Raw genomic sequence first — 124,887 nt, forward strand, 5'->3', positions numbered from 1 at the left:
AATGTTTGGGAAGAATATGATGTATGTCACAAAAAAGCATCTAAGTAGTCTTCAGGAAAGCCAGAACTTCATTGGGTTTCCTGTAGTTTGGTACATCCGGGTGGAGGGGGCGCTGGGAAAGGAACACAGTTCCCAGCCTTTAGGGCGAGCCCCGAACAGCGGTCTATGGGGAGGCAGGTGCGGAAGGGGGTTTCCGCGAATGGGTGGTGACCCAAAATCCAGGCCGCATCCACCGCCGGGCGCCTGGTGCAGGGGCAGCAGCCAGGAGACGGGAGCTGAGCCTCGAGGCGGGGCCCCGGGTGACTCGCAGGCTTGGGAGGAGCAGCAGCCGGGAGACGGGAGCCGGGCCTCGAGGCGGGGCTACGGGTGACTCGCAGGCTTGGGGAACTTCCCGCAGCTCAGACGCCGCCCTGCAGTCCCTGCATTTGACTAAACAAAGCGAGCGCAGCTGGCGCGTCCGGCCTGCCCAAGGGTGCCCCGGCCGCTGCGGGGAGAACCGGGGCAGGTGACGCCGCGAGCGGGGGCAAAGTTACAGCGCAGTCTCCCGCGCTCCTGCGCCCCAGCAAGGTCTCTGTCCTTCATCGCGGGTCCGCTACCTCTTCCGACCCCGCTCCCGTTCCGGCCTCACTTCCCCCCCACCTCAGCCTCCTCCCCTTTCTTCTCCCTTCCCTCTGCCGCGCCGCTACTTTCGTCTCCGCCGCTCCCGCCTCCCTCCCCTCCCCGGCGCGGGGCCGAGCCCTCGGGGGCGCGCGGCGGGCGCGGGCGGCTCCGTGCCGAGGTTCCCAGCGGCAGCAGCCAATCTTTGCGCAGCCCGCGGCAGCGTCGCGCCCGAGCCCGGACCCCGCGGTTTCTCCCGCCCCCGCCCCCCGCGCACCCGCCGGGGCCGCGGAGAGGAGCGCGCGGCCGTGCCGAGCCCAGCGGAGCTGAGCCGGGGGCGCAGAGCGCGGGAGGCGGCGGCGGCGGCGTGGAGCCCAGGTGAGCTGGCGGGAGCTGGGCCGCGGGCGGGGGACGCAGCCGCTGCAGCCCCGGAGCCCTCGCCCTCTCAGGGTGCGGAACCACGGCCAGGATTACAGACAAAGCCCTGAGGCCGGCTCCAGGTTCCCAACACCTAGGGGACCCCACGTGCGCCGCCCCACGCCCTGCCACGTGGGGACGCGGCCCCCGGCGCCCCTTCCCCCGCGTCCTCGGGGCACCGGGGTCCTGGGGGTGGCCCCCTCGACTGGGCCGGGCAGGGTCGGTCCCGGAGTTTGGAACCATTGTTACCGGGGGCCGGGGCAGTCAAGGATCTTGGAGGCGGCCTAGGCCCACCCCCTCGCGTTTGACAGGTGGGGAAAGCTAGGGCGCGCAGGCGAGGAGAGGGCCAACGGACTTTGCGCACCCCCGTCCCCGCTCCCCTCTTGTCTTGGAGGCACACCTGGGCCGTGGTGGGTTGGACACCTGGCGGCAGGACCCTAGACCAGCAGCTGTGGGACCGGGGTCCCTTAGCCTCGCCTCAGTCGGCCCTCTGCCCCCGCCCCCTTCTCTCAGCCGGAACCTCACAGGCTTGGTCCTTTTGACCTAAATTCACCTCGGGGCCGCTGCCTACTGTGAACGCGGAGAGCTGCCTTCACCGGCACCCTCCGCCTGACTCTTGGGCTCGCGGGGATGCTGGGCCCGGCCCCGCTCAGCGTTGGGTCTTGGTGCCTGGGGTGCCACCCGTTCCAGCCTTGAGCTTTTCCTGGCTTCCCCACCCCCTGCACTGACCAGTTTGGGAAGCGGGGTGTTTTCACAGCTCTGCCAGCGGCCCTGCTTCTCTCACTTGGCGCTGAAGAGATTGCACCGAAGCCCCTCCTATCTCCCCGCGAAGGTTGGGGCAGAGGGATGGTGCTTGGGGGGCGGGGATCTCAGTGCCATCAGTAAGAGGGGCACGCTGGCCTGGGGTGAGGCAACTTTTACCTTCCTCAGTCTGGAAGTCCCACAGTCCTGGAGACAGAAACTTCTTGTGCCTTAGAGCTTTGCTGTCATTTACCACTCCCCCTCCCCTGGCTCTGCCCCCAGGAGACAGAGTAAGATAGCTCTGTCCGGAAAGACTCCCTTGTTCCTAGGGGGAGGCAGGGGCAGCAACAAGGGTAGGCCTTTGGGGGAGATAGCCCTCCCCCCCACACAAACCACCTCACAAAAGCATACACTTTAAGAATAAACAGTGTGGTGCATGCTATGCAAAATGCAGCTTCGTGGTGGGTCCTGTAACTTCTTTCCAGATTGCTGGTCTGAAACTCTTCCTGTATAGAAAGCAGCCATTTGTAGGGAAAGCACACAATGTGTTTTTGTAATAAAAAGTGATAGCCATCATTTGATGGGCCCCTAACTTGGATGATAATAATAATAATGTTCATAACTAACATTTATTGAGTTCTAACTGTGTGTTAGATATTGTGCTATGTGTTGCAGGCATTATCCCATTTACTGCCTACCAAAGTCCTGTGACGCAGAGATTTTTATCTCCATCGGAGAAGTGAGGAAATTGAGGCTAAAAACAATCCTGCCGTATTGCTAGGAGTTAGCCCATTTTATAGAAGGACTCAGAGAGGTTAAGTTACTTGTCCAGGATCACACAGCCAACCCAGGCATGTCAGGTCTTAAAGCCTTTGCACTTTACCACCTGTTTTAGAGCAGAGGCCTTTGCAAGGCTGCCCTCAGGTTCCTGGAGAGCCCACATATGTTTGCTAAAACAACCTAAGGAGTCATGGTGGTGTGGCTGATCGACGTGGGCTTGTGTTTGTTTCCAGGTTGTTAGTGGGCTGGTAGACAAATATATTCACTAATAACTATGCAGTAGTTCTCATCGGGGGTGGTTCCACCTTCCTGGTGAGCGTTTGGAGAAGTGTGGGGCGAATTTCGGTTGTCAGAATGATGCTGAGCACTCCTGACTTTTGCTAGGCAGGAGCTGGGGATGTCGCATATCCTGCAAGCAGGCCAGATTCACAGCAGGCGTGAAGAATTGCCCTGCCCTGAATGCCAGCAGTGCTCCTGTTGAGAAATACCAGGAGGAATAAGCGCTGTGGGAGTGAGGAAGCAAAGGGCAGTGGGGGTTCTGGAGAAATCCTTTGTGGCAGGTGTGAATCCAGGAGGCTTCCTGAAGGAGGTATCGTTTGTACTGAATTTTGAAGGATGGGCTGAAAAGTGGAGATTGGATGGGAGTAGGAGGGGAAGGGACTAGGACGGGATGACCTAGCAGAGGGAACTTTCTGGAGTGACCCGGAATGCCCTCCTTGAGAACTGCATCCAAGATGGGCTGTTGGGTGGGGAAGCACCTCTCTCAGGAGGAAGGGATGGGCGGGAGGGCCAGGCCAAGCCTGTTTTCAAGGCTTTTGGGCTCAGATTTTAAAGTGGGCCGCAGAATCACCCTTACCCCATCATGAACCCATTTTATGGAAGGGCTTGGAGAAGCTAAATAGCTCGTTCAGGATCACTTGTGACCTCCGCAACATGCCGCCTTCTGGTGGTTGTGGGAAGCATATGGTTCCAATTTCCTTTCTTGATCCCGGGGATTTCGGGCAAATGCTATTTCAGATTTTCCTTCTGGTCAGAGGGCCTTGTTTTGCTATTTTTCGCAGATGTTTTGCTTTCCCAGTAGCTCCTCCTCTTTGGACTGGGTTAGAGAGCCCAGATGTGGGGTTCACTGGCTCCATGGTGCTGCAGTGGCCTTCAGCCTCACTTCTGTGCCTTCTTTCCTGGAAGACTGAGGAAATTGCATTTCCCTTTGGAAGTGACTTTTCTTCTTTCAGGCTGTGCTTGTTACAACTTTACTGACCTGTTAGCAATATGTGACCTTTTGTGTCTGGCTTTCATTGAGCATAATATTTTCAAGGTTCACCCATGTTGTAGAATATATCAGTGCTTCCTTTCTATGACCGAATAATATTCCCATGTATGGATATACCACATTTTGCTTATCCATTCATCTTTTGATGGACATTTGGGTTGTTTCTGCCATAAGAGCTTCTTAAGGCCACTTTGACCATTCCTTTGTCTCCACAGCCCCCAACTAATAAACCTCTGGGCACAAAACACTGTGTTGTCACTGAATTTGCAGGGAGAGGGTGATGGAAGGAAGGCTTTCCAAAATCAATTGGAGACAGCTTCCTGGAACAAGGTTTTCGAGACTCCCTTAACGCCACTCCCACCTGCTCCTCCACGAGAATCCTAGCTTCCGTCTTAGCCTATCGCCTCCCAGATCACCTCACAGGTATTACAAGTGTGATTTTCAGGGAGAGCCTGGATTTCATTCAGTTTCATCCTTTTCTGTCACGATTTGTTAAATGTAGGTCCCATGTGATTTTATTGGTATATATTTTGTGAGACCTTTTTCCAGGTAAGTAAATCCATAAAGTAGAGAAGGCCTCACCAGACAGTTGGTGCTTGAACCCTGTGGCCAGGCACGGAGTCAACTCAGTCTCCTGATAGCTTTGCCAGGAATGCCCTCCAAGGACGTGGAAATGGAGCAGCGTGAAAACTGAACTAGGAGGAAGTCTAGAAAATTCCAGCCCCTCAACCCCTCCCATTTGATGGCTGGGAAAAGTGGAGGGCAGAGAAGAAGGGAGAACATGGTCTTTTTAAAGAGAGCATCGTCTATGAGCCATGTTGTGTGCTGGGCACTTTTTTATTTTTTTTTTGTGGTACGCGGGCCTCTCACTGCTGCGGCCTCTCCCGCTGCGGAGCACAGGCTCCGGACGCGCAGGCTCAGGGGCCCAGCCGCCCCGCAGCATGTGGGATCCTCCTGGACCGGGGCATGAACCCGCGTCCCCTGCATCGGCAGGCGGACTCCCATCCACTGTGCCGCCAGGGAAGCCCACGTGCTGGGCACTTTTATAGAAGATTGACTCTACAGCTGCCCTTTAGGTAGGTTGCTGCAGCTTCATTTTACAGCTGAGAAAATCAAGGCCCAAGTCCCCTGAGATCTGTATAGTTTCCTGACATACCTTCTAATCCTGAGCTCTCACGTCTCCCTTGGCCTCCTTATGATGCCAAACGATGCCCGTTTTCTCATGGAGTGGAATCCACATTCTCCAGGAGGTTATGGTGTGGAAATAATTTCCAAATGCTTGTGCTCTCAGGAAAATAAGATTTTGAATGATTATTTTTTCTTTCTTCCCTGATTGGATCCCTTCCCCGATAAAACCAAAAAGAGGGGCATATTTAAAAGGAGGTGAGCGCTGTTAGACTTCATAGGGAAGACCTCTGGCTCTGGCATTCCCTGCTGGGGCATGCTAGTGACCAAAATGGTGAAGGAACTATTTTAGCTGCCAGTGTTTTCAGTTTCAGTCATGTGCGTAGTGTTGCTGCTGAATTTCCCCCCTCAATTATGAACCATTTTAAGGATAGAGAAAAAACCCAAAGTTTTGTTTTGCTTTTGACTGGCTCATGGTTTTGGACGGCTGGAAGGAGAACCAGGAGGTGATGGAAACGGGACAGAGCAGGCCGCTGGCTCTGGAACCCTGATGATCTTTCATTGAACCCACACTTTTGGGAGGGGCTGGTGACAAGCCCTGCCCTGGGAACCGAGGAACACTGGGACTTGGTCCTTGTCCCTTAGGAGCTCTTGGGTGAGGGTCTGGAACTGTTGGGGATCGCTTTGGAAAAGATGAACAATTGTAGCATTTTTCCCTTTTGAAAAGGAAAGAAAATTGGAAGAGTCTGTTGTGCCCTTACCCTCACCCCATCCTGAAAGCTGCTGAGCAACTATTTTTATGTTGTCCCTTTTTATCCCGTTGGCTTCTGTAAATAGTTGAGAGATGGCGGTTGCAGAGATAAAAATGCTAATTCCAACCTGGAGAGGAGCGACTGATGGTCCCCCAAGGAAATGGGGGGAGAGGCCAAGGTCTTGCCCCTCTGCTTGGGCATGAGGTAGGAAGTGAGTGGGAGTGGGTGGGGAAGGGACGTTGTGGGAGGTGGCTGAGATAAGCCTCTGCTGGAGAAGTTTAAATGGGGAACCAGTGGTTTGGGTGGTGGGCAGGGTGTGGAGGAAAGGACACCTCCCTTATGGGTTTCTAAAGCTACTTTGGGATTTTGCCGTTAAGGCCTCTGGCAGAAAGAGATTTTATTTAGATTCTTCCCAGACAGTTCTCCTGCCCTCTGGGTACAGGTGTCAGGGACAGAGTTGGACCCCGGGAGCCAGCTCCCAGCCCCTCTTTGGCCCTGCCTGGGGTTGCTTTGTGCTGGAGGCTGGGGAGGGAGCAGCTAGATTTAGCATCACCTCCAAACAGCAGGGAAGAAGGAGGAGAAGGGCTGTGAGTGGGCGAGGCCCGGATGCCTGTGGATTCCCAGCCAGCCCCCTCCCTCTCTGATTTGTCAAGCTACAGAATGTTGGAGGCAAAGTCTTTTTCTTTTCATTAAAAATTGAAATTTCAGTTGTTTCCCAGCCTCTTCCTTAGGTTCAGTGAAAGACTGGGATGGATTCAGTAGGAGAAGAGGAAGGAAGTATGATGGTCCCCACCTCCCTCTTCTAAATACCCCCAACATCCACACCCACACTCACCCATTCACACTTACTGGCTCTTCAAGGCAGGGGCCTCCTGTGCACACCTGGCTTTAGGTACCGGGTGTGTGATGCGGGCCGCTTCTCCGTGATACTTCATGGTTGACCCACCAGTAGCTCCCTAGGAACTCTTAAGGCAGTGGAGCTTCTCGCTCTGCCAGCATCCAGGGCCGAAGGGGACACTGCAGGGGTCAGGGGTCATGCCCTGGCCTAGCCTAGAACCTGCTGGGCTGCCTGGGAGAGGTCATCTCACCTCCCTGGGTCTCAGCCACTCCTTCTGGAGCCCTAGCGCGTTGATTATGAAAGCTGTGAGAGTGCGTGCAAAATTCTTGTGACACAAATAAGGATGCGAAATTATGTGCACACTTTGCTTTTAATTTTGTAGAAAGTGATGCATATGGATAAGAATTAGAAGGGAAGATGAAAAGAGTTAAGTTGGCAGGTTGTGATTAGAAACAAAAATTTTATTTTAATGTAAATTAAAGCCAATTGAGGGGCTTGAATTTGATAGCCGTTGAAGTGCTTTCTTGGCAACAGCTTCTGTTTAGGGAGCATTTGCTGTGTGCAGGGGCCTGTGTGGTAGGTGGGGTAGGTGTTGTTATCCTCAAGGTCAGCAGCTAAGGAGAAGGGCTGTACCCCTGATCACGATGTGCCCCCCTTTCTAGGAGCCTTTGATTTCACACCTGTGCCCTCCCAAACTGCTGTGTGATTTGGGGCAAGTCACTCAGACTCTCTGTGCCTCAGTTTCCTCATTGGTGAGATCATGATAATAGTAACTAACTCATAAGTTTATTGTGATGGTTAAATGAGGTGATACAAGCAAGGTGCTTAGAATAACGCCTGGCACTTGGCCAGCAATAAAGAAGACTAGTCATCACTGTTACTGTATCTACAACTACTATGGCTGCCACGGTAGTGATGTGATTCTTGTGTTAAAAGTACTAGTCAGTTTCTTCCCTTCATTTCATCCTATTCTTAAGCCCTTTCCTTCCCTGTTTTTGATTTTTTTTCCTTTAAAATTAAAAAAAAGAAATTAAGAATGAGTTTGGAAGTTCTTGTTTCTGCCAAACCATCAAGGTGAAGGCTGTCAGGGGAGTTGCAGCTGCCTGACAGTTTGGCCTGGTTGGGAGCCTTAAGGTGTAGGCAGCTTATCATCTGGCAGGGAACTTAGTGGAAAAGCTTTTCTGTCAGTCAGCTCTGTGTCATCTGTCCGTTAGGACCTTTGATTGTAAATGACAGAAAACCAACTGCAAACTAACTTAAGCAAAAATGGGAATTTATTGGCTCATGTAGTTTAAAAACTCCTGGGGTAGGTGGGCTTCAGGCATGGCTGGATCCAGGTGCCCATGCAGTGTCTCCAGTTTTAGTTCTTTTCTATCTGTTGGCTCTCTTCTCTCTCTGTCAACTTCATTCTAAGGCAGGGTTCTCCCAAGCCCCTGGTAACTCTAGAAGTACATCTTCATTGCTCTGTGTGCCACAGAAAAAGACATTCTTAATACTTCCACAAAATCCTGGAATAAAACTTAGTAGACTGACTTGGGTCACACATCTACTCTTTTTCTTTTTTTTAATAAATTTATTTATTTTATTTTTGGCTGCGTTGGGTCTTTGTTGCTGCATGTGGGCTTTTCTCTGGTTGTGGCGAGGGAGGGTTACTCTTCGTTGCCACGCGCAAGCTTCTCATTGCGGTGGCTTCTTTTATTGCAGAGCACTGGCTCTAGGTGTGTGGGCTTCAGTAGTTGTGGTACACGGGCTCAGTAGTTGTGGCTCGCAGGCTCTAGAGTGTAGACTCAGTAGTTGTGGCGCACAGGCTTAGTTGCTCCGCGGCATGTAGGATCTTGCCAGGCCAGGGCTCGAACCCGTGTCCCCTGCACTGGCAGGCAGATTCTTAACCACTGCGCCACCAGGGAAGCCCCACACATCTACTCTTGAAACAATCACTTGACCAGAGCAATCAATGCCCAGTTAACCAGACTTGAATCATAGTGGAACCCCTGAAGTTGATGGCACGGACAGCTCCATGGAGTCACCTTTCACACAGAAGGATGGGTTCCAGACATAAATCAGGCTGCTGTTATCAGACTAAAGGAACATAGAGTCTAGGCCAGCTAAAGAAAGCGTCTGACCTTCTGAGTGGCCTTGGGATGAATGAAATAAACAATGACCTCTAGCCAATATTTATTGAGTGCCGGCAGTGTTCTAGAAAGTTCTAGGCCCTGGAGTCCAGCAGTAAACAAAAAGGCAAAGGCACGGCTCTCACAAGTTAAGTCAAATCGATGTCTCTGTGCCCATGCATGTCTTTCCTGAATGCTGTAGGACACTGAGCCTTCACACTCTCCCCTCTCACACAGGTTGGATCCAGAGGAATGGGCTAGATATTCCCCTTTGTTAGAGATTTTGGCTCAGCCTGGACTTCATTCCGGATACAACATGTGGACATTGCAAGGCTGTACCTGTAATTTTTAGCCCCTTTCTGAAAAACTCAGACCAGTTTTAGCTCTACTTGGAACCACTGCATAACTTTGGACAAATTAGTAAACCTGGGCTTCCCTGGTGGCGCAGTGGTTGAGAGTCCGCCTGCCGATACAGGGGACGCGGGTTCGTGCCCCGGTCCGGGAGGATCCCACGTGCCGCGGAGCGGCTGGGCCCAGGGGCCCGTGAGCCATGGCCACTAAGCCTGCGCGTCCGGAGCCTGTGCTCCGCAGTGGGAGAGGCCACAACAGTGAGAAGTCCGCGTACTGCAAAAAAAAAAAAAAAAAAAAAATTAGTAAACCTTTCTGACCCTTCATTTTCTTATTGGTGAAATGAAATTGTTGGAACAGATGACCACTGATATTATAGCACTAATATCCAGTGCATCTCAAAGTAGGGCCTGTAGGGGTGAGATAGGTCATGAGAGGTAGAAAAGGGAAGGACATGTAATAGGACACTCAGCCTGTCCTTGGTGTTGGGGAGATGAGGGGAAGCAGTGAGGACTGTGGCACGCCGGCGAGCATATCTCCTGTCCAAAGCTTCAGGGAGTTTTTACCAGGAGTGAATAGAGGTCCAGTGCTAACAGTGTCCAGTTCTTCAAGAGACTCTGGAAATTTTGATTTTTTTTTTTTTTTGTTGCGGTACGCGGGCCTCTCACTGCTGTGGCCTCTCCCGTTGCGGAGCACTGGCTCCGGACGCGCAGGCTCAGCAGCCATGGCTCACGGGCGCAGCCGCTCCGCGGCACGTGGGATCTTCCCGAACCGGGGCACGAACCCGTGTCCCCTGCATCAGCAGGCGGACTCCCAACCACTGCGCCACCAGGGAAGCCCGGAAATTTTGATTTTTATCTGAACTCTCCTGGCTCTAAAATGTTGGCATCTCATTCAAATAGTTTTAAATACAGTGTAGGCCAAGCAAAATACATCGGTGGCCAGATGTCACACGATAGGGACTGTTTGCTCCGGGGACTATGATGGGATGGTGTCTGTGCACACTAAAGCCAGCGCTGTCAGAGTTCCCTGGTTGTCCAGTGGTTAGGACTTGGTGCTTTCACGGCCGAGGGCCTGGGTTCAATACCTGGTTGGGGAACTAAGATCCTGCAAGCCTTGCAGTGTGGCATAGACAGACAGATAGATAAAATAAAGCCAGCACTATCCCTCGTGCCCTCTGCCAAGGAAGGGCCCTTGTCTCTGGGGAGACAATCAGTTTCAGTGCCTCTAAACTAAAGAATATGCAAGGGAAGACAGTTGTAAGAGTCTGTGTCACTGAATTTGATACGACTGCTTGTTTGGGTCAAGGCCCCGCATCTGGAATATTCCAGCTGGTGTCAAGCCTCAGCGCTGCATCGGCTATACAACTGAGGCTCCCAGGTCTCCCACTTAAGTATTGGGAAACACCCTCTGAATCCGTGGCACGTGGGGCAGCAGGCTTCTGTGGTTGGGAGGGGAGCTGTGTTAGTGTGCTGGGATTGCCTTGACAAAGTACCGCTAACTGGGCAGCTTAAACCACAGAAATGTATTATCTCACAGTTCTGGAGACCAGAAGTCCGAGACCAAGGTGTTGGTAGGGTCGGTTCCTTCCAGGGGTCATGAAGGAGAATCTGGTCCGTGTCTGTCTCCTGGCGTCTGATGGCTGCTGGCAATCTGGCGTTCCTTGGCTTGTAGGTGCAGGACCCCAACCTCTGCCTTCACGTTCTCATGGTGTTCTCCCTGTGTGCGGGTCTGTCCAGATTTCCCCCTTTTTATAAGGACACCAGTCATATTGCATTAGAACTCCAGCATATCTTTTTGGGGGGCCACAATTCCACATCCCATAACAGGTGCCGAGTGGGGTCCCTATGGCTTTGCCTGGGACACCCCTCCTGCTCTCATCAGCTTCCTACAAAGCTCTTGTGCTCTGGCCCCTCCAGCATGCCCACCCACCCTCACCCTCTTCCCAACCTCGTTCAATCCCAGGAGTCTTCTTTCTGTTCTCTCCGCTCTCCCACCTCTTTCCTGCTGCGAGGCCTTCTCAGAATGTGTTTCGTCCTCCTGGAGCGAGTTCCCGCCCCCTTAGCACCTACTCACCCTGTAGGTCTCAGCCTAAATATAATTTCCCCAAGTGAGGCCTTCCTTGACTCACCCCCTCCCATTCAGATCTCCCCTGGGTCCCTATGTTGTTCTTTTTTTTATCTCTTCCTGGTTTTCTCCTCCAGTTTGTGCTTATAGAGTCACTTGTGCCCCTACTTTTCAGAAATCACATCTGTTTTGTTTATCTGGCACATAGTAGGTCCCCAGTAATTACTTGTGGAAAGAACAAATGGGTGAGTGGGTTTCAGTTTCCCCAGGTGAGAGATGTGGCTGGCCAAGCCTGTTATCCCAGGGAGGACATTGTCCCTGGCCTTGGCAGGATCCTCACAGCTATTTTGGGCCTCTTTGTTGTCCCGTGTTGCCCGGGACCTCAGGGGACCATGCAAAGGGTGTATCATGGGTCAGGGCATGTCACGGGCCCACTCACTGGCTACTTGCTGTGCTGCAGCTCCCGTGGTGGTGGCGGCTCAGCATTTGGTAAGCAGGCGCAGGTTGGAAAATGCCCCCAGGATATGGGAATGTGTTTCCTGGAGGCCGCTGGCACTTGGCTTCCTGGCAGAGGAATGAGCGCTCCTTTGTTCTGGCCTGGAGCCGGGTTTATCTGCTCCAGGAAGGGTCTGGTCCTCCATGGAGCTGCCTGTGAGAGGGGAGGGAGGGGAGCTCAGGGCTGCCAGCCAAGGGCAATGGGGAGGCTTCAGGGCCTGGGGAAGGACCCATGTATTGGGGCAGGAGGCTCGGGGAGGGGGCTTTTGGAATTTCGTCAAACCTCGACCCCCCCAAAACTGAATGCTTAGCTGTCCCTCCCTCTCAGAGGGCCTGTGAGGATTAAATGACCCAGGCAGAGCTGTTTCAATGTTTGGTGAAGAAATGCTCAGTTGGATGTTAGCTGTTATAATGCAAACCATTGTCTTTTTGTATGATTTTTCTTCTCCTGGGAGTGTTGGTGGCTTTCAACAGATCCTTAAAAGGTGTGTGACCTCATACGATCTGTGACCTCAGAAATGGTCAGATTCTGGCCTGGACTCTGTGGGGTCAGTGGTGCTGAATGGCCAAGTCCTTGCCTGCCAGGCCTGCTGCAGACCAGTGAGGGGCCTCCAGGTGGCCTCGAGGCACTGTGGTCTGTGTCCCTTGGGGCTCTTTCCTGAGACCTGAACACACCTATCCCTCCAGCACAGGGGCCCGCACCTCTGCCTCAGAGCCAGCCAGTGCATTTTTTCTCTCCTTTTTCCTCCAGGCCTCAAGGGCCAAGGCACGGAGCCAGACGCCAGCTCGTCAAGGAGACTGATTAAATGCAGCTTTGCCGGGGGTGAATGGCTTGGTGTCCTTGGCCTGGAGTGGCGATCGATAAGCAATTGTTTTTCTGTTGGCAAGAAGAAAAATTCTCCATTAACTGTCTCAGGTGCTGCCAGACTAGTTTTCTTTTCAGGAACTCTGCAGCCATGTCAGAGGTGGCTCTGGGAGGGAGGACGGGCCAGTGGAGGGGAGGCAGGCCCACACTCTCAGGGCTACAGAACACACACAGGAGGAGGAACATTCTGGAGCATAGCCTGGCAGGTAGTAGGCATTCAGGAAGTATTTGTTGAAAGAAGAGCTTTTTGAGCACTTAACCATGCACCAGACATGAATACTGAGTTCTTAGTTCAGTTAGTCCTCATGACTCTTGGGTGAGTGCCCATTTTATAGAAGAGAAAACTGAGTCTGCGGCCCCAGGCAGTCGAACTTCAGGGACCCTGCTTTTCCCCTCCTGGGAAATAAGGATTATAAAAAGCATATGTAAAGGAACAGCAGCTGAGACCGTGGAGAACATTGAACTTGGGTTGTATTCTTTCACGGATGAGGAAGCCAAGACAGGGACACATTTAATGATTTCTTTCTCAGATACAGTCAGAGTGGGATAAGGGATTAGGAGATAGAGCCAACTGCTCGCTCCCTCTGCCTCGTGCCCCGGAGGTAGCACTCGGGCCTGATCATCCTAACTCCCATTGTGGTTATGGTTACTTTCCTTTAAAAATTCATTTCTGAATAGTTACTCTTTGCACACTTACTTTTACAAAAATAAAAATAAATACAGTGACAGTTAAGTCCCTCCCACCCTGCCTCCCCCCCACTTCTGCAAACCAGTTGTCTTCTCTTGAGGCCACTCTTATCATTTTCTTGTGTATCTTTCCAGAAGTATGCTCTGCATATGATTATGTATGCGCGTATGGCCCTTTTCCCCCTATGCCAACAGCAGCATCCGAATGCCTTGGTTTTTTCCATGTAACGGTGTGTCTTGGAGCTAATTCACATTAGGATGTACAGAGTCACCTCTTTTAAAATAAATGCATGATTTTCTCCTGGGCGACATGTACCTCATTTTATTTACTCAGTCCCCTGTGGATAGTCATTTCAAACCACACTAGCAAAATAATTTTGTACGTATATCATTTTTTTGTGTGTGAGATTGTCTTTAAGGTAAATACTCCCAGGTGCAGAATTGGTAAGTCAAAGGTATGTGCATTTGGAATTTTGTTCGATATTGGTGAATTTCCCTTCATAAAGGTGATACTAATTCATACTGCTCATAGCCTCATCAAAATAGTGCTGTTATTATATTTTTTGTCTTTGCCAATCCGATAGTTGGAAAAAAGATATTTCATTGTAGCTGTATTATTATTATTTTAATTTTGGTGAAATATATATAACATAAAAGTTACCATTTTAACCACTTTTAGATGTACAATTCAATGGCACTATTTACATTCAGAATGTTGTGCAGCCATCACCACTATCCATTTCCAGAACTTTTTCATCACCCCAAGTAGAAACTCTGTACCCCTTAAGCAATGACTTGCTGCTCCCCTCTCCCCCGGTCTCTTCTGGTCACCTTTATTCTAAACTTCCTGTCTCTATGAATTTGCCTATTCTATAAGTGAAGTCATACAGTATTTGTCCTTTAATATTTGGCGTGTTTCACTTAGCATGTTTTCAAGGCTTATCCATGTTGTAGCATGTGTCAGAACTTTATTCCTTTTTAGAGCTGAATAGTGTTCTGTTGTATAAATAGACCACATTCTGTTTATCTATTCTTCCATTGATGGAAACCTGGGACGTTTCAACCTTTTGGCTATTGTGAATAATGCTGCTGTGAACATGGGTGTATAAGTATCTGTTTGAATCCCTGCTTTCAATTCTTTTGGGGATATATATATATATATATATATATATATATATATACCTAGAAGAGGAATTGCTGAGTCAAATGATAATTCTACATTTAACTTTTTGAGGAGCCACCAAACCATTTCGTTGTAGTTTGAATTTGCACTTCTCTTACTATAACTGAGGCTGAGCATCTTGTCACATGACTGGGTACTTTGTTATTCCTTTACACTGTACTCTGTGTTCAAAAATTGTGCCATGTCCGGGCTGGCATGCTGTTGTTAGTTCCTTAGTGCCTTTCCCATTGATCTTTCCCTGTTCCACAAGGGACCCCATCTGCCCACGTCATGGTCCAGATTGCATACATAGAAGCTATTCCATAAATACTTATTGCAGGACTGTCCCAAGAGGGCGGGTAGCATTTCTCTGCCCCTCAACCAAGCCCTCCAGGAAGCACTGGCTTTCTGCTCCCATCTTTACTTTCCTCTGTATCCCCCCACTGCCACCCAGTGTCTTAAAGAGATATCATTTTATTCATTCATAAAATCCCTCTACTCAGCTCTCACTGTTTTCCTGGCACCTTTGTGACGTGGGTGATCAGCACAGAGCTGCCACTGTCTGCATCTGTGGATATACTCCCTGAATTCCAGTGGTACCTGTGACATTTGTCCAGCAGAATTTGTCAAACATACAAACCAAAGGTTAATATTCTGTCCCAGAGACAGAAGGAATTGACAGTCTAAGGGAGTGTGTCAATCTTTTTTTTTAATTCACATAAAATTAACTATTTAAAAATGTACAAATCAGTGGCATTTAGTCCGTTCACAGTGTTGTGCAACCACCATCTCTATCTAGTTCCAGAATATTTTCATCACTCCAAAAGGAGACCCCATACCTATTGACAGTCACTCCCCTTTTCCCAAACACCTCCCCAGCCCTAGGCAACCACTAATCTACTTTCTGTCTGTATGCATTTGCCTATTTAAAAAATTTCATACAGGGAAATTCCCTGGCTGTCCAGTGGTTAGGACTCTGCGCTTCCACTGCAGGGGCACGGGTTCGATCCCTTTTTGGGGAACTAAGATCCTGCAAGCCACATGACATGGCCAAAAAAAAAATTTCATATAAATAGGGTTATACACATGTGCCCTTTTGTGTCTGGCGTCTTTCACTTAGCATCTTGTTTTTGAGGTTCATGCAGCTTGTAGCCTGTGTCGGTTCTTCATTCCTTTCTAGTCATATTCCATTGTGTGGACAGACCACATTTTGCTTATCCATTCATCTGTCTGTGGACATGTAGGTTGTTTTTTCCCTTTTGGCTGTTGTGAGTAGTGTTGTTTGGATATATACCTAGGAACGGAATTGCTCAGTCATATGGTAATTCTCTGTTTAATTTGTTGAGGAACCGCCAAGCTATTTGATGTTAACTTTTTTTAATCTCATGTTTGCCTTACATCTTGCAAGTACTAGCTGGGGGCTGAACTAGGGAAACATTAGATAATAGGTATGTTGAGCCTAGCTCCTCAGACGACACAAACTTCCCTGGCTCACACACTCTCTGCTGGTGTGACCCCTGACCCCCACTCCTCAGTTGAGAATCATTGGCCAGGCCAGGCCAGGGGACTGGACTCCTGTGCTCATGGTCTTTGCATTAGGAGACCTGGACAAATCCCTCTCACTCTCTTGAGCCTCAGTTTCCCCATTTACAAAATGAGGGTATAATGGCAAACCAACAAGCTAGGGTGCTTGTGAAATTATCCTGAGGTGTGGAAGATATTTTATAAACTGTAAAGAGCTGTCTGAATCATTGCTATTGTGAAGTGATGCAGCCTAGAGGTCACCATGTGGAAGTGTTTCATTTGGCCTGCCCAGCATTTTAAAATAATTGCTAATTAAAAAAAAAAAAAATCAAGAGATCTCACTTACCATCCTGGCTTTAGGGCTTCTCTTGAAAAAAAAAAAAAAAAAAAAGAGGGGTTGGAGAGATAACCAGACAATTCTAGGCCCCAGTCCCTGTTTAACAACAATTGGCTTGAGCTGGAAGTAGCTGCCACCTTTGTAGGAGGCATGGGTGCTCTATTTTGGGGTTTTCTCATACTTGTTTTCTACAGGAATTGAATTTGGGATTCTTGTTTGTGTGACAAGGGGCTTTTAAGATGAGGAAATGTAAAACAACAGGGTCCTACTGTATAGTACAGGGAACTATATTCAATATCCTGTGATAAATCATAATGGAAAAGAATATGAAACAGAATGTATACATATGTATAACTGAATCACTTTGCTATACAACAGAAACTAACACAGAGTTGTAAATCAAGTATACATCAATTTAAAAAAATGGATACAGTGAGGAAATGTGGAGTAAGCTCTTCTATATAGACGCAAAAGATTTCAGATCACACTGTGTTTTGCAAGATATTTTTTTCAAGGACGGCGACTCAAAGCAGGAATGAGGCACCAGTCTGGCCCAGCAGGAGAGACCCCCTTCCCTGCCCCTGCCGCACAGGATGGGGGCAGGTGACCGTTCCTCTCTCTGCAGGTGGCGCAGCTGCCGGATGGGAGTGCCCGGGCACGTGCGTGTCGCATGAGGTCGGCACACGCACCATGTCATCATGCGTCTCTAGCCAGCCCAGTAGCGACCGGGCCGCCCCCCAGGATGAGCTGGGGGGCGGGAGCGGCAACAGTAATAGCAGCGAAGGCCAGAAACCCTGTGAAGCCCTGCGGGGCCTCTCGTCCCTGAGCATCCATCTGGGCATGGAGTCCTTCATCGTGGTCACTGAGTGCGAGCCGGCCTGCGCTGTGGACAGCGGCCTGGCCCGGGACCGGCCTCTGGAGGCCCCTGGCGGAGAGGTCCCCCTCAACGTCTCCGGGTCCCAGGCCCGGCCCCACCTCTCCAGTCGCAAGCTCTCTCTGCAGGAGCGGTCCCTGCTGGATGCGAATGGGCGCTGCGTCTACCCGGCCCTGCCCCACTCGCCCGTGGGCTCTCCGCAGTCCTCGCCGCGGCTGCCCCGGAGGCCCACGGTGGAGTCGCACCACGTCTCCATCACCGGGTTGCAGGTATGTGAGCGGCGGCCCCTGGTGCCCTGCCCCGCGCCCGGAATGTCTCCGCGTTAAGTTGGGCTCCCCCAGAAGGATTCCAGCGCAACCAGTTGATTGGGGAGGTGACCCCAGGAAACCCAGGGAGATGTCAATAAAGGGTGCATGTTGGAGCCAGTTACCGCTGTGGGCATCTGGGCCTCCACCTCTGGGCAGCCCTGGGAGACAGCGTAGGACACGAGCCCCAGAGTTATTCCACCTGAGGGCCAGTTATTCCACCTGGTGTAACAGGACGGGCCTGTTACACCAACTGCTGGCAGTCCCTGAGTGTGGGCAGAGCATCTCGGGGACAGACAGAGCCTCTCACAAAGAGATGCACGTGCTGGCAGTTGGAAGTAGTGCTGGGGACTCTGAAATGGGGATGGTGGGTCAGTGAGAGGCCTCGCACCCTGACAAACAGCACGGCCCCAGTTGCTGCGTGTTTGCCTCCCCAGGCACTGTCCTCAGCACTGTACCTGAACTTCTCACTTGATCTTTACTATAAACTTCTGGGAGGTGGGTTGGAACTCAGATCCCCAGCAGGGTTCACAGGGCCTGATCCGCCCCCGCCTCACCTCCTGCCCCATCTCCTACCTTTGTGCTGCCAACTCACAGAGCTCCGACCTTACCCACTTCTTTGTCTTCCTCATTCCCTCCGTTAGGCCTTTACCCTTGCTGTTCCCTCTGCTTGGAACCACACCGCCCCCCCACCATCTTTGCAAGGACATCTCCATCTGGCTTCCAAGTCTCAACTCAAATATCACCTCCTCTGAAAGGCCTCTCATTCCACCCCCTCTAAGCAGCCTTCCGTCCCTGTCTGTCCTGTTGCTCTGTTGACTTTCCTTCACAGCACTTGTCACCATCTGATTATCTGTGTGTTTGTTAAGTTGTTTATTGCCTGTTCCCCGCCACTGCCCCCGCCTCAGCTAGGATGTTAGGAACAGTCCTGTCCACCACAGGGTCCCCAGCACTGAGCACGCTGCCTGGCACATAGTCGCTCAAAAATATTTGTTGAAGGAAGGAATACATTTTATTGGGGGATGCCTGGAAATCAGGAATGGCCTTCTAAAGGGGCTGATATTTAACTACACACTGAGAGTTCACTGCAGGGGGTGAGCATGGCATGAGCAAGGGCCCTGAGGTAGAAGGCATGAGCCCATTAAAAAAAAATTGTTATTGTTGTTTCATCTCCTAGTTTATTAACTAGCCACAGGCCACCTAGGTGACAGAGGTAGTCTCATTCCTCTAATATTTTAGTTTTAAAAGTATGATTACCATAACCCAACTAAGTACCAGCTATGTATACCAACGTATTCCTTTCCATAGAATTCAGGATAGGTCAGGGATTCAGTTAACTGGAGTGTGGGGCCCCAAATGGGGGGCACTGTGGAAACAGGGCTGGAGAGCGAGTTCGAGTTTGTATCAGTTAGAAATGAGTCAGCTTAGAGAAACAGACATCTCCCAACAACAGTGGCTTTAACACAATAGGGTTTTTTTTAACCATGTAAAATAAATCTAGAGCTAGGCATTGGGGATTGGTGTGGTAGTTGTGTTGTTGCTTTTGCCCTTAAAACCTCATGATCTCAAGATGGCTGCTGTGGCTCTAGCCTTCACAGCTCCATTCCAGGCAGGAAGAAGGAGCAGGGAAGAAAGGCAAAAGATGTCTGCCTCCTAAGTCAGTCCTCTTTCCTGGAAGCTCTACCCAGCAACTTCTGCTTATCTCCCACTAGCCAGAACACATGGCCACCTTAGCTGTAAGAGAAGCTGGGAAATGAAGTTTTCTAGCCTGGAATGTTGCCACACAGAGTTCCACTTACAAGGAAGAAAGGAGAGACTGGTGTTTGGTGGGCAACTAGACAACTCTGCCAAGGTCAGAGCTTTAGAGGGTTTGAAGGTCAGGCTGTGAAGTCAGCACTTGACTCTGGAAGCAGCAGCGAGCTGGGGCTGATGTGGTCAGAGTGGATTCTTGGAAGATGAACTCAGCAGCATGTGGGGGCTAGATTATGAGGCAATGAGACCCCTTAGGACAGCTCTGCAGGGCCCCACCTCTGCCTGTCACATCCCTTCAAGACTCAGGGGAATGAAAACAATACTGGAGAGAAACACAAAACAAACTAAAAAGTCCACCAGTGAGGTGAGAGCTCTGTGGGCCCGTTACACAGCAAGTCAAAGATGCAGGTCTGACGTGGAACTAACTCCAGTCAAAGGAAGTTGAGAACTGATTTAGTGTGACACCGTCTATGCCTCCCCAACCCCATCCCAAAACAGTACGCTGTATTTTCTACAGATGCATGTATGTGTGCATTTACAGAGAAAAAGGCGTAGAAGTTTATACGCCAAACTCATGTCAAGGTTCGGGGAGAGGGATAGAATTGGGGCATGGGAGGGGTTTCAAGGGAAATGTTGGGCTTCTCTGTAACACTTGAAGTTTTGCTTTCTATCGTGTTTCTTTTCCCAGTTTTACTTCTTGTATCACTTAACATGTTCAGCCTAACTATACTGAGGTGTGATTGAAGTGAAATAAACTGCACATATCTCAGGTGTGCAATATGATCAGTTGTGAAGTATGTATACAGCCATAAAACCATCACCCCCATCAAGATGGCAGACATTTCCAGCACACCCAACAGCGCACCCCTCCCCCACCTCCCCTCTCCCAGGCAGCGGCCGACCTGCCTCTTTTCATTATAGATTAGCTTACAAGTTCTGGAATTTTATATAAGTGGAATCATTTAGTATGTACTTTTTTTAGCTTAGCTTCTTTCATAGCATAATAATTTTGTGATTTATCCATATTTTTGCACATATTAGTAGTTCGTTCCTTTTTATTGCTAAATAGTATTCCACTGTACAGCTATATACCATAGTTTGTTTATCCATTTACCTATTGATGGACATTTGGATCGTTTCCAGTTTTTGACTATTACTAATAAAGCTGTTGTGAACATTTGTATACAAGTCTTTGCATGGACACAAGTTTTCATTTCTTTTGAGTGAACACCTAGGTGTAGAATGGCTGGGTCATATGGGAAGTGCTTGTTAAGACACTGCCAAACTGTTTTCCAAAGAGGCTGCACCATTTTACATTCCCACCATTTGCTCTACATTCTGACAATACTTGGTTTGGTCTGTCTTTTTGATTTTAGCCAATTTAGTGGGTGTGGCTTTAATTTGCATTTCCCTGATGAGTAATGATGTTGAGCATCTTTTCATGTGCTTATTGATCATTTGTGTACCTTCTTTGGAGAAATAGCTTATCAAATCTTTAGCCCATTTTTAATTGGGTTGTCTTTTTATTAATGAGTTGTAGGAGTTCTTTTTTATTTATTTATTTTTTAAAGTTTTTTTTCTTTTTTTTGGTTGCGTTGGGTCTTCGTTGCTACGCTTGGGCTTTTCTCTAGTTGCGGCGAAGGGGGGCTACTCTTTGTTGCGGTGCGCAGGCTTCTCATTGCGGTGGCTTCTCTTGTTGCGAAGCATGGGCTCTAGGTGCGCAGGCTCAGTAGTTGTGTCTTGTGGGCTCTAGAGTGCAGGCTCAGTAGTTGTGGCACATGGGCTTAGTTGCTCCGCGGCATGTGGGATCTTCCCCGACCAGGGTTCGAACCCATGTCCCCCGCACGGCAGGCAGATTCTTAACCACCACGCCACCAGCGAAGCCCAGAGTTCTTTATATGTTCTGGATACCAGTCTTTTGTCCACTGTAAGTGTTACAAATAGTTTCTCTCAGTCCGTGTCTTATCTTTTTTTTCTCAGTAGTGTTTCAAAGAGCAAAAGTTTTAATTTTGATTGAAATCCAATTTATCATTTGTTTCCTTTTATATTTTGCACTTTTTTAATACAAAAAAGAACTTTTGAGAAACTGTTAAGAAACTTTTGTTTGCGCTAAGGACACTCAGATTTTCTCCTCTTGTATCACTTTACATTTTTTTACAGGATAACACAGTCATGGATTATTGTTTAATTTTAAATTAACTTTTAAAAAGTAAATAAATGAACTTTTTAAAACTGGGAAGAACCTTTAAAATGGGTATTAAAAGAGTACATACTATATAATTACGCTCTTACAATGTACAAAAACTGTGCTGGTAGGGACTTCCCTGGTAATCCAGTGGTTAAGACTGCAAGCTTCCACTGCAGGGGGCGTGGGTTCAATCCCTGGTCTGGGAACTAAGCTCCTACATGCTGCGTGACACAGCCAAAAAAAAAAAAAAACCAACAACAACTGTGCTGGTAGAAGGCAGGATAGTGGTCACCCTGGACAGGGGCCAGTATATGGGAGATGCTTCTGGGGAGCTGGGAATGTTCCCTTTCTTGATTTGGGTCCTGGTTAAGGTGTTTGTTAAGTTTGTGAAAAATGTATCTAGCTTCAAACTTACAATTCATATTCTATGTGTTTCTACTTATTTTCCAGGATTGCGTACAGCTGAATCAGTACACACTGAAGGACGAAATTGGAAAGGTAAATATCCCAGGAGCCAGGCTGGTTTTCCATACCTGCCAAGGATGTCTCAGATACTGTGCAGGGAACCCCACTAGATTTGGGAGTGGGAGAGGAGTCCTTGGAGATGAGGCTGGGAGGGGGAGGGTTTTGTCATTTATGGTCCATCTATTTTGTTTTATTTTGTTTTGTTTTTACAACGTACTGTGTTTCTACAAAAGCTCACAGAGCTTCCAGGGAAATTCCATATCACCAACATTGGTGTTGGCTTTTTTTCTCCTTAAGGTACTCTCACATCTGTTTTTGCTTTTATAATCAGCCAATGGGCAGTATCATTGCAAGGGTCAAGAACTCAAATGCCAGTAGAGAGCAAGTGAATAATATAAATGAGGAAAACAAGCCAGGTATAAGACAGTAGGGAGTGGTGAGGACTGTGGCAAACTGTTGACATATGGAAATGATTATGGCTCCATATCCGTATCAGAATCTGGATTTTTTTATCTGACCTGTTTTAGAATGTTGGCCACCAATTCAAACTTTCTAAAAACTGCAGATCCAACAACATACAGGGTGGATTTTGCCAATGGGCTGCCAGCAGTTTGCAAGCTCTGTATTAGGGTCCTCATTTTGCAGATCGTAACTTCTGGATAGTATGTCACAGGCATCTCCCTTTATCCAGGGCTCCTATGGCGTGGTCAAGCTGGCCTACAATGAAAATGACAATACCTACTACGTGAGTATCCACATCCTCCTCCCTGCCCCCATCCTTGTCCAAAGAAAAAGGCTCCTTTCTAGCACTTGCCTTCCTGGAAGGTTTTCTTAGCTGTTGACTCATTTGATGCTTAGGTCATGTTTATTCTGTGCATTAGGAAGGAAGTGGGGAAATGGGGAGGTGAAGTGATTGGCTCAGGAAGATTGAGTGAATTAATTCAGCAAACGTCTCCTATCCTTACTCTGGGCTACCCTTTCTACATCCTCCATTAGCACTAAGAACTGGGTGGTAGTGAGACAAACTGCCATGTGGCTGAGACTTTGAAATCAGTCCAATGTGGGTTCAGATCCTTGCTCTCCCATGTGCCAATTATGTGTCCTTGGACAAGTGACATAAATGCTGAAACTCAGTTTCCCCATGTGTAAAATGTCCCTTGCCCATCACTCCAGCTCACTTGTGTCTTGATTCAGTGGTAGCGAATCCCAAGGTTTGTGGCCTCCCAGCTGGGAGAGCTGACCTGGAACCTTGGAAGTACCCTCCGGCCTGGAGGGACCCCAGGACTCCAGCTTCCACACAACCTGTGGAGTTGACCCATTCCAGTGACAAGGTGCTCACTACATTGTCCTGTGGCTGCTGGGGCACTGACAGCTTGGGCAGGCCTAGGAGTGGAAGGAACTCTCCCTCCACCCTCCTACCCATTTTAACCAGGATGTGGGGTCTTTCCTCCCGCAGGCAATGAAGGTGCTGTCCAAAAAGAAACTGATCCGACAGGCGGGCTTTCCACGTGAGTTTGTTGGGCCAGAGCCTTTGTTCTTAGGTGCAGGGGCTGGGGCAATACAGAGAAGACCCACTGAATGATGTCCCCTGCAGAGGTGTCCTGGGCGGATTCCCCTAAGACAGCATTGGGCCTCCTGCTGACGTTTTAAAATTCATTTTCTTTTAAAAATATTTATTGAAGTAATATTGGTATCAAGTAAAAAGAATCCCTCAGAGGAAAACAGTTGGACTGTTCCTCAAAAAGTTAAACATGCTGTGACCATATGACCCAGCAGTTCTACTCCTAGGCATATATACCCAAGAGAATTGAAAACACATGTTCACACAAGCTCGTACGTGAAGGCTCATAGTAGTACTATTCATAATAGCCAAAATGTAGAAACAACCCTAAATGTCTGTCAATGGATGAATGAATAAACAAAAGGTGGTCTGTCTAGTCAGTGGAATATTATTCAGCCATAAAAAGAAATTAAATTCTGATACATGCTGCAACGCAGATGACCTTGAAAACATGACGATAAATGAAAGAAGCCAGACAAAAAAGGCCACATATTGTATGATTCCACTTACACGAAATGTCCGGAATAGGTAAATCCGCAAAGACAGCAGATTAGTGATTTCCAGGGGCTAGGGTTAAAAGGGAGTGGGGACTGACTGCTAGTAGGTATGGGTTTTTTTGTGGGGGAGTTGAAAATGTTCAAGACTTAGTGGTGAGGGACTTCCCTGGTGCCACAGTGGTTAAGAATCCGCCTGCCAATGCAGGAGACACGGGTTCGATCCCTGCTCCGGGAAGATCCCACATGCCACAGAGCAACAAAGCCCGTGTGCCACAACTACTGAGCCTGTGCTCTAGAGCCCACAAGCCACAAGTATGGAGCCCGCTCGCCACAACTACTGAAGCCCGTGCACCCTAGAGCCCGCGTGCCACAACTACTGAGCCTGCGTGCTGCAACTACTGAAGCCCATGTGCCTAGAGCCCATGCTCCACAAAAGAAGCCACTGCAGTGAGAAGCCCGTGCACTGCAACGAAGGGTAGCCCCTGCTCGCCGCAACTAGAGAGAAAGCCTGGTGCAGCAAGACCCAATGCAGCCAAAAATTAAAAAAAAAAAAAAGACCTAGTGGTGATGGTTTCACAACCTTGTGAATGTACTAAAAACCATTAAATTATATATTTTAAAATGATGAATTAAAAAAATTGAAATACCATAAGGTATTTCAATTATATCTACAAAAATGCAAAAGAACAGAAGGGTGTGTAATGGAGATCAACAGTTTCTTTTTGTACTCCTCCCTCTCCCTAGAGGCAGCCCCCACTTTTAGCTCTTTTAGGAGCTGGTAGTTACTGCATGTGATCAGGTGTAGGTGAGCATATGCTGCTCCAGCATAAGCTCCCTGCCAGCAGTGCTGAGCAAAATGTTGGCTTGAGCTGAAAAGAGAAAGTGGATAAGAAGAAACATAAATCCCAAAACCCTGTCCTATCACCAGGACCCTGGTTTATCCTGCTTATCTGAACTGAGCCAGTTAATATCCTTGTGCCATTATTTCTTGATTTATTAATTTTTGACATTTACTTCTGACTTCCTCTGAGGATGACTTAAACCACTCCTTTCCTCCCTTTCCCTAACCAGGCAATGAGGTGATGCCACGATGTTCAGCTCCTTTGTTGTTACTACCCTTGTCACTTTCTTCCTTGTTACAGCAGGTGCAGCAAGTATCTTTCCTTTGAACTTGCCTTGCCTCTGTTCACATCCCACTCTGACACCTGCACCTCTGCTTTTACTTTTCCAAGGCTGACACATCCACATTCTGTTCTGTTAGTCACACTTAGATCCTTACTTACATATAATATGCAGTGTAAGTGTTTTGACTGTGGACCTTCCCATCACTGTGACCTTTTGACTATCAGTCACTGCAGGGCCAAGCAAGTCCTTTGTTTTTTCTCTCATCAGCTCTTACTTCTTTTCCTATCCCGGACTTTATTTTATATCTCTGCTACTTCCATGAGTTATGGAGGTGAAGGATAATGTTTTTGTCCATCTTATGGAGTGGGAAAACTGAGCTCCAGAGAGGGGAATATTGAGATTGCTGAACTAGACCTCAGACTTCTTTTCCTTGTACCTCAGTGAACTCTTGATTCTCACTGTGGCCTGGGGAATGGGACAGGAAGGAGAGAATTAACAGAAGGCTGGGCAAGGGGACTGGGTCTCCAGTGTTTCCAGCAGCAGAGGAGTCAGATGAAGAGAAGACTGTTTAAAGCCCCTGGTGGGGGACTTCCCTGGTGGTGCAGTGATTAAGAATCTGCCTGCCAGTGCAGGGGACACGGGTTCGATCTCTGGGAGGATCCCACAACTACTGAGCCTGCGCTCTAGAGCCCGTGAGCCACAACTACTGAGCCAGTGCGCCACATCTGCTGAAGCCCACGTGCTCTAGGGCCTGCGTGCCGCAACTACTGAGCCCACGTGCTGCAACTGCTGAAGCCTGTGCGCCTAGAGCCCATGCTTCTGCAACAAGAGAAGCCACTGCAGTGAGAAGCCTGTGCACCGCAAAGAAGAGTAGCTCCCGCTCGCTGCAACTAGAGAAAGCCCGCGTGCAGTATCGAAGACCCAACACAGCCAAAATAAATAAATAAGTAAATAAAGACCCCTGTGTGGCATCAGCCATTCCAGCCCTTCTGAGAGCCCCCCACTTCATTTGTCCTGCCTACAGTCCCCCTCTGCAGAGGAAAGTCTCTTTGCCCTGACTCTGGGATGGTTCATGTCTCCTGCAGGTCGCCCGCCTCCCCGAGGGACCCGGCCAGCCCCCAGGGGCTGCATCCAGCCCAGGGGCCCCATTGAGCAGGTGTACCAGGAGATTGCCATCCTCAAGAAGCTGGACCACCCCAACGTGGTGAAGCTGGTGGAGGTGAGGTGGGGAGACACGGAGGAGAGAGGGAGGCATGGTGATGGTTCAGCCCTGTCTCCGTTATTATCAAAATGCCACACCACTGGTTTCCAGGGAGAGCCACATCACATCAAACAGCCTGTTGCAGGGCTGAGTGGTAGTTATTTCTCCAGGCTCCTTCACCCTGTTATTTTGTGTAATCCTCACCCCTCGCTCGGACTATTACTTCCATTTTATAGACGAAGGAATTGAGGCTCAGAGGGATACTGAGGCTTGCCCTTCACCTGTTTCTCTCTTTTTGGAGCTGGTTCTCCTTCTACTATACGTATGTGTAGTTGTAGCACAAAAGCAGCCATTTGTATGTAAACAAATGGGCCTGGCTGTGTTTCGATAAAACTTCACTTTCAGAAACAGGGGAGGGCCAGATTTGGCCTGTACGCTGTAATTTGCCAACCCCTGCTCTAGATCTCACACTTTGTGGCCTCAAGACCCTTTTATGCTCTTAAAAATAATTGAAGAAGGCAGAAAACTTTTGCTTATGGGGATTATGTTTATTAATATTTAACACATTAGAATTTAAAACTGAGAAGCTAAACAAATTTTTAATTCATTTAAAAACAACAATAATCCTACACATTAACGTAAGTGATTTTTTCAAAGAAAAATAACAGAACTCTAGGTAGGCAAGTGCCTGGGTCTGACTTTTCCTCGAAGGGCAGGGCTTAGGGTTCCAGGTTGGCTGTCCCAGGCCTCTGCCTAGGATGCATCCCTTTCTCAGGGCTCTTGTCCTGTGACTCTTAGATGACTAGGGAAGGTGAGTGTGGTATGGGAAGAGGCGGGAGGACCAGTCTAGCCAAGGAGTCTGTCTTTGTTTCTTCCCAAAAGAAGAGAGATGGTGGCTGCAGGCTATCTCCACCTGTCACACCGAGTTTCACAATTTCAACTCACTGATGCTTGAGTCGGCCATCTTAGAGGAAGCCCAAGGGCACTTGGTTAGCACATGTGTCTGGGTCCTGGCAGGATCTCCCCTCTCCCTGGTGCCCTGTGGTGTGTGGGCTCCCCACCCAACAAGACTCTGCCAGCTTACCTGTTCATTCATTCATCAGACATTTCCTGAGCACTAGGTGCCTAGCCCTGTTAGAGGGCACCAAGGAGGCAACCAAGGTGGCTACAACATGGTGCCTGCCCTTTGGAGAGAGGAAGATAGAAATAGTGATAAAATGAAAGCAGGAAGGCCGTAAAAGAGAGAAAGAAAGTGCTGTGGCAGTTCCAGGCAGGGAGACATCATTTCCTGCCAGGGCAGGGGGAATGGGGACAGGATTTGAATTTTCACCCTGATGACCAGTCCGTCGTCTCCTAGGAGACAGGTGGGATTCTTATTCAAGCTGAGACATTTTCCAGGGGAGGAATCTGCCCCCTCCTTTTCGTAACCTCCTTTCTGGGTATTTAGGACCCTTGAGGATTGGGCTAGAATGCGCTTATTTTCCAGATGGCCATTTGGATCACACACTGGGTTTTTTCCTGTGCCCTTCATCTTAACTAGGAAAAACGGTGGAAAGCGCAGCCCTCCCATTGGCAAATGCAGTCATGTGGATGATGCTTCCTCCCTGCTCATACCTTTTCTCCCTCTTCCTCTCTCCTGCTCTTCATCTCCGGCCTGTTCCATGTGGCTATGCCAACAGGTCCTGGATGACCCCAATGAGGACCATCTGTACATGGGTAAGAGAGCCCTTACTTTCTGCCACCCTTGCTCAGGCAGCTGCTCCTGCCAAAGCCCAGGGGTGCTCTCCAGGCAACCCCTGCCCCTGGCATCTCCCACCCTTTCCTGCTCCAACTGGGCCCCACACAGAAGGCTGCACCCCTGGTTCAAAGCAGGAGGTGGAATGGAGTTCTTGCGGGGACTTTATCTGGGTGTCCTATTCATCCATTTGCAGATATTTATTGAGTACCTGCTGTGTGTTGGACACCATTCTAGGCACGAAGGATGCAGTGATGAGTACGAAAGATGAGGCCCTTGCTCTTATGAAGCTGGTATTCTAGTCAGGGAAGACAGATAGTCAACAGCTACAGTCGGCCCTCCCTGTCCACGGGTTCTGCATCTGCAGATTCAACCAAGTGTGGATCGAAAATACTAAAAAGAAAAAATTTCGGAATGTTCCAGAAAGTAAAACTTGAATTTGCAAAAAGTAAAAATGCGCTGGCAACTATTTACATAGCATTTATATTGTATTAGATATTATAAGTAATCTAGAGATGGTTTAAAGTATAGGGGAGGATGTGCATAGATTATGTGCAAATACTACACCATTTCTTATAAGGAACTTGAGCATCCGTGGATTTTGGTATCCACGGGGGTTGCTGGAACCAATTGCCCATGGATCCTGAGGGAAGACTGTAAATAAAGCAGATAATCAACTTCAGATAGATACTCTGAAGAAGATTAAACAGGGTGATGTGAGAGAGAGATGGGGGGGCCACGGCAGAGAAGAGGTGACCATTTAGCACCTGAATATCAAGGACACAGCCCTGTTGCATCTGAGGAAGAGCATTCCAGGCAGAGGAAACAGCAGGTACAAAGGCCCCAAGGCTGGTGAGAGCTTAGTGTGTTTGAGAAAAATGGGACTGCAGCAGAGAAAACCAGGGAGAGGGGGTGGGGATGAAGATGGAGGGCCTGGGAGGCCGTGATGGGGCATTTGGAGCCTTGAGGGGCCATTGAAGGGTCTGGGCCCTGAACACTGAAATGGAAGCACTCAGATATGTCCTCAGAGACCTCGTTTTTAAAAAATGATGAGGACATGGGGCAATTCTCAGTCAGTTCCCAGCATAAGCACTGATGAGGGAAGGAAGTGCAGGACTAATTCAAAGCTGGACAGCAGACTCTCAGGCCCAGGAAGGCGTGATCAACAGGTCACGTGTCCCGCTGTTGTCTGGCTTGGGTAGGCATTCAGACTAGCGTATTAGCGTATGCATTTCGCGGGTACACATGACAGCCGGGAGGGGTGTTAAGGAGATGAGTGGTATGGGCAGGGCCAAGCCCAGCCTGTCTCCGGGATGAGCACAGGGTGATCCTTTGCTGCACAGGCAGTGGTCAATCATAAATAATGGGTCTGGTCTGGAACTAGAGCTCAGAGCTCAATTTCCCCTACAGTAGTTGCCATGGTTCAATTCCAAGGATGATGTCGTTGCTTAGGACATTTTATTTTCATCACCCCCCCAACCCAGGTTTTTATTATGAAAAATGTTAAAGTTGAAAGAAGAGTACAATGAGTACCTGTATGCCTACCGCCCAGACTCAACAGTTAGTAATTTTTGTCATATTTGCTTTATCAGTCTAGCCACCCACCCATCCATTTCTCTGTATATATTTTTAAATTTTATTTATTTATTTATTTTTGCTGTGTTGGGTCTTCGTTTCTGTGTGAGGGCTTTCTCTAGTTGCGGCGAGTGGGGGCCGCTCTTCATCACGGTGCGCGGGCCTCTCACTGTCGCGACCTCTCTTGTTGCGGAGCACAGGCTCCAGACGCGCAGGCTCAGTAGTTGTGGCTTACGGGCCTAGTTGCTCCGCGGCATGTGGGATCTTCCCAGACCAGGGCTCAAACCCGTGTCCCCTGCATTGGCAGGCAGACTCTCAACCACTGCGCCACCAGGGAAGCCCTCTCTGTGTTTTTTTTGCTGAACCACCCAAGAGTAAAAGTAGCAGACATCTTGACCCTTCAGCCCCTGAACATTTTGCCCTGCATCTCCTACATGATCACAATAATCCTACCGTTATTGCACCTGGAAAAGTTAATGCCAGTTCCTTAAGAGCATCTAGTGTGCAGGCCATATTCCAATTTTAGAACTTTAAAAACATTTTAGAAGGTACACATGAACAACATCAGATATGATAACTTTAAAAAATTGTGAAACATTCATATAATAAAAATATGGACATCACAGAATCATAATTTCTCAAAATGTGGTACCAACACCACTTTAAATATATGAGATGATTTTAGGTGGTGTTTGGACCAACATTTAAAACATGTTTTAGGTTTAATTTATCATTGCATAGGAAAAACTATAACCAGCACACTAAACTCATGATTTCCTGGATATTATTACCCGGGATAAGGCTAAAAGTTTTAATACTAAGTCAATCTAAGGAAAAGTGTGAAATAAACAATAGTTTACATGGTATATAGATATGGCCAGATTATAAAAATGGTAGGCAAACAAGTGAAGTTTGGGGAAATATAAAAGAAATCATAAAATGTAAAAGATAATTTTTGGCCCAGAATGGCATCCCCAGCATAATTTGCTCGCTTGGGGCCCCAGACCTGACACTGAATGGCTTTGGGCTGTTTCTGAGGAGATGGGTCGTTCTTTCAACAAACATTACAGTTTGTCAGGCCCTGTTCTAGGCTCTTCAAGGAATGAAACGCAAGCCCCCACCCCCCCCACCCCCACTCCCTCAGGGCACTTCATTGCTCTGGTGAGGATGGACAGACACACTCAGACCTAAGTATTAGGCATCGGCTTCCAAGGTGACAATATCATGGGAAGAAGCTAACCTGAGCAGGATCACGGGAGTCAGGAGTTCCAGGTTGGGGAATTGGGAAACAGAGGGGCTCCTCGAGATGCCTCACTGAGGTGACATTTGTGCAGGACAGTGGAGACCAGATGGCAGAGGACATTTCACACCATTGTAAAACTTTTCCTTTTACTCTGAGCGAGAAGGGAGCCCCTTGAGGGTTTTGAGCCGAGGAGTTGAATGAGCGTGTAAAGAACGTGACCCAAGCCTCAAAGAAGAGTTTCCTAAGCCATTTCGACCAGGCACCTTCATGGACAGAGTTTTTCACTTCTTGAGGTGGCAGTGTGGGAAGGAGCCATGCTATTTTGGTATGTGATTCCAGTGGTTTTGAAAAAAATCCCGACACTTATTTTTTAGTTTCCAGCCACAGCTGTGTGTGGTGAGGACAGACAGGGCAGTCTGTGAAGCCAGGTCGCAGGTATCAGCAAGGGTTCTGCAACTGCAGGCCTGACCCTCAAAGGGTAGAGAATACGACTGGTATTTCTTGGGGTTAAAAACTTTGCATCACTGCTCGGCTCCAGGAGCGGTTAAACTGTAAGTGACTGAAAATAGACCTGTTTCAACAGGCCAGCTTCCCTCATGCCGACCGAGTTATAGTGCTTGGGAGGAAGCACAGAAATTCATGAAGCAGCTCTTGAAAGTTAAGGTTACATAACCGAGGTGGGAAAGAGAGCTGAGGGGACCAGCGCTCCTGTTGGTGGGAGCCTTACCTTCAGCGCCATTACTTTTGCTTCTAACCACAGCCTGAAGCCACAGCAGATTTCCCCTAACTACGGTTTGGCCAACACTGGTTGATGAACGTGAACACAGGGTGGGGCCCTGGGGGAGTTAAGTTCCTTTTCAGGTTAGAATCTTTAAGCCGTCTTTTTGTCTGAGGAGCTGGCTCTTTCCCCTTGGCCACCTCAGCCCTTGGACAACCTTTGAAACAACCCTTCTTCCATAAGAAGCTCCAATGTGGGTAGGTGCTTCCAGAAAACAGACAATTCCAAAGTCATTCTCCACTGGATTTTGAAATCCACTGTGCTGTTTTTTTCATTTCCTAAGGTACAGCTTCATATTCCCAGTTATATTTGTACAAGCAGAACAAAATTAAAATAACTACACCACATGACCCAGCAATGCCACTCCTAAGTATATACCCCAAAGAATTGAAAACAGATAGCCACACAAATACTTAACATGAAAGTTCATAGCAGCATTATTCATAATAGCCAAAATGTGGAAATAACCTAAATATCCATCAGTTGATGGATAGATAAACAAAATGTGGCATATCCACACCATGGAATATTATACAGCCATAAAAAGGAACAAAGTACTGATACATGATACCACATGGATGAACCTTGAAAACATGCTAAGTGAAAAAGCCAGTTACCAAAGGTTGCATATTGTATGAGTCCACGTATATGAAATGTACAGAATAGGCAAATCTGTGGAAGCAGAAAGTGGATTAGTGGTTGCCAGGGGGCTAGGGGGAGGCACAGAGTTTCTTTTTAGGGGCTGAAAATGTTCTGGAAGTAGATAGAGGCGATGCTTTCACTGGAGGCAGTGGAATACTAAATGCCACTGAATCATGCATTTTAAAATAGTTTAACATGCTGAAAATTTCACCTCAACTTTTAGAAATGCAAAAAATAACCCACCCCCCCAACAACAAAAAAAACTGTGCATTCCCTGAATATGATTTATGTAATACTTGATGGTTTGGGGGCGGTCCCCACATACACAGGGCTGGGAGGAAGCTGGCAGGGAGTGAGGCATTTGTATGTCGCACATGACTGTGAGTCAAGAAGGGCCCATTTAGGAGGAATAGGATGAGTTGGCCTTTGAGGTGGTGGGGAGATCTCCATCCCCCACCTCTAGCTCCAAGTCTTGATTTGGATTGAGAATCACAGGAAAGGGTTTGAGGGCCAGCTGACCACAGAGTGCTGAAGAGTTGGAACAATGTTCTCCTTTTTATTTATTTATTTGTTTATTTTTGGCTGCGTTGGGTCTTTGTTGTGGTGCGCGGGCTTCTCATTGTGGTGGCTTCTCTTGTTGCAGAGCACGGTCTCTAGGCGTGCGGACATCAGTAGTTGCAGCACGCAGGCTCAGTAGTTGTGGCACACAGGCTTAGTTGCTCCGTGGCATATGAGATCTTCCCGGACCAGGGATCGAACCCGTGTCCCCTGCATTGGCAGGTGGATTCTTAACCACTGCGCCACCAGGGAAGTCCTATCCAACAATTCTTGATGTAGCCTGGCAGCTTGGAAAATGTGAGAGGGGTCATCGAAACCTGTTCTTGCTGTTTCTTGAATTGAAACTTTGCTAGGGTTCAGAAGTCCTCTAGGGCTACTTCTTTGTGCCTAAGTAAATTGATGTTTGGGTTGTGTCCCCTTAGACCTGTTCTGTGGCATAAGGTGGCTCAGGACCTGGGTGTGAGTGAGAGGACACAGTTTAGCATCAGTTAGATCCCTGGGAGTCGCCCCCACCCACCAGGTATGAGAGGAAGATGAAAGGAGTCCAGGAGCCGCCCCCACCTGTCTCGGGTCTTCCTGCTTTGTTTTCTCTGGTAGAGGGTCCTCAGCTGTTTGAGGACTAGAAGTACAGCCAGGCTGGGGTCCCAGGGATACCAGAAATCTCTGACCCCTAGCCTCCTCATGGGAACTTAGAAAAGCAGAACCTTCCATGGTTTTGGTTCAGTGGACTGTTCCTCGCCCCAGCCCCAATGTTAGTTTCAGTGCTTCTTGGTGTTTCTAGGGGTGGTTGGGAGTTGGGGAGGAGGGGGAGGAAGATGGATTTCCAAATTCCCAGTGTAACCATTCACCCCCTTCTCTATCCTACAGTGTTTGAACTGGTCAACCAAGGGTGAGTGTCCCCATTCCCAGCAGGTGTGATGCTTGAAGCTTCTTGAGCTGCAAAGCTGAGTGAGGTGGTGAGAGAGGGCAAAGGCCAGCGTGTCTGGTTTGCTTTTCATGCATGTATCGACTTTTCAGGCCTGTGATGGAAGTGCCCACCCTCAAACCGCTCTCTGAAGACCAGGCCCGTTTCTATTTCCAGGATCTGATCAAAGGCATCGAGTACTGTAAGTGGGGCCTGTGGGAGGACTCTCACCCAGGGGGTGCTTAGCATTTCCAGGTAGTGGATGGAAGGTGGAGGGTTTCTTATTTCCCTCCCGGAGCACAGGGAGGTGTGCGGGAAGAAGAACTGTCTGAGCTGCAGAGAGACCTGCTGGGGCCATGCCTCCTGTGAGCAGAAACCCTTCTTTCTGCCACACAGAAAAATTAAGAGCAATAGTGTTAGTGACTGTTTATCCAGCACTTTCTATGTGTCCCAGGCACTGTTAAGTGCCTTGCATCTTCCCTTATTCCCAACAACCCTGGGATCCTTTTAATCTCCTGGAACCTTAGTTCCTCATCTGTAAAATGGGAATAAAATATCTCTCGCCAGGTCGGCAATCCGCCAGGACATCAGTAGTTCTGACTGGCAGGGTGTCCTTTCTGCCTCTGGTTGTTAAACATGTTGACTCATACCCTTTGCCTATTACATAGGATTGTTGTGAGATTGAAATGGGGTGAATGGGAAGCACTTAACACAGGGCAAGGCCTCAGACTGGGCATTCAGCAAAGTCCGCTGCTGCTCCTATTACCAACGTCATCATTTCATCATCACCATCATCACCACCCTAGAAGTGCAGTTGGGTCTTCCAAGCCATAGGACTGTCCTCTCCCATGAGCTGACATCCAGGCAGGAACAGTTAGCCAAGTCCTCAGTCCTGTTGTGCTTCACACTTCAGATTGACCTGCTCCAGTCATTGTTGGTTTGGTGTTCAGGTTGAGTGGTGGCACTAGTAAATGAAAAGATGTTTGTCACAAGTCTTGAGGCTTCCAGCTGGGAGTCAAGCTCAACAAAAACTCTCCACGCACACGTGACTTAGACTGTAGCAGGCAGTTACCAACTGCTGTTGGCAGTCAGTGTTTCACTCCTCAGTTTGGAGGATGGGACAGCTTCCTTAGAGACACTCCTCTTATCTTTCAGAGCTGTGGGTGTTCAGCAGGTTTGAGAGGGGAAGGCTGGGAAGGGCCTGGGACCCTGGGAGAACAGAGAGGTTCCTGCCTGTGTCTCTGAGCTGTGTGGGCCACATGGAGCTCCTCACGTGGTTTTCCTGCCCCCCTTTCTCCCATCCCGCCCCCAGTACACTACCAGAAGATCATCCACCGGGACATCAAACCTTCCAACCTGCTGGTTGGAGAAGATGGGCACGTCAAGATTGCGGACTTTGGCGTGAGCAACGAGTTTAAGGGCAGCGACGCCCTCCTCTCTAACACCGTGGGCACTCCCGCCTTCATGGCGCCTGAGTCGCTCTCGGAGACCCGGAAGATCTTCTCTGGGAAGGTAGGTTTGGCCCTGCCTGCAATGAGGAGTTCTGCCTGTGTTATGGTCCTTTCAGCTGTAAGTGACAAAAACCCAACTCACTGGCTTAAACAGTGAATCCATTGGACCATGTGAATGAGGAGCGCGGTGCGTTTGTTTTCAGGCTTGGCTAGATACAGGAATTCAGAGAGGAATCCATCTCTCCATCTCTTAGCTCTGTTTTCCTTTTTTAAAAAAAAAATTTTGTCTGCACCACGTGGCACACGGGATCTTACTTCCCCGGCCAGGGATGAACCTGTGCCCCCTGCAGTGGAAGCGTGGAGTCTTAACCACTGGACCACCAGGGAAGTCCCCTCAGCTCTGTTTTCCTGAATTGGTTTCCTCCCCGGGTGGATGGTCATCAGCAGCTCCAGACTACTTTCTACCCGTTTACCAGCCTCAATAGAAAGAGCTTTTTTTTTTTATGAAGAGCTCCAGTGAAAATCCTGGGATTGGCTCTGATTGGCCCAGTGTGGGTCATGTGCCCGTCCTTGAACCAATCACTGTGCCTGGGGGAAGTGTTGCTCTCATTGGCCAGGCCTGGGTCCTGTGCCCACCCAGAGGCATGGGGTTTGGGGAGCAGGAATAGTCTCACCCAAACTCCCATGGACTGAGCAGTCAAGAAGACGTGGTTCCCCAAAGAAAAGCTGAAGGATTGGGTGCTGGACAGGTGAAAGCATTAGACGCCCTTTACTGCCCCTTGGCCCCTCACACGGAGCTCTTTGTCTTGCAGGCGCTGGATGTTTGGGCCATGGGTGTGACGCTGTACTGCTTTGTGTTTGGCCAGGTAACAGGGTGGGGTGTCCTGTATCCTGGGTGTTGTGGGTTGCCCCCTTGGATGAATAGTTATCTCTCCTTGCAGGGAGATAGAACTTATTCACTTAAAAAGTTATTTCATTTTATTTTCACCATTAGATCTGAATATGAAAAAAGATGCCTTTCCAGATATACATAGCTGTATATGATAGTCATATGTGTGACAAAACGAACTGTTAAAACAGAAGGATTGGCAGAGGCTGTAGAGGTTGTAAATACAGTAGTTGATGAATTTAGGGCAAGGACAGCAAATGTGCCACCTCTTCCCTCTCCTAAACTGCAGATAGGCATCACTAATCAATAACGGCACTCTTTCTTCCTGAGCCTGGTACTGCCTTGATGTTCTTCTCAACAGTGTTCCTAGAAGCTGTTGTTGGAGGACTAGAATTGGAATGGAAGTTAAAACCCGTTTGGCATCATTGATGTAGGGAGTGCTGTTTTGTCTTCTTTCTGTTGTTGTTCTTTTGTTGTTTTTATATAACTGACATTTAGGGGCTTCTATTTTAAACTCTGAAGTTCAGGTTGATTATGTGAGGATTATTCCGTTTCATGAGCTTGTACTCCTATTGAGGAAAGCTTAAGAAACTAGCCCCATGAGGAAGTAAAGGAGTTTATAATCTCCTCCCCCCACCCAACATTTGATGAGAACGTTTTCGATCATATAGCCAAGTTGTTAAGAATTGTACCTCCTTACATACACTTCAGAGTGCAGTCATTAGCTAGAGCTCACTATTGGTGGTTTTCATTTTTTTCTTTGGGGGTAAAATTTACATATCATGGAACATACAGATCTTAAGTGTAGTATTTAATGAGTTCTGTCAAATTGATTGCACACCTGTGCAATCCAAACTCTTATCTCGTTACTGCTCTTAATGAAATCATTTTCCTCGGACAGGAGTGGACCAGGTCACTTTCTGTGACCTCTTCCAACCTTCTGAGCACCCCACATAAAGGTTTCTTTTTCCAGAACAATCCCTGAGCTCCTCCTGGGTCAGGCCCTCCACCAAGTGAAAGCATCAACTTGTCACCCAGGGGTGGTGCATGAACGGGCTTCAGAGTCAGCCCGGTCTAGGCTTTGCGCTTCCCAGGACACGGCACCTCTCTGAGCTTCTGGTTTTTTCTCTTCTGTAAAATGAGAATCATATTTACTATTTTTTATGGCTTCTGAGAGGATCAACAGAAATAATTCAAGCATTCATTAATTCAGCAGGTATTTATCGAGCCCCTACTTCGTGCCAGGGATGTTCCTGGGCACTGGGTGTCAGCAGTGAGCAAGACAGACAAAACTCTCTGTCCTCTTGGAGCTGATGTTCCAGTGCAGGAGTTAAACAGTGGACAAATTCTTTTTTTTTTTTAACATCTTTATTGGAGTATAATTGCTTTACAATGGTGTGTTAGTTTCTGCTTTATAACAAAGTGAGTCAGCTGTACATATACATATATCCCGATATCTCTTTCTTCTTGCGTATCCCTCCCTCCCACCCTCTCTTTCTTTTTTTTTTGGCCGCACCATGTGATATGCGGATCTTAGTTCCCCGACCAGGGATTGAACCTGTGTCCCCTGCAGTGGAAGCGTGGAATCCTAACCACTGGACCGCCAGGGAAGTCCCCAAATACATATGTAATATAATGTCAGGGGGAGGTGCTATGATGAGAAATCACATGGAGGTGGAGGGGGTGTCTGTTTTAGACAGGAGCTCCGGAAGGCCCCCCTGAGCGGGTGAGCTTTGATCAGACACCTGAAGGATGGGAGAAAACAAGCCACGCAGATGTTGGTGGGAAGAACATTCCGGGCAGAGGTAACAGCCAAATGAAATGTTGGTGCTGAGAAACCTCAGTACAGGGCCTGGTCCAGGCTAAGCCCTCACAAATCACAGCTGCTGCTGCTTTGTCTTTTGTACTGTTCTTTGTATTATTATTATTGTTCAACTGGCAGGTGGGTGAAAAGAGTGTTTGCTTTTGTATAAGTTGGTAAGTTAAAGCACAGCTACAGAGGAAAGCCAGTGTGGTTAGGAAGGCTCCAGCCCTTCTGGAAAGACAGTCCTGGTCCTTTTAGATCTTTGGGGAATGGGATCTGCTTTGTCCCTGGATTGGGCCACTGGGCTGTTTCTTTCTCTGCTGCAACCTGTGTGGAATGCTGCCTGCCCTTGCAGGACAGATGTGCCAGCCATTGATGGCCACCCTGTCCCTGACCTCTCTTTGCAGTGCCCATTCATGGATGAGCGGATCATGTGTTTACACAGTAAGATCAAGAGTCAGGCCCTGGAATTTCCAGATCAGTGAGTATTGTCCGTCTACCCCAAGTTGCCTTTCTCTCCGAGCCCTTGATGACGTCCTCCACCCCTGATGTATCTCCCATCCCCAGGCCTGACATAGCCGAGGACTTGAAGGACCTGATCACCCGCATGCTGGACAAGAACCCCGAGTTGAGGATCGTGGTGCCTGAGATCAAGGTACCTGGGGGCCGCTGCTGCCCCTTGGGGCCTGTGCTGGAGGCTCAGCCTGTGTCCTCTGCTTGGAATTGTCTGGCTCAACCCTGCCTCGGTCAGGCCCCACGCCCCTCTGTTTACAGCACTGCGTCCTTCTTGGCACCACTGCCCTCCCATGTCCTGGGGCCTCTGGGGTGCTGGGGGCTTGTGGGGGAGGATTTGGGACTCGTGTTCACTGTGATTGTGGGAGTGGGATCTGCTGCCAGCCGAGGAGCTAGCGCTTGCTCCAATTGGCTTGGGCTGATGGCATCCACCCTCCCTAGACCGGACCAGACCAGGTTTCTGTGTGCTCCAGTGTGTGGCTGCTGCAATCCTGGGGTCTTTTTTTTTTTTTTTTTTTTTTGCGGTACGCGGGCCTCTCACTGTTGGGGCCTCTCCCGTTGCGGAATACAGGCTCCGGACACGCATGCTCAGCGGCCATGGCTCATGGGCTTAGTTGCTCCGCGGCATGTGGGATCTTCCCAGGCAGGGGCACGAACCCGTGTCCCCTGCATCGGCAGGCGGACTCTCAACCACTGTGCCACCAGGGAAGCCCCTGGGGTCTTTTCTTAGACCCTGCCTGTCCCTTTGAGAAAGTACAGTTGGGGTGGGAGGAAGTTAGTGAGCAATCTGACCCCCCACCTCTGACCCCGGCCTGCTGAATTCCACTCTGTTGCAGAAAGCACTGTTAGAAGAGATCCCTACCCACCCCCTACAGCCCTGCCAATGCCACGTGCACACACATGGATCTTTAAGAAACCTAGAGATTTGCTTCGGGAGCTCCGAGGCACCTCAGCTAACTAGCAGTTGAAGAGGGGGCAGCCCAGAAGGTTACAGATAAGGGCTTGGACCCCAGGGGCAGGTGGTTGGGGGGCAGACCTCTGCCTGGGTCCTCTCCTGATTGTATCCTTCTCCCTGTGCCACCCCATGCCTCTGTTTCCCTCTCTGTGAAATGGGGAGGATGCTGCCTGCTCTGAGCTGAGCCTTCCAGGCATCAGGGAGAGTTGCTGAGGAGCGATGGGTGCTCCTCAGACAACCGTGCAACGCAGATGGCGAATTCCAGGCACTTCTGCCGAGACCTGGGGCCAGGTGGCGAATCCAGCCCGGCTCACAGTTCTGGCCTCGTAGCTTCCTCCCATTGTCTGTCCTTCGTCTGTTTCACATTTCCTCCCACCTGGCTCTCCCCCCAGCCTCTGCCTGGCTTGCCTGCTCTCTTGCATGCCTGACCTCAGGCCACTGCCTCTCCCCTCCCACGTCCCCTCCCTGGCTCCGCTCATAGGCAGGGTTCCTGGGAGCCAATTGTGCCCGCCCCTCACCCCTCCTGTCATTCGTTGAAGCTGCACCCCTGGGTCACGAGGCACGGGGCAGAGCCGCTGCCATCAGAGGATGAGAACTGCACGCTGGTCGAGGTGACAGAAGAGGAGGTGGAGAATTCGGTCAAACACATACCCAGTCTGGCAACCGTGGTAAGGTGGGGCAAACCACTGCCTGAGAGCAGGGACAGAGAGCCCACCGCGGGCCAGCGAGGATGAGCTGGGATGTGGGCGGACCACTAAGAAGTAGATGTTGGGCCTGAGCGTCAGGGGATGGCCGGGTCTGCCCCTCACCTACAGCTACCAGCCTCTGGGCCTTGGTCACACGTCAGGCCAGGTGGCCCCTGCGTCTTCTAGTGCGAGCTCTGTCTACAGCCGGGTCCGAGGTTACTGTAGACAGGGGTAGCCCCTCTCTAAGGATTGTACTGCCCCTTCTGGAATTCCTGCTTTCAGAGCGTGTCGGGGGAGCAGGAGGGGAAGGACCAGGGCAGGTGCCCAGGGTGGCAGCTGGAGCCGAGGTCTCCAACACGGGCTCCCCACTGGCTGGGTCTTCAGTCCCCAGAGCAGACGACTGAGCTTGTCTCATCTCTGCCCTGTGGGCAGCTGCCAGGGCTGGAGGCAGGGCCCCCGCTTAACGTGCCTCAGAAAGCTCTTCCCGACTCCTGGGACCCCTTTTATGGCCTTACATTTGGGTCCTGACCCAGGAAGAAGGAGCTAGAATTGGAGTCCTCAGGCCTAACCTCGAAGACTCAGGGAATCACCCACTTGCCAAGCCTCTGCCCAGAGGGTGTGTGGCTCCAGGAGGGAGACCAGGACCCTCAGGGCCCTGGGGCCCAGGCTGCAGTCCTAGGGGCAGAATCCGGTGGGCTGCCCCACCGCGGCCACCTCGGGAGTCCCGGGTGTGTTTGGCCAGCGTCAGCCCCAGCAGGCAGGCACGGCCCTGGGCTCTGGGAGGGGAGGCTCTGCCGTGTCCAGCCTCAAGTGACCCCCCCCCCCTTTAGGAGCCCCCAGTGCTGGCTCCTTCGCTCCCAGCTTTGCACCTCACCCTCTGCTTCCCCACACACTTTCTCTCTCCCTCCAAAACCTGAGCCCCCGGGTGGGGCATCCATTCACATCTTCCTCCTCCTCCCCAGCCCGTGGCCTCTGCACGGTCTTTGCTGTTGAACACTCACCCACACACACCCCCTCCTTCTCATCCACCCGCTCGCTGCACCCACGTCCCGAGCCTGCCGTTGGGAAGGCAGCTGACGTCGGGCTCCCAGCGTCCACCCCGGGTTATTCTATTCCTGGTTGTGGGTATTCTTGGGAGAAGGCGTCTGACCCTAGAGGTCTGAAATAGGCATTGATTATTCAGGAAACACTTCTTGAACACTGAGTGGTTTCCCCAGGCCTGTGTTGGGAGCAGGGGATACAGAGATGAATACAACAAACATGGTGCCTGCAGACGCTGGGCAAAGAACCAACAAGTAAATTATGCAAGTAACAGAGGGGCTGCAAGGGGTACGCCTAAGAGGGGAATGCAGCCCAGGTGACGGATTGGAGGAGGCCTCTTGGAAGATGCACGCTGAGAGGATGGCGGGTGTTAATCAGGCCGAGAGAGGGTAAAGGGCAAGGGCATTCCTGGAAAAGGGAACAGCAAACGCAGTGATCCTCTGGTGGGATCATGTCCATGAGAAACCTCAAGAAAGCCAGGGTGGCTGAAGCGGGGCAAAGAAGGGAGGGTGGCGTGAAGCTGGACGGGAGGTGGGGCCGGGCCACACAAGGCCTGAGGCCACAGCAGAGGTTTAAGTCTTGGTCCCAAGAGGTTTGATTCAGGGGAGCGGCATGATCATTATTGGCCTTGGGAAGGTCCCATGTGGAGAATGGACTGTGGGGGGCAGGGAGGAAGTGAGGGCTTCAGCAGCTGTCTGAGAAGGAGGGGCTGGAGCGGGGAGGCCCAGGCCCCCTCCTGGCACCCAGGGTGTGCCGGGCACGGGGTTCCAGAGGTGAACAAGGGACAGTGCCAGCTCTCATGGGGCTCCCGGCCTCATAAGGAAGATGGATCTGGAAAGAAAGAATCACTCTCCTGTGCCATCACACGGTGACAGGCCAGCGGGTAGAGGAGCAGGCGTGGCAGGCGCCACAGGGCAGGAGCCCCTTTCGCTGGGTCCTGAGGACTGGGGAGGCCAGTCTCACTGGGGGGATGGTGGCTGCACAGGCTCAGAGGAAACAGGCCCTGTGTTCCAGGAACCACAGAGCTCGGGCCTTGGCAAGGGAGGGACCTTGAGTGCTTGCCAAGGGGCACAGCCTTCATTCTGTAGCTCAGCGTTTCTCTTTTCTTTCTTTCTTTCTTTTTTAAATTGAGGTAGAATTCATGTAACATAAAATTAACCACTTAAAGTGAACAATACGGTGGCATGTAGTACATTTACAATATTGTGCAACCATCACCTCTGTAGTTCTGAAACATTTTCATCATCCCAGAAGAAACCCCGTACCTGTTAGCACTCACTCTCTGTTCTCCCCTCCCCCCAGCCCCTGGCATCCATTAGTCTGTTTTCTGTCTCTATAGATTTGCCTATTCTGGACATTTCATATAAATGGAGTCATACAGTATGTGATTTTTTGTGTTTGGTTTCTTTCACTCAGCATAATGTTTTCGAGGTTCATCCACATTGTAGCCAGTCATTCCTTTCTAGGGCTGAAAAGTATTCCATTGTGTGGCTAGAGCACATTTTGCTTATCCATTCATCAGTTGATGGACATTTGGGTGTTTCCACCTTTTAGTGGTTTTTTAAACACTTTTTTTTTTTCCTTTTTAGCAGCAAGCCCTTTAAAAAAAAAATCCACAAGCTCAGTCAGTACATGAAACAGTTTGAAGAGGCATCATGCTCTGCTTGGAAGGAGGCCAGAGCCTTACAGGGTGTTGAGGCCACCTCCTTGAAAATTCCTTCATGAAATACAGCAGGCAAAAGCATCACCACGAACCTTCCATGACTCCCTGACTGGTAACAGGATAAGTTCCAAACTCCTGTGGGTGCGAGAGACCAAGTCAGGGAGTAAGGGAATCAGATCTGGGTTTCAGAACGGATGGGCTGAAGGGAAGACTGGAAGGCAGAGGAGGGAAGCTGAGCAGTGGCTGAGGGACGTGATGGAGGGATATTACCTTCTCCCCAAAGATCCCCTCCTCTGGCAGGTGTTTCCCAGCCAAGCTGCGGACCCAGTCTGTCTTAGGGTGGATGGGGTGGGGGAAACCAAAGTGTTCCCACTCACGACAGTGGACATGCCAGCTCCCAGTGCCTCTCAGACTTAAAAAAAGGACTCTCGGGACCTCTGACCTCTCTTGCCCTCACACCACACCAGCCCGTGGACTGGTCACCCTCAGTGTCCTGGGATGTTTCCTCAGCTCCTTAGACTGAGACAGATGTTTCTCATCCTCAGCTAAAATGCAGCCCCCTGAGAAACTGGTACCATTTTGTATTGTTAGTGGGACTGTAAAAAACTGTGTAGCCACTGTAGAAAACAGTCTGGCAGCTCCTAAAAATGTTAAACATAGAGTTACCAAATGATCCAAGAATTCCACTCCTAGGTGTACACCCAAGAGAAACGAAAACTTTTTGTGTGGAAAGTGTCCACACAAAAACTTGTACACAAATTGTTCATAGCAGCATTAGTCACAATAGCCCCGAAGTGGAAACAGTCCAAAGGATGAATGAATAAACAAAATGTGGCATATATACACAAAGGATTATTACCAGACCATAAAAAGGAATAAAGCAATGATTCGTGCAGCAGCGTGGATGGACCTTGAAAACATGCTGAGTGAAAGAAGCCAGACCCCAAAGGCCACGTACTGAATGATCCCATTTATATGAAATGAGAATAGACAAACCCATAGAGACAGAAAGTGGATTGGTGGTTGCCAGGGGCTGGAGGGGAGGAGGAATGGGGACTGACTGCTAATGGGTACTGGGTTTCTTTTCGGGGTGATGTAAATGTTCTGAAATTAGACAGTGGTGATGTGAATATGCTAAAAACCGTTGAATAGTACACTTTAAAATGGAGACTTTTTTGCTGTGTGAATTACATTTCAGTTAAAAGTGCAGTGACTCCCATCCCCCTCCCAGGATTATACCTGGGAAGCAATAGTTGGTTACTTGTTGCGTTGGTTGTAGATGGCTTTCACCAAAAATAAAGGCCTGGCCTTGAAGATGAGACAGGTTGATGGGCCAGGAGGGCATGTCCAGTGATGGCTCAGGTGAGACAGATGGTACCAGGGGTACTGGACGGACAGTACAGGCCAGCTCTCCTGGAGCACAGTGTCCCCTGGCAGTTGAGTAGGCAAGACTAGCTTATGTCAGGCCTTCAATTTCAGACTGAGGAGTTTAGACCTTATCTTGTTGGCAGCCAGGAGCCGTGGAGATTTGAGGAGCAGGCCAGTGAGACTTGTGATGGCTGTGGCTGCTGTATCCCTGGTGGGTGTCTCTCAAAGGCCCACCATCAGCCACAAGCCCTGGGAGCTGGCAGGCAGCGGGGGTGGGCTGTGGGGAGAAAGGAAGAGGTAGATGGGACTCGTGGAGTCGCCCGAGGGAGGATGCTGCCTGGAATCTCCCCCATGTGGCCGAGCCTCCTCTTCTTTCCTCCAGATCCTGGTGAAGACCATGATACGAAAACGCTCCTTCGGGAACCCGTTTGAGGGCAGCCGGCGGGAGGAGCGCTCGCTGTCAGCGCCTGGAAACCTGCTCATGTGAGTGTCCACCTGCCTTCCTCGGGGTGGGGAGCTGGAGGCTGAACGCAGGGCGGCCCTGCCCGGCCGACTCTGTGTGGGCCCAGCCCTGCAGCGGCCGTGTCCAGAAAGACTCAGACCAGCCCCACTGGGCACACTGGGGAGACCCGAGCAGCCGCTGGCTTTGGTTTTGCCCCACCCTGGACTCAGCCCGCCTCCTTTGCTGACAGCTAATCCACAGGGAAGTTTGACCTTTCTCAGGGGGACTTGCACTTTAACGAGGGTGGGGGAGTGGCTGACAATCAGAAAGGCTGTTTGACCCCAAAGCATGCATGCTTGACGGTGGGATTTTGTCCCTGCGGTGGGTGAGCAAGGCCAGTCTCGCTTATGGGACCCTGCGTCTCACGGCAGAGAGGTGTCCTGCTCCTAACTACCCTGGCAACAGCTCCGTGAAGCTGGTGTTCGGGGTCTGAGTGTCTCTGGGGTGGGGGACAGGAATTCCATGGGTCCCAAGTGTCCCTTCTCACTTCCCTTTTCCCTCCCCTCTGGCGATTCCAGCAAAAAACCAACCAGGGAGTGTGAGCCCCTGTCTGAGCCCAAGGTAACGCCTGCCTGCCTGTGCCTTAGCCTCTGCCAGGGCCTGGGGGCGGGGGCAGCTGCAGAGCACGGGGCATCCCCACCCAGGTGGACGTTCCTTCCAGCCCAGGCTGCTGTGCCCAGGCTCACCTTGGGCCTCCGGACCCAGGAAGAAAACGAGGGGCATCCAGGGGCTTGGACCCGACGGTGGGTTGTGCATGTGGGCTGAGGCTGCGGGTGCATGGCGCTCCACCCGGAATGCCTGTGAACTCACCCAGGTCTTAGACCTAGTCGGGCACCCACATGTGCTCAGTGCACGTCAATGGCATTGAAGCTGTGTCACGGCCGAGGCAGCCCCTGCTCTGGGTCAGCGATCAGAGCCTAGATCGGGCATGCTGCGCTTGGGGGCTCCCCCCTGGGGCTCTCCAGCATCCACCCTTTCTTCTCTGATGGGTTAAGACCTAGAAAATAAGTCCCCTTCCAGCCTGTTGCAAATGAGTATGAGAGTCCCCTGCCTCTGGGGAGGATCCGGACCTTCTCACCAGTCAGCCAGCCTCTTTCAAACACATACCCAGCTCATTAGTCCCAGCACCTCCCGGGACAGATGAGAATTTTTGTCCCCGCAAGACTGAGGTGACAAATACTTGCACCCCTGCTGCCACTTGGCCCCCACCCCATGCCTGTGGCAGGACAGCAGTCCCAGTACTCTGCGCACTGAGCCCAGCTCACCACCTCATTATCAGCTGGGAGCTCCAGGCAGCCATTTCTAAGTTTTAAAAGCAGCTTTATTGAGCTATAAATCACATACCCATTTAGAGTGTATAATTCAATAGTTTTTAATATATTCACAAAGCTGTGTGACCATCACCACAATCAGTTTTAGAACATTTCCATTAGCCCAAGAAGAAACCCTGTACCCTTAGCTCTCACCACCCACTCCCCCGTTCCCCAGCCAGCACGAATCTACTGTCGGTTTCTATAGATTTGCATATTCTGGACATTTCATATAAATGGAATCATACAGTATGTGGCCTTTGTGTCTGGCTTCTTTCACTCAGCGTAATGTTTTCAAGGTTCATCTATGATGTAGCATGTGTCAGAACTTCATTCCTTTTTTTTTTAAATTACTATTTTTTATACAGCAGGTTCTTATTAGTCATCAATTTTATACACATCAGTGCATGTCAATCCCAATCGCCCAATTCAGCACACCACCATCCCCACCCACCCCGGGGTTTTCCCCCCTTGGTGTCCATATGTTTGTTCTCTACATCTGTGTCTCAACTTCTGCCCTGCAAACCGGTTCATCTGTACGATTTTTCTAGGTTCCACATACATGCATTAATATACGATATTTGTTTTTTTCTTTCTGACTTCACTCTGTATGACAGTCTCTAGATCCATCCACGTCTCAACAAATGACTCAGTTTCGTTCCTTTTTATGGCTGAGTAATATTCCATTGTAAATATGTACCACATTTCTTTATCCATTCGTCTGTCGACGGGCATTTAGGTTGCTTCCATGACCTGGCTATTGTAAATAGTGCTGCAATGAACATTGGGATGCATGTGTCTTTTTGAATTATGGTTTTCTCTGGGTATATGCCCAGTAGTGGGATTGCTGGATCATATGGTAATTCTGCTTTTAGTTTTTTAAAGAACCTCCATACTGTTCTCCATAGTGGCTGTATCAATTTACATTCCCACCAGCAGGGCAAGAGGGTTCCCTTTTCTCCACACCCTCTCCAGCATTTGTCATTTGTAGATTTTCTGATGATGCCCATTCTAACTGGTGTGAGGTGACACCTCATTGTAGTTTTGATTTGCATTTCTCTAATAATGAGTGATGTTGAGCAGCTTTTCATGTGCTTCTTGGCCATCTGTATGTCTTCTTTGGAAAAATGTCTATTTAGGTCTTCTGCCCATTTTTTGATTGGGTTGTTTGTTTTTTTAATATTGAGCTGCGTGAGCTGTTTACATATTTTGGAGATTAATCCTTTGTCCATTGATTCGTTTGCAAATATTTTCTCCCATTCTGAGGGTTGTCTTTTCGTCTTGTTTATGGTTTCCTTTCTGTGCAAAAGCTTTGAAGTTTCATTAGGTCCCATTTGTTTATTTTTGTTTTTATTTCCATTAATCTAGGAGGTGGATCAAAAAAGGTCTTGTTGTGATTTATGTCAAAGAGTGTTCTTCCTATGTTTTCCTCTAAGAGTTTTATAGTGTCCAGTCTTACATTTAGGTCTCGAATCCATTTTGAGTTTATTTTTGTGTATGGTGTTAGGGAGTGTTCTAATTTCATTCTTTTACACGTAGCTGTCCAGTTTTCCCAGCACCACTTATTGAAGAGACTGTCTTTTCTCCGTTGTATGTCCTTGCCTTCTTTGTCATAGTTTAGTTGACCATAGGTGCGTGGGTTTATCTCTGGGCTTTCTATCTTGTTCCATTGATCTGTGTTTCTGTTTTTGTGCCAGTACCATATTGTCTTGATTACTGTAGCTTTGTAGTATAGTCTGAAGTCAGGGAGTTTGATTCCTCCAGCTCCATTTTCTTCCCTCAAGACTGCTATGGCTATTTGGGGTCTTTTGTGTCTCCATACAAATTTTAAGATTATTTGTTCTAGTTACGTAAAAAATGCCATTGGTAATTTGATAGGGATTGCATTGAATCTGTAGATTGCTTTGGGTAGTACAGTCACTTTCACAATATTGATTCTTCCAATCCAAGAACATGCTATATCTCTCCATCTGTTGGTATCATCTTTAATTTCTTTCATCAGTGTCTTATAGTTTTCTGCATACAGGTCTTTTGTTTCCCTAGGTAGGTTTATTCCTAGGTATTTTATTCTTTTTGTTGCAGTGGTAAATGGGATTGTTTCTTTAGTTTCTCTTTCAGATTTTTCATCATTAGTGTATAGGAATGCAAGAGATTTTTGTGCATTAATTTTGTATCCTGCACCTTTACCGAATTCATTGATTAGCTCTAGTAGTTTTCTGGTGGCATTTTTAGGATTCTCTATGTATGGTATCATGTCATCTGCAAACAGTGACAGTTTTACTTCTTCTTTTCCAATTTGTATTCCTTTTTTTTCTTTTTCTTCTCTGATTGCCATGGCTAGGACTTCCAAAACTATGTTGAATAATAGTGGTGAGAGTGGACATCCTTGTCTTGTTCCTGATCTTAGAGGAAAGGCTTTCAGTTTTTCAACACTGAGAATGATGTTTGCCCTGGGTTTGTTGTATATGGCCTTTATTATGTTGAGGTAGGTTCCTTCTATGCCCACTTTCTGGAGAGTTTTTTATCATAAATGGGTGTTGAATTTTGTCAAAAGCTTTTTCTGCATCTATTGAGATGATCATATGGTTTTTATTCTTCAATTTGTTAATATGGTGTATCACATTGATTGATTTGCGTATATTGAAGAATCCTTGCATCCCTGGGATAAATCCCACTTGATCATGGTGTATGATCCTTTTAATGTGTTGTTGGATTCTGTTTGCTAGTATTTTGTTGAGGATTTTTGCATCTATATTCATCAGTGATATTGGTCTGTAATTTTCTTCTTTTGTAGTACCTTTGTCTGGTTTTGTTATCAGGGTGATGGTGGCCTCATAGAATGAGTTTGGGAGTGTTCCTTCCTCTGCAGTTTTTTGGAAGAGTTTGACAAGGATGGATGTTAGCTCTTCTCTAAATGTTTGATAGAATTCACCTGTGAAGCCATCTGGTCCTGGACTTTTGTTTGTTGGAAGATTTTAAATCACAGTTTCAATTTTATTACCTGTGAAGGTCTGTTCATATTTTCTGTTTCTTCCTGGTTCAGTCTTGGAAGCTTATCCCTTTCTGAGAATTTGTCCGTTTCTTCCAGGTTGTCCATTTTATTGGCATAGAGTTTCTTGTAGTAGTCTCTTAGGATGCTTTGTATTTCTGTGGTGTCTGTTGTAACTTCTCCTTTTTCATTTCTAATTTTATTGATTTGAGTCCTCTCCTTCTTCTTCTTGATGAGTCTGGCTAATGGTTTATCAGTTTTGTTTATCTTTTCAAAGAACCAGCTTTTAGTTTTATTGATCTTTGCTATTGTTTTCTTTGTTTCTATTTCATTTATTTCTGCTCTGATCTTTATGATTTCTTTCCTTCTGCTAACTTTGGATTTTGTTTGTTTTTCTTTCTCTAGTTCCTTTAGGTGTAAGGTTACATTTTTTTATTTGAGATATTTCTTGTTTCTTGAGGTAGGCTTGTATAGCTATAAACTTCCCTCTTAGAACTGCTTTTGCTGCATCCCATAGGTTTTGGATTGTCGTGTTTTCATTGTCATTTGTCTCTAGGTATTTTTTGATTTCCTCTTTGATTTCTTCAGTGATCTCTTGGTTATTTAGTAACGTATTGTTTAGCCTCCATGTGTTTGTGTTTTTTACGTTTTTTTCCCTGTAATTGATTTCTAATCTCATAGCGTTGTGGTCAGAAAAGATGCTTGATATGATTTCAGTTTTCTTAAATTTACTGAGGCTTGATTTGTGACCCAAGATGTGATCTATCCTGGAGAATGTTCCGTGTGCACTTGAGAAGAAAGTGTAATCTGCTGTTTTTTGATGGAATGTCCTATAAATATCAATTAAGTCTATCTGGTCTGTTGTGTCATTTAATGCTTGTCCTTCCTTATTTATTTTCTGTTTGGATAATCTGTACATTGGTGTAAGTGAGGTGTTAATGTCCCCCACTATAACTGTGTTACTGTCGATTTCCTCTTTTATAGCTGTTAGCAGTTGCCTTATGTATTGAGGTGCTCCTATGTTGGGTGCATATATAATTGTTATATCTTCTTCTTGGATTGATCCCTTGATCATTATGTAGTGTCCTTCCTTGTCTCTTGTAACACTCTTTATTTTAAAGTCTATTTTATCTGATATGAGGATTGCTACTCCAGCTTTCTTTTGATTTCCATTTGCATGGAATATCTTTTTCCATCCCCTCACTTTCAGTCTGTATGTGTCCCTAGGTCTGAAGTGGACCTCTTGTAGACAGCATATATATGGGTCTTGTTTTTGTATCCATTCAGGAGGCCTGTGTCTTTTGGTTGGAGCATTTAATCCATTCACGTTTAAGGTAGTTATTGATATGTATGTTCCTTTTTTTTTTAATATAAATTTATTTATTTATGGCTGTGTTGGGTCTTCACTGCTGAGCGCAGGCCTTCTCTAGTTGTGGCACGTGGGCTCAGTAGTTGTGGCTTGCGGGCTCCAGAGCTCAGGCTCAGCAGTTGTGGTGCATGGGCTGAGTTGCTCCACGGCATGTGGGATCCTCCCGGGCCAGGGATCGAACCTGTGTCCCCTGCATTGGCAGGCACACTCTTAACCACTGCATCACCAGGGAAACCCCAATATGTATGTTCTTATTACCATTTTCTTAATTGTTTTGGGTTTGTTTTTGTAGGTCCTTTTCTTGTCTTGTGTTTCCCACTTAGAGAAGTTCCTTTAGCATTTGTTGTAGAGCTGGTTTGGTGGTGCTGAATTCTCTTAGCTTTTGCTTGTCTGTAAAGCTTTTGATGTCTCCATCAAATGTGAATGAGATCCTTGCTGGGCAGAGTAATCTTGGTTGTAGGTTCTTCCCTTTCATCACTTTAAGTATATCATCCCACTCCCTTCTGGCTTGTAGAGTTTCTGCTGAGAAATCAGCTCTTAACCTTATGGGAGTTCCCTTGTATGTTATTTGTCTTTTTTCCCTTGCTGCTATCAATAATTTTTCTTTGTCTTTAATTTTTGCCAGTTTGATTACTAAGTGTCCTGGCGTGTTTCTCCTTGGGTTTATCCTGTATGGGACTCTCTGTGCTTCCTGGACTTGGGTGGCTATTTCCTTTCCCATGTTAGGGAAGTTTTCGACTATAATCTCTTCAAATATTTTCTCGAGTCCTTTCTCTCTTTCTTCTCCTTCTGGGATGCCTATAATGCGAATGTTGTTGCATTTAATGCTGTCCCAGAGGTCTCTTAGGCTGTCTTCATTTCTTTTCATTCTTTTTTCTTTATTCTGTTCCTCAGCAGTGAATTCCAGCATTCTGTCTTCCAGGTCACTTATCTGTTCTTTTGCCTCAGTTATTCTGCTATTGATTCCTTCTAGTGTAGTTTTCATTTCGGTTATTGTATTGTTCATCTCTGTTTGTTTGTTCTTTAATTCTTCTAGGTCTTTGTTAAACATTTCTTGCATCTTCTCGATCTTTGCCTCCATTCTTTTTCCGAGGTCCTGGATCATCTTCACTATCATTATTCTGAATTCTTTTTCTGGAAGGTTGCCTATCTCCACTTCATTTAGTTGTTATTCTGGGGTTGTATCTTGTTCCTTCATCTGGTACATAGCTCTCTGCCTTTTCATCTTGTCTATCTTTCTGTGAATGTGGTTTTTGTTCCACAGGCTGCAGGATTGTAGTTCTTCTTGCTTCTGCTGTCTGCCCTCTGGTGGATGAGGCTATCTAAGAGGCTTATGTAAGTTTCCTAGTGGGAGGGACTGGTGGTGGGTAGAGCTGACAGTTGCTCTGGTGGGCAGAGCTCAGTAAAACTTTAATCTAATTGACTGTTGATGGGTGGGGCTGGGTTCCCTCCCTGTTGGTTGTTTTGCCTGAGGCGACCCAACACTGGAGCCTACCTGGGCTCTTTGGTGGGGCTAATGACAGACTCTGGGAGGGCTCACGCCAAGGATTACTTCTCAGAACTTCTGCTGCCAGTGTCCTTGTCCCCACGGTGAGCCACAGCCACCCCCACCCCCCGCCTCTGCAGGAGACCCTCCAACGCTAGCAGGTAGGTCTGGTTGAGTCTCCCCTGGGTCCCGATGCGCACACTACTTTGTCTGTGCCCTCCAAGAGTGGAGTCTCTGTTTCCCCCAGTCCTGTCGAAGTCCTGCAATCAATTCCCACTAGGCTTCAAAGTCTGATTCTCTAGGAATTCCTCCTCCCGTTGCTGGACCCCCAGGTTGGGAAGCCTGACGTGGGGCTCAGAACCTTCACTCCAGTGGGTGGACTTCTGTGGTATAAATGTTCTCCAGTCTGTGAGTCACCCACCCAGCAGTTAAAGGATTTGATTTTATGTGATTGCGCCCCTCCTGCCGTCTCCTTGTGGCTTCTCCTTTGTCTTTGGGTGTGGGGTATCTTTTTTGGTGAGTTCCAGTGTCCTCCTGTCGATGATTGTCCAGCAGCTTGTTGTGATTCTGGTGTTCTCGAAAGAGGGAGTGAGAGCACGTCCTTCTACTCCTCCATCTTGGTTCCTCTCCCAACTTCATTCCTTTTTATGGCTGAATCATATTCCATTGTATGGATATACCCACATTTTATTTCTCCATTCATCCGGTGATGGACATTGTTTCCATTTTGGAGGCTATCACACATGAATAATGCTGCTGTGAACATTCTTGTAGAAGCAGCAGCTGTTTCCGTTTGTGAGGAGTTGGCTTCTGAGATGAAATTTATTGGCCACTGTAGGAGTCAGGTGCTTATATGATAATATAGGAAGACCATTTGGGGATCATTTATGCTTAAAAAAGGAGCAGGGAAAGAGGCAGGTAGCCATCAGAGCCAGTCATCAACAGCCTGCGAAGGCCGCCTCTGTCCCTGCCAAATTGTTCCCAGCCATCTCTGCAGCAGATGATGGGGTGACCCCGCCTATGCTTTGAGCCTCACAGGGTGACAGGGTGAAGCCTAATGGGCTGGCCTTTGCTGGGCCCTTCTCTTCTCAACCTCAGTTTTAGAGTTTGCCTCCCTTTTCCTGCAAGTCTGTTGTTTATTTCACCTTTTATTTTTAATGAGATCAAAGTTGCAAGACACCAAAGACTGATATTGGCCCAGAGGACTTTACTGCCTCTTTATTCCCTCACCTCAGTCCCAGCAGCACCTGGGGATTACCTGCCCTTGCCCTCAGCCCACCGATGGGATGTTTTGGTTGTCCCAATGGTCCAGCACTCTGGAGCTCTTAGGGCTCAGTCAGTCGTTAGAGGCCTTGGGCCCATGGCCCACTAGCTGTCTGCAGGGAGACCAGCTGGTGTGAGCAGGCAGCTGTAGGGCCTCATTGGTTATCCAGTTACAACTCTCCTCCCAGGAGACTTGACACCCTATTCTTTGGCAGAAACGTAAAAGCCAGTGAGTGTGAGTTTTAAACAAAGAGGAGTTTCTTCCTAGGAATGTACAGACATCACGCGTGCCCTTCCCTCGTGCAAGGGCAGTTGCCCTTTGGGCCTAGGGCTCACAATAGACATTAGTCCTGCATAGCAAGCCCAACGGCTCCCCTTAGGAGGGGCATTGTTTGCTTGATGATGGCAAAGGGTTTGGGCCTCTCCTTAGGGACTTTCCCTCACGTTTCCCATCGCACTGCCCATGTCTGTCACCCCAGGCAGCTCTAGCTGGGGACACCAGGACACTTCTTCCCACCAACTTGGTCTCCTGCTCTGATCACACATTGCCGAGTTGAGGGCCCTTCTCTTCGTCGGAGGTGTCCCCTGGGCCTGTGTGCGGAGGGCAGTTCTGTTGACGACCGTTTCCTGAAGGCTGGCTATGTGCCAGGCTAAGTCAGGCGTGCTGCTCGTTGCCCCCAGGAAACGCACCTGGGGGCTGAAGACGAGCGTCACGGTTCCTGCCCTGCAAGAGCTTAGAGCCTAAAGCCCTTGGTGAACAGGCCCCAGTGTGGAGCCCACACGTGACTTGTGACATGTGCCATGATTTTAGGTGTTAGGCCCCTAGATTAACAGCTATTTTTATAGTTCCTTGCTATTTTTTGCACATGATGCTGGTTTTCCATTTACAGAGGGGATACAAAGTCTCCTTTGAAACTTTAATGTGAGCAAGAAAAACGGGGGGGAGAATCTAAAAGAAGTTAAGTAAATAATGTCCGTCCCAGGTGGTGCGGGGCCGCGGGAAACCTTGGTTCAGGGCCGTGCCAGCATTGCGCTGGGTCTTAACACGGGTTTTCTGTTTGGTGAGCAGGAAGCAAGGCAGCGAAGACAGCCTCCGGGGCCCCGACCCGCCTCCCGTGGGGGAGGAGGAAGCGCTCTTGTGAAAGGCGGCCCAGGGGTGGAGAGTCGGGGGGCCCTAGTCCCCGGCTCCGGCAAGCGGACGCATCCTCCGTGGCCGGACGAGGTGATGGAGTAGCTGCCGGACCTCGACCTCGCATGCACGTCTCACCTCCGCGGGCCGCGCCCTGCGTTTCCATAGCAGCATGTCCTACGGAAACCGAGCACGTGTGTAGAGCCTTGACCATCATCCCTGGTTATTGTTGTTGTTGTTTTTCCCATTTGTTTGTTTGATTTCTTTATTGTTTTAAAGGAGACAAAAAAAAAAAAAAAAAAGACGACTCCATGACATCGACCTTGGCCGCTGGCTGGCTGAATGGGAGGGTGTGAGGAGTTGCAGACCCAAAGCCACGTACATTTGGGGACACTTGCTTTTTAAAATGTTTTTATGCCAAAAATCCTTCCTTGTGAACTGAGAATCATGTCAGATATTCCAAGTGAATGTGTGTGGAGTTTGAAAATTGGGGAAAACTGGCAGGAAACTCTGGTGGTGTGGTCTGAGACCACACTCGCTGCATTTGAAAGGGAGGGGAAGAGCGGGTGTGATTTTGCACAAAACCCCAAGACCCGAACCGTGGCACCTTCTAGAACTGTGGACTCAAGGAGTCAGGACAGGGCTGGCCCTCAGTAGCTGCAGGGAGCTTCGATGCAACTTATTCTTAAGAAGGACTTAAAAAATTTTTTTATAAGTAGAGCTGTAGTCAGGAAAACGGAAAGGGCTTGACACCTAACAGCTTCACAGGGGGGATTTTCCAGCCTCAGAGGCGCATTCAGTGGTTGTGGTGGAACATCTCCCCTAAAGGACTGAACGAGTGTGTTTCTTTATGACAGCCGCTCAAAGCTGAAACTTTTCTTCAGTAGTTGAGGGAGCTCTGGTAAATCTCTTGTTAAATTACAAAAACTTCAGGGTGAAATCCTACACTTCCATGTACATTACATGGCTTAAGAGTAAACAACAACAAAAAATACTTTCAATTTTCTAACCAGTCTGAACTCTAGAGCAGTTCAGAAATCATTTCGAGCTTCCAGGATCTCTCCCATGGCTTCAGGGATGTGATCGGAGTTAGAGCCAATGAAATCTATGCCTGTATATTAGCAGCTCACCTTGTTTATAACGTGTGTATTCTAGAGGCTGCTAAGGTTCTGTTTTCTTCTTAAATACTAGCTGATTGTTGTAGTCAATGAAACACTTATCCAGTTTCTGGAGGGCCAGTTAAGAAATGCTTTCGTTCAGCTGAGACACAAATGATCATCCTTACCGGCAAAGCTCTGTTTGGATCTATACAATAACTTTAGGGTACCCTTTAAGAGAAGATGATTGAAACCTAGAGCAGTCCTCAGGTCCACGGGAACCAGGGCTTGGTACAGGGAGTTCCTTTTTGTAGCCAGAAGTCCAGAAAGAAAAAGTTTACCTTTTTGACTTCCAACTAACCTTGGGAAGTTTGGCTGCAGTTCAAGTGGACTTCTTCCAGAGCCACACATAGGTGAGTGTGAAGTTCAAGAGGGAGGAAAATTGGAAGGGCTTCGTCTTCCTTCCTTCTTTGGAATTCCCAGTGCTCTGTGGAATCTGGCTTGGGGGAAACAGTGTCAGTAACTGGGCTCAGAAGGACGTGCTTTCCTTTGGTTTCTGGCTGATCAGTGCTGGTACGAGGACTTTTTGCAGAGAGACAGAGAAGCAGGCCTTGTTCCCCCCATGCAGCGCGTTCACAGAGCCCGGGTGTTCTTGGCGTCCATCAGTCTTCATAAGCTCTTGACTGTAGTTTAGCCAGACTTTTCTTGCTACCTTAAAAGCAGTACCGAGTTAGAGAATGCTGGTTTCCAAGAGCAAAGGACACCCATCTGCTGGAGGGTCCTCTGGCCTGCTTGCTTGCTTTCTGTAATCTGGTACTTCCTCTCACCTCCTGTGCTTGTTTCAATTTACAGGCTCCAGCCTTCCTGGGAGCAAACAGGGTCTGGTTAGTTTGCAGTAAGCACCTTGCAGTGGTTCAGGTCAACCAGTCCTTAGTCTTAGTCCTAGCCCGTCTGTTTGGACTCTGGCCTGGCCGAGTGGCTCGCCTAGGGAGGGCGGGCAGCATGCAGAGCGTCTGCAGAACTTCTCCTGTGTTTACACAACTGCATCAGGTGACGCCATTTCTCCCACCACGAAACTCTCCGTCTAAGGGTTCACATGTGGAATGCCAGCGATCAGGCAGCACTGAGCTATGTAGGTGAGCGGGTTGGGGGAGGCCCACGTTCATTACTTTTTTTTTTTTTTTAAACTAAGAAACACCAAAGAAAGCTGTGGAAAGGAACCGCCCCACTGAGAAAAGTATAAGCAGAGAGGGCTGTAACGTAAAGCATTAGAGCTACTTGGAGCGCAAACTCTTGGGGTTTGTCTCCACTCCTAAAGCACAAACGTTGATTTTTTTCAAAAGCCAGCTCTGTCAGGAAAGGGCAGAAGCTTTTCCAGGTAAGCAAAAAGGATGCCTATCCGTCTCTTCCATTACTGGCTCATCTGTGGGACCAGTTTGGTGTAAGCAAGCGGTGGCCTGCACCTGTGGCTTTGGAGCAGCACATGTTCTCTACCCATCTTCCTTCTGTCCTGTTCCACTTCCCCATCTATTCCGCAGCCTGGCCAGTGGCTCCCATAAAGCCTTATCTAGCCCCTTGTTGGCACTTGGGGCCTGAGAGGCCATCTCCCCTCTGGTCTGGGCTTTTCCGTGAGTTAGGGCTCCCCTCCTCAAAGCCTTTCAGGACAAGGAGGGGACAGCTGTGCATTTAGACACAGGTTCCACCTGTCGCTCTCACCCATCTTCCAAAGGGGAGCTTCACGTTGCCAGGGGAAAAGAACCAAGACCTCCACTCACTTCCAAGGTGCTAGGGAAGGTTTCAAGGTCGTTGATTCCCATCTTCTCTCCAGCTTTACGGGCCGAGTTTTGTGGGACTGCTGACTTTTCTATCCTGATTGATTTCATGCCCGATGCTTCTGTTTTATTCCTGATCCTTTCTACTATGCATTTTCCTTTTATCAGGTGTACAAAGTTAAATACTGTGTATTTATCACTAAAAAGTACATGAACTTAAGAGAAAAATAAGCCTTCGGTGTTTTTCCACAAATGTTTAAGCTTCTCTGTAAACTTGAAATAAACAGACAGCAAAATGGTGCAAAGCCTGGGCCTCTTCGGGATGTTTTTGTTGGTCGTTTAATTAAGTCAGTGCTCTCGAGGTCATCTGTCCTTATGTCTGTTTTCTTTCCTTAAGCTGACAGCAAGATCAGATGCCCATCAGGGCTGATGTACTCAGCAAATCCCTAATTTAAGCATGTCCTAGTACCTCGCTACTCAGAGTGTGGTCCCGGGATCAGCAGTGTCAGCATCATCTGGGACTGGGTTAGAAATTCATATTCCCAGGCCCCGTTTAAACAAGATCCCCAGGTGACTCACCTGTATGCTGAAGCTTGCAAAGCACTGCTCTGCCAGGCAGGTCACTGGCAGATAGGTTCTTCTGACGGAGACCAAACAGGCGAGCAGCTACGGTAGCAGTTTGAATCACACACTGAATACGTCCCGTGGGTAGGCATGCAATGTGACACTTCACCCGTGAGGTAGGTATTAACCCCATTTATGGATCATCATCTGTAAACCGAGGCTCAGAAAGTAGGCTGAATTTGTCAGCAGATTCAGTGTTCTGCAGAGCCTTGACGGTTGCCGGTTTTCATGGCCTCTGGAGACTATTTTAGAACGGTTGCTTTCTCCAGACTGCGGGCTGAGGGCTCCCTGTATTCTAAATGTGAACCTAGCCCACAGGATTGCTTTACTAGCTTTGGACTTCAGTTTTCTGTTATCAAGCGACAGTAGATGAAATCTGAAAGATTCCTGTTCCATGACTGCAGAAATACAACATTGAAATACGGGCCCTCCAGAGACAAGAGCAGGTGTTCCTGTTCAAAGACCCCACTGAGAATCTGATGAAAGGGAGCAGATATGCACACAGGTGCATCACTTTGCACAGCTTTAGGGGTTTCAGAATCTCCTAGAAGGTCATCCATGGATGCAAGGCTGAAGGAACCCTACTTAAGAGGCAGTGCCAAGGAGTGCCGACAAGTGGGGCTGTAGCAGAAAGCAAGATGATTCTGGTGAGTTAAAGGACAGTGCCACCCCCAACCCTCATCCCACCTGGCTGTAGCATTCCATTTTAGAAAAGGGAGGCTGAAAGGAGTCTTCCTCACTCCAGTAACCATCACTCCTTAGCCTGCAAGATCATAAGCCTTTCCTAAAAATTCCAGCTCCATGTGACTGGTGTGTTCAAGCAGGCATTTTTCAGAAAGGTAGCTTGAACCAGAACTTCTTCAAAGGGGTCTGTAAACTTTTTTCTTTTTTCCCCAGAGCAAGAAAAGCCCAGGTTGGCCATTTATCCTGCAGAAGCAGAGCACTTCTAAAATAAACGTTCCCTCAGCAGTTGGAAATGAATTCCTAACGAGGAGGAGGGGCAGGCTGCTTTCTTTAGGGAGATCCTGAACACCTGATGCGGAATGGAGTCGGTGTGCAGGCAAGCTAGAAATAGCTTCGTTAACATTTCACATCGGTGGCAAGGTAGGTGTAGGGGGTGCTGCTTTTGGTTGGAGGTTTCTGGAAGGCAAATGAGGAGGAGGGAGGATAAGCCACCTTCATGTCACCTAAAACTGTTCCCTGTGGTGCAGACCCACACTTTTATGTAAAATGTAAGCACCGGTAAGACAAACGGTACACCACAGAAAAAGAATCTCGTAAACTCTATAGGAACACAAGCTAACAAAGATCATACTTCTTAGGTTTTAAGAGAAGGTTAAAGTTGAAAAAAAAAAAAACCTAAGCTCCAGCAATAGACTGTTTCAGGAGCACAGTGAGCTGGGATAACAAATGGATTTACTGGTCCAAGTAAAGGGGAAGGAAGGAAAGTTCTAGCTCACGCTGTGAAACCACACAGAGATTAAGAAAATCATTTGTTTTAATGTTTGGTCCTCAGTCATCTCAATGTAGCTCTTCTCAAAGGAAAAACACTAGCTCCGCCTCATGACCTCGTGGTTGAAGCCTCGGGTGGGGGGAGGGGAACAGCAGCCTGGAAGTGCCGAAGAGCTACAAGCACAGCCAGGTGTCCCGCCTTCCTTATACAGTGCTTGAGTGGAGCTGCCGGGCCTTGGAGGACTGGGCCTGTCTCGAAGGGGGCTGGAGATGGAAGCTTCTGAGGAGACCCGGCCCTGGAGAAGTCCTCGGCCCTGTAGCCACAGCCACTTCACTGCCCTCGGGCCAGAGCTTGCCCCAGTGACCCCAAAGAGAAGGAACGGCAGAGGTGACCCAGCCACAGACAGGAGGTGACCAACGTGCGTAGTGGTTTACTACGCAAACCCTACACACCAGACATGGGAGCAGCTGGGCAACCCTGCAGTACTTGTGGAGACTGACTCAGAATCTGGAACTTCCTCTGGGGTGACATGGCAGGCAGCCTTTTCTCCCTCCTTGCTGTGCTCTGATGAGGGCCAAGGAGAGCCCAGGTGTGGGGTGGGCATCACTGGTCCGTCTCACTGCCAAGACCCTGCAAAGAACAATATGCTTATCGTCAGTTGATATGCTTATGGATACATGTGCACCGCCCTGTGCTGCCCGCAGGCAAGCCTGGACCATTTCGGGCAGGTGGGAATCGGGGACTTTCCCTGAGGACGTCTGGACAGCCCTTCACAACTGAGCGTATTCAGGTAGGTCCTAGGGGTCCCCAACCCCTCTTTCTCTTCAAGGCGAATTGAAGTAGAGTGTGGACAGAGGTTTTGGCATGATATCCATTATCATAACTAACCTGAGACATCACTGATTAAAATGAAGGCTAGATTTTAAAGAGTGAGTCCATTTGAAGAAAAGTATGAAGTAAAGGCTAGTATAGGTGGTCTAGAAATGGAGCAGATGACAAGAGTCGCATGTGACTGCGCGAGTGGACAACACACCTAGATGACCTAGGGGTTCTCACCGCTGGGACAAGAGGCAGGTGAGGTAGGCCGCTTGGGCCTTCCTGCCGGCTGGGAGCTCAGGAGGCGACCTACCCGCTCATAGTCTTCCACATATTTATATTTCTTCTCCCGATAGTAGTATCTTTTCTTCATGCAGTAGAGGACAATGACATCACACAGCACTGTTGCCTGAATGCAGCACAGGGCAAGAAAGAATGAGGCAGGATGCTGTGGCCCTATTATTCTGTGTGCGCCCCTTCCCACAAAGCCTGGGATCTTCCAAGGAAATGAAGGGCTCCTCCATCTCTCCGGGGGGAAAAGGTTAGGGCCCGAGGAGCGCTGTCTTGGAGAAGGGCAGGAGGAAGCAGGTGGGGATGGGGAAGGGAAATAAGCCTGGAGGGTCGAGCCTAGAAACAAGTCTGGGGTCAAGGGGAAGAACCAGGATGCCAGCAGAGGGTCTCAACTTGCAGTGCTGGGGGGGGTCACAGTCCCAGGCGGGTGGCCAGAGAGGTCTAAGTGAGCCACTCACCACCCCTAAGAGCGCCAAGCCAGAGCCAATGTTGATCATGGTGGGGATGATGTTAAATTTCCCAGCCTGCAGATGATGGGAGAAAAAGAAGTTGTGATAGGGGTGGGGAGAGGGCCCCTTGCCCCTGGCCGGCCCAGAAGAGGACCAGTGGGCTCTGAACGAGGGGAGCCGGCGGCCAGGCTACCTTTCCAAACACGATGATGTCGAATCGGATGCCATAGGCTTTGATGAGCGTGCGGCGCTCGGTGCCGGTCAGGTCGTTGTAGTACTTGGCAAACCTGGTAAAGAAGGCCAGGTTAGAGGGAAAAGGCACAGGGAGGCCTGAGACAGCCTCTGGGTCCTGCTGAGGGACGTCAGAGTGAACTCCCAAGGCCCTGGCGGAGTTGGCAATGGCTTAGGGCTCGCTCTGCCTACCGAACGAACCACACTCGAGCACCTCGGGGCTTCTCCAGGCTCATGTGAGCCACGCAGGAGGAGGGCTGGCCTGTTGAGGAGGAGGGCGCTGGGGCCTGCAGGGCAGAGCGTCTGGAATGCTGGCACAAGGGTGCACGGAGAGATCCCTCCTCTGTCATCACCCTCACTTCCTACGACTTAAAACGGAACTTCCTCCTCTGAAAGTCCTTCCTGATACAGCTGAGCCCCGCCTCTCTCAAGGAGACCCTGGCCACTAACAGAAGGTGGCCAGCCAGCAGTGATGGCCAAGTCTGCTTTGTGGGTGGGGGGACCGAGCATCTCAGCACTGGACATTTTTTGTATTAAAGAACCATTGATCCATCAATTGGATGAGTGGATAAACAAAATGTGTTATACCCACACCATGGAATATTATTTAGCCATAAAGAGAAGTACTGATAAATGCCACAACATGGATGAACCTGGAAAAAAACCATGATGCTAGGTGAAAGAAGCCAGTCGCAGAAGGCCACATATCGTATGAGTCCATTCCTATGAAAGTCAAGAATCGGCAAATTAGGTAGATTAGTGGTTGCCAGGGGTTGACGTAGCTGAAGGGATAGAGGGATACAGCTAAAGGGTCTGGGGTTTCTTTCTGAGGTGATGAAAATGTTCTGAAATTGACTGTGGTAACAGTTGCACAACTCTGTGAATATACTAAAAACAACTGAATTCTACACTTTAAATGGGTGAACTGTGTAGTATGTGAACTATATCTCAATAAAACCATTTATAAAGGACCACCAGGAGGGGGAATTCCCTGGCAGTCCAGTGGTTAGGACTCTGTGCTTCCACTGCAGGGGGCACAGGTTCAACCCCTGGTCGGGGAACTAAGATCCCACATGCAAAAATAGAACACGAAGGGGCATGCTGGGGGGAGAACCACTGAGACTGATACCATTTGCTGCCCGTGTTATACAGGGGATCCACCAGGAGCCTAAGCTGTGGCCTGAGATCTGTCTGGCCCACAACTTCATGCCGTGGTCCAGGCCCGGGGAACTCAGGTGGGGCCTGATGCTGGTGGAGGTCAGGGGGGTGGGTGTCCTTGTGAGGGTCCCATCGGCTTCTCTGTTCTGGGGTTCCAACCCAAGATTGAAGTTTTCCACAGTGGTTTCTACAAGAAACTGTGTAACCGTAGAGATAGAGCAATGCAAATCTGACTCCCTTACTAGGGAAAAATGCAAGGATCTGCCCTTCTATCAGTGAGCCAGATGGTTCACGAGGACAGCAGATGCTCTGTGCATTTGATTCCACACATCACCACTAGAGGGAGACAAGAGCAGCAAAAGAGCACCACTGACCCTACTTGGAAATAGGGTCTTTGCAGATGTAATTAGTTAAGATGCAGTCATACTGGATTAGGGTGGACCTCAAATCCAATATGACTGGTGTCCGTAAAAGAAGAGAGACAAAGGACAAAGGGACACAGGCACAGATGGGAGAAGGCCATGTGACGACAGAGGCAGAGACTGAGTAATGCACCTATGAACCAAGGACCACCAAGGATTGTCAGGAGCCACCAGAAGCTGGAAGAGGCAAGGAAGGAGCCTGGCCTGCTGACACACTGATTCTGGGCTTCCAGCCTCCAGAACTGTGAGAGAACAGATTCCTGCTGTTTCAAGCCACCCAGTTTGTGGTCATTTGTTACGGCAGCCCCAGGAATCCAATACACAGCACTTCTAGCAGGGAAATACCAGCAGAGGCCTTTCCTGAGGCTAAAACTTGTATCCCCTGCACCTTGGGAGATTCTGGGGGCCAGATCAACCGAGAAACCAATTCATGGATCAGGCCCCAGAGGCCTTTGGACTGGAGGACCACAGGCTCATCCACTCCTCAAAATTAGTGAGCAGAGGGACTTCCCTGGCGGTCCAGTGGTAAGGACTCCATGCTTCTGCTGCAGGAGGCCTGGGTTCAATCCCTGGTCGGGGAATTAAGATCCCACAAGTGCACAGCCAAAAAAAAAAAAGAAAAAAGACCCCAGCAGGGTCCTGGCTGAGGCTGGCCGGCCCAGGAAAGCTAAAGCAGACAGTCGTTCTTGAGGCAAGAAAAGGCGAGGAGGGCGCTCACAGGTCAGGATGCCACAGGGGCAAGGCCCTGCTTGGACCACTCTCCGTGGCACACGCCTCCCCACCTGCCCTTGGGGTGCCGCCTGAGTGCTGGTCTTGGGTGGGTGTGGAGGCCCCCACTGGGGAGTGATGCAACTACCATCACCCCCAGCACATGAGGAATGGGGCCCAAGCTCACACCCACCTGAAATTGTAGCCTGGGGACACGTTGTGGTCCACGTCCCGGGTGTCCAGGCGGCGGAAGGAATACCTGGGCAAGCAGAGGGAGGCGGCTCTGTCCAGGTTGCAGTCCCATTTGATCTGGATGCCCATGATGCCTCCCTGTGGGTTGCGAACAGACAGAGCGAGCTTTCCTCAGAGCCCATTCTAGAAGAAGATGTGTCAAAGACTGTTAGAAAAGCGAGGACCTACACCTACCTCAACAGCCATGTCCTGGAAGTTGTGCCCTGCGTTCTCCACTATTTTGCCAAGTCGGAATATGGGGCAGAAGGGATCTGTTTTAGCGTCATAAATGCACGTCTTGAGGTAGGTAGTGGTGATGTTGGGAAGGATATTCCTCCTAAAGTTGGGAGGAAGCAGAAAATAGGAGCAAGGACAACCTCAAAGAAGAGCCACAAGTTTCCCCAAGACACTGGCGAATTCACACAGCTGGCCGCCACTTACTTGCTGAAATTAAATTTGGGATACCAGATGTTGTTCTTAATCAAAAGAGTGAAGTTTTCTGCAGCCTTTAAAAAAGCAGGCCTGAAAAAAATTACAACGTATTGTTAACAAAAGTACAAACATATGTACACTCCTAATATACCTAGGTAATATTTTTTTTTTTGCGGTACACGGGCCTCTCACTGTCGTGGCCTCTCCCGTTGCGGAGCACAGGCTCTGGACGCGCAGGCTCAGCGGCCATGGCTCACGGGTCCAGCCGCTCCGCGGCATGTGGGATCTTCCCGGACCAGGGCACGAACCCGTGTCCCCTGCATCGGCAGGCGGACTCTCAACCACTGCGCCACCAGGGAAGCCCCCTAGGTAATATTTTTAAGTCGCATACCCATGTGTCTTACGATGTCACTTTGCCAAGAAGAAAGTAAAACATATCTCATCTTTTCTACTTTCCTCTGCATAAACACCAGGTCAAGAGAGGAGACTGCAAACCAAGGCTTCTGATTTCTTCCAGTCATGGAAGGGCAGGGCCTCTTCCTCAAGGCAGTGGGAATTTAAGAACCTGAGGAATAGCTAACGAAGGGCGGGAGGGGTGGTGCCTCGTGGCCTCACTAGAAATCACTCATCCGGCAGGTGCTGGGTTTCAGGACTTACCTCCCTCAGGTATTCTTGGGAATGCTCAACAGATCTGGTTTAAGAAGCAAAAGCAAAGGTGAATTCACCTACAGGCTTGACACAAAAAGTGCATGTCTGCTGTTGCACCACACCTTGGAAGTGCCACGTCAGCTCCTGCTGACTGTAGGAGTTGAATTTCCCAAGGGGACCCCACTGCTTTGGAGGGTTTCTTCAGGAGGATCTGGCACTGTAGACTGACTCCTCAGTGGTGGGGGGGGGGCCCTGACCCAGGTGGAAGCTTTTTGTTTGTTTGTTTGGCTGCACCACATGGCAGGCAGGATCTTAGTTCCCCCACCAGGGATCAAACCCGTGCCCCCTGCAGTGGAAGCGTGGAGTCTTGACCACTGGACCTCCAGGGAAGCCCCCCAGGTGGAATCTTTGAAGCTATAAAAAGCCTCAGCAGTCTTCCCCACCCTGAGAAAGGAGCAGGGCCAGTGATGAGGCCACACAACGTGGGGAGCTGAGCCTGCCGCTACCGCTGATAAAGACCTTGACCGAGGCACTTCTTTTGGGGCTTTGAATTCCCTCGTCCCTGTATCAAGGGGATGGACTGTATCAACGTTTCTCAAACTTCTGTCACTCCCTATACCGCTGTGTGCCTCATGTGCAATACTTGTCTTTAAGATTAACCCTCCTTTAAAAAAAAATTGAGGTGAAATTCAGAGAACATAAAATTAACCATTTTAAAGTATACAACTCAGGGCTTCCCTGGTGGCGCAGTGGTTGGGGGTCTGCCTGCTGACGCAGGGGATGCCGGTCCGGGAGGGTCCCGCGTGCCGCGGAGTGGCTGGGCGCGTGAGCCATGGCCGCTGGGCCTGCGCGTCCGGAGCCTGTGCTCTGCGGCGGGAGAGGCCACAACAGTGAGAGGCCCGCGTACTGCAAAAAAAAAAAAAATTCATAAAGTATACAATTCAGTGGCATGAAGCACATTCCAGTGTTATACAACCATCACCTCTATCTAGTTCAAGAACATCTTTATCACCCCGAAAGGAAACTGCTTGTTCGTCAAGCAGCTACTAGCCATTCTCCCCTCCCCTCAGCCTTCGGGAACCACCAACCTACTTTCTTTCTTTCTCTATGGATTTGTCTATTCTGGACATTTCATATGAATGGGATCAGACAGTATGTGACTTTTTTGTGTCTGGCTTCTTGCACTTAGCATGTTTTCGAGGTTCATCCCTGTGGTAGCCTGTGTCAGAGCTTTTTATTCATTCCTTTTTATGGCTCAATAACATTCCATTGTACGTGTTCACCACAATCTGTTGATGGACATTTGGGTTGTTTCCACCTTTAGGATCAACTCTTTTTTTTTTTTTTTTTTTACTGACATTCATTTTGAAGTAAAACTTTCCATCATGACCATAAAAAATATCGTTTGCCACAAGTTAGAGGTCATCGTTCAAATAAATATAACTAAGAACAATGTCATTACGAGCTGACATATTTTTGTCAGCCCAAGGTGTTGAGCCTGGGGCTTGTTCTCTGTGAGAAATGGAAATCAGCGAGGGACAGAGAGGTATTGAACACACTCCAGACCAGAATCTCCTCCTTGATATCAGCCAGGGGCTGAATAAGAGTGGAGATGGGAAGACCTTTCTCTCCATGTGACTCAGTGCTGAAATTTTTTGTATCAGTGTACACTTAAAAATCATCCTACACTGGATTAGATCTATAACAGCGCTGATATAGGCATACATATAGCTGATTCACTTCATTGTACAGGAGAAACTAACACAACATTGTAAAGCAATTACACTCCATTAAAAAAAAATACATAACAGCACTGTCCGGTGAAAATATACTGTGAGGCACAAACCACACTGTAATTTAAAATTTCCTAGTAGCTACATTAAAAAGTAAAAAGAGGGAATTCCCTGGCGGTCCTGTGGTTAGGACTCTGCACTTCCACTGCAGGGGGCGCTGGTTCCATCCCTGGTCAGGGAACTAAGATCCCACATGCTTCGCGGCCAAAAATAAAGTAAAAAGAAACAAGTGAAATGAGCTTTTCTGTAATAAGCCAATACATCTATAATGTTACTCCAACATGTAAACAACATAGAATGTTATTAATGAGATACTACTTTTTTTTTTTTAATAATAAGCCTTCAGAACCTGGAGTGTATTTTGCGCTGAGAGCTCATTTTGGACCCAGCTGCATTTCAAGTGCTCAGTAGCCACACATGGCCACCGGCTCCATAAAGTCCCTTCCAGCTCCAGAATGCTAGGATTCCTCGTCTTCTAGTATTTCCCTCCCTTGCCGGAGCTGTTGCCCTCAGCAATCCGCAGTCCTCACCATTCTCTTGTGTTGCGACACACCCAGGGTGAGGATCACATGGTTACCTGCTCCCGTAGGCTTATCTAGGCCTCAGTCTGAACGCTGAGAAAGGCCCCAGGTTGCCAGCAGTTCCGAGAGCTTACTTCTGACTCCACCCACTCACAGCACAGCTGATCGCAGTTCGAAAGAATGTTATTCTAGGCAACCTTGAACCTGCTCTAGTTTATAAAACACACTTTAACGGACATTAATAATTTTCCTGCCCAGCATCTGTACCTTTTTTCTGGTAACAGAACCCCACACTTCCTTTAAAAGCCACGCCTCCCCCACTCTCAACCTGTGTCATTCGGGTGGGTTTGACTCCCCGCTGAGCTAGGAAGGCACATGACCCAGGCCTGAGCCAGAAGCAAAGTCCATCCCCCAGCCACAGTGATGGGTTGGATGGGTTGACAGATGTGGCTGAAGCTGTGAAGATGGACAGGTCTAGAATCTTTACGGACAGCTGGGCAGGGGGACTAGGGACTATGCCATGGGTCCTGCAAACGAAGCCACCACGGAGGGAAGCAGAGCCAAGAGGTGGTGACTCGGATGCTGTCCTTCGAGCCCCAGGTCTAGCCATGCTGGGATCTCTGTGGTTAGTTGAACAACAAACCGCCCCCACTGTGCATGTGTGTGTGTGTGTGTGTGTGTGTACACACCCGTTTAAGGCCCTGAGAACTGCTTCCTGTCAGTTACTTGCAACTGACAGAGGCCTAACTAGCAATAAGTCACCTGCACTCTTATCCTGAGTGAAAAACACCGTGGCCCACTAGCTACTGAGGGCTGCTGCCTTGTGGTTGAGAACCACCAGCCCAGGGAAGCCTCACGCTACAGGCTGACACCAAGAGCACAAAGCCACAACTCCCCTGCCACCTCTCTCAGGCCCGAGACCCAGCATTTAGGACACTTCTGTCCCTTTGGCAGGACTCACGTTGGCACTTGTGCGTTATCCTCCACCGGGCACCAGGCTGCCACCTCGCATGTGTTCACGGTCTCATTGAACGGCACGCACCTTCCTGTCGCAACTCCTACAGGGGCGAGGGGCACCCAGGTCTATGGGGGTCTCCTACTTTCTACTTTGTGAGGCAGAGTAGAAACTCCACCATGTATCCTATGCAATCAATCTTGAGCTAGTCTAATTCTGGGATTTAGACAGCATCCAGAAATTCAAATTGGAGGAAAAGAGTTGTCTAAGTCCTAGCCACATCACTGCTTTGCCAACTGCAGGGCTGGGGTGGTGCAGAGCCACAGGACAGGGCAAGATCTGGGATGGCTTCTGGGGTGCAGATGACAGAGATAAATGTCGAGGGGGCCCCAGGACCCCAGTCTGGACACCAGGCTCTCCCAGGCTCGTGTGGGGGATTTCTCCATCCTGGAGATGTCCCTCTGAGAGGGGGCCCACGGGGGAGGCAGTTTGGTCGGGGGCTACCCTCCCCAGGCTAAGCATCTACTGTGGAGTCACAGCCACAGGTTTGTACCATTGCTGTGGGTGCTTGCAGAGCCAGCAGTACAGTTGGCATCGGATTCACACACGGTGGTCTCATCTGGAATCTGGAAAAAGAAGAACCAGTGAAAACAGGTTGCACATGGCCTGGTCCCACCCACAGTGGGACAGGCACAGAGAGGTGGGTATGAGACCCGAGGCTCTTCCCCAAGAAGCTGCCTACCTCAGGACAGAGGCCCTGGGTCTGGTTCATGGTGACGATCATGTTGGTCATGATGAAGAGGGAGTTTTCCTCCTGTAAAGCAGGCAGAGGGGAGAGAGTGCTGCATACTACCTGCAGAGGAGCCAGGCAGAGCCACAGGGAAGACCCTTTACTAGGACAGTGCCTTCACTTCCCCCCCGTGCCATGCAGAAAACAGTTAAAAACACTGATCTTAGGGTCTCCCATTCTCACCGATGAGAGTTATAACCTAACTGAAAACAGGGGCTCCAATACTTGCACACATGTTCACAGCAGCACCATTCACAATAGCCTAAAGGTGGAAACAACTCAGTGTCTATCAACGGATGGATGGATAAACAAATTGTGGTCCATACCCGTAAGGGAACATGACTCAGCCATAAAAAGGAATGAAGCACAGACCTGGCTACAATGTGGATGAACCTCAAAAACATGATGCTGAGTCCAAGAAGCCAGACACAAACGGCCACGTAGTGTATGATCCCATTGATGTGAAATGTACAGGATAGGCAAATCCAGGAACAGAGAGTAGATTAGTGGTTGTGAGGGGGTGAGGGAGAAGGTGGACAAGGGGATGATAGCTTAATGAGTGGGGGCTTTCCTTTTAGACTGATGAAAATGTTCTGCAACTAGACTGACGTGATGGTACACAACATCGTGAATGTGCTAGATGCCACTGGAGTTTTCATTCTGAACTGGTTAATACTGTGATACATGAATTTCACCTCAGGTTAAAAAAACATGTCTATACCCTGAAATGGTTCCTTAATAAAGCTTGACTTGAGGGAAAAGAGTCAATAAGTGCTCAGTATATCCTCTGCCAACCGGATTACCTCACAGGCGCAGAAACACAAGACCTCAGAGGTCTCAAGTTAGGCTGGTTCTCTTTCCTAACAGGAACTAAAATAAATACATAAAACATTCTATACAGAAGGCCCAATCAGGGCTCGCCATTGACACTTCTCCTTTTTTTTCTTTATTTTATTTTTGTTTGTGTTGGGTGTTCGTTGCTGCGCGTGGGCTTTCTCTAGTTGCGGCGAGCAGGGGCTACTCTTGGCTGCGGTGCACGGGCTTCTCACTGCAGTGGCTTCTCTTGTTGTGGAGCATGGGCTCTAGGCGCGCGGGCTTCAGTAGTTGTGGCTCGCAGGCTCTAGAGCGCAGGCTCAGTAGTTGTGGCGCACGGGCTTAGTTGCTCTGCGGCATGTGGGATCTTCCCGGACCAGGGCTTGAACCCTGGTGCATTGGCAGACGGATTCTTAACCACTGCACTACCAGGGAAGCCTGACACTTCTCCTTTTGAGAAGGTTCTGTGTTCTCCTCCTAAGTGTGAAGGTGCCAAATGGTTGATTTAAAGTTTCTGGAGAGCAATTCACTTGGGGATGAGACTGAAGAATTGCTAACAGTGACCTCCCAGTACAAGGAAAAAAAGACAAAGACCCTGCAAATTCTAGTTGGACCTCCTCCTTATTGGGCGCTGGTGCTCTAAAATGAAATGCTCTGAACATTTCATACTCCTGAGAAGAGCAGTCAGTGCTGGGAGCCATCAGGGAAACTCAGGGACCAAAGGGTCTGTAGACATCTCCACTCCCAGGTCTGATAAGGTGGTAGACGCTCTGGGAATAGTTGGCATCTTTCAAAGACAGACCTGGAACAAAGCATGTAGGGAAATGAGGAAATGGCCGCAGGAGGGGGCATGAGAATGTGGTAGGAGGCCCGGGTCAGGCGCCCCAGCAGGCTCCCGTGTTCCATATGTAGACACACTGCTTGCTTGGTGTTTACAGAAGGCTGTTCCTGCGTCTCTCCGGAGTTAGACCTGAACAAGTCAGTGTGGTTTACTTTTTGTTTCCTATTTCTTATCTATTTTAAGTTTAGGGAAATTTCAGTCTGGAGATGAGCCGAGTAGATGCGGTGCAAATACATGTTTGTGTTCCATCTTTGGAGGAGCAGGATATCGTGAAAGCTCATGAAGAGAGCCGTGTGGGACTCACACGGCCCCCGGCTCCGATCCGAGTTGGAAGGCAGAGCTGCTGTGTGCTCCTTTCCACTGAGGGGCAGAAGCAGGGGGCCATACCCTTCTGTGGGTCCAGTAAACAGACGGAGTGTGATATTCCGAGCCTGCCAGGACGAGGCCGTGGCTTCGTAGGAAGCAGAGGTCTCTCTGTAGAGACAGGTGCATGCCAACAGCACCAGCTTCCTCCAGCAAACTATGAGTCCCCTGTTCCATTTGACCTTTATGGCTTATTAGCTCTGATTTCTCTCTGGGCACCCCACGAGAGCCTTCTCTTGAGAAGGCAGAGGGAAAATGAACACACTTGAAGAGAGAGTTTCTGAAGTCCTTGCTCTGAGCCAAGAGCTGGCAGCTTATCTGCATGTGGCCACCCCAGTCACCCTAGCACGTGGGCCATCTGGAGGGATATGTGGGGTTTGACTGTGGATCAGAGCCATTATCATGGTTAAAGAGAGTCAATATTTAACTTGGAGCTTTGTGGATTAACAGACGGGAGACTAGGATGCTGCATCAAACAGTTTCTTCCCTCCCCTGTGTTCCTGATGGAATCCTATATGGGTATGGCTGTTTCCTTCTTCTTTGGCTTTGGGTCTCTACGGGCTGTTAAAGTTTGTACGCTGTCTGAAAAGATTTACCTTGTGGGTTTACAACAGTAAAGCAAACCACAAAATGTGGAAAGGTGATAGTTCCACCTGCATTTTTCCCAGGATTTAAAACGTGCTTTTCTACTTTTCAAGTCCGGTGACAGACTCAGATGTCCATATGGAAAGCTTCCTCTGTTTAAGCCAGCCATGTTTTAGGGCTGAAGAAACGTAGCTGATTGAATATTACCTGTTAGACCCTAAGCCAAAAAGAGGTCTGTCTGCACTGCTCTCTTGGACTAAAACCATCAGTCTGGGCATTGGTGATGTTAGAACTCTGGGCATGCCAATCACTAATCAAGAGTGCAAAGGTGAAGGGAAAGCAGCTAACTAGAGGCTTGAGCTTTAGACAGAGACACAGTGGGAGGCTTACCTGAGCTGGAATCACATAATCGGCCACATCCCAGATCCGGAATCCAAGTTTAGAAGTATTGGTCGTGGTTACACCCTTGGCTTTGGCAGTAACAGAGCTGACCACAGAGTCCATTTCCTGGTAGCCCTTTTCCCACACAAACACCCAGCTACAAAATAAAACAGGTCTCTTAAATTGCCATTAGGATTGCATGAATTTGAGTTAATGCTAGGGAGCCTCTGGTAGCCAGAGGCTGAAAGTATGATGTTTACTAGTTGTGACTTTGCAAAAGCTGCTTAACTTTGTAACTTAGTGCAGTGATCAGCACAAAGAATATGCTCAGTGAATGCTGTCTTTATTACTAGGTATTTGAACACTTTCAATGCACTATGACCCGCAGAATTACCATGAGATAATAGAAATTATGATAATGATAGTTACCATTTGAATGTCTTTAGGTGCCAGGTACTGATCTAAGCTCTTTATGTGTATTAACTAATTTAATACTGACCACTTTATAAGGCAGGTGTCATTATTCTTCTCCATTTTACAGAGGAGAAAACTGTAATTCAGAGAGGTTAAGTCACTTGCCCAAGGTCACACAGGTAGTGAATGGCAGAGTCAGCATTTGAACTCAAGCTTTTTGCTTTCGAAGTCTCCTTTCTTGCCCTCTATGCTATATATGCCCTCTAGAAAGGAGAATCATATCTTTTAAGTAAATGTATAATAGTTTCTTACTTTTTCTCTAAGAATTCAGGTCACATGTATGTTTCTCTCCTCTGAAGTGGAGACTTCACTACCAGCCTGAATAATTAAAAATCTGAAGGCATTGGTGCATAGTGGTTAGGACACTGGAACAGACTGAAGCCAGCCTATCTCAGTTCATCACTCACTAGGCATAAATTTGGCCAAGCTGCTTAACCTCTCTGTGCCTGTTTTTCCCATCTATACAACGGGAATGATAACAAGACTTCACAGGATTGTTGTGACGTTACGTGAGTTAATGCATGTCAAATGCTTGGAACAATGTTTGTGAGCCATTATCAGCAGACTGAAATTGGCCACAATGGGAGCATTTACACCGTGGAAATTGGCCAGTACTACAAATCAGAACTCCTCCCCATCAGAGCTGTTGTTAAACATCAATAGTGACTACTATTGTTGTAATTTCTAGAGTCAAGAAATACTACTAGCATCCCTCTCCCCTCCTTATAAGCTCTAGGTGCTGAGACTTCAGAAATTTGCTTATTTGGTTACTTATTGTCTGAGTAGTCTCCAAGTTCACTACCCATCTTAGAGATGGGCTTTTTCCCTAAGAAGTCCTCTTCTTCAGGATTTCTAGGAATTCAGCTGCAGTATAAGCTTCCATTTAATTCTAGTCAGACACAGAGAAGCTTAGAGCAGGGTCACTATTACTTTACCACCAAGTATAGTCATCCCTTGGTATCCATAGGGGATTGGTTCCAGGACCCCTGGGGATACCAAAAACCACGGATGCACAAGACCCTTATATAAAATGGCATAGTATTTGCATGTAACCTATGCACATCCTCCCCTATACTTTAAATCATCTCTAGGTTACCTATAATATCTAATACAAAGTAAATGCCATGTAAATAGTTGTAAATACGATGTAAATGCTATGTAAAAATAGTTGCTGGCAAGTGACAAATTCAAGTTTTGCTTTCTGGAACTTTCTGGAATTTTTTTTTTAATATCTTTTATCTATGGTTGGTTGAATCTGTGGCTGCAGAACCTGAGGATACAGAGGGCTGACTGGATAGTGAGTTGCTAAGTCAGAGACACATGGTTTCATCTCAATCAGTATGTAAATAACTATTACCTCATCCTGTGACTGATAATACAATTAGATAACTGAGAAGTGTTCAGTCTCTCTCTTTTTTTTTTTTTTGGCCATGCAGCACACAGGATCTTAGTTCCCCGACCAGGGATTGAACCCATGCCCCCTGCATTGGAAGTGCAGAGTCTTAACCACTGGACCACCAGGAAAGTCCTGTTCAGTCTCTTTTTGAGGAAGGATTACCTTTGATCAGTACTGGAAAAGAGACCACAATTTCACCAAGATGAATTGAATCAGAAAGTTAAGAGATGAGGTTTTTTAAAATTTTTCTTAAAAGCCCTAAATTCAGATCCTGAGTCAGATCTGATCACAGCAAGATGTATAAAAGCAAAGCATTTACTGCTTAAAAAATCCTCATGATCAAGGCAGACAACACTCCATAGGAATCCTATAAAGCTGCACTGCCCAACAGAAATACAACGCGAATCATGTAATTTCAACATTTCTCGTAGCCATGTTAAAAATTAAAAAGTAACAGGTAAAATTAATTTCAATGATATGTTTTATGTAACTCAACATATCCAATATATGTTAATGCTATCAATATAAGATGTATTAATATGATATTTAATTGTTTTTTGTACTATGTCCTCGAAATCTGGCGTGCATTGTACAGTGATTGCACATCTCAATTTGGAGTAGGGGTGTTTCAAATGCTCAACAGTTTCATGTGACTCCTGGCTACCATACTGCAGATATACTGTATGCAGTCTAGAACTTTACAGATACCCTAGATACCTAGAAGTAGATGTAAACTGATTCTCCTACGAGCAGCAAAAGCCAAAAGGAAAAAGCTGCCTGACAGCTCCTGATTCCAAATGCTTCAGGTCCAACCCAGCAATATGAGTTTAGTTAACCAGCTTGTAGTGGGTCTCGAAGTTTAAGGGTGCATCACAATCACTGGGGGGCAAGGAGTTGGTTGTGATGGTACTTAATGTGACTTAGAGTCCAAACCTGGGGGTAGGCCAGGTGGTTCTGATGCAGAGTTCATACCTGGAAAGCCCTTTTACTGACTACTGTCAGTACCTACTGCTGCTGCACTGATAGATGGTAGAAGCCAAACCTGCCAGATCATGGGGATTCCCTTAGGCAGTGTTAACAGATTCCAAGTCCCACCCCAGGGTGGGGGGGGGGGGGAGGGGGGGATGGTGTCCTGTTACCTTTAAACAATTCCTCAGATGAGTCCTTCATGTTCAGGTAGGTTTGGGAAACACTAGGACACTGGTTCCCAAAATTTGCTGCACATTAGAATCACCTGGGGAGTTGGTCATACTCTACAGCACTTGAATCAGAAAGTCTGGGTCTGAGAGCCAGCAGTCAGTATTTTTTAAAGATTCTCAAATAGCTCTATGTGCAGTTTGGGGAACACTGTATTAGGCCTTTTAAGAAAAACAAAAACAAACAAACAACCCCCCCCCCACGATGCAGCAGGTAACATCTGTCAGCTCAGCAGCTGTAGACACCATAACATCCCAGGTGAACCTTGAAAGCGGGCCCAGTTGGTAAATCAATTTCCACCTCCTCTCGAGTTTTATTACATTGTAAGGGTGCATCAATTAAAATTAAGCACTAGGTGAGGACTGATGGTGGAGGGACATATAAGCAAAGAGGGCAGCATGCGGAACGATAAGTCTAAAGCAGGTGCCTATACCAAAAACTCCAACAATCCCATAAAAGGAAGGAACTGAACTTAAGTGATTTTTGAAAGTGTGACCTCTCTATTATCTTGGGTTACCATATTGATGCTCAAAGGAAAGGACAGGAAGCCACAGACCCAAAAGGAACCAAGTGGAAATCCCAAACCTTGGTTTCTGTCAGCAGATCATCAGAATGGGAAGTGAAGAGCAAAGAGTGAGTCATTTAGGGCAAAGCCCTCCCACCCCCAGCCAAAGGACATCATGGAGCAAGTCAGAAGGGACAGGAAGCATGAATGGCGAGGATGAAGATCTAGCTAGGCTTTGCCTTCAAGACACAACATCAAAGCAGCCTCTGGACCCAGAGCTGGCACAGAGCCCGTCCCTCTGGTGGCTAGGGTCGGGGGTGGAGGGTTGGGGGAGTAGGGATGTATCCCTGGCTTCGGGCCGCTGTCCCCTGGACCCCACCTGGAGGGCGCTCGCGGGGCTCGGCCGAGGACCTAGGCCAGAATGAGCAGGTGCGTGGCCGGGACCCAGAAGGGGCAGTTCCCGGCCGTCGGATCACACCCTGTCCCCGGGACCCCTCAGGGTCTTCGCCCGCGGCCGCGCTCACCCGATGACGTAGGCCAGGATGAGCAGCTGCACCGCCCTGTTCATGAGCCCCACTTTACGGCTGCGGATGAGCACGATGCGCGGCGTGTCGTACTCGAACAGGAAGGCCGCCAGCACCGCGCAGCAGCCCGCCATGGCTAGCGCTCCGCCGCCGCCGCGCCGCCCGGTTCCGCGCTCTGGACCCGGTAGCCTGACCCGCCGCCGCTCCCCCGCACTGGAGCCCCGCCCGGCGTGGCCGTTCGTGGGGGAGGGCCCGGAAGGAGGCGGTGCTGACCCTCGGGGGACTGGGCCGGGCGAAAGGCGTGACCTCCCCCTCGGGTACGAGTGCCGCGCCGCCTCAGGAGGGCTGGGGGAGAGCGACCCCCTCGGAGGGAATGGGGCCTGGGGGAGGGGGTGACCTCGTTGGGAACGAATGACCCCCTCTGGAGAGGGACGGGGGAATAATGACCCTCCCCCCCAGAGGGACTGATGGAACGAGCGACTCCCCCTCAAGGGGGGTGGGCTCTACGGGGATGGGATGACCTCTCCTTCAGGAACGAATGACCCCATGAGGAGGACCAGGGAGGACCGGTGACGCTCAGGGGAGATAGAGCCCTCAAGGAGAGAGTGACCTCCCCCTTGGGAAGGAGATACCCCTCCCAGGGGCGGGAGAGGTAATGAGCGACCCCCGTGGGTGTCTAGGAGTGAGCTGGGGGCGGGGTGGGGCGAGGCGAGGCGCTGGGGGCAGCTTAGGGGAAAGAGCAGCCTCTCTCCTGCAGGCTCCAATGGGGGGCAGCGCTGCCTTCTCGCTGCAGGAGGGAAAGCCTAAATACCCGGTACCCTAGGGACCCTTGGCTGGAGCCACACACGCTGCAAAATAGCCCTCTTAGAATTGAAGCTAGGTCACATACCTACTCCCATTCCGATGCTTCCTTAGTTGTAGGACGGGAGGAAGCAGCCTGAGCCTGGTGAGGGATTTCTGTGACCATCCTTTGAACTGAGGAAGTTTTATCACAACTTTAGGGAGAATTGGAAAATAGAGGGAAAGTGGAGGAAACACCCACAGTTGCACCACCTGAACATAATTTTCCACGTGTGTTCATTCCCTTCAGGTATGTTATCATAGGTATGTTTTATATTTAGTTTCATTCATTCATTCAACAAGTGTTAATAAACACCTTCCGTACCAGGCACTGTCTAGTGAACAGAACAAACCCAAACATTCTGCCTTCATGGAGTATAAATTCTAGCAGATAATTGTGTATACGTTTTTAATTTGTAAGCATAGTCAGTGATGGTACTTTTCAATTCCTGATTCACACTACATGTTTTCCATGTTACTGCAGACTTGTCATAATGATAATTTTAATCGATGGATTGTTTCTTCAGTTAGGGATGGTTTCCTTAACCGCTGTCATCTGATTGCTTCCAGTTTGTGGATCCTATGCATAATCTTTAACACACCATTTTAGGTCTTTTCCCGGAAGTGAGATTCCTAAGCCACACGACCTTGTTTTTACAAATATAAGAAGGTGAATAATAATAAAATTTGAGGAAGACAGTATCTGCCTCTGGAGATGGACTTGTCATGTTAACAGGAGGAATAGAGCTGCCACCTTCCTCAGTTCAAAATGGTCCCAGGAAAAGGTGGTGACAGTTTAAGTGGGATTTTATTCATTCTTTGACAGGTATTTACTGAGTGCCTGTTGTGTGCTTAACAGTGTTCTAGATGCTAGGCATATGAGGGTGAACAGACAGATAAAGTCTCTGCCAAAATGGAGCTTTGTGTAATTGGGGGGACTTAAATTCTATGTAGAAAAGAAAAACCCAGTCACTAAATTCTCATTGGAAAGAAACTTAAAAATACATTTCCTTAAGAGTCAAAACACATTTACAGCTCTCGTGAATACTTACCCCATAGTAATGAGATGGTCCTGGCCTTACAGATCTTGAATTTAAATGGTTTGTTTGTGTTTTTGAACAAAGTCAGTTAAGAGAAATGTACAAATAAAAGTTTTTGTTAGTGCCTAGTTGGTAGTGTAACCTTAGGCCCAACCAGAGAAGCTGATCCTGAAAAATGATTAGGAAAAAAAAAATTGTTTCATTTACACTCTTGCCCTGAGTTTATCTCTTTAAAAACAGCTCTCTTGAGGCATAATTGACATACAGTAAGCTGCACATATTTAAATTATACAATTTTATAAGTTTGACATAGGTACACACCCATGAAACCATCAGCACAATTAAGATAGTGAATATATCCAGTGCACTAGCTAGAGTAATCTTAGTTTATAAAGTAAAAGTGACTGCTGATTACAGTTGGGATTTTTCACATAATCTTTTTTTTTTTGCAACACAAGTCAATCTTTATTGAAAATTGCAGTATTAATACATAACAATTCTTGTTAAAATAAATGTGCTTTTAAGCATTTTAAGTCTGAGCTTATCTACTCATCAGATTGCATAAAAAAATAGCATGAATTTACACATAATGTAATTGGCTCAGGATGGATGTTCCTTTGTATTGATTGACACCTGGAGTTCAGTGCAGAGGTGAGGGGTGCCTTTAACACTGGCTTAAGTTTTAAAAAAGTACTATGAGAATGGTCTAAAAAAAAAAAAAGCGGTATTCAAAAATCATTAAAAAAAAAAAAAAAGGAACCATTTCCTAGTCAGTAACAGTGGCTCCCTGGGGTCTCTCTTGAGTGGCCATCACAGTAACCCCACCAGGAACACATGAGAGCTGGCCTCAGGTCCAGCCCAATTATTCTACTGACTACTGGTCTCCACGAGGAGCTATAGGAGACTCCAATAGGGCTCAGGAGACCAAGATAAGACACTTGTCATATCCAGCACACCAATCCTGGGAGCACAGCATCCCCTGAAGCTCACTGCAGGCTCCCTGCACAGAGATGCCAGCCTCTCCTTGGTCTCCCTGTCCCAAGTGACTTGACATTGGTCCTGGGGATTCAAATAAGATTACTCCAGAGGTTTTCTGTTCTTCAAGTGAATAGGGTGGGAAAAGAGGCAAATCCTCTGAAACATGTAAGATCAACTCTGCAACTTTCTATCTGAAAAGATCAGACCCTCCTCTGCAGCGTGTCCTCTGCAGGCTCCTTTCAGAAAGCTCAGGTTGAGCAATAAACAGCTCAGGAGAAAAAAACACACCATCATTTGAAACGTACTAGAGAGGAGAGTCACACAGTCCACCCTTCCCCTATGCCAACCACTCCTTTCTAGAGACACACCCCGTCCTTAGAAAGCACCAAGAGAAGAACCAGAAGCTGTACCCCACCTCAAGCCCCACACCCTTAAGCCTGCCCTTGCACAGCCAGAGGATGTCAGACAGGCGTCCTGTCCCATCTGGGCAATGCCCAGGCTGGCAAGAACTGGGGCGTCCAGCTGTTAGCTGCCAGATAGGGAGAAGGTGACCCAACTGGTTGGAGTAATCCTCTTTCCAAATGTTTACAAAGGACAGGTGAAGAATTCTGAGTTTCCTTCTTAAAAAGCAGGCCCCAATACTGATGCGTCTGGTGCCTGCCATCCTTTCTCCACCTGCTGGCAGGACAGCACTACCAGAGATTAGTATATCCCAAGCCCCAAGAATCTATTTCCTCTTGTTTGAAGTGCTGATGCCAGCAGATGGAGAGAGGCACTGCATGCCCAGCTTGGGAAGGGCAGGGCGAGTACCAAGTACCAACCAGGTGTCCAGCCCATGGCCCAGGACCACCCTCAGCTCCTGTAAATACTACATTTGCATAGCACTGAAGAAACAGAGTCATATAATACAACTGGTAGGCCTAATAACTAAACCAACAAGAATGTTGAGAAAAGATCAAACACAAGAGACAAAAGATTCTGGAAGCGCTTCTGTGCTTATCACCACGATGGCCCTGGCCCTGATGCTGGCCTCAGTTCTCAGAGGCAGCAAGCTGATGGGACCATCACTCATCGTGAAACGTTCAGTCACCTGGCCCAGATCCAAACAGGGTTTCCCTAAGCAGAGAAACATACCTTCTAAACCTTAGGGGAAGGCTGTAGAACAAAAATTTTTAAAAATGTCCATGATGATATCTATGTTTATAGGAATTAGTTCCTTTATTTGCCTGTCTCAGCTTCTAAAATAACTGTAATTTAGCTGAAAGACTCTCAAATTAGGAATGTCACATATAAAAAATGCAAAATTTCTCTGAATGTTCTACTATTGTGCTTAGGATATCAAATTATGCAACTTTATAACAGAAACTGTATTCCTTAATTTTACTGGAGCTAAATGCTAAAATTACAACATATGATAGTTTTGTTACTATTCATTATATCCAGATTCTTACCTGCTAGACAAGATCTACCTTTCACATTGATAACTGATGCCCCGATAGTTTCAAAATTGAAAAGATCTCCACAGAGATGTATTCCATAATGCAAAAGTATGATGAAGTCTCCCAACTCAACTTCACAAAAGGGAAACAAGATTTTTTTAGAAATTACAGGGGGGAAAGTGTTTATAAAGCTGATATAAATGGGGAGAAAACGCAACCCACTCTTTTCTTTCTCTTGAAAACACCATTTAATTCAGTGCTCGTGAAAACATTCACCCTGTGTGTGCCAAGTCTCAGGCAAGCTGGAAGAAACAGCCTATATAATTTCTCATAACTTCCTCCTGAATTCAAATGACTCCAACCCTTGCAGGTAGTCGCATGTGTGTATCTGTTTATGTGCACTCTGTTTGGGACTTTTAAAAAACATATACTAAAATCATATTTTCTCCTAACTTATTACACTAAACTGGGGAAACCGCTTCTCTGTTACTGGATCAGTTCAGGCCCTGGAGAACATATCGATATTACAAACCGCCCGCTACACAGGTGGAATTACCAACAAAGAGTTGAAGAAGTTGACACTGTGTCTGGGGTAAATGGCTGCCACACACACACACACACACACACACACACACACACACACACACACACACGAGTACACACAAAGGTAGGTTAAGTGCTCTTGAAGCAATTTAAAGTACTTATTAGTAAACACACTATGTTATAGACATTAGAAATAAATCTTCTGTTTACAATGATCCATGCAAAGATATTCCTAAATTTCTTATAAAATAAGATGCGAAAAATAAAATTATGAAGAGTACTCACTATAAAAAATAAGGTTACCAAAGGCTCAGGGGTCAGGTATCCCACTCACCATCCGGGGCTGAATGCCACCCCAGTGCCGGAGCCCTGACCAGCTGCCGGAGCCGTAAGGAGAGTAAGGTGCCCTCCCCACCTGAGGCCCACAGCTCTTGAAATGACGTTGGGGTGACAGACTGCTGACAGACCGCTGAAAGGGAACAACCCTCACCCCCCACCCCCTCTGACTTCATCTGAGGACAGACCCACACACACACCCATCGATACAAGTTGGGCACATTTAGGCAAAAAATCCTCTTGGTTTCTTATGTACAATATTCAGATTTTAAACACAAAATCCTTTCTGTAATAAGTTCTGGCAGGCAAACACGTTCTAATGCTGCCTGGCCCTTTGCTGTCCACACGTGCTTTGTGCTGAGTGTCCCCAGCCGCAAGAAGATATGGCCAAAGGGGCTCACAGACAACAGGCGCCAGCCCTTTCCTCACACCTCCCCACAGCCATCTCCATGAGCGCCCTCCAGATGGTCTCGGAGGACAAGTCCCCATCGACTGCATGGGCTGAAACACAGCCACAGCCCTGCCTCTCTACAAGGAACAATCAATATCCAATAAAGTTTTGTTCCCTTTTAAAAGTTCTTAAATATACAACTTTCTTCATAACACACAGCTGAATGAAGTCTTTGCCCTTCCTTGTGGGAGGGAGAACAACAATGCCTACATATGTTTTCAGGTGACTCAGACATTTCCCCCGAGGGGGCAGGGGAAAGGAATGATTTTTCTAAGCTAAATAAAGGAGAGGCCAATACCTCCTCCAAGTGTGGCTGGTTCTCTTTCACATATCTTCCATCCCAGGAAAATAATTTCGCTCTACATAGGACTTTTCCATTAAACATATAGAAAGCATCATCTCTATCTGTAAGAGATTTGTAATGAAAATTTAGAGAAAATTGCTTTGCTGATACATAAACCACCTTTTGTCCCTAACTGGATTCATGGTAATCCCTAAGGACATCCACATCACACTGACCCCACAAGCCTAAATGGAGAGAAAGCCATTAACCTGGCTGCACCCCAAGCAGCGGTGGCCTCCCCACACTCTCCCTGTCCCTGCAACTCTCTCCCAGTGCAGTCCGTGCAAAAGGAACAGATGGGTGGAAAGTAGAAGTCCATGTTTCCAATTGGCAACCCACGTCAACACCAAAAGGCTGAAGAATCATCAAAGAGATTTCAGATGCTCTATGAAGAAATTCACTTTAACACTTATAACTTTAAGACTTTGCATACATTACAAGAGTGCATTGATGATACAAGTTGTAAAATACTTTTCCATTCCTTTGGATTTTGCATATGATGGTTCTGCATCAGTCACTGCAGGTAGATGGAACAAGCTTTGTTTTTGTGTTGTTTTTCTTTAAACATGCATTCAGCTAGATATGATTCAGAATAGATTAATACTCCCATTTTTTCATTACAGTTAGCTAAAAAATTGCCTGGCAGCCCACCAAACAGGATTTGCTTTAAGACCAACCCACAGAGTCAGTTGGAGACTGAGGGCGCTGGGACCTGCTGGGCCGGCCGTAGAAGTGTTTAGCTAAGTATCGAGAGCATTAAGAATAAAGTCCTGGTTGGAGGCCCAAGGCCTGCAGCACCAGCTGTGGAACCTCCACGATGTGACTGCACAGCTCCATCCGAAAACGTTTGCAGGGTGATCACCACTGAGGGGCCACATAGCTGTAGGTGGGTGTTCCTGGGGCCCGATAAGTGGGCACAGTGATGGGGTGGGGGGCGACAGGAGTTGGGGAGTGGGCGGCCAGTCAGCAAGGTAGCCGCTGACATGGCTATAGTGGTCCCCGCCACCGTGCCCATGGTGACCCCGTTGCCTCTAGGCAGAGGGATGGGAGCAGGAGACACCGTCGCTGGCATGCTGTTGGGCTGCACCACTGTGGTGTGGTGGATGACGTGACGGGGCTGCATACAGGGGCTGGGGGTAGTACGTGCCTTGCTGTGCGTGCGCGCTCTGCTGGGGGTAGGCACTTCGCAAGGGGTGTCCAGCGGTCTGGTAGGGGTTAGGGAGGAGGAGTACGGTGGCACCGCCCCGCTGGTGGGGGAACAGGACACTTTGTAAGGTGTGCCAGGAGTGTAACCTGTTTGGAAGGTAGGATTCGCTCCAGAGTACGTGTTGGGGGAATAGGCAGGAGACGCTGCGTAACCCATGGGGAAACCAGCTGGATATCCAATTTCTTTGGCATTTGCATAGGGAAGCGCAGAAGAACCCGGGCTATAAACAGGATTCATGATTTCAAGAACGCGCCGCGGCGGCGGCGGCCTGGGCCTCACTGACCAGCGCTCGCTGGCCCGGGGCGGGCTCGGCGAGGGGCGCGCGCCGCGGAGGCCTGCTCCGATGCGCGGCTGAGCCGCGAGGCCCAGGTTGCCGCCGCCACCTCCCCGGTCCGCGTTCCCCCTCGCCCAGCTCGGCCCGGCCCGCCTCTTCGCAGCCCGCGCTCCCTGCCGACGCTGCGCAGTCGCCCTTCACATAATCTTAATCACATTCAGTTGCGTACTGTATGCTTGGCTGAGTGTAGTCAGCTATTGAGCAACTCTGGGAATTTAGCTTAAAAAAAAAAACGCCAAGGCTTTTAGTAAAGACGTTAAGACAACTCAACAAGGAAAGAATAGTCTTTTCAACAAATGGTGCTGGAACAACTGGATATCCACATGCAAATGATGAAGTTGGATCCCTACCTCTTACCATATATGAGAATTAACTCAAAATGGATCAAAGACCTAAATGCAAGAGTTAAAACTATGAGTCATATGAAGACATAAGTGTAAATCTTTGTGACCTTGAATTAGGCAGTGGTTTTATAGATATGACACCTGAAGTTCAGGTGACGAAAGAAAAAAAGTAGATAAATTGGACTTCATCAAAATTTAAAACTTTTGTGCATCAAAGGCCACTATTGAGAAAAAGAAGACAACCCACAGAATGGGAAAAATCATATATCTGAGAAGGGTCTAGAATCTTAAAGAGTTCTTTAACTCTTATAACTTATCCGTAAAATGACAACCCAACGATAAATGGGCAAAAGGTTTGAACAGACATTTCTACAAAGCAGATACACTAAATGTCAATAAGGATATGAAAAGATGTTGAATATCATTGGTCACTAGGGAAATGCAAATCAAAATCACAGTGAGTTACCACTGCATCCCACTAGCATGGGTATAATCAAAACAATCGACCATCAAAAAGATGGCAAAGCTGGAGAAATTGGAGTATTCATATACTGCTGGTGGGAAAGTAAAATGGTGCAGCTGCTTTAACAAAACATTTTGGGGCATCCCTGGTGGCACAGTGGTTAAGAATTCGCCTGCCAATGCAGGAGACACAGGTTCAAGCCCTGGTCCAGGAAGATCCCACATGCTGCATAGCAACTAAGCCCGTGTGCCACAACTACTGAGCCTGTGCTGTAGAGCCCGCAAGCCACAACTACTGAGCCCACGTGCCACAACTACTGAAGCCCTCGCTCCTAGAGCCTGTGCTCCACAACAAGAGAAGCCACTGCAATAAGAAGCCTGTGCACCACAGCAAAGGGTAGCCCCTGCTCAACGCAATTAGAGGAAGCCCGCCCGCAGCAACAAAGACCCAACGCAGCCATAAATAAATAAATAAATAAAAATTTTAAAAGATACGTTCACGTAAAAACTTGTACATGAATGTTCGTAGTAGCATTATTCATAAGTAGCATTATTCCCCAAAAGTGGAAGTAATTTAAATGTCCATCTACTGATGAATGGATAAATAAAATGTGGTCTATCCATACAATGGAATATTTAACCATAAAAAGGAATGAATAAAAAAAACACACACACACACACACAAAAAAAGGAATGAAACACTGACACAAGCTACAACGTGTATGAACCTTGAAAACTATGCTAAGTCAAAGAAGCCAAGTACAAAAGGCTACATATTGTATGATTCTATTTTTAAGAAATGCCCAGAATAGGCAAATCCACAGAGACAGAGAGTTGATCCATGGTTGCTTAGGACTGGGGGAAAGAAATAATGGGGAGTGATCGCTACCGAGTATGAGGTTCCCATCTGGGATCATGAAAATGGTCTGGAAAACAGATAATGGTGATAGTTGCAGAACGCTTGTGAATCTACTAAAAGTCACTGATTTGTACATTTTAAAAAGGTTGTAGGACTTCCCTGGTGGTCCAGTGGGTAAGACTCTGCACTCCCAATTCAGGGGGCCTAGGTTTGATCTCTGGTCGGGGAACTAGATCCCGTATGCATGCAGCAACTAAGAGTTCGCATGCCCAACTAAGAAGGCTGCATGCCGCAACGAAGATCCCGTGTGCCACAACTAAGACCCGGCGAGCCAAAATAAATAAAATTATTTTAAAAACACAAAATTAAAAAAATAAAAAGGTGGCTTCTTTTTTTTTTTTTTTTTTTTTTTGCGGTACGCGGGCCTCTCACTGTTGTGGCCACTCCCGTTGTGGAGCACAGGCTCCGGACGCGCAGGCCCAGCGGCCATGGCTCACGGGCCCAGCCGCTCCACGGCATGTGGGATCCTCCCGGACCGGGGCACGAACCCGCGTCCCCTGCATCGGCAGGCGGACTCTCAACCACTGCGCCACCAGGGAAGCCCCAGGTGGCTTTTATGGTATGTGAATTATATCAAATTAAAAAAAGAAAGAAAGGAAGGAAGGAAGGAAGGAAGGAAGGAAAGAAGGAAGAAAAGAAAGAAAGAAAAGAAAGAAAGAAAGGAAGAAAGAAAGAAATAAACAGGGAGTAGACAATCAAGGGCCTCAGATAAAAAGTACCTACCACATAATAATGGGGCCAAACCTTATGTTCTTTCTTCATAGGGGAGCACCTCAGACCCTCACACAGAAATTATTTTTATTTTAGACAAAGTTCCAACAGTCTGGATTGTCCGTTTCCTTTGATGCATGGTAAGCCACGACATTCTTCCTCTAAAAACTGCCCTTCCTCACAGAGGTGGCCCCAGCAGCCATTTTTATCCTAAGGTCCGATGACCTTATCAATCGGACCACAGGGAAACCTAACCCAAAAGGGCCAATCTGATTCTCTCCTCTGGGATTGGCACTGGGAGAGAGGCAGCTCTTTGTTCTCTGCAAGTGACCAGAACTGAGTTGATGTAACCTTAGGGTTTGTGGCAGACTCATGTTTATGGAGAAGCCAAGAAGGGGAGTTTACAGAAGCAAAAGAAAAGAACTGGACAGGCAAAGGGAGCAGAGGTGAGCAATACTAGGAAAATGGCCTCTTTGGTTTCCGCTGAGTTTCTACTTCCTGGTTCTGCCTCCTTGGTTCACTTTTGCCCTTAAGGTACCCCCATAAGCTTATAATAAATGTTCGTTTTTTTTCTTAAACTAGAACGCTTTTGAAAGTTGGGATTGAAAAGGCTTTGGCTATAGCGCTAGGTTCCAAGAGATGAAAAATGTACTGTCACTGGTAATGTGGGCGTTAAAACAAATGTTTGTATGAATGCAGCAAATTAGAGATGGGAGGCACTGCTTGAGGCCACCAATGCTAAGAGCAGCAATAAATAGATTAATAGTCCATAAAAAGAAATAAGTTCCTATAAAAAGCTCCAAAAGTACTGCAAAAAGCTCATCAGTCTGTTACCATTTAGTTGCGAGGCCAGCAGTGGCTGGCCTCAGTGCATATTAGAGAGTGGTTTGGTTATAGCACGGTCATTACAATGGCCTCGAGATGCAAAAGGCCAGTCAGATGAAGCTGTATGCTTCAATGAAAAAGACGTTTAAATTAACTTTCAGGCATTTATAGATGTAAGATTCACTTATCTGGCACGTAGACATTGTAAAATCTGTCATTGTATAACATAATGACAGATGCATGTGCTCCAAATGTGTAATTATATATCTCCAGAAACAGCACATTCCCTAAATAAAGAACAAGCTGGTAGCAGAAGTGAGGAATAAATCACTTTATAATTTTACTGTTGCTTTCCCCATGGAGTTCTTGAGGCTAAAGTTGGTGTGGAACATAGCCGTATGTTCCATATCTAATAGGCCGTATGTTGACCATATCTGCTAGATCAGCGGGTCTCAACCTATCAGACTCAAAATCCCTTTAAAAAGAAATATTTTCTGATATCCCGTTAGGAGGCCTGAAAGAAATTAATATGAAATATAATTGGCCTGCACTCAAATATGTATATGTAAATGTGTATATATATAAATGTTTAGTTTGCATTTTCATAATGATTAATCTTGAGCTTTACAGGTGCTTATAGGCCATTTGTACATCTTTGGAGAAATGTCTGTTCAGATCCTTTGCCCATTTCTTTTTTTTTTTTTTTCTTTTGCAGTACGCGGGCCTCTCACTGTTGTGGCCTCTCCCGTTGCGGAGCACAGGCTCCGGATGCACAGGCTCAGCGGCCATGGCTCACGGGCCCAGCCGCTCCGCGGCATGTGGGATCTTCCCGGACCAGGGCACGAACCCTTGTCCCCTGCATCGGCAGGAGGACTCTCAACCACTGCACCACCAGGGAAGTGCCCATTTCTTAATTGGGTTATTTGTCTATTTTAAGTTGTAAGTGTTCTTTATATATTGCAGCTGAAATTCCTTATCAGATATATGATCTGCAAATGTTTCCTCCCATTCAGTGGGTGGGGGGAATTATAGCTTACCAAAATGGAGAAAATGGGAAGTATGATATTCTTGCAGATGAGCTGGACCTGTTTCTGAAACTGTGTCTTAAAATCTCAGCACACTTGACATTTGGTTTAAGAGTAGTATAAAGTCCTCAGAGACCACATCCTTTGGTAGGCAACAGAGAATAGAAGATGGATAGGAAAAAAGCTGTGAATACAAGAGGTGATGGAGCAGTTGTGAGGTCGACTTGCGGGAGTTGTATCTGATATTACTGAAAACAAAGGTATTCAGGAGTGGATACAGTGTGTGCCAGACACTGGGATATATATGATTATTTACTAGTTATGCATCCTTAGATGAGCTATTTACTTTTGGGGAGTATGTTTCTTTTTTTTAATATAAATTTATTTTATTATTTAGTTATTTATTTAGACTGCGTTGGGTCTTTGGTTGCTGCGCACAGGCTTTCTCTAGTTGTGGTGAGTGGGGCCTACTCTTCGTTGTGGTGCACGGGCTTCTCATTGCGATGGCTTCTCTTGATGCGGAGCACAGGCTCTAGGCACGCGGGCTTCAGTAGTTGTGGTGCATGGGCTTAGTTGCTCCGCGGCATGTGGGATCTTCCCGGACCAGGGCTCGCACCCGTGTCCCCTGCATTGGCAGGCGGATTCTTAACCACTGTGCCAGCAGGGAAGCCCAGGAGTATGTTTCTTTGTATGTAAAATGGGGATCGATGTTCTTGTGTCAAATATGATATCGCCTTTATGATATTAATAACAACAGCTAATAATATGCTGCTAAAAGCTTTATAGGCTTCCTTTCACTTGGTCTCATGTGAACCTAGGTGGGCACTGAGGAGTAAAACTGAGACTTCGATCATGCAACGGGTTCAGTCAGGATTTGAGTCCATGTCTGTCTGATTCCAGAATCTTTGCTCTTAAATATTTCATTATGTAGCTTTAAAATGCTGTGAAATCATTTTGTCCACTAAATCATTGTGTAATATTATGTGGGACTGTTTTTATGGTTCCATTGCTTGGTATGTTATGTAAGTTTAAGGGATAATGAGGATTGTGGGGGTCACCTTGAAATGGGAGAAGTCATGCTTGTGGAGATGCTAGTTATTGGAACCCCCATACATTTCATCATGTTCCCCGACATTAGCATATGATGTAATATCTTCTCAAATTTACTTGGAAACTATTAGATAGCTAATTATTTGGAAGGATTACCCAACAGATTCAGGAAAATAGGACCTGAAGATACAGTCCCATTAGTGTCAAATCTGATAACTTTCCCAGATGGTGTCTTAATTACTGTGGGGGGGCAGAATAATGATTCCCCCTGAGGATATCAGTGTTCTAATCCCTGCAACCTGTGACTGTATTAACATTATATGGCAAAAGGGACTTTGCATATGTGATTAAGGATTTTAAGACTGGAAGAGTAGCCTGAATTATCCAGGTGAGTTTAATCACAAGGTTCTTAAAAAATGGAAGAGGGGCTGAAGATCAGAGTCAGAAAAGGCCTGTGACAACAGAAGCACAGGTGAGAGTGATGAGATTGCTAATTGGAGGCCATGAGCCAAACAATGAAGCTTTCTGGAAAAGGCAAGAAATGGATTCCCCCCAGTGCCTCCTGAAGGAACACAGCCTGCCAACACCTTGATTTTGGCCCATTAGACCCATTTTGGATTTCTGATCTCCAGAACTGTAAAATAATAGATTTGTGTTTTCTTTTTTTTTATTTGATTATTTTAAATTAGATATTTTAATATGAGATAATTGTAGACTCACAGTTGTAAGAAATAATACAGAGAAATTCTCTATACCAGATTTTCTATACCAGTAATTCTCTATTACCAGTTTCCTCCAACGGTAATATCTTACAAAACTATGATACGTTGTCACAACCAGGATATCAACATTGGTACAGCCAGGATAGAGTACAGCTCCATCACCACAAGGATCCCTTTTCTTGCCCTTTTATAGCCACATCCAACCCTCTCCACCTCCCTTGGCCCCTGATTCCCAGCAATCACTCACCTGTTCTCCATTTCCAAAATTTTGTCATTTCAAGAATGTTATATAAATGGAATTATACAGTATGGAACCTATTGGGATTGGCTTTTTTTCATCCAGAATAACTACCTAAAGTTTCATCTACATTGTTGCCTATATCAATAATTTGTTCCCCCTTTTTTTTACTGCATAGTATCACATGCTATCCTGTCCTATTAATCTACCCCTCCACTAATACCACACACTATTAACTACATGCAATGGATGTACCAGTTTGTTTAACCACTCACCAACTGAAAGACATCTGGGTCGTTTCCAGTTTGGGGCTATTACAAATAAAACTATTATAAAACTATTATTATAAAATAAAACTATTATGAATATTTGTACACAGGTTTTTAGTGTGAACATAAGTTTTCATCTCTCAGAGTTAAATCCCCGAGATTGCAGTTGCCAGGTTATATGGTAGTTGCACATTTAGTGTTTTAAGAAACTGCCAAACTATTTTCCAGAGTAGCTGTAACATTTTACATTCCCACCAACAAAGTGTGTGATCCAGTTTTTTTGCATCCTCATCGGCATTTGGTGTTGTCACTATTTTTTATTTTAGCCATTTTGATAAATGTGTAGTTGTATCTCCTTGTGATTTTAACTTGCATTTCTATAAAGATTAATGATGTTGCGTATTTTTGTGCGTGCATATTTGTCATCTATGTATCCTCTGCAGTGAATTCTCATTTTCTAATTGGGTTATTTGATTTTTACTATTTAGTTTTGACAGGTTTTAATATATTCTAGATCCTATTTTTCATCAAATATGTGGTTTGTAAATATTTTCTTCCAGTCCATATCTTGACTTTTCATCTTCTTAATGTGGTCTTTTGCAGAGCAAACATTTTTAATTTTGAAGAGGACTGATTTATTTATTTATTTTTTTGCGGTACGCGGGCCTCTTACTGCCGTGGCCTCTCCCGTTGCGGAGCACAGGCTCCGGACGTGCAGGCTCACCGGCCATGGCTCACGGGCCCAGCCGCTCCGCAGCATGTAGGATCTTCCCGGACCGGGGCACGAACCCCTGTCCCCTGCATCGGCAGGCGGACTCTCAACCACTGCGCCACCAGGGAAGCCCTATTTTTTCTTTTTCTTTTATGGATTGTACTTTTAGTGTCAAGTCTATGAATTCTTTGCATAGTCCTAGATCCTGAAGATATTCTCCATTTTCTTCTAAAAAGTTTATAGTTTTACATTTTATATTTAAGTCTGTGATTCATTTCTTGAGCCAATTTTTAATAGGTTTTGAAAAGGCAAGAAATAGATTCCCCCCAGCGCCTCCTGAAGGAACACAGCCTGCCAACACCTTGATTTTGGCCCATTAGACCCATTTTGGATTTCTGATCTCCAGAACTGTAAAATAAAATATTTGTGTTTTCTTAAGCCACTGAATTTGTCATAGTTTGTTACAGCATCAATAGGAAACGAATATAATTACTAACTCCATAGAAACACTATAAGCATAAGATTCTTTTATTTATTTTATTTATTTATTTATTTACAGCAAGGAAACACTCATTTATTCTCCACTTGAATACCATGCTTGAGATTTAAAATCATGTTTGGCAGTGTACTGCAGGATGCTAAATAAGACTTCACCCATATTGCTTTGGATTTCTTGATATCTTGCTATGTTTTCCATCATCCATTGGAACAATTAGTTCAGTTTCCTAGAAACATTTGAACTGTAGTTAGAAGTTTACCCAATAACCCAGTACCCTCCAGGGTTTTGTTTTGTTTTGTTTTGTTTTTTTCCTGGCTGTGTTTGGTCTTCATTGCTGCGGGTGGGCTTTCTCTAGTTGCGGCGAGCAGGGGCTACTCTTCATTGTGGTGTGCGGGCTTCTCATTGCGGTGGCTTCTCTTATTGCGGAGCACGGGCTCTAGGTGCGCGGGCTTCAGTAGTTGTGGCTTGCGAGCTCTAGATCACAGGCTCTGTAGTTGTGGCGCACGGGGTTAGTTGTTCCACGGCATGTGGGATCTTCCTGGACCAAGGATCGAACCTGTGTCCCCTGCATTGGCAGGCGGATTCTTAACCACTGTGCCAGCAGGGAAGTCCAAACATGGAGGGAAATTTTTTTTCTTTTTTGGAGGTGCCGAGCAGCACGCAGAGATCTTAGTTTCTTAGTTCCCCCACCAGGGATCGAACCTGTGCCCCCTGCAGTGGAAGTGCAGAGTCTTAACCACTGGACCGCCAGGGAAGTCCAAGACTTTTATCTTATTAATCTTTGCATAGAATCAGCTTTTAGTTTTGTTAGTCATCTCAGTTGTTTATATTTTGTTGATTTCTGTCCTAATAGTTAAAATTTCTTTCTTGTTTCTTTCATTTGCTTCTTTTCTAGTATTTGAGTTGAATGCTTAGCCTCATGTCTTTCTTAACCTTTCTTGTTTCCTGATAAATGTATATAAAGCTATAAATTTCCTTTTAAAATAGTGCTTTCACTGTGTCCCACCAATTTTGACGTGTGGTGTTTTCACTATCATCCAGTTTTAAATATTTCCAAGAGTCATTTAGCAATATTTTGTTTGGTTTCCAAATATTTTAAAAATTTATCTTTTTTAAAAAATAAACCTTATTTTTTAGAAGAGTTTTATTTATTTATTTATTTATTTATATTTTGGCCATGCCATGCAGCTTGTGGGATCTTAGTTCCTCCACCAGGGATTGAACCGGGGCCCGCAGCAGTGGAAGGGCAGAGTCCTAACCACTGGACTACCAGGGAATTCCCTAAAAATTTATCTTTTCAAAATTAATTTCAAATTTCATTAAAATGCAGTTGGAAAACCTGATCTATATCATATTGTTCATTGGGAATATATTGAAGGAGATACATGCATGTCTGTTTTGCAAATGTTCCATGTGCACCCTAAAAGAACATGCATTCTTAGTGGGTGTTGAATTCTCTGTATATCTATTAGCTTGAGGGAGGCCCTCTCGAAGGAAGTACTTTTGAACTGAGATATGAATGTCAGGAAAGAGCCAACTCTCTGAAAATCTGGGGGGAAAGGATCCCAGGCACAGTGGACAGCAAGTGCAAAGGCCCTGATGTAAGAATGAGCTTGGTGTGTTCCAGGAATAGAAAGAAGACCTGGAACATAGTGGGCAAGGAGGAGAGTGAGGTGAGGTAAGATCCTGAGAGGTAGTCAGGGGCCAGATCAAGTAGGGCCTCAGAGGCAATCGTATGGACTTTTGATTTTAACCAACACAGTAAATTCATTGACCACACTTACCAGGTGATGTGCTATGAACTTTATGTAAGCCTGATGTCAAGTACAAACTGATCGCATTTTATACGATGGGGGAAGCACTTTGAGATTAAAAGTACCTTAGAGATCATATTTATCCCAGTCCTTTCCTTTTGCAAATAAGAAAACTAAGATGAGGTTTAAAAGAGTCTCACCGTTAGTCAGAGCCCAGGCTTTGGACATCCCCCACCCCCACCCCCGGCCACCTCTCTGACAGATAAGCTCTTAAAAGGGAGGACTCCACTTTCATTTAATTTCATTGAATTGTTACTGGAAGGAATCTTATAAACAAATATCATGCTCACCCATCCTATTTACTTATTTTGTAAATCTAGAGTTTTGCAGATAGAGTTTATTCAAAATGAGTTTCCCACAGGGACTTCTTCCTTTCCTCAAATATTCTGCTCTCATTTTACCCCTCTCTGCTTCACTTCAACATTTGGACCTGTTTCTATGAGGCAGCCACTTCAGCCCGCCTTATATTCTCCTGGGCACTACTGTCCCATTTCCAGGGTGACCTGTCCCAGCACTTTTTTGATAAGGCCTCTGTGGCACATTCAGAAAACCTCCGCATCACAAAGATACTCACAGTAATTACCCATCGGTACTGCCTGGCTGCATGTGGGTTTTCTCACCTCACCCACCTGGGAGGCGAAGCCACTCTGCTCTCCCAGCAGCACGGGAGCTAACGTGGCTGTACCCTGAGCAAGCAAAGCTGAATCCAGATACTGCGCCAGGCAGTCCTCAAACCGTGAGTGGGCACAGTGTACACGTGATGCCTCCCTGCCTGTGAGCCTGGCTCCACACAGGCATCAGCAAGTGCCTTTGGGAACGTAGTCTTTTAGTGCTTTATCTGCTGAAAGCAGATTTATTCCCATCAGAAAGGTAGAAATTTCTTCCCTGATGGTGGATGGCAAAGTCAATGCCTCAGGCAAGATCAGTGCCTCCAATTCCATCCGAAGAAAGCCAAAGGTAAGATTTGTATCCACCAACCACTGGTTTATCCCTTCTTCTTTGCGTATCGTCACAAATATTGTTCTCCTGGCTTGCTGGCCAAGCTGGGGATCTCCACTGGAATATTTTCTTACAAGACACATTTATATGTGGTTGGAAGAAACAAAAAAGTATGAACAGCAAGCCATCACCAAGCCTCCAATTGAGACTCAGACTAAGAGAGTCTAGACTGCAAAAAACTATATATATTTTAATGATATAAGGAAATTTCCACAAAATATAAAAATCCCACAGTTGCCTAAGCATTGGTTTTTGCTTTTGTTAATTTAAAAAATTGTGGTAAATATACATAACATAAATTTAACTATTTTTAAGTGTACAATTTAGTGGCATTAAGCACATTCACAGTGTTGTACAACCATGGCCGTTATCCATTCCAGAATTTTTTCATCATCAGCAGCTTTGTGCTCGTTAAACACTAACTCTTCATTTCCTTCTCCCCCCCAGCCCCTGGTGACCTTTATTCTACTTTCTATCTCTATGGATTTGCCTGTTCTGGATATTTCATATCAACGGAGTCATATAGTATGTGGCCTTTTGTGTCTGGCTTACTTCACTTAGCATAATGTTTTCAAGGTTCATCCGTGTTGTAGCATGTGTCAGTACTTCATTCCTTTTTATGGCCAAATAATATTCCATTGTATGTATATAACCCATTTTGTTTATCCATTCACCTCTTCATGGGCACTCGGGTTGTTTCCACCTTTTGGCTATTGTCAATAATACTGCTATGATCATTTGTGTACCAGTATGTATCTGAGTCCTTGCCTTTAATTCTTTTGGGTATATACCTAGGAGTGGAATAGCTGGATCATATAGTAATTTTGCATTTAAGTATTTGAGAAACTTAAATACATGAGGAACCCAAGCATTAGATTTTGTATTTAAAATATATTTGTCACAATTAAAAAGAGAGAATCGAAGTATTTGTTATAGCTGCCATAATAAAGCACCAGAGACTGGGTGGCTTAAATAGCAGAAATTTGACGTACAAGATAAAGGTGTCAGCAGAGTTGGTTTCTTCTAAGGCTTCTCTCTTTGTCTTATAGACAGCCATCTTCTCCCTGTATCTTCACATGATCTTCCCTCTGTGCCTGTGTCCTAATCACCTCTTCTTATAAGGACACCAATCAGATTGGATTAGGAGCTACCCATATGATCTCATTTTACCTTAATTACCTCATTAAAGGCTACATCTCCAAATACAGTCATTTTCTGGGATAATGGGGGTTAGAACTTCAACATAAGCATTTGGTGGTGGCGGGAGCAAGCCTGAACCTACAGGAGGGGTAGAGCCAGCCATATGCCAACTCTCTTTTTTTTTAAATAAATTTATTTATTTATTAATTTATTTATTTTTGGCTGTGTTGGGTCTTCGTTGCTGTGCGCGGGCTTTCTCTAGTTGCGGCGAGCAGGGGCTACTCTTCATTGCGGTGCGCGGGCTTCTCATTGAGGTGGCTTTTCTTGTTGCAGAGCACAGGTTCTAGGTGCACAGGCTTCAGTAGTTGTGGCTCACGGACTCAGTAGTTGTGGCTCGTGGGCTCTAGAGCACAGGCTTAGTAGTTGTGGCGCATGGGCTTAGTTGCTCCATGACATGTGGGATCTTCCCAGACCAGGGCTTAAACCCATGTCCCCTGCATTGGCAGGCAGATTCCTAACCACTGCACCACCAGGGAAGTCCATATATGCCAACTCTTGACTGACTGACCCAAAACAAATCATGGTAGAGGGAAACACAAAAGATGGTTTTTAAGCTTGATTTCTGGATTTCAGGAAAACATCATTTGACCTTTTCTGATATCTCTGAATTTATTATTATCTGTGACATATTTCAGTGAGGATTGAGGTGAGTCTTATCTCCTTAAACTTGCATTCAGGGTTAAAGGCTTTTAATAAATACCTTTGCAAGAAAAAAGTGAACTCTAATTGAAGACTCACATCTCCCTTAAGTAAGAAATGTCCTGCAGATTGTGTTCTGCCTTGAACACCTTTCAGTGTCATTTGCTATCCTTCTATGGCATCATTTTAAATAGCTGCATAGAGTGCTATTACATGAGTGTACCATAATTTATTTTTATTTTTATTTTTTAACATCTTTATTGGGGTATAATTGCTTTACAATGATGTGTTAGTTTCTGCTTTATAACAAAGTGAATCAGTTATACATATACATATGTTCCCATATCTCTTCCCTCTTGCATCTCCCTCCCTCCCACCCTCCCTATCCCAGCCCTCCAGGCGGTCACAAAGCACCTAGCCGATATCCCTGTGCCATGCGGCTGCTTTCCACTAGCTATCTACCATAATTTATTTAACCTACACTCTAGTGTTGGATTTAAAGGAATTTTTCAAATTCTTACTCAGATTCTGTTCTTTCTATTACCACCACCCAATTCCTAGTCTAGGTTGCTTTTTGAGTCACTCTTATATGATTCCAGCAGACTTCTAAAAGTAATCTCCCTTCCCAGGGTTTCCCCCTTCACCCAACATCCTCATGGATGTCTGAAGGATGTTCTTAAGTCACTGCTTTCCTCACATCTCCTGTCAACCCAAGAATGGCTCCACCTTAACTTTGCAATTGGTCCAAACATCTCAGCCCTTAAAAAAAAAAAAAAAAGATTTTCCCAAATCAGCCTTTATTTAACTTTCATCCACTTTCTTCCCAATCTGGGGAGCCAGTCAAGTCTACTTGTAGTCTTAACACATACCATACTCATTTCTCTGGACCTGGCTGGGGCCACTAGTCCTGTTGGGAATACCTTTTCTCATCCCACTGAATGTTTCCAGTCTCTTCATCTAGGAGGGCCAGCTCATGTGTCACAAGCTTCATAAAGCCCCCTGTGACTACTCTTGTCTGTATGGATTTTATTTTACCTTTCTTTGAGCTTCTGTCTCACTGAGATGGGACCACATCATTTATGAAGCAGTAAGAAGTAAGCTTATGTCCCTCCTGGCTAGACTAGAAGGTCCAGAGACCTTGTTGTAAATGTCCCAGTCACACTGGCCATCTGACAGTTCTTTGAACATACTCATTTCTTTCCCACTTCAGTGCTTTGTGCTTGCCGTCCCTCTGCCTGAAATGTCCTGCCTCCAACTCGTCATGGTCAGTTCCTTCTTGACATTCAGATCTAGTTTAAATGTCACTTCCTTGGAGAGGCCATCCCTGACCCCTGTCAGAAATAACTCCATTGTTTTTAGCACAGCGCATTGCTTATTTCTTTCAGACCCTTTATCCCAGGCTGTGCTCAACTCATCCCTTTACACATTGCTTGCCCATCTTCTGCACTTCACCTAACCTCCAGGACAGCCTCTCTGGTTCATTTGTTTATCCTGGCACCTACCCAGTGCCAGGGTGCTCAATAAATGTTTGCTGAATGAATTGGTGAGATTGGATGGAATGGAGAAAGAGAAGGGAGATTGTGAGGCTGTCCCTTGGATTTCTGACTTGGGAAACTGAGCTGATGGCAGGTGGTGCTACTAACCGAGCTTGGGAGTTCCAGAAGAGCCCATGTGGGTGGGGGTGGAGGAAGCAGAGATGGTTATTTCTCCCCTGTACTTATTTGAGTTGCCTCTAAACTATTTAAGTAGAATATTCATCTACACATGGTTAAATATATGGGCCTAGAGCTTAGGAGTGATACTTGGGCACTGTCCAAATAACAATAATAGTCAGCATCGTTAGACATGGTTAACACTTTAAATAACAATAATACCTAACTTTTTTTTTTTTTAATTTATTTTTGGCTGCGTTGGGCTTCATTGCTGCGCACAGGCTTTCTCTAGTTGTGGCAAGCAGGGGCTACTTTTTGTTGCAGTGTGCGGACTTCTCACTGCAGTGGCTTCTCTTGTCGCGGAGCATGGGCTCTAGGTTCATGGGCTTCAGTAGTTGCAGCACACGGGCTCAGTAGTTGTGGCGCACAGACTTAGTTGCTCCACGGCATGTGGGATCTTCCCGGACCAGGGCTCAAACTCGTGTCCCCTGCATTGGCAGGTGGGTCCTTAACCACTGTACCACCAAGGAAGTCCAATAATACCTAACATTTATTGACCGCTTACTCTGTGCCAGGCAGTGTGCTAAGTGCTTCACATACATTTACTCTTAGAACATTTAATATTTAATACAACCCTTGGATACAAAGATACAACTAAGTTTTCTAAGAATTGGGTAAACTGAGGCCTCTCTGCTAATTAGTGGGCGGGCTAGGATTTGAAGCCAGGTGGTCAGTTTCCAGTGTCCCAGCTCTTCCCCACTGCACTAGTGTGCTGGAATAGGCATGCAGACACACAGAACCAAGCCCATTGCCTTTGAGGAGCTTCTTGTTTCCTTGGGGAAATAAAATAACTCATAACCTACTATACTCAACAGCCTTGCCTAAGGCTTGCCTAAGGCTCTTATCCAAGCCTGTCAAGTATGGTAATTATTTGATTAAAATGACTAGTGTTGGCCTCCACCTCTGATTCCTGAAGACTCACATACATATGACCCTCATAATTCATTCAGAAGAACTAAGGAAGTTAGAAATGCAAAATCCTTTCCACAGATCATCATCTGTTTTGGAAACATGATTCATAACCCTCTTGGGACTGGAAAAGAGGAAACTGAAAGATCACAGTAAAAGTGAAAGAAGATTATGATGTCTACATCTATTCAAAAGAGAGCAGAAGCGGGGGACTCCCCTGGTGGTCCAGCAGCTAAGAAACCACACTCCCAATGCAGGGGGGCCAGGTTTGATCCTTCGTCAGGGAACTAGATCCCACATGCCGCAAATAAAGATCCCGCATGCTGCAACTAAAGATCCCACGTGCCACAACGAAGATCCCGTGTGCCGCAACTAAGACCTAATGCAGCCAAAAAAATAAATAAATAAATATTTTTTTTTAAAAGAGAGAAAGCAGAAGGATTTCAATCAGCGGACCCTCTGGGATTCCTGGAATGATGACTGCATTGGATTAGAGTATGGGTTGAGAAACATACAAGTAGCAGAAAGTGTAACCACACCCAGTGCACTCAAATGGTTACTTTGAATAAATGGGAGTAGTGGTCCCAGTTCCCCATGGGCGCTAAGAAACAGGGCTTTGTGCAGACAGTGACTGCGCAGAAGCCAAGCCTCTAATTTTTTAGGGCAACTGGCTTTAAGGGTATCTTTTTTTGTTGTTGTTGTTGTTGATTTTTGTTTTTTGTTTTTGGTGGTACGCGGGCCTCTCACTGTTGTGGCCTCTCCCGTTGCGGAGCACAGGCTCCAGACGCGCAGGCTCATCGGCCATGGCTCACGGGCCCAGCCGCTTCGCGGCATGTGGGATCTTCCCGGACCAGGGCACGAACCCGTGTCCCCTGCATCGGCAGGTGGACTCTCAACCACTGCGCCACCAGGGAAGCCCCTAAGGGTATCTTAATCACCTCCTCTTCACCGCATTGGTAAGGGAGGGATTCCCACCCTAGGGATATGAGGATGGCTGAACATATGACACCCAGCACTGGACAGCTGAAATTGACAGCAGTTCATTGGTCACATATACTCACAGCACAGGGAAGAAGGACACCACATGCCCTGCAGGGTCACATGGGGGTAGCATTTAGGAACAGAGTGAACAACCAGAGGCAGTGGGAGGCAAGCTTGCTTTGTAGTATCCGGAGGGTGAGGTGTCCTGTGGTTCCCACAGGAGAATGTCGTTGGCTCTTTTGGATAATTCCATGGCCTGGTGGGGAACGCAAATCCACTATGCAGGGATCAGCAGAAACTGCATCTGGTCCATCTGATGAGGAAGGTTGTTTGACTAGGTGACATTTTCAATCAGACCAAGAAGAAAAACTTGCAGTTAAGCCAAACTAGGCCTTCCTGATTTCACCAGATGTTAAGGCAGCACGTAATATTAGACCTTGATTTTAGGCCTTACTCCACAGGATGGAATGCATCTGTGGGCTCTGTTGACTGCCCCTTGTCTCTAGATTTGGCACATTCTTGACCCTGACCCAAAGCTCAACGAGTGTTCTCATCTCCACCAACTTGGGACAGGAGATATTCTAAAAATCAAGGCATAATGGGAATTCCCTGGTGTTCCAGTGGTTAGGACTCGGTGCTCTCACTGCTGGGAGAGGAGGAGCAGGAGAGGAAAAAGAATCAGTCCATTTTGCTGCAAATCTGGGACATGTGTTTCATAGAGTAGGGAAAGACTGAAATGAAAATTAAAACTATATCTACCACCACTCTTGGCGATCAGAATGATCTTTTAAAAATGAAATATAATCTTACCAGGCTCCTACTTAAAACCCTTCAATGGGTCTCCATTGGTCTTTCTTAAGATAAAGACAAAACTCCTTGCCATGACCTTCAAGGCTCTATGCAGTCCAACCCCTGCCTGTCCAGTCTTATCTCATTCCTTACTTCCCCATACTATTTATGGAGCAGGCATACAGGTCTCCTTTAAATTCTGCAAACCTTCTATGCTTTTTGTCAGCCCCAGGACCTTTGCACATGCTATTGTCTTGGCCTAGAATGCTCTTTCCTCCGCAACTCACATAGTTATCTAGAACTTATCCTTCAAATTTCAGCTGAAGAGCTCCTTCCTCAGGGAAGATTTCTCTGATTTCCCCAAATAGGTCAAGTTCCCCTATTATAGGCTCTCAGAGCATCTTTTACCTTCTTCATCATGATACTCATCATAAGTTACAAGTTTATATTTGTTTGAATTATTTGATTAATGTCCATCTCCTTACATCTCCATGAGATTGGCAACCTTATTTATCATTGATCTCTAGTAAGTGCCTAAAAGAAAACTCCTGTTTACCTATAATCTACTCGTAACACTTCTGACACCAAATGTGCGTGGGGTTTTCCCACACCAACCAATTCTCCAACTCTCCAGACACCAACTGGGTGTCTTGCAATTCAATTATGACATTAATTACCTGGAGTTAGCATAGACCCCACAGGTTAAGGGTTCAGTCCTGCAAGATTGTCCCCCACTTCAGACACCAGTCATGTCCAGGGTTGTCACCTGTACTTCTGACCAACTGGTTATAAATTGGGGGTTCCCATAACCCCCTCTTCAGGTTCAGTAATTTGCTGTAGTGGCTCATAGAACTCAGGGAAACACTTACATTTACCCATTTATTATAAAGGATATGTTAAAAGATACAGATGAACAGCCAGATGAAGAGTTACATAGAGTGAGGGCCAGAAGCGTTCTGAGTGCAGACGCTTTTGTCCTTGTGGAGTTGGGGGTGTACCACCCTCCCGAAATGTGGATGTATTCATCAGTATGGAAGCTTTCTTAACCCCACAGTGTAGGGATTTTTATGGAGGCTTTATCACATAGTCAAAATCGATTATTGACTCAATTTCCAACCCCTCCCCACTCTAGAGGATAAGGTGGTAGGACTGAAAGTTCTAAGCTTCTAATCATGGCTTGGTCTTTCTGGTGACCAGCTCCCTTCCTGAAGTTATCCAGGAGCCCACCAAGAGTGGCCTCATTAGAACTCAAGACAATTCTAAATTCCAGGGGATTTAAGAGCTCTGTGTTAGGAACTGGGGGCAGAGACTAAAAACATATCTTTGTATGTCAAAGTGCCTCAGTGCGTATATGTTGAATGAATGTGTCAGTGAATGAGCTAACTGATTTGGGGATCTTCTGAGAAAAAGTAAAAGGAATACTTCGGTAAACGCGAATTACACGTTATTTTTTTTTATTATCAAAACTGTTAAGACATCTACATTGCCAAGCTAGAATTAGGAAGTGTTTTAAAAATGGTTCCCTCTAAAGAGAGGAATGCAAGTCCATAACCAATGCTACATGAAATCAGGCAGTGTTACAAGAAAGCAGATCTCCAATACAGAGATGAAGCAGTGAATACTGTGCAATTACTATAACAGGAGAATGGATTTAAGTACAAAAAACAGATCTTACAAAATGTGACTTTCCTTGGGATGCCTTTGGCGATGACACTATTTTCTACTGTAGACCAAAAATAAGAATATAAATGTGATGCATGCTGTTGTAGGAAGTGTCAGACATTTGGCACATAGTTAATGTAACACATCACCCTCTCACCTTCTCACCCAGAGCATCTGGGAAAGGTGAAAACAACAGGTGGATCCAGTGATGATTTGTCATTCCAAATGCTGACTCCATCTGGGGTCTCCACAAGGTGATAGAAACACACTAGGGGGGAAGGCATCAAAAAATAACATATGAAGGCTCAGAGGCTATCAGAATGGAAATCTGTAGCAGTTACATAGAATTCTTGGAGTAAAAAATTTCACTTCTGAAGAAGTCATATATAATTCACTTTTCAAAAATATCTCTGAAAGGTAGTAAAAATGAGAGTTAAATCTGGCCCCGTTAACTTGATTCCTGAGTTTAAAGCCAGGTGAAATCCTGGGACCAGAAAAGAAGGTTTTTGTTCATATTATCTTACATTAAAACAGTAGAAAGCTAATGACTTTTAAAAAGTGTCAAAATGATAAATCTTAGAATATGTATTAAAAACTCACAGATCCGGGGCTTCCCTGGTGGCGCAGTGGTTGAGAGTCCGCCTGCCGATGCAGGGGACACGGGTTCGTGCCCCGGTCCGGGAAGATCCCACATGCCGCGGAGCGGCTGGGCCCGTGAGCCATGGCCGCTGAGCCTGCGCGTCCGGAGCCTGTGCTCCACAACGGGAGAGGCCACAACAGTGAGAGGCCCACGTACCGCCAAAAAAAAAAAAAAAAACTCACAGATCCTTCATTAGTCACAATTTTGAATAATGTTCTCTATTTATTCTTTAAAATAGTTGTCGTTAAGAAATAGTCCGAAAAAAATAAAGAAATAGTCCGTTCTAGTGCCAAAACCTTGAAACGGAAATCCTGCAGGAGGATCCTAAAACCTGCTATTCACTTTTTTTTTTTTTTTTGTGGTACGCGGGCCTCTCACTGTTGTGGCCTCTCCTGTTGCAGAGCACAGAATCCAGCAGGATCTGGAATCATCTGAAGGCTTCTTCTCTCCCATGGGCTTGGATGGCTTGAATGCTGGGGGCATCTCTCTTCTTCACTTGGCTGCCTGGGCTTCTTCACAGCAGGGTGGACTCAGGATAGGCAGATTTTTACATGGGAGCTTGCTTCCTTCACAGCAAGAGTTTCAAGGGACAGGAAGTGGAAGCTGACAGCATCTTAAGACCAAGACCCTGAACCTGACACAGCATCACTTTATCATTGGATAAAGTGATCAGAGCTGCCAAGACAAAAGGGGAGGAGATATAACCCCTCAGGTCCTATAGGACAAATGCCAAAAAATGTGTGCCAAAACTTTTAATCCTCCCCATTCTTTAACCAGGACCCAAGGGTTTGTTGATAGTTGGACATTATCCTAGTCTCACCTCAAAATGAGCTGCTTCATATTCATGTAGCTCTTTATGCGTTAAAAAGAGAGTTTGTGTACACTGTCTCAATTTGTTCTCCTAATATCCCTGTGAAACAATAGATTGGATAATAAGGCAAATGAGGTACAGAGGTTAAAGGCCTAGGATCACACAACTTCCTAGGGATAGAATGGAGATATAAATCTGAATCTCTTGACTCTCAGTCCATGCTGAGCGATTCTAGTTTAGTTGCTGTTTGTTTACTCTGGTCACTTTGCTCTCTGACACAAACAGAGCTGGGGGAGGAGGAAAGCACATTTCCCTGTGGCTGAAAATCTGGACACACATCTTTGCAGGTGAAGCTCAAGGTGCAAGCAAAGGCAATATTATATGACTGCTCAGCACATCAGTAAGGACTCTTGAAGCCACTGTACTGGCCTTCCCTCTTGGGAAACTCTCTCCGGATCCTCCAGCGGCAGCAGCTGGGCAGGATGGCAAAGTCAGCCAGGTCCTGGGAGCCAAAGCGCCACGTAGTATAGCACCTGTAGGCGCAGTGCCGCAGCTGGCTGTTGGTAGAATCTGCATCCAGCACCAGCAAGGGCTCCTGGTAGTGCAGGAGGAACTGCAGGACATGTCTGGACAGGATAAGCTTCTTGAATGGCTCTGAGGTGGTGATACAGGCACCCAGCTTTTTCCGACAGCACAGCTCCTCCAACCATCTTTGTCTCTCAGGGAGTTGGGATGGGAGGCACTTTCCGCACTGGCACCAATTCGGGCAGTCACTGGATCTAGGGGTTGCCCCTTCACTGAGCAGCTGGATAGTCTCTGGTTGTCCAGGAATGGGGGGTGGCTCGTGAAGAGACAGAGGCAGCCTGGACAAGTCTGTGAAGTCCATCGGGGGTCTCTGAAAAAGGCAAGTTTCCAAACCCATCAGCACTGACAACCCCTAGGGTTCTAGGTTCTTTAACTTTATTATTAACTTGTAAAATTACATTTAACATTACATTAATACTAGTAGCTATCATTTATTAAATGTATATATCAGGACTGTGTTTTGCAAGCACTGCCTCATTTAAGCTTTTGGAGAACCTCGTGAGATATGTGTTCTGATCTCCATATTACAGATTTGGAAAGTGAAATTCAGAAAAGCCAGGCCTCAATACATATATCTCTTCGGAGAGACCTTCTTGCCTTGACCACCTGATCTAGGTAGTTCCCCTCCTCCCAGGTCATTCTCTTATCACATAATGATGTTCTATGTTTGTTATGAGGAAATGATCTTATGAATTGATATGTTTACTTAATGATTCTTCTTCCACATGAAAGCAGGGGCCCTGTTTGCTTTGTTTACTGCCTGCATTCCCAATGCCTAGGACAGTGCCCACACATAGTAGACAGTAAATATTTGTTGACTTAGCTCTGCTTTCTCCTTTCTCACCATGCTCTCTTTTCTGAAAAAATCCATTTGTTATCCTCCAGTGGAAGTTGCCATAATTGCCATCATTTTTGTCTATTCTTTGTGGCATATACCTTCATTCACCAGACAGAGAAAGTCTGAGTTAAGTACATTAAAATTGAATGGTTCTTGTACATGAATGTTCACAGCAGCACTATTATAATAACCAAAGGGTGAAAATAACCTAAGTGTCTGTCAATGGATGAATGGATTAAAAAAATGTTATGTTCATACAATGGACTATTATTCAGCTATAAAAAGGAATGAAGTGCTGACAAATGCTAAACATGGATGTTTAGCTAAACATGGATGGAACCTTGACATTATGCTAAATGAAAGAAGCCAGACATAAGAGGACAAATATTGTATGACTCAATTTACATGAAATGTCCAGAATAGGTACATCCATGTATACAGAAATCTACAGAAAGCAGATTAATGGTTGCCAGGGGCTGGGGAGAAGTGAGTGAGTAGTGGCTGCTGAATGGATATAAGGTTTCCTTTTGGGGTGTGAAAAGGCTCTGGAGCTAGATAGTGGTGATGGTTGCACAGCATTGTGGATATACTAAATGTCACTGAACTGTACACTTTATTTTTTTTCCTCTTTAAAAAAATTATGTATTTATTTATTTATTTGGCTATGCCAGCTCCCAGCTGCAGCACACGGGATCCTCGCCGCTGTGCACAGGATCCTCGCTGCAGCATGCAGGATCTTTAGTTGCGGCATGTGGGCTCTTCCAGTTGCAGCATGTGGGATACATCTCCCCGACCAGGGATCAAACCCGGGACCCCCACATTGGGAACACGGAGTCCCAACCACTGGACCACCAGGGAAGTCTCTGAACTTCACACTTTAAAATGATTAAAATGGTAAATTTTAGGTTATGTGTATATTACCACACCCACCCCAACACACAGGAGTTCACTTTATACCCAGATCTGATAAAAACATTACAAGAGTGGAAAAATTTTGGCCAGACTCTCTCAAGAAGAGGTGTAAAATTCTTAAATATTAGGGAATTGAATCCAGCAGTAAATACAAAGAATCATACATCACACTCAAACTGATGTTATTGCAGATTCCTGCAAGGTTGGCTTAATATTTGAAAACCAATCAGTGTAATGCACCACATGACAGAAGAAAAGAAAACTCATTGATTATTTGGAAAGAAGCAGAAAAAACACGTTATTTTAAAATTCAGTATCAATTCATGATAAAAATTCTTAGTAAACTAGGAGCAGAGGGGAATTTTCTTAATCTGATAGAGCATTCTTTAAAAACCTACAGCAGGGACTTCCCTGGTGGTCCAGTGGTTAGGACATGGCACTCTCACTGTGGTGGGCCGGGTTCAATCCCTGGTCTGGGAACTAGGATCCCGCAAGACGTGGGGCGAGGCCGGAAAAAATAAAAAGACCTACAGCAAGTACTATAGTGAAGTAAAAAACTTTCTTTCTGACATAGGGAATGAGACAAAGATGCTTGGTCTTATCACTTCTATTCAGTATTGTACTGGACATCCTAACAGGTGTAATAAGGTCCTGGAGCTGGAAGAAGCAAAAAAGGAACCTCCCCTAGAGCCTTCAAAGGGAGCACAGCCCTGCTGACACCTTGATTTCAGACTTTGATTTCAGAATTCTGGCCTCCAGAACTGTGAGAGAATAAATTTCTCTTGTTCCAAGTTACCTAGTTTGTGGTCATTTATTATGGCAGCTGTAGAAAACTAACGCAGTTAGTGAAGATGTCCAGCAGCCAAAACTGATGGGGGGAATGTGAATTAGAACACCACTTCAGGGCTTCCCTGGTGGCGCAGTGGTTGAGAGTCCGCCTGCCGATGCAGGGGACGCGGGTTCGTGCCCCGATCCGGGAAGATCCCACATACTGCGGAGCAGCTGGGCCCGTGAGCCATGGCCGCTGAGCCTGCACGTCCGGAGCCTGTGCTCCGCAACGGGAGAGGCCACAACAGTGAGAGGCCTGCGTACCGCAAAAAAAAAAAATGAACACCCACTTCAGAGAACTGTTAGGTGGTATCTACTAAAGCTGAACACACACCTGCCTTATGACTTAGCATTTCCACTCTTAGGTGCCATACGTTTACTGTAGCAGCATCACTGGCATGAACCCCAAAGTGGAAACTACCCAAATAGGTAGTTCATTCAACAATAGAATGGATAAATAAATTGAATGTTTATAAAATGGAAATTATACAACGAGAATGAACCATTGCTATACACAACATCATGGATGACTCTCACGAAAATAATATTGAGGGAAGGAAGCCAGACACTCAACAGAGTATGTAATGAATACGTACTATAGGATTAAAATTTTAAAAGAATTATAAAAATAAAAATAATTTTTAAATAAAAAAATTCTAGAAGAGGTAAAACTAACCTTGAATACAGGATAATGACTACTTTTAAGGGAAGGTAGTAATTTGGAGGCATAAAAGGGACTTCTGCTAGTAATAGTCACTTTTTAAATCTGGGTGCTTGTTACATGTGGTTTACTTTGTCATCAATTGTGATTTATACACATTTCTAGATATATTTATATTTAATAGTAAGTTTTGGGCTTCCCTTGTGGTGCAATGGTTAGGAATCCGCCTGCCAGTGCAGGGGACACGGGTTCGAGCCCTGGTCGGGGAGGATCCCACACGCCACGGAGCAACTAAGCTCATGTGCCGCAACTACTGAGGCCCGTGCGCCTAGAGCCCGTGCTCTGCAGCAGGAGAAGCCACCACAATGAGAAGGCCATGCACCGCAACGAAGAGCAGCCCCCGCTCGCTGCAACTAGAGAAAGCACGCAGCAAGGAAGACCCAATGCAGCCAAAAATAAATAAATAAATAAATAAAATAGTAAGTTTTCTCTTAAAAAAGAAAAAAAGACTACAGGAATTTGCTGGCGGTCCAGTGGTTAGGACTCTGCGCTTCCACTGCAGGGGACACGGGTTCGATCCCTGATTGGGGAACTAAGATCCTGCAAGCTGCGTGGTGTGACCGAGAAAAAAAAAAAAAGACGAAATAACTTACTGGCACTTCTTCACCTTCAACATCTTGCAGACTTCTCCCAAGTAGCCTTTGGTTTACCATCCTAATGTGGGGTTCATCCACAAAGGACACATATTTTAATGTCTAGGAAATAAAGATTAAAAGGTTACCAACTTTAGTTCAGAATTATCACGAATTGCATATCTGAACATATCTAAAGGCAACTGTTATTCCTATTTCCAAATGACAACCTGTTACACAAGCTAACCAAAAACTCTTGCTAACAAAGAAAGAATGATTCCGAGTCTAAAGGTAAATCAGAAATTGATCCCCAAGCACCTTAATTTGTAGATTTAGAGTATCCACAGCTTACTGCCTAATATCTGTAGGTCCCCCAAGTGCTATGTAAAATTCCTTTGTTGTGTTCCCTCAATTTCAGTCACTCTAGGTTGAATATCTCCAGAAAGTTATACGATTGAATCTTAAATTATTTATATTTTCATTAAATTTCATCCCATCTTGGGCCATGAAATGGTGATTAATTCTAGTTGCAAAGATGAACTTTTACTTTAATTGCAAATACATGTACAACGAACAATGAATTGTGCATTCAGCTGCTAAAAAAGGACAGCAATGTTCTTGGATGAAAGAAAGAAACCCTCTGTTGTTTTTAAATACCAGAGACTTCTCTTTGATTGGAGGAAATCATGGAGTCAATGTAGTAAATTCCAAATTAATCAAATCAAAACCATACAGGTGAACTAAAATTTGACCACTCTGACCACTCCCCCATCCTAGGCTCCTTTCCAGAAGCAATCACTGTTATCACTTTTTTGTTTTTTTTTTGTGGTACGTGGGCCTCTCACTGTTGTGGCCTCTCCCGTTGTGGAGTACGGGCTCCGGACGCGCAGGCTCAGCGGCCATGGCTCACGGGCCCAGCCGCTCTGGGACATGTGGGATCTTCCTGGACCGGGGCATGAACCCATGTCCCCTGCATCGGCAGGCAGACTCTCAACCACTGCACCACCAGGGAAGCCCCCACTGTTATCACTTTTATGAGTGTCCAGTACCTTTTTTTATACGTATATTACCTCCCCACACACATTTATATGTGTGTGTATAATACATGCAGAAAATATGCAGAATCTATATGTGTGTATATATAAATGGACATATATACATGTAGAAAAAACATAGAATTAGTTTATGTGTATTGTTGCTTTTTAACCTATATATCATACCATATATATTGTTCCATAGTTTGTTTTTTTCCTGTCAACAAATGTCTTGGATATTTGCTCATGCCATTACCTATAACATAGTGGTTATAAACATGGATTCTGAAACCAGCCTGCCTGAGTTGGAATTTCAGCTCTGCCACTTACTAACTGTATGACTTTGGGCAAATTATTTAACCTTCCTGTGCCTCAATTTCCTCATCTATAGAAAGAGATAATAATAGCACCTATCTAGAGTTCTGCTAATAATCATAATCCCATAAACCTACCTGTAGGGTTGTGTGAAGATTCAGTGAGTTAATGCATACGTAGCACTGGAAATGCTATGTAAACGTTTGCTTTTATTATAATCTACCTCGTTTTTAAAAACTGGTACCAGGCCTTCCTTACTATGGATTTATCATAGTTTATATCATCATTCACCTATTGGACATTTGGGCAGATGCTCCCCTTCACTGTCACAGACAGCACTGTGATGGACATCTGGTACATGTGTACTACGTGGGTACCCATGTGAGTGTTTCTCTAAGGCAGGTATAGAGAAGTGGAAATGCCAGGCTGTAAAGTATGTCCCATTTAAATGTTACTAGATTTACAAATTGTTCTCCAAAGTCATTATACTTTTTTTGCACAACCAATTTAATAAATCTGAGAAAACTGACAAATCCTGGAACATAAAAATTTGTTTTCCCTGTATCTTGCTTCTCCATTTTTGTGTCTATTCTTCACTAAAACTAAAGGATTCATCTGAGAGATGGTGGATTGGGGTAGAGTCCAGAGAATTATCCACCATGGGATTGATTACACCTATGATTTTGGCCTTATTTTTTATTTATTTATTTATTTATTTTGCGGTACGCGGGCCTCTCACTGTTGTGGCCTCTCCCGCTGCGGAGCACAGGCTCCGGACGCGCAGACTCAGCGGCCATGGCTCACGGGCCCAGCCGCTCCGCGGCACGTGGGATCTTCCCGGACCGGGGCACGAACCCGTGTCCCCTGCATCGGCAGGCGGACTCTCAACCACTGCGCCACCAGGGAAGCCCTTGGCCTTATTTTTGCAAACTTCTCCGTGGTCCAACGGGCCATACACGTGTTTTAACATCCCATAGACACAGCAAGCCTTACCTGCTTTGGCTCCACAATGGATTCACACTTCTTCCTGTAGTAGTATTCATTGACTTTACAGGGTTCACAGCACTTGCAACAGGGATAAATATGGGATCGACAGCATTTACTTGAGTAAGTGTTGATGAGAAAGTCAATGAACACAGTGGCCTGGGAAAAACCCAGACAAGCACCATGTCAGTGAAACTTCCTTTTGCCAAATCATTTTCATAAAATGTGAGAAAGAGAATCCCTTACCAAACCAAAGTAAGAGAGGTTTGAACCGATGTACACGATCAGCTGGATAATGTCAAATTTTCCTCCCTGGAAACAGAGTACAAAAGGTTACCCGGTTGAAATTCAGAGCAATGCTCTTTGCTCTAACATGTAATTGTAAGTTCCAGCAGAGGAGGGAGTCTAGTGCCGTGAATTTGACAGATGCATCCAAAGTGTTCACAGCAACAAAGATTAAGGAGACTGAAAATATGAATCCCATTCCTCCTGCTTCTGCCTTTCAGGATGTGCTTGAAAACATGGATGTTTTAAACAAATAAGCACTGGAACTCACACACTGAGAGGAGAACCATTGCAAGTTTTTTATTCCATTCAAGGTGAGGGTTTCAAAAGAGCTTTCCCTAAAAGTGATTTGAGATTACTTTGGAAACAGAGGGAAGGAATGTCTGCACAAACTCTTCCCATAGATGTCCCTGTGGTTTTTATTCTCAGTGTCTTTGTATCCTCTCACTATATCTCATGCTGCTTATCACCATGTTACATAAATAATACGCTGTCAGACAAGGTATGTGGGCATCTGTTGATTTTTGCATACCCAGCATGCCCTCCTTCTGGAGACAGCATGCCCGTTTTCCTTTGGAGAACCGTCTGTGTCCATACTCCGTCCATATAGTTTGCGGGGAAGGGGCTGGTTCAGGGCTGATGTAAGACCAGCCATTGCGAGTGACCCTGGTCACAGTTCAGCAGTGAGCATCTGGCCCATATTGGGCCAGTCAAAGCCAGTGGCATCTGCTGAGGCTTTTGCTGAGATGTTCTCTTTTCACTGAGGTTGCTAAATTGCTAAGGTATAAGTAGCTGCTGACACCACTGCATAGAGATGACCTGCTGTGAATGACACCAAAACAGAGGAGAACAAATGTAAGAGATGGAGGGAGGCAGGTTCCTGATGATGTTGTTAAGACATCTGGATTCATGATGCCCGAAGCCTGAAAATTGCCTCTGGATTTTTCAGTTATGTGAACTAAAAAAAAAAAAGTCTTCTTTTTTCCTAAACCCATTTGAATTGGATTCCTTACAAAGTATTTTGCAGAGGAATTTCTTTCTCTCTCTTTTTTAAGCATCAGAGTATATTGAAAATTGAGTATTAGGTTTTCTCCCCAAGCCCACTCTTGTACTCATTAGATGACTTGTCCATGAACAAGAACATTTCTTCCCCCTCTCTGATCCCGCATGCAAGATGCACAGTGCCAGCTAACGACTATGACCGAAACATTCACCCTTTGAGACACTACAGCAATAATTAAGACACAGTCATAGGAACGGAGATGCCAGTGGCTGAATGCGAGAAGAGACTTACGGTGCCAAAAACCAGGATGTCAAAACGGATCCCAAAGGCTTTTATCAGGGTCCGCTTTTCGGTATTATTTTCCTTATAGTACTTGGCATATCTGTAGGAGGAAAAGGATACATATTTATAAAGATCTCTCTGGAAGTGCTGGTATTTTATGAAAAGAAAAACCGAACCAGTAGCCGATCTAGTCTTCTTTGTCCGTCTTCTAGCTCTGCTCTGGTTGGCAGAGGAAAGAACACAATCCAAACCCATGAAATTCTCTGTCTCTTCACCTTGAACCAAGGCACCACTTCCCCATGTCACCTTCTCTACTTCCAGCATCACAGGATGATGGAAAGTCTGTGTTTTAGTTTAAGATTAAAATGAACAATTTTTAACCAATACAGGATTAACAACAAGAGAAATTAAAAAAATAACTTCAAGCACTCTGATCATTCTCTAAGAGGGAAAAGTTTAGCTTCTAGAACAAAGATGGGGAGGGTGAATCTTAGATACTAATGAATGGATTGGGAACAGGTACCCCTCAGCAATCTGCTCTAACTGTGTTTTCTTAAGATTCTGTATTTGTCTGTTTGGCATCCATTATCACCAGGGCCAAACTAGCGGACAATGTTGTTTACATGCCCCCTGCCATCCAGCTTTTGCAAGTATGTGAAAATCATGTTACAAACCCTCTTGACCAATCCTGAGTCCATATCTCCAGCCACCTTCTGTATCTAACTTTCACACACCCAGCCAACATTTCCCCTGCCCTAACTTGCCCAGGGCCAGGTACCAGACAACCAGAGACCACCCCTGTAGCCCAGAGCCCACCAACATTACTCAAACTAGCCAATCCTAAGCTGTTTCCCCTGCCCTGCCTTTCATTTCCCACAGAAAACACAGTAAAGGCTCTGGGCTGTGCTTTCCCCTTTCTCCTGCTAACCCCTGACCAAACCTGGTGCTTCTCCCTGTGGCCCTGTGTGACCTGGTGTGCCCCACCTCTCGGGAAATTCTTCTTTCAAGGGCATTGACTTCTCTGTGTTACTACTCGGTCACCTTTATAAATTAAGACCTGGGCACAAATCACAGTCACCCAAAATATGCAGCCCTCATCAGTGCTACAGTCAGGGAAAGTGTCATGTTTTGTTTTTCATGAATAATTAGGAAGGCTTAAGCCACATGTCTCACAAAACTTTTAAATCTGACCCTCCCTCTTACCACTTTTGGTGGTTGTTTTTAGGTAAGGACATATATTTTCTTTGAGTTATTAATTCATAATCTATTTACAGGTGTGGGGAGAGAAGAAAACAGATGCTCTGCCAAAATATAGTTTGGAACATCTGAAATTCTTATTCTTTTTAAACTCACGATCTGACATTGAGATCAGTTAGATATTCTCAGGCACTTCAGTGCCTGTTTCTGGCCAAAGGGGTTTCAGTTTCTTTGCATCTGATCGTTCTCACTCCATGACAGTACTTTCTTCTGCTCTATTAATTGATTTGTTTTTTAAAATACAAAGCAAGCATGCGTCACCACTCCATGCCCCAGGGTTGCATTATCTCTCTATGCAAGCTGTTTTGCTGGAAAGTTAACATTGTATAGTAAATACTTGAATTTCTGCTTTCAGGGTCTTTGTACAGTGGGTCTCAAACTGAGGGCAAGAATCACTTGGGAAGTGTGTTCAAAAGGCAGATTCCTGGGCCTCACCCCCAAAGGGTGGTTTCAAAAGGTGTGAGGTGTTTCTAGGAATCTGTATTTCCAGGAAAGGTACCAGGTGGTTCTGATGCAGGTGATCAGTGGGCCACACTCAGAACACCAGGCCCTGGGCAAGGATGTTTTTACACTCTGTAGTGGGTTGAATAATGGCCCCCCAAAAAGATAAGTCCAAGTGCCTAACCCCTGCACCTGTGAATGTGACCTTATTTGGAAATAGGATCTTTGCAGATGTAAATGAGTTAAGGATCTCAAGATGAGATCATCCTGGATTTAGGGTGGGTCTCAAATCCAATGGCTGTATCCTTATAAGAAAAAGGAAAGGGAGAGTTGAAACGGAAACACAGAGGAGAATGCCATGTAAAGACGGAGGCAGACACTGGAGGGATGCAGCCACAAGTTAAGGACCACCTAGAGCCAGCAGAAGCTAGAAGAGGCAAGGAAAGATCCTCCCTTAGAGACTTTAGAGGGAATATGTCCCTGCTGACACCTTGATTTTGGACTTCTGGCCTCCAGAACTGTGAGAGATAAATTTCTGTTGTTTAAAGCCATCAAGTTTGTGGTAATTTGTTATAGCGGCCATAGGAAATGAATACACACACACACACATTCTGAGAAGCAGAGAAGCACATCAGGCATTCTATTCTGTGTGGGACTTCCCTGATTTACACATCTTGTAAATAAACTGAATAATTGAAAAAGGATCTTTTGCCATGGATCTTTTGGTAAAGGACAAAATTCTGCAACGTGATCAATTCCTTCAACTTCCTGTTTTAGAAAGTTATATTTTCTCATAAACCTCATATAACCTCTAACTTCCTTCCCTTTTGTGTGGCTATTTGACAATAACTTGTCCAGTCACCCGTCAGATCTTGACATTTTATTTTTGGCTAAAGATTTCTTCTGGTGCTTATTCCAGAGAACCAATGCTCTAAAACTTTGTTCTAAAAGAATATTAACATCACAACCAGTTCTTCAGAAAGCTTAGATCTCTCCAGGAGCTAATGTTCTTAGGCTTAGCTCAGCGACTTGAAGAACATTTGCTAACATCTGATTGGTACATTGCCCTGCATGCGTCTGCTGATTGCTGTAAAAACAGCCTGTGAGGGCAGTCGGGGACCACTGATCCAGGCCTCTCTTTTTGCTAATGGCCACAAGCCTATTCAGTAGAGCAGCTGGGAATGATCAAAACATTACCTAAACTAGGAGCTGGTTTCAGGGCCCTGGATGAAATTCCACTGACCCGGAGAAAGCAAAATCCTGTTACATCTTGATCTCAGCCAGTCTTTAGCCAAGGGTCTCAAACACAAATGCCTATAGGGGCCAGATAACAGAAATGAGTGATGCAGCCAGGTAAGAGGCAATAAGGAGTGGTGAGGACCATGGCAAACCAAGAGCCACATGGCCTTTCTAAAGGGAACCACTGATACTCAGCTCTAGCTGAGTGCTCCCTGTGGAATATGAAGCCAGTGTTGTCAAATGGGTTGATTTTTTTCAAATAGTTTAATTTTCAAAAAAAGTAGGAAGTCCATATTTTTACGTAGAATGTCTCAACTTTCAGAACATTGTGCAGGCCAAAAACAAAAACAAAAACAAAAACAAAATTTGAAGCCTGCTTGCCAGTTAATGATGCTGCTTTAAATAAAATATAAATAAAGCCATTTGCTTAAGTAGACCCTTCCAGAACTCAATAAGAGTGCTAGCAGAAGGGTTAGGAAGCAATGAATGTGTGTGTGTGTTTGCACGTGCACGTGTACTTTGGCCTGTACTTGCATGCTCAGATTAAGTAGACACTTTATTTTATTCATTCTCCCAGGCAGCTAGCAACCTGGTTGTAGAAAGAAAATATAGTCAGATGAATCATCTAAGAAGGAAGTATGTTTGGGATGCTAGAAAATATAGTCTAGACCAGTGCTTCTCAGATTTTAATGTGCACATGAATCTCCTGGGAATCTTAAGATGCAGATTCTGACTCAGTAAATTGAGAGTCGGGGCTGAGATTGTACATCATAACAAGCTCCCAGGTGAGGCCCATGTTGCTGGTTCCAGGATCACATTTGAGTATCGAGGGTCTAGATTAGTGATTCTCAAACTTAAGTTTGCATTAGAATAACCTGGAAGGCTTATGAAGACAATCCCCAGAGTGTCTGATTCAGTAGGTCTGTCGTAGAGCCTGAGAATTTGCATTTCTAGAAGGATACCACATGATGCTGATATGGGGACCCGCACTTTGAGAACCACTGGTCCAGACCATTAGTACTAAAAGTATTCACAGAAGCTAATATGTTTGCAAGTTGATTCCCTAACATGGACTCCTATGTGTACAGTTTCTCTTCTTAACTAGGAAAGCTCAGTCCTCAGGAAAGTGCATGATGCCTATGGGGGTCCTATCCTGTGCTTGGAGAGGCCTTTTCCGGTTGCATTTCCCCACACCCCCATCACACTATCTTGTTTGATTTTCTTTGAAGTATTTATCATCTGAAATGGTTTTGTTGGATTTGTTGTTCTATTGAGGTATAACTAACATATAATAATAAAATGCACAAGTCCTAAGGGTTCAATTCAATGAGTTTTGACAAATGAATACTCTACGTAACCTAGATCCCTACCAACATCTAGAACATTCCATTACCCCAGAAAACTCTTGTGCTCCCTTCCAATTGGTTCCTACTCCTCCTTCCTACCCCCAAACCCCAGCCCAGCAGCCATTGTTCTATCTTTTATCATCACAGATAAGTTTGCCTGTTCTTGTACTTCAAATAAATGGCATCATAGAATGTACTCGTTCAGGTCTGGCTTCTTTCACTCAATGTAACGTCTGTGGGATTCATCTATGTTGATGTGTGTATCAGTAATTTCTTCCATTTTTATTTATGTTAAGTAGTGTTTTATTATATAAATACATCACAATTTATTTCTCCATTTACCTGTTATTGCACATTTGGGTTCTTTCTGGGTTTTGCCTATTATGAGTAAGGATGCTGTGAACATTCATGTGAAAATCTTTTTGTGGAGATATGTTTCCTTTCTCTTGGGTAAATACCTAAGAGTGGGATTTCTGGTTTAGAAGATAGATGTATGTTTACCTTTATAAGAAACTTCCCAACAATTCTCTAATGTGGTTGTACCATTTTACACTCCCACCAGGAAAGTAGGAGAATTCCAGTTGTTCCTCCTCCTTGCCAACCTTTGGAATTTCCAGTGTTTTTAATTTTAGTCATTCTGGTGGGCATGTCATTATATTTCACTGTGGTTTAAATTTGCATTTCCCTGGTGACTAATGATGTTGACTTGGAGTATTTTATTATATTTTTGTCTTATATGTATAGTCATGTCCTATTAGGATATATGCTAAGCAGTAATTTGTCTATTTTGTTTACCAATGTATACCCATTGGGGCAACAAATATTTTTTTCTTCAATGTATATTAAATGAATGAAGAATGCCAGTATCAACATCCTACCAGCTTCTTAAGCAAATTGTGTAACCGAGGGATATACTCAGCAACTCTCTCTGAAAACGAAACAGCAAAAGCCTGCTTTGTGTCTGGAACCAGAGCACAAAATGACCAGCCATAACCACAGTCACAGAACCCTGCCTGATTCCCACAGGAAATGAAAGGTCATGGAGACTGTGTTATAAGCCTCAAACTGAGAGGCCAAATTACTGCTGGCCCAGTGTTGTAGGAACAGGCTGAAAAAATTATCCAGACATAGGAGGTAACATGGAAACTAAGTTAGGGGCACAAGATCACCAATGGGAAAAAGTCAGGAGCAGAGGACTGAACTGTGCAGAGCATCAAAACAAGAATAGATCAGCACAAAACCAGCACTAGCCAGCTCAAGAGTGAAAATGAACCAGAATTCTAGTGAATTCATAGGGTTGAAGTCCAGAAGCTAGAAGCATAGGCGATGTACTACAAAGAACCTTAAAAATTAGACAAAACTGCAGTGAGGAAGCAATGTTACCCAAGGTATCAGGAGTCTTTAAGATGTTCTTACTGGGCTTCCCTGGTGGCACGGTGGTTAAGAATCCGCCTGCCAATGCAGGGGACATGGTTCGAGCCCTGGTCCGCGAAGATCCCACATGCCGCGGAGCAACTAAACCCGTGCGCCACAGCTACCGAGCCTGCACTCTAGAGCCCGTGAGCCACAACTCCTGAAGCCCACGTGCCTAGAGCCCGTGCTCCGCAACAAGAGAAGCCACAACAATGAAAAGTCCGCGCACCACAACGAAGACCCAATGCAGCCAAAAATAAATAAATTTATTTTAAAAAAATGTTCTCACCAAAAGGATTTCCAATCAAGATGGCAGGCTGCCTCACCACCTCCACCACCACCTCGCACCCCACTGCACTTACACAAAGAAGTGCAAGATAAAGTATTTTTTGAAGTCATATCAATATATTATTGAGCTCAAAACAAGGAAGGGCAGGTGCTAGAGATGAGTGGTAAGTGGGGACTAAAGCCACGTGAACCCTAGGAGTACCAGATCAGATTTGTATCTGAGCAGCTAGAGTCTTAACATACTTCTTGGGAAAGGAGCTGAGGCTGCAGATGCCCAACTTAGCAAGGAAGCAGGGATGGGATACTTCTAGTGGAGTGAAGACATCCAGCACCAATAAATTAAACTAAAAACTGGTTTGTAATTGATAGATGCCATACAGTCCTGGCAGGAACAACTACAAAATTAAATTGTCACCCCAGAGGAATGTCTCCATATCCCATGGCACACGCAAAACTTTGCACAAGATCATTTCTGCCGAAGTCCACCAACAAATATTCCAAAGCCCCACAAAGAGAAATCCCATCCAAGTTGCTACAGTTCAGTGTGAAAGGGGTTATACAGTAGATTGGACAAAAGGAGTAGGATCCATAAGCTAAGAATGGATCTCACTGAAACAGTAATAGGTGGCTTTGAAAAAGAACTGAATATAAATCCGAGAAATGAAAAATACAGCCATATAGTATTTTTAAAACCTGAAAGCATATGGTAAAATGCTCATAACCTTTGATCCAATAATTCTGCTTCTAGAAACTTATCCTAAGGAAATAATCTCGGATTCAAACAAAGATATATGTACAGAGATATACACTACACAGTTATTTATAAAGAAAAATCAGAAATACCCCAAATATCCAATAATGGCGGAATGGTGAGAAAATTATGAGATGGAAGGGAAAGGGTGTGTTTTAAGGTCTTGGTGATCTAGGTTAGGATTATGGAGCTTCTACTATTAGCTGTGGGTCTAGGGGAGATCATTTCACCTTTCTCAGCTTTCCCCAGGACACTAATATCTACCTTCCAGGGTGGTTGTGAGGTTTAGTGATGGTGATATAAATGCCTGGTATGTAGAACACCCTCCCTAAGTTGTAGCTAACGTTATCATTACACTCACAATGGAATACGATGATAATTAATGTGATGGTCACAAAGAATTTTGAGTGACCTGGCATATGAACCCCCCCCCAGAATACCAAACTGTAAATGTGATATGATCTCATATAAGCCTCACAAAACAATTGGTTAGACGAAGGAACATTCACCAGAGGGTTATCTTCAATTATCTCAGGATAGAGGAATTATGGGTGATTTTTATCCTCTTCTCTATGCTTTTCTCTGTTTCCCAAGTTTTGTTTTTATCTTACAAGGAGTGTGCAATTCTTTAATAATTCATACAAAAATTCAGTCACTGCCTAGCTCTTAGAGGAAGTCTTTTACATTCCTCTTGTTGCCTTGGCAACCAAAACTAGTCTTGCTGGCTGCTGGGGATACAATTCAGCCAGGCCTGGAAGGTCCCTGGGGATCCAAGAGTGGCCAGTCACTGGGCAAGTCTGACCTGGAGCACTGTTACCTGAAGTTGTAGCCAGGGTACAAGGACTCCTTGGCAGTCTTGTCGTCAAGGCGACGGAAACTGTATTTTGGACGGCAGTGATGGAACCACCTGTCCAGGTTGCAGTCCCAGTAGATCTCAATGCCCATGATTCCTCCCTGGGGAAGACAACGAGAGACAATCTTTAAGTCCCGCTGGACATGGGTTATGCAGCCATCAGACATCTCCCTACATAGTGATGACCACTGAAGGAAAAGTTGGCTTTTGAGGGAAAAAAAAAAAATGCTGATTAAAAATTTCAGAGCCATAGGTGCAGCCCTATCTAACTCATACAACTAGTACTGTGGCAGCTACAAGCGCATCTCCCTGCTCCTCCTCCCACCTGGAACACGCCACCGTTAAATTTATTTTCCTAAAATATAACTTTCAACAAACCACTCCTGTAATCAGACACGTGTAATGTCCACCCGCCAGTAAAGTTTAAGCTGAAACTTGTTAGACTGAAATTCATCGTGCTCCATCACATCTTCTCTGCTTATCTCCCAATACACCCCTGGAGAAAGCTCTTATTCTGAAATGTCTATGCTTTTCCCTAAACACACTTTGCATTTTCATTTCTTTTTTTAAAAAACAGCTTTATTGAGATACAGTTCACATACAGTTCGCCCACATAACTTGTGCATTTAACAGTTTTTAGTATATTCACGTATATGTGCAACTGCCACCACAATCAATTTTACAACATTTTCATTACCTCCAAAAGAAAACATGTAAACCTTAGTTACCACCCCTCTCTCAAGCACTAAGCAACCACTAATCTACTTTTTGTCTCTATAGAGTTCCTTATTCTGAACGTTCATATGAATGAAATCATATAATATATGATCTTTATGTCTGGCTTCTTTCACTTAGCATGATGCTTTTAAAGTTCATCCATGTTGTAGCATGTGTCAGTACTTCATTCCTTACTGTGGTGGAAGAATATTCCATTGATTGAGCATACCACATTTTGTTTATCCATTCATCCTTTGATGGACGCTTGGGTTGCTTCCACCTTTTGGTTATTATGAATAATGCTGCTGTGAACATTTATGTACAAGTTTTTGTGTGAACATATGTTGTCATTTTTCGTGGGTACATACTTAGGAGTGGAGTTGCTCGGTCTGCTTTGAATTTTTAAATCTTGGCCCTTGACCTTTTCTCCCAATGAAATGTTTCTTCCACTCACCTCTCTAGCTAAATCCTCCTCATCCTTCAAGACCCAGCAAACATCCTTCCCCACCCACTCAGCCACCCCTGTGCCCCTCAATTCATGGTGACCTTTCTCCTCTAAACTTCTAAAGAATCTGTTAATCTCTTACCTATACTTGGTACTTCTTTTTTTCTACAAACATGTTTTTGAGTACTGACTATCATATTTCACTGAATCTTAGACACCATTGCTTGTAAGACACATAGGGTTTTTTTTTTTTCTTAATGTTCCTCTAAGAAAAAAATGCTGTCAATTAAAGTGTGAGACTCCATCAACTGAAAGCACTTCCTGATTTGGAAACTATTAAAAGTGAAAAAAAGGTATGTCTTTGAATAAATGAACTTAGGCATTTCAAGACAGTATGCTAGATACTGAGGATACAGAAATGAGTAGCAAGGAGGCTCTGACTTGGAGAAAGGGGAAATAATACAGAATAATCACAACTGCCATTTTTTTGTCTGGCACTAAGCCAAGCACTCTACATATTACAGTGAATATCTAATGCCTTTGTCACTTGGCATCCAATTTGCCGCCTTCTGGGAAAACTACCTGGAATTTCCTTGGGGAAACACCTTTCCCAACTCTCAGTGGTTTGAATGGGGCTATGTCCTCTCCAAGCCCCAGGAGTGGGCACATGACTCAAGCCTGGCCAATCAGGACAGTGCTCCCTTCTGGACCTGGTGATTGATTCAGGATAGATATGTGGCCCAAGGTAGACCAATCAGAGCTCTTCCTGAGACATTTTGCCAGAACCATAGGAAAAGAAGTCCTCTACTGACTGGGACCACTAGCTATAGAGTGTGAAAGTCTAAAGCAGCATTGTCTAATAGGATTTTCTGCGATGATGGATATATTCTATATTCATGCTGTATAGTACAATAGCCAGTGGTTATTGAATGCTGGAAATGAGGCTGGTATGACCAAGGAAATAAAATTTTAATTTTATTTAATTTTAATTAAGTTTAAGTCACTTCATGTGACTTGTGGCTACCGTATTGGATAGCACAGTGCTAGAGCTTTGGTGGCTTTGCTTTGACATGTGGAGAATATGCCTGAGAATGACATCATCATTAAGGAAACAATCAAGAGATGAAAGGAGTCAGATTCCTGAAGACATCATTTGAGTTCCTGGAGGCAGCTATGCCTAAATCTATCATACTCTTCATTCAATCAACAAATATTTATTGAGTGTCCATTATGGGCTGAACATTACACAAAAATGAACCACCCCCCCCCCAAAAAAAAAAAAAGCTAAATGTCCCTGCCATCATGGAACTTACATTCTAGTCAGGGAAAATAGACAACAGACAAATGGGTATGTAAAATATATAGTATGTCAGATAATGCTAGGTGCCAGGGATAAAAATAAACATGGAAAGGGCCATAGGGCATGCTGGGATAGAGGTGGGAATTGTCGCTTTAAATGTAGCGGTAAGAGAAAGCTTCACTGAGCTTATATTTGAGTAAATATTGGAAGTAGGTGTAGGAGGCAGCTAATGCTATGTCTGGGACAGACTGTTCCAGGCAGAGGGGAACAGCAAGAGAAAACTCCCAAGGTAGGAGGATGCCTTGGGTATACTAGAATGTTCATTTTTCTTGGTCTTTTTACACAAGTTAATATGGTTCCTTTTTTGCTTAATCCACTTGAGTTTGGTTTCTATTATTTGCCCCCAAATTACTTTTTGATTTAGTTTTTGCTTACATCATTTGAGTTGGATTTCTATAACTTGCAACCAGAAGAATCCTGACTAATCCAAGTGTGGTAGTCTGAGTAATGGTCCCCCAAATATTCCTAATCCTAGGTCCTAATCCCTGGACCTCTGAATATGTTACCTGAAATGGCAAAAGAGACTGCAGATGTGATTAAGTAAGGATCTTGAGATGAGGAAATTATCCTGGATTATCTGGGTGGACCCTGTGAAGACACACTGGTCTTTATAAGAGGGAGGCAGAGCAAGATTTGACACAGAATAAGAAATCAATGTGACCACTGAAGCAAGATGCTGTACTGCTGGCTTCAAAGCGGGAAAAAGGGGCTGTGAGCCAAGAAATGGAAGGAACGTGGTTCTAAAAGGTGGAAAAGGCAAGGAGATGGATTCTCCCTTAGAGCCTCCGGAGGGAGCATGTCTCTGCTGATATCTTGATTTTGGCCCAGTGAAACTCATTTTGGACTTCTGACCTCCAGTAGTATAAAAAAAAAAATGTGTTGTTTTAAGCCACAAAATTTGTAGTAATTTGTTATAGCAGGCACAGGAAACGAATACACTGAGTGTCTCTCATAGAGTTGTTGTGGGATTAGATAAGGTGATACAGGAAAAGTCCTTGTCACCGTGCATGGATTTACAAAATGCTCAATAAATATGAGCATATTATTAAGACCCAGTGGTCCAGCCTCTTGGCCATTTGTCATCCTCCATCCCTTGACCCAGCCCCCCACATCCCACTGTACAAAGACATCACCAACCTGAATTGCCACATCTGAAAAATTATCTCCTGTTTCTTGGAAGATATCTCCTAGTCGGAAAATGGGACACTGTGGATTCTGAGTCTTGTGAAAGGTGCAAGTGACGTTTATATCTGGCAAGATGTTTCTCCTGCACATAATGGAAAGCAAACAAACAAACATCTCTATTGAAAACTGGGATCCATCTCTTTCATAAGAGTGAACCAATATGGTACCCGGGCATCATGAGGGCCTCCAATGATTCTGCCTCCTGGGATTTACACCCTTGTGTATTCTCCTCTCATATCGTACAGTGTTGGTCTCTGTGACCAATAGTATACGACAGAAGTGATAGTGTGTCTCTTCTGAGATTAGATTATAAAATACAGTGGCTTTCATCTTGGTTACTGTCTCACTTTCTTGCTCTTTGGCTTGGATCTCTTGCTCTGGGAAAGCTGGCCACCATGTCCTAAGGACACCCAAGCAGTCTGAAGGAGAGGTCCACATGATGAAGTACTGAGCCCTCCTGCTGACTGTTGTGTGAGCGAGCTTGGAAGAGTATTCTCCAGCCCCAGTCCAGTCTGGGGATGAGAGCTTGACTGCAACCTGAGAGACCCTGAGCCAGAACCGCCCAGTGAAGTCATACCCAGATGTCATTCTGGGATGCACAGAAACTATGTGAGAAAATTAAAGTTTGTTGCTTTTAGTTTCTAAGTGTTGGGATGATTTGTTACACAGCAGTAGATAACTAATATAGCCAGACATTCTGGGTGCTTACGTGGTGTAGTTGTGTCTGGGGAAGTCAATATTATTCTTGATGAGCACAGTGAAGTTTTCAGCACTGCCCAAGAGCGCAGGCCTGAAAGAGAGGAATGAAAAATGGGGATCAGTGACTACAGGGACCAAAGGAGTCAGTGGGCCAATGGACCAGAGGCTCTGGTTTCTTGCTTGGGTCAATATGATGGATGAAGAGAAATGCAATCCACTGGGAAAAACCTTCCAAAATTCTCCAGCTTCTCCAGGAAGAATTTCTCCCTTCTTAAGACCCCTGTGGAAGGAATTCCCTGGTGGTCCAGTGGTTAGGACTCTGCACTTCCATTGTAGGGGGCACGGGTTCGATCCCTGGTCAGGGAACTAAGATCCCGCAAGCCACGTGGCATGGCCAAAAAAACCACAAAAAACAAAAGAGACCCCGTGGCATTTACTGTAATACTTCTCACTCTGATATAATTATATGTTTAGTTATGCATAGTGGTATGTTGGTAAACATTTAATAACCAGCTCTCCAGGAAAACAAAAAGCCCTGATATTGTAGGAGTTACTGATTATTGTGGTATAAATACTCCCACCCTAGCTGATTTCAAGCTACCAATAGAACATCAGTGAACTTGGAGTTGGGAAGGGATGAGCAGAAACGGCTCAGAGCTCGTACAAGCCAGCTCCAGCACACTCCTGTTTGTATCTTTCACAATAGGCTTTGTGATCCTGCAGGGCTGAGACAACTTTCTCATCTTGGCATCCTCAGCCTTTAGCACAGGGCCACACATATATAATTGACTCTATCATTCACACTCTAGAGGCTCTGAGTAGTGTAAAATTCTCCATGAGTGAGAGGAGCCCAAATTCTCGACTGCTGGAAGGTCCACCCACCATCCATGCATTCATTCATTCAACAAATATTTATTGTACTGGGCATGGGGCTGAGCACTAGTGATGTAGTGATGAAAAAGACAGTCGAGGTTTTTGTCCTTGTGGGGTTGACAATCTGTTAAAGATGGAGAGAACTGGCTCCATAAAAAGATACCACTGTTGCCTGACATGCCTGAGTAGGCGGCAGATGTTTATTGGGAGAAGCACAGGCTAAAGGTGGAGGGTATTTGGAAGGGGACATCAAGAATGATCTGCTTTGGGGGACTTCCCTAGTGGCATAGTGGTTAAGACTCCGCGCTCCCAATGCAGGGCGCCCTGGTTCGATCCCTGGTCAGGGAACTAGATCCCACATGCATGCCACAACTAAGGACCCCGCTCGCTGCAACTAAGACCCAGAGCAACCTAAATAAATAAATATTAAAAAGACAAAGAAAAGGACTTCCCTGGTGGCACAGTGGTTAAGAATCTGCCTGCCAATGCAGGGGACATGAGTTTGATCCCTGGTCTGGGAAGAACCCACATGCCGCGGAGCAACTAAGCCCGTGCGCCACAACTACTGAGCCTGCGCTCTAGAGCCCGCAAGCCACAACTGCTGAAGCCCATGCGCCTAGAGCCCGTGCTCCGCAACAAGAAAAGCCACCACAATGAGAAGCCTGCACACCACAATGAAGAGTGGCCCCCGTTCACCGCAACCAGAGAAAGCCCACGTGCAGCAACGAAGACCCAATGCAGCCAAAAAAAAAAAGAATGATCTGCTTTTTATTCCAGGACTTCCAGAGCCCAACTTTGGCTCTATTGGAGA

General features: G+C 46.4%; 3 protein-coding genes and 1 pseudogene across 6 annotated transcripts in view; 1 reads left to right on the plus strand and 3 right to left on the minus strand.

Moving 5' to 3' along the window:
* The first annotated feature begins 467 nt into the window (after positions 1-467).
* On the plus strand, positions 468-57,106 carry CAMKK2 (calcium/calmodulin dependent protein kinase kinase 2). 3 transcript variants are annotated; one of them, XM_060028011.1, is made up of 17 exons: positions 468-567; positions 16,742-17,259; positions 21,686-21,733; positions 22,392-22,445; positions 23,157-23,208; positions 25,969-26,102; positions 27,764-27,800; positions 33,483-33,504; positions 33,633-33,721; positions 34,832-35,031; positions 35,783-35,836; positions 38,071-38,144; positions 38,231-38,318; positions 39,671-39,799; positions 44,272-44,372; positions 44,910-44,952; positions 53,878-57,106. In XM_060028011.1, the coding sequence occupies exons 2-17, from the start codon at positions 16,807-16,809 to the stop codon at positions 54,040-54,042; spliced, it is 1,743 nt and encodes a 580-aa protein (XP_059883994.1). In that variant the 5' UTR covers positions 468-567; positions 16,742-16,806; the 3' UTR covers positions 54,043-57,106. The 3 variants fall into 3 exon arrangements, with proteins under 3 accessions (XP_059883994.1, XP_059883995.1, XP_069397406.1); XM_060028012.1 differs by lacking the exon at positions 468-567 and adding an exon at positions 887-975; XM_069541305.1 differs by lacking the exons at positions 468-567; positions 44,910-44,952 and adding an exon at positions 887-975.
* A 1,738-nt stretch (positions 57,107-58,844) lies between these two features.
* Positions 58,845-75,658, minus strand: P2RX4 (purinergic receptor P2X 4). 2 transcript variants are annotated; one of them, XM_060028015.1, is made up of 12 exons: positions 75,408-75,658; positions 71,321-71,468; positions 68,281-68,352; positions 68,092-68,164; positions 67,545-67,641; positions 63,631-63,711; positions 63,385-63,526; positions 63,152-63,288; positions 60,633-60,726; positions 60,449-60,514; positions 60,013-60,108; positions 58,845-59,513 (listed from the first exon to the last, which is right to left on the minus strand). In XM_060028015.1, exons 1-12 carry the CDS (start codon positions 75,539-75,541, stop codon positions 59,487-59,489), a joined length of 1,167 nt encoding a protein of 388 aa, XP_059883998.1. In that variant the 5' UTR covers positions 75,542-75,658; the 3' UTR covers positions 58,845-59,486. The 2 variants fall into 2 exon arrangements, with proteins under 2 accessions (XP_059883998.1, XP_059883999.1); XM_060028016.1 differs by lacking the exon at positions 63,631-63,711.
* A 6,577-nt stretch (positions 75,659-82,235) lies between these two features.
* Positions 82,236-82,821, minus strand: LOC132436459 (myelin-associated neurite-outgrowth inhibitor-like; annotated as a pseudogene).
* Positions 82,822-102,205: 19,384 nt separating this feature from the next.
* Positions 102,206-124,887, minus strand: part of P2RX7 (purinergic receptor P2X 7) — a 51,702-nt gene continuing 29,020 nt past the window's right edge. The window contains exons 6-13 of the mRNA XM_060029353.1: positions 123,214-123,294; positions 122,457-122,586; positions 118,762-118,898; positions 111,219-111,309; positions 109,886-109,951; positions 109,649-109,798; positions 107,328-107,429; positions 102,206-103,745 (exon numbers count right to left, since the gene is read on the minus strand). Of these exons, the coding sequence (XP_059885336.1) occupies positions 103,248-103,745; positions 107,328-107,429; positions 109,649-109,798; positions 109,886-109,951; positions 111,219-111,309; positions 118,762-118,898; positions 122,457-122,586; positions 123,214-123,294 (1,255 nt within the window). The 3' untranslated portion in view covers positions 102,206-103,247. The remainder of the gene's footprint in view (positions 103,746-107,327; positions 107,430-109,648; positions 109,799-109,885; positions 109,952-111,218; positions 111,310-118,761; positions 118,899-122,456; positions 122,587-123,213; positions 123,295-124,887) is intronic.

Source organism: Delphinus delphis, chromosome 13, assembly GCF_949987515.2.
Source record: "Delphinus delphis chromosome 13, mDelDel1.2, whole genome shotgun sequence".
NCBI classification, from domain to species: domain Eukaryota; kingdom Metazoa; phylum Chordata; class Mammalia; order Artiodactyla; family Delphinidae; genus Delphinus; species Delphinus delphis.

Coding starts and splice junctions, on each gene's coding strand:
- P2RX4 (XM_060028015.1), bottom strand. CDS start 75,541: ATGGCGGGCTGCTGCGCGGTGCTGGCGGCCTTCCTGTTCGAGTACGAC. Junction 63,712..67,544: donor GATAACGCACAAGTGCCAAC/GTGAGTCCTGCC, acceptor AATTTTTTTCAG/GCCTGCTTTTTTAAAGGCTG. Junction 63,289..63,384: donor TCCAGGACATGGCTGTTGAG/GTAGGTGTAGGT, acceptor CGCAACCCACAG/GGAGGCATCATGGGCATCCA.
- CAMKK2 (XM_060028011.1), top strand. CDS start 16,807: ATGTCATCATGCGTCTCTAGCCAGCCCAGTAGCGACCGGGCCGCCCCC. Junction 22,446..23,156: donor AAAATGACAATACCTACTAC/GTGAGTATCCAC, acceptor TTCCTCCCGCAG/GCAATGAAGGTGCTGTCCAA. Junction 38,319..39,670: donor TCGTGGTGCCTGAGATCAAG/GTACCTGGGGGC, acceptor CATTCGTTGAAG/CTGCACCCCTGGGTCACGAG.